The 140422-nt window shown below is 44.8% G+C and overlaps 9 protein-coding genes and 2 long non-coding RNA genes across 12 annotated transcripts in view; 2 read left to right on the top strand and 9 right to left on the bottom strand.

Moving 5' to 3' along the window:
- Positions 1-6822, bottom strand: part of ACADSB (acyl-CoA dehydrogenase short/branched chain) — a 15084-nt gene extending 8262 nt beyond the window's left edge. Inside the window, exons 1-6 of the mRNA XM_072340878.1 lie at positions 6717-6822; positions 4572-4734; positions 3718-3818; positions 2739-2945; positions 2145-2315; positions 240-365 (exon numbers count right to left, since the gene is read on the bottom strand). Of these exons, the coding sequence (XP_072196979.1) occupies positions 240-365; positions 2145-2315; positions 2739-2945; positions 3718-3818; positions 4572-4734; positions 6717-6758 (810 nt within the window). The 5' untranslated portion in view covers positions 6759-6822. The remainder of the gene's footprint in view (positions 1-239; positions 366-2144; positions 2316-2738; positions 2946-3717; positions 3819-4571; positions 4735-6716) is intronic.
- IKZF5 (IKAROS family zinc finger 5) lies at positions 6812-18207 on the top strand. The gene is made up of 5 exons (XM_072340880.1): positions 6812-6886; positions 8031-8098; positions 11329-11492; positions 11774-11956; positions 13558-18207. The coding sequence occupies exons 3-5, from the start codon at positions 11360-11362 to the stop codon at positions 14505-14507; spliced, it is 1266 nt and encodes a 421-aa protein (XP_072196981.1). The 5' UTR covers positions 6812-6886; positions 8031-8098; positions 11329-11359; the 3' UTR covers positions 14508-18207.
- A 97-nt stretch (positions 18208-18304) lies between these two features.
- On the bottom strand, positions 18305-21202 carry PSTK (phosphoseryl-tRNA kinase). The gene is made up of 6 exons (XM_072340881.1): positions 20729-21202; positions 20381-20642; positions 19887-20115; positions 19596-19671; positions 19136-19229; positions 18305-18928 (listed from the first exon to the last, which is right to left on the bottom strand). The coding sequence occupies exons 1-6, from the start codon at positions 20927-20929 to the stop codon at positions 18723-18725; spliced, it is 1068 nt and encodes a 355-aa protein (XP_072196982.1). The 5' UTR covers positions 20930-21202; the 3' UTR covers positions 18305-18722.
- LOC140254414 (disintegrin and metalloproteinase domain-containing protein 9-like) lies at positions 21194-35703 on the bottom strand. Its single transcript, XM_072340882.1, has 22 exons — positions 35619-35703; positions 33321-33418; positions 32142-32218; positions 31464-31542; positions 30422-30498; positions 29419-29641; positions 28848-28913; positions 28695-28766; positions 27943-28115; positions 27462-27546; positions 27094-27215; positions 26598-26769; positions 25621-25710; positions 24891-25086; positions 24660-24765; positions 24279-24453; positions 23826-23906; positions 23179-23284; positions 22355-22487; positions 21721-21784; positions 21434-21486; positions 21194-21329 (listed from the first exon to the last, which is right to left on the bottom strand). Exons 1-22 carry the CDS (start codon positions 35686-35688, stop codon positions 21251-21253), a joined length of 2397 nt encoding a protein of 798 aa, XP_072196983.1. The 5' UTR covers positions 35689-35703; the 3' UTR covers positions 21194-21250.
- Positions 35704-36981: 1278 nt separating this feature from the next.
- Positions 36982-40771, top strand: C6H10orf88 (chromosome 6 C10orf88 homolog). Its single transcript, XM_072340049.1, has 6 exons — positions 36982-37180; positions 37304-37501; positions 37744-37816; positions 38353-38559; positions 39182-39645; positions 40226-40771. Exons 1-6 carry the CDS (start codon positions 37044-37046, stop codon positions 40452-40454), a joined length of 1308 nt encoding a protein of 435 aa, XP_072196150.1. The 5' UTR covers positions 36982-37043; the 3' UTR covers positions 40455-40771.
- Positions 39444-47187, bottom strand: CUZD1 (CUB and zona pellucida like domains 1). Of its 2 annotated transcripts, XM_072340048.1 has the most exons (10): positions 47103-47187; positions 46214-46349; positions 45778-45992; positions 45256-45406; positions 44566-44786; positions 43561-43733; positions 42548-42933; positions 42107-42375; positions 41306-41967; positions 39444-39577 (listed from the first exon to the last, which is right to left on the bottom strand). In XM_072340048.1, exons 1-9 carry the CDS (start codon positions 47182-47184, stop codon positions 41792-41794), a joined length of 1809 nt encoding a protein of 602 aa, XP_072196149.1. In that variant the 5' UTR covers positions 47185-47187; the 3' UTR covers positions 39444-39577; positions 41306-41791. The 2 variants fall into 2 exon arrangements, with proteins under 2 accessions (XP_072196149.1, XP_072196148.1); XM_072340047.1 differs by lacking the exon at positions 47103-47187 and having other exon boundaries at positions 46214-46464.
- Positions 47188-50104: 2917 nt separating this feature from the next.
- LOC140253932 (scavenger receptor cysteine-rich domain-containing protein DMBT1-like) lies at positions 50105-53633 on the bottom strand. The gene is made up of 6 exons (XM_072340050.1): positions 53607-53633; positions 53291-53365; positions 52589-52618; positions 52029-52204; positions 50754-51139; positions 50105-50477 (listed from the first exon to the last, which is right to left on the bottom strand). The coding sequence occupies exons 4-6, from the start codon at positions 52176-52178 to the stop codon at positions 50237-50239; spliced, it is 777 nt and encodes a 258-aa protein (XP_072196151.1). The 5' UTR covers positions 52179-52204; positions 52589-52618; positions 53291-53365; positions 53607-53633; the 3' UTR covers positions 50105-50236.
- Positions 53634-61133: 7500 nt separating this feature from the next.
- On the bottom strand, positions 61134-61920 carry LOC140253933 (uncharacterized). Its single transcript, XR_011904025.1, has 3 exons — positions 61823-61920; positions 61545-61619; positions 61134-61210 (listed from the first exon to the last, which is right to left on the bottom strand). It is a non-coding gene; the product is annotated as an uncharacterized lncRNA (long non-coding RNA).
- Positions 61921-62175: 255 nt separating this feature from the next.
- LOC140253934 (uncharacterized) lies at positions 62176-62898 on the bottom strand. Its single transcript, XR_011904026.1, has 3 exons — positions 62825-62898; positions 62547-62621; positions 62176-62215 (listed from the first exon to the last, which is right to left on the bottom strand). It is a non-coding gene; the product is annotated as an uncharacterized lncRNA (long non-coding RNA).
- Positions 62899-71083: 8185 nt separating this feature from the next.
- DMBT1 (deleted in malignant brain tumors 1) lies at positions 71084-115015 on the bottom strand. Its single transcript, XM_072340964.1, has 24 exons — positions 115002-115015; positions 114316-114356; positions 113433-113744; positions 110617-110940; positions 106967-107278; positions 99928-99962; positions 93067-93436; positions 91639-91956; positions 90237-90548; positions 89311-89623; positions 89151-89200; positions 88410-88560; positions 87912-88123; positions 87498-87670; positions 86650-87038; positions 85818-86089; positions 78889-79200; positions 77550-77861; positions 76276-76299; positions 73756-73779; positions 72660-72971; positions 72033-72056; positions 71389-71700; positions 71084-71186 (listed from the first exon to the last, which is right to left on the bottom strand). The coding sequence occupies exons 1-24, from the start codon at positions 115013-115015 to the stop codon at positions 71173-71175; spliced, it is 4932 nt and encodes a 1643-aa protein (XP_072197065.1). The 3' UTR covers positions 71084-71172.
- A 128-nt stretch (positions 115016-115143) lies between these two features.
- Positions 115144-129995, bottom strand: LOC140254470 (scavenger receptor cysteine-rich domain-containing protein DMBT1-like). Its single transcript, XM_072340963.1, has 6 exons — positions 129935-129995; positions 128861-128989; positions 119086-119397; positions 116274-116585; positions 115970-116014; positions 115144-115187 (listed from the first exon to the last, which is right to left on the bottom strand). Exons 1-6 carry the CDS (start codon positions 129993-129995, stop codon positions 115144-115146), a joined length of 903 nt encoding a protein of 300 aa, XP_072197064.1.
- Positions 129996-140422: the final 10427 nt, after the last annotated feature.

The raw sequence follows: 140422 nt of genomic DNA, 5'->3' as shown, positions 1-140422 counted from the left end.
TAAAAAGATCTGATCAGAACATTCTCTGATTATAAACTCAAGTGGGAAAAATGGTATCAAAGTTTAGAACTTAAAACTCAGTCTGCCTGAGTATTTCTGAGAAATAGGGATGACTGTAACAGCAATGATGGGGAAAAAGGGAGAAAATAATGGAAATTCAGTTAATGTTCTTTCCTTACATGTAAGTAAGCTCAAATCATGCACAAATTATACTTCAATAGCTAGACAGCTTACAATACCTTAACATTTTCAAATGTTACTGGGCAAGTAGATGATGCTCTGATACCAAGCTTATCCTCCTTCTTGCCTATATGCAGTCCCTCTGTGTCACGATCTACTATAAAGCAGGTAATTCCTTTGTATCCCTAGGATGAATTAAGAAAATAACTGTTATTTTATACTAGCATTACCAAATGCTTATATAAGTATCACATTCCGATACTGACATTTAATACCTGCTTAACACTAAATAAGACACTGGCGTTGTCATCTGCACCTCATATCTACTAATTACAGTTCAGCACAAGTCAAAGCAAACAATTCTATTAAAATATTCCATGAGGAAAATAGAATAATTTTGGGAGTTCTCTTGAGAGGACAGGAAACCAGTATTATGCCAACGGAATGGGATCACAGTGCCTGTCTGTACTGGAAGTCACCAGGGAAGCAAGTTAATGCTGTGTTGGAACACGCCACACTTAAGCAGTGAGCTGCCACACAGAGGGTGTGTTTAGGCTCAAGTGGACAAATGAATAACAGCTCTAAACCCATCTCTCAGAATATTCTACAGTACGCAAGTTTTTAGTTAAGTTCAACCACTCCAGCTATGCTTCAAAGGCTGCAAATATTCACTTCTTTTTAAGGCTGCCCATAGTAAGAATGCTCACCAAGGAGACTGTTATCACTGGGAACTGTGTCTGAATATTCAAAGTTCAGTATAAGTACTATAAAAGCCCTGAATGGACATCCAGGATTGCTAAGCACATTCATCTTATGCTTCTAGTCTGCAGAACATGAATATCACTGCCTTTTCATTTTCAAGAAGTAGTGGGAACATATTTTGTACAGCACTCTGAAATCATTCAGGTGGTTGTTGTACGTATTCAGATCACAGTTTGGACAGGACACTCAATAACGCATGTGACAGTACACAGACTGTACAGTTAGTCTAAATTCTGTCACCTCTATGCACGAGATTACAGCTTTCACAGCTGAAATCTTAGATTGCCGGAATACAGCAGTGATTCCTGATAGCTGGTACAGTGAGACAGGAAAAGTATTGCAGTTCTTGTGGAAGAGTTGCGTCCTTATTAAAGAGAAGACAACTCCTTCCTCTCTGCCTTGGCTTTATGATTTCTGTTATCAGTATTCCACATCATAACTTCAAGTAGTGCACTGTGAGTTAAAGAGTTAATGGTATACAAACCTATAGCAGCCTGTTCTCTTATATACACTGCTGTTAACTGCCAGCTAATGGTTAAAAATCAACAACTTTCAATTTCCTTCTTGAATATTAATGCAAAATCAAATTTCTAAGTTTAACAGGACAATACATGCCTTCAAAATGCTACACACAGTAACAACTCCAGACTATAAGGCAAAACTAAATAATTTAGTTTTGTATTGGATTCCCTCTACTTTGTGGCACGGTTGTACTTTAAAGCTTGCAGTCGATATTTCTGAGTCTTCACACCAATATCCAGACTAGTAAATAACAGAACTCGAAACATGAATATTCAGATATGGGTTTGGTTTTCTTCTTTGTTTTTTAAACCTGAACTTTACTACTGTGTGCTTGTTAATTATTGAGCGCCTGTAGCCTAAGCTCTGTTTTGCCTTGCAAAACAGCAACTTGTCTGTTGGGCCAGGAAGTGTCACAAACAACCTGTTCTTCTGTTACTCAGAAGAAGACCAATGCATGCTGTGCTCGTCATCTAAGCAATTCTGATTCTGGCATTTTTATTTTCCCTGGTGGAAGGAATTAAATTGCTCAGCAAGTCCCCTGTTTTTGTTGGAAAACATTTTAAAGCCTTGGAAAAGGTGCAAAGAATATTAGCCTTTAACATCAGATTATTAATATAAACGTCACAGCATCATATATCATCACCTGTCACTGAAAACAACAGTATTCTTTACCAACTTACGGAGGCAGGGTCTGTGTTTGCCATCACAAAGAAAATCCCTGCATGTTCTGCTAAGGAAATCCACATCTTTGAGCCATTGATAATATAGTAGTCTCCTTTCTTTTCAGCACGAGTCTTCAAAGAGAAAGCATCACTGCCAGATCCAGCCTCTGACAGGCAAAAACTGCCTATCTGTCAAGTGAAGGGAAAAATTCACTTGAGGAATTCCGCAACAAAAACAGTTATCAACAAGCACAAGCCTCTTGAATTCAAACCTTTTAACCTACCACCTCAAAGTAACTAAGTTTCAGGTATAGAAACGCCATTGATATTCATGTCTCTGACAGCCAACTGCTTTACAGATTTTTTCCACAGCAAGTTAAATTTTAATGGCACTGAGACCCTTTCCTCTCATCTAGTGATGACAGGACATCTCTCTACCAACACAGCTCTCAGATCTAACAAATGTTTCAAAGTTCACATACAAAGACCTTTTCCACTGCTGCAGTCACCCATTTAGTTACTGGGGGAAAAATAAACCAACCACCCAACCACTAATATTATGTAACTTCTGAAAACCATCCTATATTATGGTAATATGAGATGCTGACTCACTGTATCTTTAGACACCCTAGGCAAGTAGGTTCTCTTTTGTTCTTCTGTTCCATATGTGGTAAACAACCTATTAGTCAGTGTATTTTGGAGCTCACACATGAGAGCTACAGCTGGATCAACTTTGGCCAATTCTTCTACTGCCAATATGACGGAGAAAAGTGAAGCTCCAGTTCCTCCATACTCTTCCCCGAGCTCAATACTCATCAGCTGAAATGGAAAAGATGCAAATATATCAGTCTTCCTCATGAGTTCTCGTCAACCTGCTCGCCAAAGCCAGTACTTAAAAGATTAAGATAAAGGCTACAACATATCAGCATTTCCATGTCCTTCCTAAAAGATGTAGTTCCTTTCAATACCCTTTACAAACTAAAAAATGTATCACAGAAGTCAGAAGTCAACTCGTGCAAGTTGACAACTTGTGTCACAAAAGCAGAACAGAGGCCCAACGACACTCTGCAGTTTCAATGTCAGTCCATCATTTAGAGTTGCCGTTGTACAGAATGATGTTTTCATCATAGACGAGCATTAGGTTTGATAACAGGAAAGGCTACAATTGAATGCAGGAATGATAAACAGGTTACTTGCAACACAATCTCCTGTGGCTGCCTGATATGGACATGGAAGACTCTCAATGCCCTTGTCCAGTGACACAGATATGCTGGTCCCAGTGTTGCATGCAATTATTCTTATCCAAACAAACAAAAAAAGATGGTAAAGATAAAGAACTCAAAGATAATTTGAAGAATGCAGTACAAGAATGGGACAGATTGAAAGAATATCACAGTAAAAGCTGGAGAGAGATTAAAAAAGAAAACAAAACTGCCCTTTTGTTGATAAATCCAAAATTCCCAACAGTTCATTATCTCAACTGAATTATCTCTCACAGTCTTTTAATCTATGAATCTGAAAAGTGGACAGTTAGAAACTCATAGTAGTGGTGCTGCTTTTTGACTAAATAATGAAGTAAAAATGTGCAGACCCCTTGTTCAAACAATCCCTTTATTACGGAGTCTTCCATTTTCGAATTCTCATCCATTTTTTGTACCAGAGGTGCAACCCATTCCTGAGCAAATCTTTTCACTGCAATGAAAGAATAAAGAAAGCACGTAAGTATTCTAACACTCTACTTGAGGAGCACTGTAGCAGTCACATGGTATTTCTGAGAGGTTATGCCTCTGTTCTGACACTCCCAAATCATTTAATTATAAGACAAGAAGTGAAACAAAGTAATGTACCACAGTGTTCAATTATCATTCACGTTACAAGCTTGTGAACCAAAACAAATACTTCTATAGATTAAAAAAAAGGGGGGGAGAAGGGGGCAAGAGAAATATTCCCAATAGGCCCCTTATTTTGTTAGCTGTATCTACAAATTCAACTTCTCACTTGAGCAGACTTAGGGCTTTAACACACGTTGAGTGTATGAGATGATAAGTAAGGCTGTTCCTGTTCAACCTGAGCCTTAGAAACCTCTTGTAGATATGCAGGTTCTCACTCTGACCCCTCTGCTCTGAAGTCTTTCTCATGCAGGCCTGACTGCATTACAGGCACACACCGCATCTGTCACCACCTGGGGACAGGTGAAACCTCTGTCAACCAGCTGGAGCAGTGACCCACAGCTGAACCAAGCACTTCTGAAAGGGCATGAGACAACACCAGGCAATTTCACTGCTGCAGCAGCGACAGTTTCAAACAGCTAATATTTACTCACGCAGAGTAAACTGCACTATGGCATGTGCACTTGTGCTCCGGTAACACGGAAGAAGAACCAAAACAACACTGCATTCTCCTAGCTATGCCTTCCTGAGTTTTAACCACACAGAAAACAGGTACCCATATTTTTCAGCATCGTCTCCTCTTCAGTGAACGTTTGCAGTGGAGCACAGACGAGTCTATCAGTTGTCACATTGGGCATAGGTTCCGATTTGAAGGATCTATAGACACATGGAGAAGCCCTCCAAGAGGCAGCCAAGTACGCTGGCACATTTCTTTTCAGCTGTTGACAATAAATACAGAACATCAGAACAGAATTCATGTCTATGGACTACTTAAATATTGAGTAGCTTTAATTTTAATTGAAAAAACTACAGTTTTAACCAGTGTTTTTCGTCAGTAACAGAATAGGAAACAACTTACACTCTATTTTCTGACATCTATTAAACCGAAACTAAAACACAATGTTATTCCAAAATATACTTGAAATCATTTGTTTTAGTCCATTCTGATGTTTGCAGCAAATAAAGCCTGCTGACAGCACTTGCTTTTAAGGAAGGCTCTGCAACATTCATAGCAATAAATGTACATTTTAACTGAATTACTCAAATACGATACACGTAAAACAATGTTTCACAATCCAAGCACCAGGCTTCTATGTAGTTTAAATCCTACAGCTAGCATGTTGGCAGTACTCTGTAACTAATCATTAACATGTCGTGGTTGGTCGATTTACTTAACAAGTACAGGAAGGAAGTAAACCTGAGTGATTAACCTCACCCCTCTCAGAAGCATCCCTTCGTTCATCCATGATATAAAACAACCTCAAATGACATCAAGAAGCAGTGAGCATCCACCTCAGTGAGTAGAGGTATTACACAGTTATTTTACTGCAGGGGGAACTGTGCTAAACATGCATGCTAAGATCTGGGAAGTCACCAAAATGAGCAGCACAGACAGTGCAGCTTTTGGGAGCAAACTACACACCGTGAGCATCAGCTGAGCAGACAGAGATAATGTGATAGAATGAGTTTTGCATCTCTATGAACTACTTTCTGTTTGAAGAAACACTCAAGTAGGGAACGGAATTAACACAGCAAACATGAGCTGGCTCAAAAAATTAACAGGTTAATGTAAAGGACCTACTGACCACACAAACGAACACATCACTGAACACACATCACCCTCTGCCCCACTCAAAGTGGGATGTGCATATTTCGTCAACCACAGAGAAAAATATAACGACTTTTCTCAAATGAAAATAGGCAGTTGGGCGAGCTTGGCTAATCAGCAGCTCAGCAAGGACTAGCAAAGTGCATGGGGCTACAGTGGCTGAGGTAAGAAGCCAACAGTTCAGTGTACTGCAGCAGGCTCCTGGTAACAATGCCAAAGGCTTGGAGAAAGTTAGTACTTAAAGCCTGAGTCCATTTCCCTTCCTTGGTGCTCTAAGAACACAACAGGGTTACTTCATATCACCAGAACAGCCCTGATGTGGAGCCCACATGGTAACCCACAGATCTGCCTCACCCCGAGCAACAACACAACATAGACGCAATCAGTTTTGAATGTAACACATAGGCTTAAAAAAAAACACCCAACCCAAACATGTATAGTTTTATTCTTAGAAGTCATTCAGACATATGAGTTTTATGTTCTCAGATAGCATTTAACATGCAGAAATGTTACTCAGGTGCCTCAGTATTGCCTCACTGCTTCCTCCTCTTTCTGTGGGCACGGCAGTGTATGCTGCTGCCAAGGGGCTCCAGCTGCCTGCCCTACCAAAACCACACACTGAAACATAGTTGCTGAGCTGCTTATAACATGACTTCTTATCTCAATTCTTACCTTCACCTCACCATGCCTGGCTGTTATAGGTTTTACAACCTAAAATGCCAATACATGAATACTACAGGAAAGCTGGGGGAGGAACCTTGCACAGGAACAATAGTGACAGAAGAAGGGGAAATGGTTTTAAACAGGAAGATGGCAGATTGTTACCAGACATTAGGAAGGAATTCTTTGCTGTGAGGGCGGTGAGGCACTGGCACAGGCTGCCCTGTGAGGCTGTGGATACCCCAACCCTGGAAGCATTCAAGGCCAGGCTGGATGGTGCTGTCAGGGAGGTAGAACGACCCGCTCCGGCACTCCAACAGCCAAAAAGAACCCCAACTGCGACGGCTTTGAGGTACCGCCTTCCCCGCTCCGAACCGGGGAACGCTCAGCCCTCTCCCTCACCACCACCGACCGGTCGGCCCTCAGCATCACCTTAGCGCCGCTCCTCAGCCAGGCTCCCGCCGCCGCCGCCATGCCGGCCCGCCGCCCTCCCCCTTCCGCGTTGTCTCGCGAGATTTCGCGCGACACGGGAGGGCGCCGGGCGGCACAACAAACATGGCGGCGGCGGCGGAAGGGGGCGGCCGCGGCGCGGGGCGGCGGCGGTGAGTGGGGGCTGCCAGCTCCGCGGCCGTGCGGCCGTCCGGGCTGTTGGCCGAGCGCTGGGGTCGGGCTGCGAGCTGAGGGGCAGGCGGAGGGGTGAGGCGGCGCGGCCACCTCGCGCGGAAGGCGGTTGCGCGGCCGCTCCGCCGTCCCTGGCCGGTTGGCTGTGAGACGGCGTTGCTGAGGGGCCGGAGCGCTGCGGACAGCGGGAGCCGCCGGTCGGGGCCTTCGGCCTCCGTTCGTTATATACGGGAGGAGATGAGGGTGTGACGGGCGGCTCTTCTGCCACACCCCTTTATTTTTCTTCTTTTATTTCCTTTCTGATTCCTTGCAAGTAATTGGGACACAGATGTGTGCTGTTAGCCCTGTGTGCTGTTAACCCTGTGTGCTGTTAGCCCCGACACGCTGCTCTCCCGCAGCCACAGTTCCTGAAGTACGATGTGTTGGGTTTTTATGGATGGTGCCCCGTCCCTGCAGACAGCCAAGGTCAGGGGATGGGATCCGAGCACCTGATGGAGATGTGGGCGTCCCTGTGGGTGTCCCTATGGGTGTCCCTATGGGTGTCCCTGTGCACTGCAGGGGCTGGGCCTGATGGCCTTTAGAGGTCCCTTCCAACTGGAATAATTGTAAGATCCTTTTGCTTTCCACTGAAGTGTGTTTTGCTTGGATGGAAACTCAACATGTAGGGATTAGGACACAGGTGTGGGTAAGAGCACTCGTGTTCTACAGCACTTTGTCTACCGTAAGCTTAGCATGTAGCACTGCAGCCAGTGCCACACAAAGCAGGCCAATAATCCATGTTCTACTCTCAGCTATCAAAGGTGTGTGTTGCCTGTGAAAACCTTTACAGGTAGAACTGAGTGCCCGACACGCTTGGCTCATTTGAATACATGAAATGTGAGCTGCTGTGCTCGGGTGCTAATAATTAAAATTGCATTTACTGGTTTGCAGTAGTCTGATGTACTATCATTCTTCCCTGCAAACTGAATTGGTGACATAGAGAAAGGAACGTCCCCAAAGCATTATGGTTTCCCAGTCTGATTTCCTTGCTAGAAGGAAGCCTGGTCATCACTGTGCTACATGGTCCTGTACACCCCTTTCATACCTATAATTCATGCCATGATGTCTTTTTTCTTGTCATTACAGGAGACACCAACAAATGGAACACAAATTGACCTAAGCTTACATCAGGCTGGTGACACCAAAAGAAAAGGGTATGCAAAACTGATATGTAACGATGTAGTCAAAACTTAATTGAACAGTGCTAATGACAACAGTAGTTTTGGTTACGTAGGTTTATGGATACATAAAGTGAATTAATGCATGCAAATGATTTTGAAAGGCATCATTGTTGAAGATGGTTTTGAATTCATAACTTGAGTTTTCGCAGCTTACCTCATGCCTTGTGTAGTAACTATAGGAAAACAAAGAGCTGACCCATTTTCCTCTTTCCACTCAAGCCTGACTTCTGTATTCACAAATTCATTGCAAAGTAAGACTTTAAAGATTTGCCATTTACAGTCCCAGAAAAAAAAGAGCATGGCTTCTGGTGAGTGGTTTTATTATTTCAATGCATAACAATAAAGTGCATTAAGACCACTGCAGAACAGGAAGCTCATGTCTCCCTTCAGGTACTTATAGGAAGCAGTGAGGTGATGATGAGCCTCCTCATCTGCAGACTGAACATTCCCAGCTCCCTCAGCTGCTCCTCATAAGGCCTGTGCTCCTGACCCCTCACAGCTTAGTTGCCCTACTCTCCAGGGCCTCAACATCTTTCCTGCAGTGAGGGGTCCAAAACTGAGCACAGTACTCAACATGCAGCCTCACCAGACTTGAGTACAGGGTGACGATCACTTCCCTGCTCCTACTAGCAACACTGTTTCTGATACAAGCCAGGATGCCATTGGCCTTGTTGGCAACCTGGGCATACTGCTGGCTCATGTTCAGCTAAGCATTGACTGGTACCCCTAGTCCATTTCCTCTGCACAGTCTTCCAGCCACTCTGTCTCAAGCCTGTGGCATTGCCTTGAGTTGTTGTGGCCAAAGTGCAGGACCCAGCACTTTGTATTCTTGAACCTCATCCCGTTGGCTTCAGCTCAGTGATTCAGCATGTCCAGATCCCTCTGTAGGGCCTTGCTACTCCCAGGCAGTTCAACACTCTGCCAAGTTGGTGTCATCTGCAAACTTATTGAGGGTGCACTCAATGCCCTCATTCAGGTCATCAGTAAAGATATTGAAGAGGACAGGGCCCAGCACTGACCCTTGGGGAACACCACTTGTGACCGGTCAGCAGCTGGATTTAGCTCCATTCACCACCACTCTCTGAGCTCAGCCTCCAGACAGCTCCTTACCCAGCAGAGATTGTACCTGTCCAAGCCATGGGCTGCCAGCTTCTGCCTTCTTCCATGGGAAGATTCTCTTTTTTCTCCTGGAGCCTCAGGAAAAGCTCTCTGTTCATCCATGCTGGTCTTCTTCCCTGCTGGCTCCTCTTGTGGCTCAGGGGGACAGCTTGTTCCTGCACCTTTAAGACTTCTTTCTTGAGGAGTGACCAGCCTTCTCGGACCCCTCTACCCTCCAAGACCAAATCCTTAGGGACACTCTGTACTAGTCTCCTGAACAATTCAAAATCTCCCCTCTGGAAGCCGAAGGTAGAAGTTTTGCCATCCCCTCCCGTGGCTCCATCAAGAATCAAGAACTCTACCATTTCATGGTCACTCTAAGTCAGCTTCTGACCTCCACATCTCCTACCAGACCTTCTCTGAGAGCAGCAGGTCTAGCGGGGCACCTCCCCTGCTGGGCTCTCTCGCCAGCTGCAGAAGGAAGTTCTCTTCCACACACTCTAAAAACTTAGTAGACTGCTTCTTCTGTGCTGTGTTGTATTCCCAGAATAGATTAGGGAAGTTGAAATCCGCCATGAGAACAAGGGCTGGTGATCACACGACCTCTGCCAGCTGCTCATAGAACACATCATCTGTCTCTTCATCCTGGTTAGGTGGTCTATAAAAGACCCCCACCAGCATGTTTGCCTTGTCAGCCCTTCCCCTGATCCTTACCCATCAGGATTCAACATTATCATCCCCAGCCACAAGCTCAGTAACATCAAAGCACTCTCTTAACAGAGAGAGCTATACCACCACACCTCCTTCCTTGCATTTCCTTTCTGAAGGGCTTGTAGCCATCCATTGCAGCACTCCAGTCCTGGGAGCAATCCACCATGTTTCCATAATGGCAACTAAGTCATAAGTTTTAATCCCTTCCCCCTTCATATATATATATGTATAGCTTAAAGCCCTCTCTACAAGGCCTGCTAGCTCCTGGGCAAAAGAATCTGTTTCCCCCTTTGAGACAGGTGATACCCATCAGCAGCCATCAGGCCAGGTGCTGAATAGAATAGAATCAGAGAATCATAGAATTGCTCATGTTGGAAAAAATCTTAAAGCTCATCAAGTCCAACCACAACCTGACCATACTATTCTAACTGTCAACCCTTTGCCAAATGGTGTCCCTGAGCAGCACATCCAAATGGTTTTTACACACATCCAGGGATGGTGACTCAATCACCTCCCTGGGGAGCTTATTTCAGTGTTTAACAACCCTTTCTGTAAAGAAGTTTTTCGTGATATCCAACCTAAACTTACCCTGGTGCAACTTGAGGCCATTTCCCCGTGTCCTGTCACCTGTCAACAGTGAGAAGAGACCAACCCCGCTCTCACTGTAAGCACAGTGAGATCACAACTCTTTGGGCCTGGCCATCCATCCAGTGTTTCACCCAGCAGAGCGTACGCCTCTCCAAGCCATGGACAGTCAGCTTCTCCATGAGGATGCTGTGGGGGACAGTGTCAAAGTCTTTACTGAAGTCCAAGTAGACCACATCGACAGCCTTACTTTCATCCACTAAGTGGTTCACCTTGTCATAGAATAAAATCAGTCCTTTGAAATCATTTTTGATAATCCTTAGGCTTCTGCCACTGACCTCATCACTGCCAACCTGAACTGTTAATGAAGGGTAATTATCAATCAGAGGGGTGGATCTGACTGCGGTCTTCTAATATCCCTGACCTGGGCCTCAGGGAGGCAGCACACCTCCCTGTGGGTAGGGTCAGCTTGACATGTAGGGCATTCTATTCCTCTCATAAGGGAGTTGTCGGCGACCATTACCCTTCTTTCCTTCCTTGTGGAGGCAGTCTTAGGGTGTGGAGTTGACTGCCTCACCCTAGACAACTTTGCAGGTAGACCTCCTACCACATCCTCACCTCTCCCTTATGTACCAGGCCCTCAAACCTATTACATAGAGGGACTATTAAGATTCTGAAATTATGGTTGTCCATTTATGTTTTTAGGCATGATATGTGATAAAAGGAGTCCCTCCCTATAAAAAACTTGGGTTTTATGAATGCTTTTAAATGCAGTGGAACTTGTGATGTGAACGTATTTTTCCTTCTAGGCACAAGAGGTTGTAAACTTAAAGAGGGAATATGGGTGAAAAGAAGCCAGAACCTTTGGACTTTGTCAAAGATTTTCAGGAATATCTTACACAGCAGACTCACCATGTGAATATGATTTCTGGATCTGTTAGTGGAGACAAGGAAGCAGAGACTCTTCAGGGAGGTAAGCGAACTTCAGTTCTATCAACACTTTGGATTTTGGGGAATGACAGCACAGTCTACACTCTGGATACTTGTGCATGCGACTACCGTTGTGTGGAAGCAATAGGTTTTACATCATAGAGGATGTTTGTGTACCCTTATCTTTGTTAGGGTTTGTTCTGATAGTTCTGTGTGTTTGATGAGCAAGGGCATATGGAAGCAGAGATATCTGGCATATTCTCATGGCACAAGAGCTGTAATAACAGAGATTATCTATTGAAACATCTGTTGTATTATTCACAGCTGGGACTGAAGGTGATCAGAATGGGCTGGATCATCCTTCTGTTGAAGTTTCACTGGATGAAAACTCAGGAATGTTAGTGGATGGATTTGAAAGGACATTTGATGGGAAACTGAAGTGTCGCTACTGCAACTATGCCAGCAAAGGAACAGCAAGGCTGATAGAACATATCCGAATTCATACAGGTATGAAATACTCTACAGTACTTCACAGCGAGGCACTGTGATGTTAACTCAGTGTTACATTTTGCATGTGAGCAGCTGTCATCTTCAAGCAGTGTGGTATTTCTTTGAGTTGCTCAGCAGATAAACCTGCTCTTGTTGTTGTTGTTGTAGTTGGTGTTGTGGGTTTGCTGATTCCTGAGATGTCCTTGGCTTTGTGTGTATGGGGAGCCTTGAGCAGGATAGCTGAAGTTGTATTGTTACTAATATCAGATGTCATACATCATCGTCGTTCTGTGGACTCTGCACCATCTGTTAACAGGAAAGTCCTCTCCGGGGAGAGGCATGACACTTAGGGTTTGTGCCTTGCCTAACATTCAGACTTGTTTCTCATGGCTGTAGCATGTAATATTGTCAGCATCATCCCAGACCTGAACTTCAGGATGGTAAGAAGGACAAACAATGCATAAAACCTTCAGTTCTTCATATGTTTCAAGTAAAATCTTTGCTCTGACTTCATGTTTTGGGAAATGCTGGAAGAGCAGAACGTTATGTGTAGGGTGATCATTCTCAGTGCTGCCAGAATTGGAGAGTAAATGCATGACTCATTTGATCAAGGAAATTGTCCTACTTAAAGGCAAGTTGATCCAAGACCTCTGTTTTATTTTGCTCAGAAGTGTGGGGAGGAAGCGTGGCAAAGGGCTAAGACATGGATTGCATGGACTATGAAAGCTCAGTGAGTGAACCAGCATTACAATAGGGAACTGGGAGCTGACCTGTAGCTCAGAGAGATGTTAGTAAACAGATGATGCGTCCTGGATAATGTGCAAGTGCAGCAAGCTATCTACCAAAGCAATTATGGCACAAGCATGACCATACTACTATTATTAAGTGTCACTTACTCTGAATTAAATTCATGCTGGTTCTTAATAGCAGTGCTGTTAGTGGTTCACTGGCTGTGCTGTGTTTAAGGGCTTGCAGTGTGGCTTGCAGATCTTTTCCCGTGTCACCAGTTTAGAGTGAAATAAGAACTGCATTGCCTGTTTTCACATCAGTAGGAAATGCTTCAAAAGACCTTAAAGGCTGAAGGATCACACTCTTCTGTTTGGTATTTTGTCACATTTTGCATGGGAAGTTATTCAACAGCAGTTTAGAAACTGATGTATCATTCTAGGTAGGAAGGGAAGGTGGCATGTCAGCATTTGGACATGCATCAAATCACCCCAAAGGCATTTCTAACTATCCACATGTGGAGTCAGAACTCATATCAATCCATGAAGGAGGATTAAGAGCCCAAAGTGTGATGTTACAAAGGCAGCGTGTGGTATTGTTCGAAAGCTTTCAAGAATTGTTTGAAAGCTTTCTAATTACGTACAGAAGCGTTAGTGGGAAATGTCATCTAGTAGAAGAACAAAGTTCAAGCAGTTGGAGAGGACAGTACCTGACTACCAGGTCTGAGAGAGCAGTTGTCTGGTGTTTAGCACTATTCCACCAAATATCCAGCTAATCTCAAGACTAGCAACAACTCTGAAGCTGAATGTGAGCAATTTGGTGAGCAGCACTCAGTTAGCTATTTCCACGAAAGACTTCTGTGAGATGCCATAGTATCTGTTTTAATTTTCCAGGTGAGAAGCCACACAGATGCCATTTGTGTCCCTTTGCATCTGCTTACGAACGTCATCTGGAAGCTCACATGCGATCACATACAGGTGAAAAACCATACAAATGTGAATTGTGTTCCTTCCGCTGCAGTGACAGAAGCAACTTATCTCATCACCGGAGGCGTAAACATAAAATGGTGCCCATCAAGGGTACGAGGTCTTCCCTAAGTAGCAAGAAAATGTGGGGGGTTCTGCAGAAGAAGACCAGCAACTTGGGGTACAGCAGAAGAGCGTTAATTAATTTGAGTCCACCTTCTATGGTGGTTCACAAGCCAGACTACCTTAATGATTTCACTCATGAAATCCCAAATATCCAGACTGAAGCCTATGAGAACATGACTAAGTCATCCCAGACCGGTGGGTTGCCAAGAGATCCGCAAGACCTCATGGTCGATAATCCTTTAAACCAGCTATCTACGTTAGCTGGACAGTTATCCAGCTTGCCACCTGAAAACCAAAATGAGAGAGGATGCTCTCCTGACGTTGTTACCTGCCAAGATGAAAAGCCTTTCATGATGCAGCAGCCCGCTACACCCGCTGTAGTTTCCTCTGTGTCAGCAAGTATTGCTCAGAGTTCATCTCCAACCAGCCCGGATCCTCGGCCTGCACACAACCAAAGGAACTACAGCCCGGTGGCGGGGCCAAGCAGCGACCGCAGCGCCCACACCAGTACTCCCAGCATAAGTAACAGCCAGCCAAGCACTCCAGCTCCCACCCTTCCTGTTCAGGACCCCCAGCTTCTGCATCACTGCCAGCACTGTGACATGTATTTTGCGGACAATATCCTTTATACCATTCACATGGGATGTCATGGGTTTGAAAATCCTTTTCAGTGCAACATATGTGGGTGCAAGTGTAAAAATAAGTATGACTTTGCTTGCCATTTTGCGAGAGGTCAACACAGCCAACATTGAGAACATGCTTTCATTTAGTTTTTTAACATATTGCAATATATTTTTCATACTTTCTGAATGCTTGCACATTCCCATAAGGAAAATAGGCGTTGAACTATTGGACGAAGGAGGCAAATTTATTTCTGTGTTGTCATGAAGCTTGCCAGGGAAATTTTGTATAAGATGTGGTGGTTGTTTTATATGTAGCCTTTAAAAGGAGGGAAGAAAAAAAGAGAAAACACATGGAAAGTATTATAAGAACTGGAATGTACGAAGATGTTTTGGTTGCTAAATTTCAGTCGCCTGCTCTTAAAATCCCCATAGACATTACAGATGTAGAAACAGAGCGTCCCAACACGTTGAATTATCAGATTGGTTAGATAGGATAAAATATGTTAAGCACGAGCTATGAAAGGTTACTGCAGAGGCAGATGTGGTTGCTTTGGAGCTTTATCCCTAAAACCGTAGCTACTATCAAATTTAAAACACAAACAGAAGCAACTTTCACATACAAATGGAATTTGATTTTAAAGCTCACTTTAACCTGATGAGATTAATCTGGTTTTCCTTAGCATAGCCCAAACTCAGAACACTAATTTAACTATTATTGTTAAGATTCACCGGTGGTGCACGGTGTTAGAACCTCCGCTTGCAACACCAGAGGGCCCGGGTTCGAATCCCCCCTGTGGTGCAAGGGGTAAAACTGCTGCTCTGCTACACAGAGGGCTCGAATCCCGGGAGTTGGACTCGATGATCTTTAAGGTCCCTTCCAACTCGCGCGATACTATGATACTATGATTCACCATGAAACTGGAAGATAAGAGGTTACCGTGAGTGAAACTCTGGTAGGGAAATAAAGTTAAGAGCCAATCATTCACTGCTTATAAGAAGAAGGAATAAACCTGACACCTTATTTGAAGCTGAAAAGTACCCTTAGCAAAACCGTATCCGTGGTCAGAGGAGGCAATTCTTGCAGTGCTAGCACAGATCAGCATTAACTGCCTTAAATCAATTTGTACACGTCTTTTGCACAACTCGACTTCTGTCCGGCTGACGGAAGTTCTAACAGAAACGAGAGGTTTATGAGTTAGGACTGTATAACGCTCAGTTATGTCTTGGGCCGAGAGACAGCCGGTGGGTTGCCTTGCTGTTGGAAAGCTGCGTAATCGTGTTCACTGCAAACTTGGGCTGAGGTCAGTTTGTCTGGCATCCATCCCCAACATTTGTTGTCCCTTTGGTGTGCTGGAAATACGGAGAGGAGCTGAGGGTGCGTTTGTGGCGGGGCTGGGTTTGTTTCGGTGGGTTTTTTAAGTATTCACGTAGTAGGCAGGCAAAGAAGCACTGACTGGCTACATTTAATTCGTGATTAATAGCACACGTACACAAAGGTGTATGTGAATTCCATTGCACATGTTTATTTAAGCCTTTACATGTTACTTTAGAAGCACCTAGACTAACGGACAGACACTTTAATAGGAATTTATATGAAACATCCGAGTAGAACTAATAAAAGCTCTTGATATGTTACACAGGTATTTGTAATGCTTCAAAAACTGAAGAACCATTACTTTTACCATACTTAGACATGCACTTTTACCTTAGTTTGTCTCATGGGAGACAAATTAAAGCCTCCCTTATATGTATTCCCCCCTTTCCCATCAGGCAAAATATGGCAGCCAAATGTTTTGTTACAAGAAGGTTTTGTTCATGTTCTGGAAACCAGTGTCTGCAATCTGAATAGAGACTGGTTGGAGATTCAGGGCTGTATTGCCTCCAAGGCCTTCTGTTTAAGGACAATACGGAGGGGAAAAAGAACCTGCAAGTTTTAGCACCAGAGGTGATTTTCATTGGAATGAATTAGGAGTTCAGGAACTGAACACACTTAACCCTAATTAATCTACTGTTTGGGTTTCAGGCTTGGTTTCGAATGCATTTTAGTGAGTCAGTATAACTGAGAATATATCCATTTTTCATATGGCACTCATCATAATCCTCTAATATCTCTTTTCAGAAGCAAAAGTGCAGCTCTTTGCATGAACTGCATGCAGAGGACCTACAGCCACGTGTCCTTTTGCATTTTAAAGGCTGTGGTGAAGCTGACTGAATTGGAATCTACTTGGAAGGTATTGCTCCTGTACAGGTTGTGTAACGTGGCCTTTCCAGTCAAAGAACAGCACCAAGGTGACACATAGAGGTGGCTAAATTATACAGTGTTAGAACCACAAATACATTACAATTAGTAGTTTATAGAGGTCCTTTTTCTTACCTTTGGATATATGGTGCAGTCTTTAATTGCTGGGCTCTGGCAGCTGCATGGAAACTTTCCAGGTTGCTTTGCTGTAAGGAAAACCTTCCAGCTGTGTGTTACAGCAGCCGGGTTTGGTTTGTGGCTCCGCTCTTCGATACCGGGGGGATCGCTGTGATTGCGTTCTTCCATTCTTTACACTGCTCTGAATCCAGTTCAACTTGATCTTCAACAGTGCCTATAAGCAGAATGGACTTCCTGTCTAGTGCAGTGACTCCTGAACCTTAATTCCCCTGCATGTAATTAGAGGTAGAGCAGTAAGGTCACTAGGAGAAGGAGCTGGTAGCGAGAGGGAGCCTGCATGGCCTTACCAAAAGGGGCCCTATGTAATACTGTGTGTTCCGTTGTGCCAAACAGTTCCCTGACTGTAAGTAGTTCCTTCTGACTGCTGAGTGGGTTTGGAAGGTGTGTTTCCCTACTGCTTTTGTTGTACATACTGTTTACTATGAAGAACAGAACTAGTAGTGGAAGATGGACGACCGACTGTTGCCATGCTCAAGCCTTACTCCTTCAGTCAGTGAGGGATTCCCTTAAGGAACCATGGGATCAAGACCTTGGTTAGTGAGCCTTTCCACATTGGCTTCTCCAATGTATAGTAAGGCGGTAGAGAGCATCTTACCTCATATTCACAGGGGAGTCTGGGAACGAGCTGAGCTGTTTTTTTCCCCATACCTTGACTCTGGTAGCTTCTGTAGTAGCAACACATTTAAGTTAATGGGTTGGTTTGTTGTGATAGATTATTTTACAGACCTGTTGGTATCTTGAACATGCATTATTTATAGCACGCTTATTACAGACTCAGTACCTGGAGAAGGAATGACCCAGCGAGCGTGAAGATGGTGGTAGATTATCTCAGTTAATACTTAAACCAACTGTAAAGCAGCTAACAGAGAGCAGCAATGGTTGGTTTGTCACAGATACAATGCTTAGATAAAGCTGATTGGGACATAAAACTCAGAGATGCGCGCCATCGTTTCCTAGCGAAACAATCTGTTGTATTTTCTGTTCCAGGATGTTTTGGGGGTTTGCTTGTTTGCTTTTTGTTTCTCTGGACGATGGGAATGTAATTTAGACGTCTTCACTGGCAAGTTTGCTCTTAATTTTCAGCTTCTTTGAAAACCTCCAGCACGTGGTGCAGGAAAATATATACCCTGCTGAAGCATTTTTCATTGAGCAACCTTTGTGTCTGTGCTTCTAAGTACCCGCTTTGTTAATGATACGTATTTCAGTGTAAAGAGCGTATTTTGTATGCAAAGAATGAAATCCATTAGAACCGTCGGCTCAGTTTTCCTGTGTAGTGGATGTTTGCAGAACGACAGGGTTTAATTCTGAAATAACTCGACTCTTACCTAGTGTAGTTCATGTTGTGGAGCTTTGCTTTTGTAAGGTAAGAATAAAATAATACTTTCTAATGAAGCCTTGCAGTGATTCATCTTTCAGTTGCACGTGGGTGAACTGCTCATGCCTGGGGCTACTTGAGGTAAGGGATGGAAGGTGAGATCAAAGCTTTCATCACTCTAACCTGGTTGTCCCTATGCACGGAACCCAAATGAATATCGTTTGTTGGCAACGCTGCTACTTTTAAGCCCCTTTTGGATCTCCAAGTTATTCCTACACGTGCCTGCAGCTCTGAATCTCAATTAAAGGTGCTTCAAATCTTTTACTGTTGCTGTAGAGAAACCAAGAGCCTGACCTAAAAATTGGACTTGGGAAAGTCCAGTACTGAGGTGGTACCTGAATGGAGCGTAACTGTCTCTATACTGACTTGGGATGCTGCAGAGCTCATTCGCTGTCAACCTATCTCTTGCCATGCTAAATGCCATCTCAGTTATTGCTTTGACACCTTCTTCAATGTTTACTGCTCACACAGCGTTAGGTTTTTAACTTTTTAACTCCTTACTCTTAAAAGCAATCCAACATTCTCCATGTTATTATTTTAAGACGTATTTATTAACTACATGGGTTGCCTTGAGCTGGAATGAAGAAAGCAGGCCGGCAGCTGGGTCACTGGTGGCATTTTGTTGCCCAGATTCATTTTCCACGCGACTGCCTTGCCGCAAACCTTCCAAAAACTCTGCCTTGATTTTGTTGAGTTCTTCAGCCAGGCTTTTCATCTCACTCGGGAGCAGGTTCTTAGCTTAAAGGAAATCCAAGCTGTCATTTGACGTTGGTTTGAGAAGGTAACATTTACAAACTCGTGCTGTCCAATAGTTCTGGCGACTTCTGAAGGACATTGCCTTGGTCACAGCCGCAGGGCTGGGATCCCATCCCGAGGCAATCCCACAGGTTAACCTTATAGTGGCAGCTCACACCTTGTGCTTCACCTCAGCTGCGCCTCACGTACCTTTCGCCTCCTTCATAGCTTGAGAGATGATCCGTCTGCATGTCTGATCAGCCTGATGGACAGCGCTGGCTGCACAGATCGCTCGATCTGCCTCCTATCCAAAAGGACCAAGAGATAAACATGCAAACAAAGGAACATTCATTCCCATTGCAGCCAGCCTTCGGAAGTACTCATTCTCCAACAGGGAGAAACGTGAGCACCACCTCAGTGCCCAGCACAGCGCACATCTGCTCCTTCCCTTCTGAGGCAGAGGATGACTGCCGGACACGTACACATGGCACAAAGAAGTGATTTCCCCCCATTTCAAATAGGATCAGCCTTTATGTGCATGCTTGTGCAACCCGGAACCGCAACAGAGCTCTCTGCATCTCTGTCCCTGTGGTGTTGTGAGTACAAGTGCATAAGGAATTAACTCCCCATCACCTGAAAGAGCCGTGCATATAAGAACACAGCACTCTACCTTCTGCTCGGTGTTTTCTGTGTTTTGCTTCACGGGATTTTCCAATGCAGCACCCAGCAAATTCATTATCTGCACACTAAGGAAAGAACAGAAATGCATGAATCCAACAGCCTCAACAATGTATCTCCACACCAGCCCAGGCTGCCCATCCAACCTGGCCTTGAACACCTCCAGCAATGGGGCATCCACAGCCTCTCTGGGCAGCCATGCCAGCACCTCACCGCTCTCATTGCAAAGCACTTAACGATATGAAACAAGCTCTAATCGCCCCTATGCACAAACTGAACTCACAGGAAAGCCTCCACCATCCCAGCATCACTCTGCTCCTCCGTGGTGCACGCAGAGCTGCTCAGGATGAGGCTGTTCTGCTCCCAGGGGTTCTTCTCAGGCTCCGGCACCTCCATTCTCCGTGCCATGCGGCAGATGGTCCCCTCGGGCACCGGGCTGCCCCGCAGGCGGTTCCTGTGCAGGCACAGCTCCAGGGGGCACTCCAGGAAGAGCTGGCAGAAGCCCATGGAATCTGCAGGGGTGACACGCTCAGCTGGCTGGGCGAGGCTGAGCACGAATGCCGATCGTTCCGATGGAAGGAGCCCAACCGGAGCCCGTGCGCTGCGCCGGCACGCATCTGTCCCAGCAGAGGTGCCCCACCGCCACAGCTGGAACGCAGCACCAGCACTCCGGTGTCAGGCTGCCCTGCTGGGAAGGCCCAACCCTTCTGCCATCCATCCATCCATCCCCCCACCGCCTGCCCCGAGCCGACACGAGAGGAGCGGCGCGCCAATTACACTCTCGAGCCAGCTGGAACACCTCGTATCGCATGCTGCGGTAGTAGAAGTTGTCATCCAGGATGATGCACAGCGGGCGGGACCCGGGGCTGCCGCTCCGCCCCGGGAGCAGCCCCTGCTGGGCGCAGCAGCTCTCGAAGCGGCCCCACGAGGGCGGAGCGGCGGCGGGGCCGGGCGGGGCGGCGGGTTCGGAGCGCAGCGCCCGCAGGAGGCGCTCCAGGCAGCGCAGCACCTCCCGCCGCCGCCGCTTCCAGGCGGAGACCTGCGGGGCGCAGCGAGGGGGGCGGGTTTGCGACGGCGGCCGAGCGAAGCGGCCAACGGGGAAGCGGCAAAGAGAGCGGCACTGACCGACGGCGGCTCCCCGCGCGGAGGCTCGCCCCGCCCGCAGGGCTCCTCGGGGATGAGGTCGTCGTAGGCGAGCAGCGCGCAGTCCCAGCCGCGGCGGAGCGGCAGCTGCTGGCGCAGGGCGCGGCCCAGCGTGGACTTCCCTGCGGCGGGCAGCCCGCACAGCACGCACAGCAGCGCCCCGCCGCACAACGAACGCTCCATCGCCGCCAACGTGCGCTACGACGCTTCTGCCCCCAGGGCCCCGCGCAGGCGCCGTGGGAGAGCGGGGCGCCCCCTGGCGGAGCGGCGGCTTCGTAACGAGGGGAGGAAGAACTCAAAAGAAATGAAAACGAAGAGCTGAGGTAGAAGAGGCACAAACGCAGCCGGCAGCTCTTAGCACAATAACGGCGCGATACAAAGGCTGCGTTCGGGGTCTGTCGGCAGCGAGTCTTTCCCCTTTGCAAGGAGCTCCGGCCGCACACGTGGCAGGGCTGTCCCGCGTGGTTTCCCTTATCAGTTCCTGGCAGCGGCCCGAGCAGCTCCTCACACGGCGGCTCTGGGTGGCACCGCGGGTCGGGGAGGTCCGGAAGGTACCGCTGGAAACTGCGTGTGTCCCGCCTGGCTGCGGGGAAAAGCAGCTTCGTGAGGTGCTTCAGTAGCTGAGGCGGGCGGGGCCGCTCAGCGGGTGCTAAAGCAGCTGTAGGCAAAGGTTAAAGTCCTACAAACCTCGGAGCGGGGAAATGCGGTACGGTGAAAACATCAGGGCTCGCTGCGGCAGGCTGGGAGACAAGGCAGACAGTCGGGTTAGCGGAGAACACGTTGCAAGTCGCAGCTCATTATTCCCTACTAAGCTACACGGTACGCAACTGTCAGACACCCTGTTCAATAACTGGGTATTCTGATGGCTCTCACCCATCAAAACCCCACAATGGGATCAGTAAGTGCTTTAGATGAGAGCACTGTATGCCTGGGGTTACTCAGCGTGAAGTAATGCAACTGTGCATCTGTCCTACCTGATCGTTCCTTGTGGCGTGGGTCGGTCTGTTGCTTTGCTTTGGTTGCTGTGCATTGTTATCCCTGAAAGGAAAAGACCATCAGCAGGAAAATCCCCATCTGGTATGACAACATGAAGGGACTGAATGCTTACAAAGGGACCCGGTGACAGGACTCGTGTTTCTGACTTCACCCCTTCCATGTTCATCACCATAGACTCACAGAATGGCCTGGGTTGCAAAGGCCCACAGTGCTCATCCAGTTCCAACCCCCTGCTGTGTGCAGGGTCACCAACCAGCAGCCCAGGCTGCCCAGAGCCACATCCAGCCTGGCCTTGAATGCCTGCAGGGATGGGGCATCCACAGCCTCCTTGGGCAACCTGTTGCAGTGCGTCACCACCCCTATTCTGTGCCCCCATGCCCAGGAACACAATTACAAGCAGCAGTTAGAAACGTGAAGTGCATTTTAGGGAAAAAAAAGCTTGAGAACTGACCATCAGAGCATCTGTATGGAAGTACCCACGTTTCCCACTAGCAGGGCAGTCTTTTTCTTTAGGGAGCTACGTAATGTACATTAAGCATCTAACTCAACTGCTAAATGAATTCAGAGCACCCTCCCAAGCGTTGAAATACACATTTGCCGTAGGAGTGATACCTGTGTTGCCTTGTACTTTTCCTGCAAAACTTCCTCTTGATTGCATCACGCTTAATTGCTGCTGTTACCATCACAATCAATATTGGCAGCACTAGGAAGAAAAAAACCAGCAGGCCGTCCCGCAGTGATGTATCTAGAGAAAAATAGTCGTGATCATATAAACCAGCCATCATGAGGAACCTCACATGAAAGCATTTTGCTGTTAAAAATACCATTCTGAGGTAAGAATTGCCATCTTTGAATTGTTATAAAGCAAAACGAGTAATTAGGATCTGCACTTCTGTAATTGTCCCTTCCTTACTCAGCCCGTGCTGTATGATGGACAACACTTTCCTTTTAGTCAGCAGGTGTAAAACACTTGCCATGGTCACTCAGTGTAAAGGTCAGATAAATGGCCTCCTTCTTCCCTTGGTATAATTTCATGGCTCTCAGCTGAGCAATGATGCAGCACGTACCTCCTCCATCCTCTCACTGCACTGATACACTTTCCATATGCAAAGGCTGCTGGTTTCATTGTCAAGCTACAGCCTGTTAGATGTAACTAACATCTAACTGCTTTGAAATGTAAAAGTAATTCTAAGTAATTAATGTCTTGCTTTTTATCCCACACAAAACAAAGGTCAGCTTCTCCCTTGGACCAGCTTTTGTGATGTCTGCAGACCTGCACATCGGATACTGTTTATTCACCAAGGCGGTCATAACTGAGCATCCCACGCAATAGGAAAACAGAGAAGCTTTAGAGAAGAAACTGAAACCCACCGTGTATGAGTAGAATAATTAAATGGGACACTGGAGGCAGTAAGGAAGCAGTTTCAGAATCATACCCACGTGAGCTGGACCGCTGTCAATACTGCCGCCGTAGCCCGACTGGTTACAGAACGGAGGTGCCCATCCAGAATTGCAGTGGCAGTTCCCATTGTTGTTACACACCTACAGCCCATGCAAGAGGGATTAGACAAACAAAGGCTTTTTGGAAGCAGCCACTTTCAACCTCTGATGTATATCTGAAGTTACACATTAAGAACCACGCGTGGGAACAAGAGATATTGCACAGCATTGCACTGAAATACAGGAACTATAAGCTCACTGCTTCCACAACATCCCAAAACACCGAGGGAAGGAACTTCTCAGCACTGAAACTGTCAGGCTCCATTTTCATTGTTCACAGAGAAATATCTGAATCACCAGCCTGTCCTCCCCATAGGAATACAGGAATACTTTCCTCTGGCAGTCTGACAGAAACATTAGGAAATTCCCAAAGGAAATATACAAGAAATGTTTAGAAGTGTCTTTCCGTGTTAGAGGTGTTTATGGTATGCTGCTAACGTGAATTATGGATTCAAACGTGGATTTAACTTTTAATACAGAGCAGAAGAAAGCAAAGCCATCTGTCAGGCTATTGCTTTTACGGAGGAGTTTAGCAGTTATCTTTATCTTCAAGATATAGAGCATGAAAACACCACCTACTCACCCCGTTGTCATTACACCTCTGCTTCACGTCACAGCTGTAGCCCAGATGACTTGCATCAACACACTCAAAAGCTACACAGGCCTGGGGAAGTATTCAATGTCTTTTAAATACAATATTTAAATACAACGTTCCTCAACAATTCTATCCATTTTATATGTATGCTTAATAGTAGTTTACAAGTCTACAGCTTTTGCTTATCAGCCCTTTGCCTCGGCATACAGAACACTGAGTACTTAACAATTGCTCGATGGAAATAGTCTGTCTCACTGGTAGGATTGCTCATTGACTTGTAGCATCACAGTTGGTTTTAAGAGCCAATTAATTGTATCTGACAAAGCAGATGTTTTAATGACGTTACTGTAGACAAATAAGAGAACAATGGAATGCTTTTGAAAGTTGAGGGCTTTCCAGTTGGTGGAATTCGTTGTGTATATCTGCTGCCATTTGTCTTACCTTCTTTTCTCCACACGCTGTTCCATCGTGAACTTGAGCAGGATCAGGGATATCAGATCCTAAGTCAAAATCAGACGACCAGCACAAGACCCCAGATGCGTTATTGACAACACTCCAAGCGGGAAGATTTTGAAGGCTAACAGAAGTGCACTGGAGCTTGCCACACAGACTGTGCCTGTGGTGAACAAAAGGCACTTGGAAATGAGATGAACAGCAAAAAAACCACACAAAAGAACCCGGTATAAATGCAAACGCACCATCCAGTCAAACATAGGTTGCATTTTAAACAAATCTTCTGGTTTTAAATCTCATGCTCTACAACAGGATGTATATTTTACACTGGAGATCTTAGGGGCGGGTTTTTGTTTAGTACTGACTTACTGAATAGGGCACTTCTTGTACACTCCACCTCTCATTCCGCAGTTTCCAAACCTATCTCCTTTAATATTGGCTTTTTCAAAGCACAGATCAGGTGCTTTTCGTGCCCCTGCATGAAAAACAGTGAATTTCAGTAAGCCATCACGCTGTGTTCACAACATGAGAAAGACAAAGCAAGCTATGAACTGTCTTTTAGAAGACTACAGGTCTTTTTACATTAGATTACAAACGTACCTTTTCCATATATAGCTTCACACTGTGAATCAAAGCTCTGACATACTCCGTAGTAGCAATATGCTTTCATGTTGTTGCACGGGTAACCATTCATGATATAAACGTCATCTGGACAGTAGGCGTAGCTTCCATTGCAGTATTCAGGGAGATCACAGAAATCCATTTTTGATCTGCATTCTGTTCCTGCAGCTTTAAACTAGAACAGGAGAAGAGCGCTGCCTCACTTTATTTGGTATCAGCACAACTTCAAACACAAATCAATGACAGCTGAGAATCTGCGATTTTAAGGAAGACAAAATAGCTTTTTTGGGGGGTCAGTATCTAATGAAAGTCCAAAACTTCCCTCAGTTTCACAGGGTGTAGCTCCAAAGTTTCTGAGCTCGCTTTGCAGAGTAGCAGGGTAGGTCAGACAGATGCACACACAAGCACAAATTAGAAAACAACCAACAATTAGAGACTGCGTAGATGCTTGGGGTTGCATAACGGAGATGACTATTGCTGAGTCCTCTGATTGCTCCTTCCTCCTGTGAGCGATGACCCAGAGATGCCATTCCATTCCTAAGCTACACAACTCATTAGAGACAAATTCTCTACTCCCATACTCTCTGTTGGTGAAGGTAGCTTTGATGTGGAACTAAGTCGTGAGATTCTATGGGATTCTTTTCCAATAACTCCTAAAAAAGCCAGCCTAGTAATGAATATCGATTCAGCTTAATAAAACAAAGCTTACCTTGCAGTTTTTGCAGCACAATCCTTGTGCACACTGCGATCCAGATGTAAGTTTGCAGGTGGCAGCATCACAGCAAGGGTTGGTGCATTCCTAAGAACAACCATGAAGAAAGGAACACCATAATTTTACCTTGTGCAGCTGGGAACGTAGCTGGTCAGGCCAAGTGCATGGACAAACCAATCATTACATATTCTATCTGTCTTGCATATTCTGGGATTGGCAGCCTCTCATAGAAAGCAACATACAGTCTGGCTGCGTTGCTCTTTACAAGTCATCAGAAGCCATCTATTCTGATGGTCTATGCCATAGGAATATAAGATAGGTTTCCACTTTAAGTGGGCATTAAAGGAGACCAGTTCATTTTCCAAGCAACACTACTTATCCCACCCTGTCTTATTTTCCCACTACACTGGTAGTTTGATGTTAGGAAATGCTGGTGTCTTTTCTTGGCTTAGAAGAAGACCAATGCAATGGGTTTGCTGACAGCCTTTGGATTTATCGGTGTCTTTTCTGAGACACCTTTATTTTCTCAAGAATGAGCCAACATAACATACCCCATTCTTAGAAAGACATTTTTGCAGTGTGAATAGGACCAAAGTAATTGTGTTTTGGGCTAATTGTGAGGGCTACAGATAGGAAACGTGTAAGTGCTACACAAACCAGCAGTCTCTTCTGTGTAACAGAAATCTCTCCCTTGCTAATACCAGCACAAAAACCAATGGCATTTTCACATCCTGTGCACTGAAATGCATTTCTTTGTTAGGCAGTGACTCAAAGTTCTGTCAATTCGAATAGCTCTTAACCGAGTTCATACCAAAACTGATGCATCATTTTAGGCTTTTTTCCTAGAATTTACCTTTACACAGCTTGCAAAAAGGTAAACTTGAAGGAAAACTCCCCAGACATTAACAGAAATCAGGTGTGCAACAAGTACGATATATGATATAACACACAGGTACCCAGCTGCATTTCATTACCTGTGGTTTTCCACAGTCACATTCTTCATCGTCATCAATCACATTGTTACCACAGACAGGCTCTCTGTAAACATTACTTGTTTTGGGTGGATTTCTGAGGCAGATTCCTCCTCCATTTAGAACGAGGTTCTCAAAATCATCAGCACTGCAGGAACTGAAATTCCTGGATCCCCTGGAAAGCACAATATTTTTATTAGATTTTGCTTACAAAAAGACAATTCAATTAAATATTGTCACATTTTCAAGCGTTGGGAGATCTTGAAGTATTTTCTTTTTACTTTATTTTTGCATTTCAGTACTTTTAGAAATAAAAAAGATTTTTCTTCTTTTTCAGAAGCAAAAAAGACCATCAGATTATCCGTTCTGATACGCTGTACAAAATAGGCTTTCAAAATCCCTTGTCCAAAAATCCTTTGGTGATCATGGATCCTTCTCAGTTTATAAGACATAGGCAGTGCAGGTCAATAACAATTATACAATTAAATGGAAATCTTACTTATCTGTGCTGTACATAATGTAGGACGCAGGACACCTTTTATCATCATGCTTCATTCCAAGGTTATGTCCCAGTTCATGTGCAACTACTGTAGCATGACGTAACACGTTGTCATGATTCAACTAATAAAGAGAATCAGTGTTACAAGTTATGAAAGTACCACCTTCTTCCCTACCCACTTATTCAAGCCACAGGTTTCTTAGAGGCTATGAATACAATACAGAATTGTATTGCAAAGCAAAAAGAGCAAGAAATGGCAGTTTACCACTGTTTATTTTCAGGTAGGGCCAAATCCTGTTGCTCCTCCTATTCCTTCCAACAGGGTCATACCCTGATAGCAACACAGTCCGTCATGGCAATGTACTTACAGTGCTGATTGACCCTCCCTGCACCTGTGAGCAGACGGTACCCACAAAAGCCATTCCAATGGATCCACTGTACGAGCCTCTCCCTCTGTGACAAAAGCAATTTGAAAGTGGTGCTGAAAGAGGAGCTGAACGTTTAAGGCTTCTTCTAAAAGACACTGATGAAACCAAATACTGCAAAGCATAATTCGGTCTTCATGAAGTCAAGAAGGAAGTTGTCACGATGTTATGGTTTCACTGTAATTAATAATATTGGGATAACACGGATTGATCAGTCACCAAAGTCTGCTGTATCAGTGATTTTGAGCTGCTCAAACTGTAAAGAATTTGTTGTTTTCTTGATATCTTTCTTCCCCAGGTTAAAGCAGCCTGGGAGCTGAGGGAATTTTATTCCAGTTCTATTTTCACTCATGTATGAACCAAAACCCACAGACATTAGCAACTCTGGCAGCATGGCTAGATCTGCTACCAAATGAAAACTTACATTATGAGATGGCTAACATCATTTCTGGATCGCTTAAGAAGATCCTTCTGTCTCCAAGAAACGAATCTACTCAAGACATCTCCAGCTGAACCCTCCATTACAGAAATTTGGTTTTTATCTGTCCAAATCTCTAATCCAACCAAAACGATCTGGATATTTAATGCACGATACATCTGGAAAAGGGGGGGAAAAAAAAGGTGATTGCCACCTATCAGTCTGGTTCAAGTGAGTTATGAAAGATATTTTCATCACTACTGCATTAGCATGAAGCCAAACACTGCTTGAGACCTAAGTTTAGTTTCTTAGAATAATTACTATCTAGTTTAATATTAAGAAATATATGACTGAAGGCAATCTACCTCATGAATATGCTTAAGCAGATTTTTCAGGCGAAGTTGGAAAAATGATGTTTATTCATTTTCTTAGCTAAACACCCTGAGAAGAAACTGTGAACGTATCATTGCAATCCCTATGGAATTGTTCACAATGCTGATGATTTGCTTAAGGAAAAAACACAATTGCAAACAAGTGAAATACTCTTCCTGGAAACAGTAAAAGTACCAGAGACCTCAGGTCTCTGGTCTGCACCTCTACAAGTTCTGTGCATAGATATATAGCATGCCTTAAATATCATAAATTGCCATCTAACTTCCAAATACAGATTCAGGACGTAGTTGTGCAGATTTACTGAATTACTCTTTCATTTGAAAACTAAGTGTAAAAACTGAATAGAGGTGACTGAACTGACTTACCCCATCAACATAATTAATCAGCTCAACGGTTTCCTTTTGCACTGCAGCAGGATCAGAGTTTTTCTGCAAAAACTGTAAGATGCCATATGCAAACGTCAGAGAAAACTGTTAGTATTTTAACACAATGTATGTAGCATCTTACGGAGTCATTACCCTGTGATTATCCACAACCACAAATAATTCCACGTAGCTCTTCTGTGGCAGGACAGCTCGTCTCTTCTGCAAATTAGAAAGCACAGGAAGTTAACAACGCCTCGTGGATTCAAGGTTTTTAACTTATCCTTCTCATCCTTTGCATTTAATGTATTTATAAAGAAATTTGCATTTTTAAAGTGGCCTCAAATGTAAATTGGCTTTAGATTTCCACACCAGTATCAGTATGTTAGTAATTTACTTTTGGTCAGACCCTGAGATGCATGAGCTGAAATGGCAGCTTCATGCCTTTCACACACCCATGATGGTTTTGGGCTGAGCTGTGCTCTTCTGCTAAAGGGCTGCTTCAAGTTAGGTCTAATTTCCATTGTGCTACTCTTCTCTTTCAGCATTTATCAGAACTCCCAGCAGTTTGGGGCTCATGAAAGCGTGAGCAACAAGGAGGTGCTCAGCCAAACCCACCTGCAATGATAACATGCCAAAGCAAGGCTCTGCAGACCTTGGCTACTGGGACAGACTGAGGAAATAGTTTGGTCTGTAGCCCTTGGGAGAGAAAAGGGAATATATTTACCCTCAAAAGCTCTTCCTTATTAGAGGTACTGTTTGGTGAAAATGCATATTTCACAGACTGCTTCACAAACATCTGCATCTCATGATGAAGGCTGTCATTCAGCACGCCACAATGAAAAGGAATGTGCTGCGTATCTTCTAACTGGTAAAACCTGTGTTCAAACGTTCTAGATGTGTTGAGCGGCTCCATTCCATACCATTTGCCAGCAATGTAGATAATTCCTCTAGTGAGCATAAAAGAAAGAAGAATTATTTACCTCTTATGGTTATGACTACGTGAGTGATCAGTAGATGAACACTTTAAAGTGCAATTCTTCATACTACTGTGTTAACATAAATTAACATAACATAACATTATTAACACAAACATAATATTATTGTAACTCATCTCAGTGTAGGGGGTGAAATCAAATGCCCAACAGGATCTCAAAAGACAAAACAGTACTCAATTAAGATATTGATTTTATGCAAATATATGCTCCTTGAATCAATTAGTGGGAAAGCCTAACTGTTGCTGGACAGTCAAGCACTGGAGCAGGCTTCCCTGGGAAGATGTCATGGCCCCAAAGACATCTATATTCAGAAGCATTTGGGCAACACTCTTAAACGTGTAGTTTAGTCCTTAGACTGCCCTACAGGGAGCCAGGAGTTGGACTCAGTGATCCCTGTGAGTCCCTTCCAATGCAGGATATTCTATGCACTTGTTTCAAGTATTACAGCCTTTCTTCATGCTCGTATCCTGCCTGTATTTAGATTACGATCTCCCTCGTGTTGTCTTTCTCTCCAAAGGAACTTTAGGTAAGCGATAAATAGCAGTGGAGACAAAGAATAAAACCTGTATAGAGTTTCAGCTTCATCAAGATGTGAAATGTAAAAAATATTTGCAAGACAGGATGGTGCTTCTTTCCATGAGTAAAATGAATATTAAGGCTTTTGTTTCGTTTTGTTTTTACTGGTGGTACTGAGCAATTAATGATCTTGAAGCAAAAAGCAAGGGGTAATACCTCAGGCCATCACACGTGCTAAGAGCAAGGACTGAGTCAGCCATTCCTTCAACAGCACCATGGTAATAACAGTGTGTCTGAAATGCAACAAAACCACATCATTAATGACGAAATAAGGTTGCTGTGTTCAAATTCAAACGTATTTAATGATCAGCTTTATTATTTGCAGGTTGTTATAGCTGGCTTTTGCAAATTCAAAGCATTCCGTATTCTAAAATAATCCCAAATTTCTTGGGAGTAAAATATTACTTGATGTGATTAACTACTATAGCATCTGGTCCCCTGGTTCTAGAAAACAAAGAGCTTTTTTTTCTTTAACCTATCACCACCTTTTAACAAGATCTTTGTATCCCTATTGCTTATCTTGTTCTCACATGGAATCCTCTCCAAGGCTGATCCAAGAAGCTCTGCATGCACAAGACAGACTCACTGAGCTGGCATGCTGTTAAAGGCTGAAGTAAACACATAAAAGCATTCTTAAGGTTTGTTCAAAACTACAGAGCTTTAATGCTGCCATTGTACCTTTAACACAGTATACCATGTAAAGGTGACCTAGCTGGGTAGCTCAAATTCAGTCTTGGCATAATTTCCTGCATCTCCTTTCTCACCTTACAACATAACGATGCTGTATCATCAGAAATCGTATGAGGACACAACTGCTCCCTCATAAAACATGAAGCCTTACATTTTGTATCACATAAACATTAATGCTATAAACATAAAACCTTGATAAAATCTTTCTCCCAGCATCTATGTATTTTTTTCCTGTAGGTGCCCTTCCTTGGCATCACCTGCACTTCCCTTTCCACTGCCAAAATGTAAACAATTCTCAGTGTTCTGTTCTACACGGACACAAAGACACTCAGAATGAATGGTCACACACATTCACTTCTGCTTTTGAAATACATACAGATGCATCTACACGCTTGCTGCAAACCTCAGTTCAACCGAATTGTTAATAAGGCCTTCAGTTCAGAAAGCTTGAGCTCTCTGCTGTGAGGAAGCTCTTATTCAACAGGGGGAATTTCAATATGTACAGTACCTTGTTTTTTGATTGCGTTGCCTCCAGTTTCCCATTTTTCCCATATGTATATAGCACAAAGTCTTTGCTAACAAGGTCTCTGGAAACAAAAACAAACTACCGCTCTTTTAAGAGTCTATAAAGCAAGAAATACATCAAGAATCCTAGTCAGTACTGCGCTGTTAACAGCACACTCCTCTTATATCATCACTAAAATGCATAGACATGAAAGAAGCACCTTAAAAATCAGCTGTGCTATCTGGAAGTTGTGTTACTTTGAAACAGTTTAACTAAAATATCCATAGAGTAGGACCTGATCAGACTATGTTATATCAGGGCCTGGACTGTTAGTGACTCAGCAATGAGGAAGAACAACACACAAAATTTCTCTAACTACACCATTACTAACAACCCTCCCTGCCAAAAATGAGCTGAATTCTACTTTTCCAGGAGTTTCTGAAATCTGCTGCTTTGTGGTACTAATAAACAACTAATTGAAATAAATTTGTGCACAGAAAAATACTACCCCATGCTTGCGAGGTAGCACCATAACAAAGACACTATGTAACAGATATTTTGTACTTAGTGTAATCTGCCCTCAAAATGATTTCCTCTGAGCTTTGTCAGTATAACAGTGCTTGGCTGTATTGCAACCACGTTCAAATATGGAATGATAACCTAGAACACTCTGTAACATACTTATTTTTCTTCAGTGTTAGGAGGTACGTTCCATTTCTGGTTTTAATGGAGTAAGAAAGATCGTCATCTGAATGCTCCTGAAAAAGAGAACAGAAATACCATTACATGAATTTCTATCTGGGTGTGCCATTTCCATGCTTTCTTTGATAACAGAGCTCCAACTGCTACATATGTTTTACGTATCCACTTGATTCACAAAACACACATTTACTACCCCTCACGCTTTCTGTATTTAAAAGATTCAGCACCATGCTCTACATTCTTTCCTATGGAAAGTTTAAGTTGTGTTAGGCTATAAGTAATCGTAGAGAAGACATAATGAAAAACCACATGAACTACACAAAAGATTAAGTATGTCTGCCACTAGAGATGTGGAGAAGGAATGAAGATATGCTGCCTATAAAAAGGTCAATAAATACCATTTGTGGTGCTAATAACAAAAAGAGGAAGCGTTAATTAAGCTCAACATAGGTGCCCATTGCAGAGCTGTATGGTCTCAGGAACAGATGCTCCTGTGGAGCTCCAATGGAGAGGAAGTAGACACAGACCAGATGAATGTGGCCAGAGGTAGTTTCCCAAGGAAGGCACAGCCCATGTATGCACTCTGCTGAACTATCACTTAAAGTTGTGTGACACTCCTTATGTAAACCGTCATCAGCCAGCTGAACAACACGCAAATGCTTCCTTAGGTAATCAGTTTGCACAAAGATGACTAACCATTTCATTATCGGTTATTTCAATAATTGAACTCAGTATCTGGCGTAAAGGTAAAAGACTTTAGAGAGATAGAACTAAGGTTCAGATCTTTCTCTCTTAACTCATTCATTTACCTGTAGGACTGTATGGGACCACTTGTGCTAAGGGTCCATCTGCCCTTCAGGTGCTATGTGGTTGAAATCTTAGGTTTTCTCAAAGACTGTGCACAAAGTACCACAGAACATACACAGCATGGACATTAGTTCAAGTTCATGCACCTTCCTTACCTTCCTGCTTCCACCTTACAAGGCTGTTAACAGGACCAGTGCAGTCATAGACCTCCATGGTAACAAATTCACCCACAACTACGCAAGAAAACTTAAGAATCTAATCTATATATACATAGGAAGTATTTATGTGTGTCTGTAATATAGGACAATATTGTAAAAAACAGCAACACTGGAAATAAAAGCAACAACAAACCTCATGAAAATATGGCTGCTGATTCTCTCTGCCTGTCATCCTTTGAGGGATAATGATTTCGAATGTAGAAAGTCTGGATGCCTCTTCAGAACACACACCTAAAAATGAAATTCCTCAGGTATCAGAATGGGTAAGTGATGCCTTGTGTTGGTATAAAGACAGATGTCTGCTGAAAAGTAATTCTGGTCAGACAATAAATACAGAAACAGGAGTTTCAACAGCATGAGGACCCAACTGCCCATCCTCAGTGAGGTTTGTTCCATCTCTGTCTGAGTTCTGGGTACATTACAAACCGAGATGAGAACTCAAGTTCTGGCCATTCTTTCATATAGTCATTATGAAAACAATTGATTGTATGAGAAAACCCAAATCCCTCAACCTCCACAGCTGTAACACCACACAAAATCCTGAGTTAAAGAAAATCTAAAACTCTAACCAAAACAAAAAGCTCCTGGATTCAGAGCAAACCTCGATTAAATAGCTCAGGAACGGTCAGACTGATGCAAAAGGAAGTAAATTCTGGTTTCAGCTGAGGTCTTCCATAGGACATAAAGAAAAGCTGTCAAATTAGCTACATCTCTCATATTCTAACCTGGACTACTAATTCTGTCCATCATATTTGAAACACTTTTTTTCCCCCCATGACTGATGCTTTCAACCTGATGTACTGCAGAAAAAGTCAGTAGCTGTCTGCTTTGTCCACCCATCTGCCCTCAACTAGGAAGTTCTGAGGTAGCTGGCCAGTTAAAATCAACAGTGTGTGAGATTTTGACATCTCAAACACCATTAAGTTCGTTCAGGCTTTGTGAAATCACCTTGCTGGTGTCAGGAGCAATGTGCTGATGTGTCTGTTGGCAGCAGGGCTCTCTAGGAGCGGCCGATGGATGCTTGTTCAGCAGCAGTCACGTTTCCCTTGTATTTTTTGTGAATGGTTTGTAACCTTTTACGCTCTATCGGTTACCTTCAGAACACCATCCTGACCCAGGAAGCTAAAGGTGAGAAGTCTGTTCAGCATCCAGTTTCAGTTAAGCAGTTTTAGAAGCAAAACCCACCTCCAGTGACCTTCTTGGAAATTGAAAGAACCTCTCCTCCTCTTTTTCCTGCCTGTTCATGAAAGCAGTTTCAGCGTCTCCCTTGGTCAACAGGGACACAACTGTTGCTTTTGAACAGGTTACAGAGTCAACCATAACGTGGGGTTTAACAACCTACTTCTTAAAATGTTCATCTATAAGGAAACAAAGAGATTTCTGCTCATTTGTAGCAGGACAATGTTAACCTCAGCCTTCCATGTTCCTGTGAAAGGAAACTGTAACTGCAAAGAAGCCGCAGAGCAACCATGAATCACCAATTCAAAGTAAGGAGGAGGAGAAGGACTCGGTGTAATCATGATCTCTACCTATTAGATAACATCAGGATTTTTGAAAGCTAAGTGCAGGCAGACTGTCATTAACATTAAATACTGCCATTACAGTCAAAATGTGGAAGCTGCTATTAGCAAAGAGGCTTGTAAATAATATCAGCGCTGCTCCCTGTTTACTTTTGTCTTTTTATCTGAAATAACTTTGTCAACTACATCATAAGATCTCTTCTGTTTTGGAAGTGCGCGCAGTGCTAATGGCAGAAGTATAGTTCTAACAATTCAAATGCTGCTGACACCCGAAAGGAAGAAGTGTTTTTGCAATGATGGTGGCAAGGCACCTGCAGAGGTTGCAAAGAGAGGTGGTGGAGATCCATCCCTGCAGACCCCGAGGTCAGGCTGGATGGGACTCTGAGCATCCAATGGAGCTGTGGGTGTCCCCACTCACTGCAGGGATGTGGGGCCAGATGACCCTAGGGTCACCAAAGGGTCCCTTACAACTCAATTCTATAACAATTCTATAAGAAAAGTGAGAAATAACCTGTAATACTGGCCACAAACATATCGCTTTCTAAGAAATAGATCATCTACATGTAAAATCTGAACCCTAATCATCAATGTAAAGAAGCAGATATAAAACATTACTGGAAATTCACATCTTTTTCTCCACTCTTTACTGCCCGTCAGTGACAATAGCTGCAGTTGTCACATCCAGTGTAGGGAAAGAGATGTTTTTAAACACCTACTATGTCATGGGGGGAAAAAAACAATCACAAAGAGCTATCAGAAGCTTCAGACTGCAGATCTTCTTGGATAGGAGATCTGCCTAATGCCTAAGGAGAGCTGTGCCTTGGTTTGAAAGGTCTGCATGTTTCTGGTCGGAACTGGAGAGTACAAGAATTCCTGGATAAACTTGCTGAATATGTAACAAAAGATCTTACCTTTCATCCAACGAGAGTTTCCAGATAAAGATAGTCCCAAAGCGAAGAAAAGCAGGCTGTGCTTTAGCATGACTAGATTCCCTGCAGACACCGTACCTGGCTCTCAGCTGCTCCGCACAGAACTAGAAGAACGAGAACCGTCTGCTCTGCAGGTAAACAACAGAAAAGGCTCTCGGATACTTCGTCTCTGCTAAGGAAACCGGGAAGTAAAAGTTCATCCATTAGGCTTGCAAGAAAACTGGTTAAGCAGCTTAAGGCAAACAAAAAGCAGCGCTCTGAAATGCTGATTGGAGGCAGACGGCCACATCATGCCAGGACCGAGCTGGTTCCTTCTGAAGGACTTTGACTTATCACAGTGAGGTTATGTGAGATTCAAAACGTCAGGTCTTGCTAGCTGTGATATTTGAGATATCTGTGTGCTCTCTGGAATTTCAGCTTGTTGTTTTCTATTATTTTACCTTAGAAATACTTCAATTGCAGCACATACCGACACAGGGAAATCCCTCAGCTCCATCTAACACAGGGATTTCAGCCGGCCCCACCCGCATTAAGGATAATTCTCCTCACCAAAAGCCTGCAATTTCAAGGGCTTCATCGCTCTTCCAGGATCAGGATAACCTTCCAAGGCACAGAGCAACAACATCAGCATCATTAGGAGGAAATGAATGCTCCTAAAGCCGGGTGAACACACTGAGCACCCTTAGGAACCCAAACAACCCAGACAACACAGCTTTCACACTAAGGCATTTACATGAAGCAATTAATTTTAATGAATTGTAAAGTAGAGCGAAGCCATCTCTTCCAGTGCTGGTCAGTCTCACAAAATAAGCACAAAAACAAAACAAAAGCCAGAGATGTCAGCACAGTCACGTTGTCCTGGATAAAGCACGTGCAAATCCATCTTCCTATTCCTAATTCCTATTCCTAATTCCTATTCCTAATTCCTATTCCTAATTCCTATTCCTAATTCCTATTCCTAATTCCTATTCCTAATTCCTATTCCTAATTCCTATTCCTAATTCCTATTCCTAATTCCTATTCCTAATTCCTATTCCTAATTCCTATTCCTAATTCCTATTCCTAATTCCTATTCCTAATTCCTATTCCTAATTCACCTCCCTCAACCCAAGCAGGCCACAAGAACTCGATATCCGAGCTCCCTGGACTTGCATTCACACCAAAACGCAAAGAGAACCGTTCCCTGACTCCAGAAGCCAGGATCCTACTGAAAATTAAACGAACCCAATCTTTTATTCATGTTCTCCTCGCTATGTAGCACACTATTAACACGCCATAAGACCAACAAGGGGCTACACAGCCCCAACAACTCCCGAAGCACTGAGGAGCTTATAAGCCCGCCCCGCGCATGCGCATCGCCCCGGCGCAGCCGCTCTGAGGGCGGCCGGTTCCGCGCTGGGCGCGGTGATGGCGAGCGGCGGCGCTCTGGGCCCCGCGCCTGCCCCGCACGGCGTCACCGTGTGCTGCTCGTGGCCCTGCGTGCCGCCGGACGGCCTGGCCCGGGCGTTGTGCCTGCGGAGCGGGGCGGGCCGCGATGAGGCGAGGTGAGGTCGGACGAGAAGGAGGCGGCGGAGGCCCTCCTGTCAGCTCCCCGCGAGGGGCGGCGGAGGGCCGGGGTGGGGAGGCGGCCTGGAGAGGCAACGCGGCTGTGGCGCTTCCCTCCTCAGCTGCGAGGCCGTGGCGGTGGAGCGGCGGGCGGGCGGCGGCGATACGCCGTGCGTGCTGCAGCTGGAGTGCCGGCCCGGCGCCCAGAGGGTGGCGGCGGTCGGTGTGGTGAGCGAGGCCCGGCACATGGAGGTGTACGTGGGCGAGGAGTACTGCGGAACCGGGCGAGGGATGAGCGCGGGCGGCCTGCAGCACCCGGGGTGAGTGAGCGATGGAGGGGGAGCCCGAGCTGGGAGGGCAGCCAGCCCACGGCCGGCAGGGAGCTGATGGCTCTTCTCCTTGTTTTTAATTGGTTGTGAGGCACGTCTGCTTAATTAGTCAAATGAAAAGTGTCATTTTCAGCTGCGCTGACCCGTACTGTGCCCACACACACGGAATAGCAACGTTAAAACTGCCGCACTGCCCTAGAAATACGTCACAGATTGTGCCTTTTGTTTTGCAGTGAAACTGAAACTGTGACTTTATACGAAAAGTATCTGAAATTGGAATGCCCGGTGACCTCTTGTAGGATTAAGGTAGGGAGTTTGGTGGAAATCTATCACTCCTCACTGTCTTTTCAATCATTTAATTGGCTAAATTGCATCGCCCTTCCTCCAATTGCTCTTGTTTCTATACCGTAATCACATAACCACTTCAGATCATTTGGTTGTTGTATGGCCTTAAGAGCTCTCTTAATTTTCTATCTATGAAATCACGTATGAGGAAGTTGTTACCTCATACAGAAAAGCCTTCATAAACCAAATGCATTATAGGCAATCTGCAGTTGCTATATAATCAGAACTATTAACTCCACTGTGGATGGATACACTGCTAACGGGAACCCCGTGATGCAGATAAATAAGCTTAGGAAAACCTATACAGCTATTGCTGTATTTAAGTACTGATTGATGCTTTGATCATGCAAGTAACTTCTGCTGAGTCAGAATTCTCCAGAGAGTAACAAGGAGAAAGAAATCAACTTTATTTCCTAACGTATTCATGCAAAGAAACCATTGAATTGTTGTTTTTTTTCCCTTCCTAACCAAGATGCCTTTTTTCCTTCTTGCAATAGCTGCTCTCCATTGGTGAGAAACAAAGGGTACTCATCAGTAAGATAATTGTACAAGTGAATACAGTTTCAGCAAAACTAGCAACTGATTTTCCTTCACTAGGATCAAGCATAGATCTAGACAGAGTGCAAACTATAATGGACTCTATGGGATCCAAGTTGTCTCCAGGTGCTCAGCAACTCATGGACATGGTCCGATATCAGCAGAAAGTAAGTTACTGTGCTGCTCCATAGACATCGATAACGCTGTTCTGTGACTTTGCCTCCTGTGACAGTTAAGCACCTTTTAAGCTGATTCAGTGGGAAAAGTTCTGGTTGTTTTTAACCTAGTCTTCATGGCTTGCCTGTTGCTACCCTTAAACGCTGCAATGAATTAAGAACGTGTGCTCAAGGAGTCGTATAAAGACCAGAGTTAAGAACGTTGCATCATTGTCATCATTTTCAGCTCCACTGTCGCCCTATTGCCCGCTTGTCCATTTCACTTGTCACTTCTTGTGATTTCTTCAGTGGTGGACATGTTGCTTGTTGCGCTTGGGGTGTAAGTAGATGGATGAGTTTGTCTTCTTTGTTGTTATTAAAAGCATGTCACGAAGTAAGTGAAGTTGTTTTGTTACTCAGAGCAACAAAGTAATGAGTGCAGCACATGCAAGGGAAGTTTTTCTATGCTTTTCCCTATGAAAATAATTCACAGCTACTTTTTAAGTCATTATATCATGCTAGTAGAATGCTGTAATCACTTGGAGCTAAACATATAGTCCGGATGATGTTACAGAACAACTTTCAGTATATTTTAGCACTGAATGTTTCAATGTACCTTTTTTCTTACCATCAGAACAGTTTACCTCTTGGAGACAAACTTAGTTGGATGTTTGGGAAGAACTCAGACTTGGGAAACAAGCATCCAGTAGATGGTTTACATGGTGCAGCCATTCAGACATCACTACATCAATCAGTCACTGAATCTTCATCAGTCAAAAGTCCTTTAACAAGTGAAACAGGATGTGAAAACTTAAATCTTGATCTGAAAGCACAGGTTCCTGAAGGAGAGGATGCTTCTAACTCTAAAGAACTTAATACACAGCAGAATACAGTTGACCTCAGAAATGATTTCAAAGCTTTGGGGTCTTTGCTTATGCAGGAGCAAACAGATGGAATCCGGAACGTAGCTGCCCCACAGATGCTCCTTCCTTTTCTTCAGAACTTATGTAGTCAAGTTAATCATCTTCGGCTAAAAGACAGTGAGAGGCATCTTGATAAAAGCGTGGTGACTAAAGAAGAGGGCATTCAAACTGTTGGGTAAGTTAACCAGCAGCTTGTGCATATTAGCAAGTCTAAATGAGAACACAAGCATTTTATTCTCACTGTTTGCACCAACAGTGCAGCTAGCTTGATAAATACCCAAAGAACAACAGGAGAAACTGTGAGCTGCAGGAGCGGTGCCTAGGAAGCAGAGCTGTAATAAACCTGGATATCTCCAGGTCCTGGGACAGTGCTGTATTTTTAAAGAATACAATGTAAAAAACAAGCATTGTGTAGCGTGTGTATAACCCTGGAAATGCTTTACTGGGAGAGAATAAAGCCTGTCATGCAGGTATAACTTGAACTCTTGTGTATACTGCTGAGCTTTATGGATTTCCTTATTTAATATAAATATTTTAATGCATAATTGAGTCTTTAAAAAAAGAGAACGTGAATTTATGTCCTTTATTAAAAAATGTGCACATATATAATGTGGCAGACAAGGTTTTTTTTGCTTATGGTAAAAATCTAATGCCATCAGAACTTCATTGTCTTAAGAAATGACACTTTACACTCAAGCATCCATACCACCATTAAGAAACAGGTTATATTGACTGTTCATTTGCTCTTTTCACAGGGTAGAACAACAGCCTATTTGCTCCTATCTGGAAAAGATCATCTCCAAAAATATGGAGCTGATGGAGAAAAAACTGACGGACTACATCGATCGCCAGATCCAGGCTCTGCAGGCACACATAGATGATAAAATGCTTCTATTGGTGGACTTGGTTCAGAACTCAAAGCAAAACAAGATTTCACAAGCGCACTATGATTCTAATGAGGGATTCTCTAATGGAGAGAGATAAACATACGTAGATACGGAACTCCAAGGCAAGTGTTTTTTAAGGGCAGTCACGCTTTACAAAGCTTCATATTTATGGAGTTATAACCACAAAAACCTCAGTGTTGACGACTTGCATTTTGTTACTGTAATCCTCCACTATTGTACACAGTTGTTAGTTTTATGAGAGATCGTAAGAACGCGTGGTTTTCCTCAATAATGAGTTTTGTATGCCTTTTGTGGCTTATTTATTTAGGGAGCTTTGCTAAAAGCCACGTGAAACATGGTTTCCCAGTTTCTGTTTGAAAAGACGAAGTACACTAAATAAACTGATACGGCATATCTCTTGGCCTACGTGCGTAATCAGTTCACTTCTATCTTGCTTTATGATACGTAGCATGTTACCACTAGAATGGAACACTGTTTCTTTGTGGTTTTGGTTTATTTCTCTGTCTGTAAGAGGAGTGGTAGTACTTGCACTACTTAATTTAATCTGTGTAAGAATCAGGCATAGAGAGGGAGAAGTTGCACCCTAAGACCTTTGAAAGCCTTCCTGGCTCTACAGGCACCCAAGTTAGGAAATATAGAATCTGTAAATGATCCCCAAAATAAGATTGTTATACTATTTCCTTCTTTAATTAATTGATCCCTGCAGGAGCAATCCAAATGGGTCCTTCCCAAGGGGATCTCCTTGCCAGGCAGGACGTGCTGGGGTAGGATCTGCTATATTTTGGCACTTAAGGTCAAAGAAGTAGCATAATGCTATAATAAGACGATAATAGCAGGGTGGCAACATCTTTAGCTACAACAAATGAGAATGAGCCCAAATGCAGCAGCTATGGATGCAGATATAAAGGAGAAAAAAAAGCTGCTTACCATTGGAAGGTCTCAGGTAGGCAGGGATCTCTAAGAGGAGAGGTCCTCACCTCCACTGCCAGCCCTTAAATGAGGGCTGGGAAGGGGTGGATCCTTTCTCCAGCCCTTCCAATCACTCAGCTACATTGGATGCACCTGAGCTCCCTTGGGTTGGCCCTGCCTTCCCACCAGGTGCTCCATCACTGCTTCAAGTAGCCTTATTGCTTTGTGTGTACTGTAACTTGTTGGGATCTGATCTGCTGACATTCAAAGAGGTAGAAGTGTCACAAAGCGTGTCTTTATTGAAAGGTCAATCTTGGTACTTCCTGCTGCTTATTGCTCTTCAAAATCAGGGGTACACCATTTAACTTGGACTGTATAAGGACTCCTAACTTGGATAGATAGATATTGGTTATGTTTGTTAGTTTGCTTTGTTTTTCCTATTCTCCCCTCTTGGAGTGATAGATCTGAACAAAGTCATCACACATTCACAACGTTGTAGGGTAGTTAATATGAACTTTGGATTTTTTGGTAGCCAGACCCTGACAGGCATTTGATGTGATATTTTAGTACCATGGCTACCACAATGATAACGTTTGAAATCAAAACCACAAGTGAAAGAGTGTAGAAGCTGTATCGCTGCGGGTCTGGGGTTTCTTCAGCATCTGTCCTAGCGAGGGATTCTGTACAGAGAGAAAAGAAAGTGGAGCGTTGAAAGATCTGAACTGCTGTAACTCACTTACTTCCTTAGTGGAAGGAAGTTGATGGATTTACATAAAAGGAAGGGCTTACCCTGGTTCTTAATTCATGTATCCTTCTTACCTTGATGAGCAGCAGCCCTGCGGTCTCGTTTCAGGCGGATAGGACCTATTACAGCCTTGGTTTTCCAAGTGTATGAAGAAATATCTCTCTTCTGCCTGGACACGCAGCCTTTGGTACAGCGAGAGTTCGTGTCTTCGCTGTCACAAATTAAGATATCACACTGGAGATAAACTGATGGAGCTCTCCTCAGGAACCTGAAGGCATTAAATCTGAATCTTCCATAGTGCTCCAGGGGTGGATATGTTACCACAGTGTCATCTTTGTTACAGCTGCAACAGAATTTAGAGAGCTGTTGAAGTGGTCCACATCCAATAGTCGTTCTTGCTAAATACTATTAACTCTACCCCAGAGCATTTGTGCTCTGGAGAAGAGACAAAGGTTGACATACAGGTTGTATTTTCTCATGTACTAGGAGACAATCAAAGTAATTTAGGGTCTTACCCACTTCTGATCAAGTCATACGTTACTGATCCAAAATCAGACTGTGGAGATGCTGTGCAGGTATCAATGAACACCAGAAGGTTTGGGTCAGAGGAATGAAGACTGACTTGGGCAAAAAGAGTTTGGTTCAAGTCTACGTAATAGGGGGACTCAAGTACGGGGGTGGAGAATGAACCAGAATCGTAGAATGACATGCTAACATCGTATCTTCCCACAGAGGTTGTGTTCTGGATTATATTGTTTTCTGTTACGTAAATGACCTCTAGGGTTGAATTCTTTTCCATTATGCATTTTGCGATGATCTGCACGACCTTTTTGCGGGTGATGATGTTGCCACTTTCAGAGATGGTTACGATGTTGGTGTAAGTGATGCTCTGATCTTCATCCTGTAAACGAGATTGTGTGAAACGCTCAGTTTTGATGACTGGAGAAGTGCAAATGTATTCAAGTTACGAAGTCGTCCAGCCACGTTTATCAGAGGCTCAAGATGCCTTTGCAATATGAAGTATCTTACAGCTGGAAAAAGCATAATCTGCCTTCTCACTCCTCTTTGTGCCAAACACTGAGCCAAACCACGCAGGAATGTTGCATGGGTTGAGGAAACAAAGCTACAGTTCAGTCACCCTTGTCTAAACAATGCTGTTAACAAGCTCTTAGGAGTCTTGCTGTCACAGGGCTTTTCCCTTTCCTTGTGACTTGTATCACTTGCAGAGAATGAAGTCACACACCAAACACTGCTTTATTTTTGAATACCTGCATTGTGCAGGCAATGAAATATTATACAGAAAGGTGGGGAATTAATTTGTTTGGGTTTCCTTTTAAAGCCTCATTGATCGTTGGGTGCTACCAAAGAAAAATATCTTTCAGCTTCGAGACTGGAAACATGTAATTAAATGAGATATGTGAATCTGCTGTTAGCTCTTTCACATCCTATCCATAAACTGTTCTGATGAGTCCCTGTCATTCCCAAGCTAGTGATGTCTCATACATATCACTTTTCCCTCCCTCTTTACCTTCTTAGTTGTTCCACAGCTGTTTAATGGGAAGGAAAAAATCACTTGGTCTGTTGTAACTGGCCTGCAGGATGGGTCATTGAGCTGTAGGTGAGTTTCATTATAGCCAAGGGAGTCCAGGTAAGCCTTGCTCAGAACAATTGTCATGTTGTCTGAAGAGCATGTAAGGGATGCTGCCATTGAAAGAGAAATTAAAAGTTATCACTATGCTGTGGTCATTTCTCACCTAATCCAGCTCAAGGCCCATCCTCAAATCCATTGCATGGTTCTTAATTTGTCAGAACCTGAGCTTCTGCCCATCTGAAGTCACTTTGAATTTCATGCTCAGCTCCTGGTATTTGCTAGGTAAGAAAATCCATGTAAAACTCATGCTGAAAATTTAAGAGCAGTAATGTAATGAACTACAGCCTTTATAAAAGGAAAAGGGAATCAAGTTGCTAGTGCAGAATGGGGGAGAGAGGAAATAGATTTCTGGCAGACATCAAAGTTTTACAGGCTGCCTTTTCTGCCTTGGTTAGGGAGAAAATGGGCCTGCAAAGATACAGAACCAACAGGGAAAACCATCCAGCTTGGTGTAAAGGAAATGGCAACACTCAACCCTCATTTTACCAACTGATATGGACCATTTTCCTGAATATGTTGGAAAAAAACCCAAAAACATATAGTGAGTCAAAAAAAGCTTATCTGGAGATCTCTGGAAGGGTAATATTTTCTACTGCGTCCCAAAGAAGGAAAAAAATCGTGTTTTCTGTGGAGCTGGTCAGAAAAAGGACCAATAAGACTGAAAAACACGCTTTGTTTTGCAGATAGATCAGGGAATAGCTTCCAATCTATACGGTTCCAATCTGATGCGGGTTTTCTGTACTTGAAGAGAGTTAATGATTACCACGATAAAGGTTGAAATCCTCAGTATCAACTCTCAGATCTTTTCTACGTTTACTGTGGAGCTGAAGATTTGTACATGAGAATGAGAAGCAAATTCCTGCTCATAGCAAATACACTTACTGTCAGGCTCTGGGGGAGTTGGCAGAATGCTGGTATACCGAGCAGAAAACCCTCTGTAGGAGTTGGCATAGTCTGTAGACAGCACGACGGTCATGACATTTGAAGAAGATTCAAACGTGGGTCGAGAAACACCACATGCTTTTCCGATTAGGCCATTGTGAGTGGTGAGGCCGTCGTAGACTGCCAGAAAATCAAACTGGCATTTCTGATCTAGTTCCAGGCTACAGAGAGAAAAACATAGTTATTATCTTGGGAAGTCTGAGAATTCCCTCAGTCTTGAGGCGTTTCTCCATGCACAACATCAACTGATGCTGCCACCCCAGTAATGACAGGGGATCAAAGCAATAAGGGTCAATAAGGACCCATAAGTGACGTTTTAAAACATGACCTTTATGTAGCAAAAGACTTAAACTGTTGGCTTTAAATTCAGATCAACCATGATAGCTTATGGTGAGTCACCTGAAATTCCATCTTGCTGTCTGGCTCTGCAATAGCTACGGGGTAGCACATTGGCATTTGGAACATGTTGTGATTACCTGATCATAAAAGTCAGCAAATCACATTTGTTTTCAAGGTGTATAGATATTCTACAAGCTTACAGGCTTGCTGAATTTGAAGTAATGCTTCTAAACACAATGAAAGAAGAGTAACGATGTATAGTAAGTCAGCGTGTGGTAAATATCTACTCACAAAAAGTCCTGGAACTCTAAGCTTATCTTTGAGTCTTTTGTAGTCTGTATGTGCCAGACACAATAGGTGAATTCGGGGTAGGCTGCAGGGTAGTTGGGGCTGGTAAATGTCCCATTGGGACCAGTTAAGCTTCCCCCACAGTTGTTAATCGCTGAAAAGAAGAGCAGACATATCGGTTAGCACAGTGGTGTACATATAATGAGCCATAAACAATAAACTGCATGTTTGATCGATAGACAATGGCAAAATAAAATCAGGAATGTGGGAAAACTCAAAAAGAAAACACAAGCTAAACACAGGGTGTGTTATTTCAGTAGCAGAGTTAATTAAACATTGGAGCAGTGTAAGCAATAATGAGATAAGTTCCCTCTCCTGTTCAAGTTTTCAAGCGTTGAATACCACGCCATTCAGGTCAACAGGAGCAAATGATCTGAGAGAACTTAATGAAACTTTGCCTTATGAGCTCTCCTTTAGCGGTACAGCTCAATCGGTGTTTAATGACAGCACTGAGTTCCAACTTACTTGTTTCTGGTGAGAAGAAGTAATAGGAGACGAAGAAGTTCCTCGCAAAAGCCACAGAGTTTGTTGTAATGAGAAAAGTCAGACTGTTTGAAGATGATTGGAACACTGGGACGGCATCGGTGTTGTTGCACACTTGTCCAAGAAGGGGTGAATTAGATGAGGGACCATCATAGACTTTAATACTTTCTGTTTCACAGCTTGAAGAAGGATTAAATCTATTTAAAAAACAAAGAGAACAGATGAATATCCAGGTTCCTTGGAGTCCACAGCACAAACTCAGTGTTTTACTCAAGCAAATACAGATGAATATTTGGAGGCTGCAATGTCTTGAGATGAAATTAAGGTATCCAGCTTGGCCACAGTGATATATTTTAATATATAGCTCTCTGTTTTGATGGAATGAATTTCTACCAGAACAGCTGGAGGAGATACTTACTTAAAATACGAGAAGATGAGCCTAATTGTTTGATTTTCACTCCTCTGAATGTGCCAGATGCAGTTTGCGTTTGAATTGAGGTCAATCTGAAATGCTTTGTTGGCTTCTGTGAACGACGCACCGCATCGAGGTACACCTGTTGGGGAACAGCAGGACAGCAACCAGCTCAGCCTTGCAATAAGGTCTGATCCTGTGCTGTGCAAACTTTGGGACAGTCCAACGCAGAGCAGGCAAGCAAAGCATCGTACCATTCTGATTTTTCATTTCTACTGTAGCAGCTGATGAAACATGAAGGATCAAATAGGAAAAGAGGATAAGAACATATTTTCTCCTCGTTTTCATGAATAGCGGAGAAAATGGAGTTAGGAAAACACATAGAGGTGAAGCCAAAGGCAAAACTGGAAATTCCAGATGACATGGCAGCTCTCATTGGTATGGTTGGCATTTACAACAAGCCCTGTCTTCCCCCTGTGCTCTTTTCCCAAGGATCTTTGGATCTAGTTCTGGGTTTCAGCCCTTTACATGAAAGCAACTGAGGACCCATGCTCAGGAATCAAACGAGCTCTTCAGATTTGAGCTTCTAAAGGACCCTGTGTGCACTAAGTGCTGCTCACAGTTCTGGTCCTCCATCTCTAAAAGGATACGGATGGAGAGGGAAAGCTTCAAAAAGCAGCAACAAGGGTGAGGAAAGGTTTAGAGAAACTTCTGGACAAGAGATAAAACAGCTTAAAGCAACATAGGACAGAAAAGAGGTGCCAGAGGTCCATATTCATGGTGAGGTGTTCTCTTCCCCCAAACGTTTGACATATTTCTCTTCAGTTGCCTAATAAATAGTGCAAAAAGCTCATTAAATTCCACAAAAAAAATAAAGGAATGTTATGTTCCATACCTGTGAATTCCACTGAGTTGTCTTCAGCAAAAGCCAGAGCAGCTAAGAGAGGCAGCAGGAGAAGCTGTCTGAGCACCTTCATTTTGATGGCAGCTGGGGTTAGCAGCTGAGGGTTTTCTGCCTTTTATACCTCCTGCTATTCCCTAATCATCTCGTACTGCGTGGTATTGCAGGGGGAGGTCTTAATCTCTCTGTTGCTTTTTCCTTTTAACTGATATAAATGAGAAAGTCAACAGATGTGCCTTTTTTTTTCTTTCACGTGTGTTGCATGGAAGAAGTTTAACTACGCTTTCATCAGCTCTGAGTCTTGTGGTTTCAAAGCATGTTTTTCTGTTGGTTCATTGAGCATCTGTTCAGGTGTGCTGACATTAGTCTGACATGAACACAAAGGTGCTGGGTGGGACGAGCAACCACATCCAGCATGTTGGTAAGAGATCTCCGTTGTTCCCACCTTCCTTTTGGCACATATCCCTTTAGGCTGCACTGGGCAAATCAGTGTGTCCTTGTTGGAGATTCCTCAGGTTGTAAAGTATCATAACAGAGCTGTCTTTTTCCTGTTGCTGAAGGATTCATGGCTGCACAAGGCCAGGTTAGTGTCAGCCATGGATTTAACAGAACAGAATTAATTGCACTGCAGATGCTTTGTAAGTAAAACTTGGTTTCATAGTGGAAGCTCTGAGAGCCCCAATTAGAATCATAGATTCATTAAGGTTGGAAAAGCCCTCTAAGATCCCCAAGCCCAACCCATGCCCACTGACCACGCCTCTCATGTCCATCTCCGTGGCTCTTTAGCACTTTGCCTTTCCTGAAGGACTGAAGCTCTTTAAAGTGGAGCATTTCCTACTGCTGCAGCAGATAGCAGAGTTTAAAGCTTCCACGGGCTGTGATGCTGCTTATGCTACAGATGGCCTTGCCCTTTGGCATGTGCCTAGCAGGCAGATTGGGAGCCTTGCTGTGGGAATCTTTCCAATGTGAAGGGGTGCAGCTGTACAAACAGGTGTTCTTTCATGTTCCCTAGCAAAGGTAAACTGTGGAGCAGACCTCCTTGAAACACATCCAGGTGCTTCTCACTTATATTTCTTTTTTTGTATAAAACAAGATTTGTTTCTTTTATATGGAAATATTGAAATATGATGCATCTGTAATGATGCTACCTTTCTAGTCTCAAAGCAGTACCTTCCTTAAAACAATCCTCCCCATTATGTTGAACTTCCAGTAAGAATTCTGAATGTAGCTCTCTTCCACAGGACAGGATATTTATACTGACTTTAAACGTGGAAAGGAATCACAGAACCATGGAAAAGACCACTAAGATCATCTATTCCAACCACCATGCCCATCATCCCACATGCAAGAGGTATGGAATATGTCTCCTATTTGAACCTCCTTTTGATTCCAGAAACACTGAATTCACATTTATCCTTTGTAGCCTTTCATTTCTTGAACCCACACACATATCTGCAAGCGATTTTCAGCTGCTAACACCCACTTTATATGCATTTAAAGCATGAACTGGTTTACAAAACCCAGCCTAGGTCATTGCTGTGTCCAGAAGCACTAGGAGTAAAACCCTCTGTGACTGTTATGTGCTGGTAGCTATGGGCTGGTAGGCAAATGCTTGGGAGTTTCTTGTGTATGAGGAAATCCTCCTGCCCTGCATTTGCTCTAAAGGATCTGGAGCCCCAGGGCTGGTGCCAAATCTGAGCCCTCAAACTGTTTACCAGATCTGCACATTAAGCCCATGTTCAGATGGTGCAATGTGCTCATGCACCAGGCAGTGCTGAAATATTGATGACGGGCTGTGAGTTCCCTTTCCACCTCCAAATTGGTCTTCAGGAAAGTCCTCTAAATTGGGAACAGGACGACTATATGGAAGGTATTTTAAAATAGCTGATCCTTAGAACAAATTAGCGTGCATTCTGGAAAACAGGAACAAGGATTTGGTTGCTGTGGCACTTTTCCTCACCGACTGTGGCAGGGAGTGCAATAGAAGGGAAAGTGTGATTTCAAGCACTTTAAATCATTACCTGTGAGAAGCAGAACAGCAGGGTTACCAACACAATGGAGTTTTATGTGAATGAAGTGCAATTAGCAAACACGCTGGCTCAGGACTGAAATCTCAGCCATTTTCCTACCGGGCATTACAGTCCCTCTGGTTTAGGATTGAGGCTGTGAGGCTTTGGATTGGTGCTAAGCAGGCCAGACCAGAGTCACCGAGACAGAGACCTGGTCAGATCAGATCTAAACATCACACAGATCATCTCATGAGTTTGAACAACTGGCAGATATTCACTGTACAGAAACTGAGTATTGGCCTTGAAGATGCTTTTCTCATCCCAACAAAGCTTACCACGTTACCAAAATTTAATACATCTCTTTCCCATAGAGTTCTGCAGTGACTTTCCAGATACTTTTCTCTATTATGAGCCAAAAGTTACTATTTTTCCTGTTTCTACTATGTCATTTCAAATAGGGGCAATTCAACATATTGAGTTACAGAAACAAATTCTTGGCTCAAAGAGGCATAGTTTGAAGAGATATTGAAATTAAAGGGATGAAACCAATATGTTTCATGAAGAAAATACACATTTTTTTCAGGTCTAAACTCCAGCAGTATGAACTAACATGGAAAATGTGAATAGCTGATAGGTATCACAGAGATTACATCTGTGGGCATATACATATACAAGTATTTCTCCAAATATCGTTGAGCTCCTATTAAAAAACAATTGCTCAGCCATTACTGGTTACAAGGGGTTCTTATTCTTCTTGAGTTTGTAAAGCAACACCACTGCTTACAAGGCAGGTTAGTAATCCCTGAACACTGAGTATCTCAGTTATGCAGTACAATGGGGAGAAACGAAAGAGGGAAACAGACTTGGTGGGGAAAAAAGAAAAAGCTGATCCAATTAAAGTTTATCACTGAGTTTTTACTGAAGTTTAGGCTTTTACAAATCTGGAATATAGATCCAGAAGTCTGAATCTAAGGAATGCAAGTACAGTTAAGATTAAAATACCTTCAGATTTACACCCCGTTGGATGCGTTTTTAGAATGCATTAGCAGGCGTGCAACATACTGATCACACACAGAAGTGATCAACATGATATTATAATTAGAAGGAGTATTATTGAGGCTACTGTAGCCTGGAGACAATGGTAATGAGACCTTCATCGTCATCTCTTGTGCTTCTTTTGCCCCTGGCTATGCAGCCCTGGTAGCAGCGGGAGGAATAATCGTATCTGTCGCACACCGCCATCTTGCACTGCAGGTAAACTGATGAGTATCTGCTGATAAAGCTGGGGGCTCTGAATCTGAACTGGACAATCCTCCTGTCTGGTGAAAAGAAGCTCCTATAGGTTGGGTCTCGGACACACCTGAGAAAAGAAAATAAGGGGAAAGGCAAATAACACAGTTATCACACAAAAATCATGATGTGTTTTTTTGTGTCATTTGTTTCATTGTTTACTAGCAATTTTCTTTCCATTTATCTGCGAGATTCATCACAGTTTATAGTCCAGAACTGAACACACATTCAGTAATACAGAAATTATACAGGTAGTTCTATTGGTGCGTCTATTTATTATTGCCTGTATTGCCTCAATCACATACAAGGGATCGCTCTGAAATGGCTGTCGAGATATTTTCCTTACCCATTTCGTATGATATCAGATGCCACAGTCACAAAGTCACGAGGATTTGGAGAGACCACGCAGGTGTCTGCAAACAGCATCAGGTTTGGCTGTGTGCTGTACAGGGTAGCGCGAACAAACAGATCCCGGTTCGGCATTACGTAGTATGGTGCTGACCTCACTACGTTTGAGAAAGATGGAGAGTCATAAAAGGCAAACTTGACAACAAATCGTCTAGATGAAGTTTCCTGGTACGGAGGCTGCAAGACGCTGGGTATTGTTTGGGCATCAGCAGTGTTGTACAGTTTGCAGGCAAAGTTTAACAGCGAATTCCTATTTCTGCTGTAGAAGTTGCCAGAAATGGATCCTTCCACCGTGTTGGAGTAAGTGACGGCTCCACGTGATACCTGTTGAAACGTTTCTGAGTTAAGATCTCTGAGGAATGCTGAAACTATTTCCTAAATGCTGCTGGAAGGGGGGAGGGGTGGGCAGGGGAGAAGCATAGCCTGGGTGCCTGTTGCCAGCATGCAGCCTTGGCCACCATGGCTTGCTGCCTGGCCTCAGCCCTCAGAGCTGCAAGACTGTGAGGAGGTTTGCAGCATGGTGCCAGGTGAGATAAGGGCTAACGTGGCTCAGCTGGAAGGATGGCTCATTTGAGATCATTAGTAGCTTAAGGACTCAAGAGGGAAAACAGCTTCCTATGTACAAAATCCTAAAGGAAAAAAGAAAACCACAACATGGAAAACAACAAAGAGCCAGCAGGGAATGGCAGCTGAACACAACCAACATGTACTCCAATAAGCCATAGGGAAAGAACCTTCTCCTCCTGAACTCTCTGTGTCTCAGTGGTGTGGTGAGCATGCAAGCACCCAGCTTGTTAAGTTGTGCTGCATGTTGTGTTCACCAAAGTGAGTGTGGGTTTGCTTTATACAACTAAACTCTGCCTAACCCGCTTGTGGAGTCTTTATGCACAGCTAAACGTGGCCAGAACAAGGTGACCTGAAGAGCAAGTGTTACAAAAAGGAAGGGGAAAAAAAGATGAGGAAGTTTCCTAACAACCTGTATAGCTTAGAATCAAGATCTTTGAGAAACATGATTTTGTTCTGGTCTTAATATAGCGTTCATCAATGCTTTGTTAACATAAGGCTGTCAGTGTTGATGGTCCACCTCAACTCTTCATGGTCATGTGGCTGCATCATCCCGTAATAAGCATTAGAAATGCTCTTGAGAGCTTTGCTCATAGATAACTTGGATTCTGTCCTGGCATGCAGTAATTTCAGCCCCAGAGGTTCTCACCAGCCTCTGTGTGCCACAGCCACTGTACGGTATGCGGAACATGACGTGGTAGCTGCTAATCACAGGCTTGCACCTGGGGTCCCTCAGGTGGATGTCACTTGCAAGATACCCTCTGGAGTTGATGTAGGATCTCCTGATGATTGCCCGCATGTAAGTAGGCAGACAAGTAAGGGTTGCTGGAGGAGAGGAAGTTTGTTAATAAAACATGTTTTGCTGTGCAGTATAATGCAGCATGTATTAAATACCGTTACGCTTTACAAATGCAAATGGGGGCTTTGCTGGCAATAACAGCTGGCTGTAATAACCCTGAGTGGTGAGATCCCTCTGGAGTGCATTGGCACACCTGGCTGGCAGCCTGGCAATCTGCAGTCAGATGTTTCAGATGTGTTATGCCCATAAATGTAGCAGACACAGGCCAACCTGTCCCTCAGTGCCACACTTGTGCTGAGCAGATGCCCTCTCCTATAATCTGCCAGCCTCCCCCAACTCACGTCTTGCCCAGTACGGGCGGGTACGGAAAGAAATATAATCATAAAGAGGAAGGAAGGAGAAGAACTTACCTTGGCTTACAGGTACTGGCTTTGGAGAAGCTTTTAATGGGAACAAAAAAGCAAAACAACAGAAAAGCAGAATAAGTGAGTGAATGATAAAAATATGTGCTTGCGAGTGATCAGTTTACACCATGATAACCATCTGAATGCAGTCTGACTAGAAAATGGTAGAATCAACCAATGTGAGGAATGGAGTTACCAAAAGGTGTGTATTAAGAGAAGTGCACAGACTGGAATGATGGCGTATTGCTCACACTAAGGGGAACAAGATTTAATTCTGCTTATTCATTTGTGTAGTCAGATGACTCCATGCTGAAATGCATGCACTGCAAGGTCAGATTCCTTATGTTGCCAGCACAAGTACTGATGTTTTACTGGTGTGGCCGGAGTGTCATTTAGCAATGTGCAGCTAATAGGGCCAGGCTTTAAAAGAAGACATCAGTTTGCCCTCAGGCATTTGAGGTGTGATATTTGCCATGTATCAGAACTTGAAATTCAAGCTTTTTTTTCCTGCAGTTAAATCCTGTTGTAGGGAACTTTAATGTTCAAACCAAGCACCATTGGAAACATCAGAAATTCACAGTGACCTCAACTTGGGAAAATGCTGACTCTGAGAACGGAGTGAAATGGGGAGCTGTGTCAACATGCCATCAGATCACAACACTGATGGCTGACCAAGTGCTCAAAGCAGAGTAACACTGCATTACTTACAAGTGCTGAGTCCTGTGTCTTCAGGAGTTGTAGAGACTGGTAGAGGTGAGGAGACTGATGGGGTTGTTGAGGTTCCTATTGGGAGAAAATGAGGAAGTAAACAATGAATCTTAAATACACTCATTACTCATATGACAACAAGTGTGTGTCCCACACAAATTAGGCCAAAGATTCCTAGTGGCTTTTCTTGTCTAGAGAACATCCCTGGGCTTTGAGCTCTGTTCATGAGCATCAGGTTTTTTTCTTGAGGGAATCAGCAGTTCTGTGCTAAGCTAAAACAAGACTCCAACCGCAGTCAGTATAAAGCAATACATACCTGGTGCTTCAGGTGTGGTGCTGCCTGCAAGGGCTGGTGGGACATGAGAGAGAACATAAAAGTTAGAAGCTTCTCAGGGCAGGACAGGTGGGATGTGCCGGCAGGGCAGGAGAGCCTCAGGCTCACACTCACACACTGACTGCACAGCCCCAGGAGATGAAGGCACGCACAACCCCATGCTGGGGCTGCAGTAGTAAGGGAACATCCCCAGCTCCAGAGCTGTGTCATGGCTTGGATGCCAGGCAATAGAGATCCCAGTACTGTCTGTGGTGGTCCAATGCTAACCCCAGGTCATACTGGTACTTTACCAGCACCAACCCATGTTCCTCCCTGGCTGGATGTGGCAGCCAAGGGAGAATTTGCTAGGATTGCCCCTGGAGTGAATGGCTACATCCATGTGATTACAAGCACTGGGAGCCAGCCAGTTCCTGGTCACAGCTTGAGCAGAGATCTGAGGGTGTAAGGTAGAGCATCACTTACAGCTGGTAGTGGCTTCTGGTCCAGGAGTGGGAGGGGCAGTTACTGTGAGAAGCAAAAGGTGAAACAAATTACTGTCCACAGCAAAGCAAGGACTGCTGACGTGGAGGAAATCAGTGGTTTTATGCCAGGCTTAAACACCACACCAACTGCGTGTGTGTAAAGTGATACATACCTGGTGCTTCAGGTGTGGTGCTGCCTGCAGGGGCTGCTGGGACATAAGAGAGAACACAAGTGTGGGTTAGGAGCTGCCCAGGGTAGGACAGACAGGATGTGCCCACAGTGACCGCGCACAGCCCCAGGGATGCTTCTGCATCCTGAGCTAAAGCCATAAGGTCTGCGAGCAGAAATAAGTACCTGAAGTTTCAGCTGTGGTGGACTCAACTGGGGCTGCCAGAGAGAAAGCAAGAGCCAAGCATTAGTGGTCTTTAAATTATCATGTGTGCGAAGAAAAAGCTATACAACCAAAGCCAAATTGATGTTAAGGCATAGTTAGGACCAACGCAACCCCCATTTAGACCCCCCATTTCAGCTCCATTGTAGCAGTTTAAAATACACCATAATAGGCTTTTTCACCAGCTCTTTCAGAGTGAGTGGAAGTCCTCTACAGAGGCAAAAAAAAGCTTAGTGCCACTGATCTGCAACCTTAGTGCTGTAGAGCTGTAGAGTCACTGAGGCTGAAAATGACCTCTAAGGTCACGAAGTTCAACTGTTGATCTGTCCTCACCATGTGTAGCAATTGGGCAGATCAATACAATAGGAAAGGCATTACAACATATGTGTGATGACAAAAGGACTGGCACAATAGAGCAATGCTATAGAGGAAGGGAAGAAGATTGCTCACCTGTATCAGAAGACTTCAGGTTCACAGGAGAAAAGCTTCACCAAGGAGGGATCTCCAACCAGAGAACCTTCCCCTGTGGCAGTCAGCCCTTAAATGGGGTCTAAGAGAGGTGCAGCCAGACTCCACCCCTTCTGTAACACACCTGAATTGCCTTCATCTGTGCTCTCAGGGCTGACTGGGTCCTTTCCCCAGGTGTTCAATCAGTGGCTCAGGCCGTGGCTCTTTTCAGTTCCCATACACCATGCCCAGTAATCATGACCTTAATGTGTGCCTATTCATCTGAGTGCTGAGAGCTTTTGGACCTAACAATATCAGGGCTGTTACCTCCCAGAACATAGATGTTCAGGGCTGTTACCTCCCAGAACATAGATGGCATTGCTGAAATCAAGGGGAATCAGAACTCCACGATGGGAGAAATAATATTTGACTACATCTAAGGTGACTGAGTGGTGAAGTGCTCCGTACCTGTTGTTCCTGGAGTGGTAAGATCCACGGGGCCTGTTGGGAGAGAAAATCAGTGCCATCAAAAAAAATAAAAGATAGCCGGATCATTGGTTATAAGGAGAGATAAACAGCAACACAGTCCAAAGACAAAACAATCCAAATAAAGCATTTTGCTCTGTCGTTTGTTGAAGTCCCCAGGCAGGTATGGCTCATTCACACGGAATAAAATGTAGAAGACCAGTACCTGTGCAGATAACACCAACATCTTCCTTGTGCAAACAGTCATGCGTTCCCAGCTCCCCGTGAGAGCACTGCATCAGGAAGGACTCATCCCCTGTGCATTTCACATCATCCATGAGGATATCTCCCGTGCCTTCCCCAAAATAGGCATTCTTTTGGACTGAGATGGCATCTCCGCAGCTCAGCTCCCTGCACACAACCCTGGCACTGTTTATGTTCCAGTCGTCATCACAGATGGTTCCCCAGCTGCCGTTGTAGAAGACTTCAAGGCGCCCTGAGCACTCACTGTCTCCATTCACCAGCCTCAGGGACAGCTCTTGGAAAAACAGAAGGAAACATGTGGTCACTCAGCAGCCTCAGCAATGGGCAGATGTGTCTGCCAAAGAGGAAAAGCCAAGTTGCTATGTAAAATATATCATATGTGAAAGCTTTGCAAGACATGCCTAGGGAGAACTCACCAGCTGGGACAAGCTCCGTTGGGACTGGGGGAGTAACTGGCTCTGGAAAAGGAAACAGAAAAGTGAACAACTGGTCTTGCTACAGTGGATGGTTAATGACATTCTTCAGTTCCTACGTTAGGTAAAAGCAGTAGTGACAAAGAGAAACCCATTTGCCTCTGGGAGCATGGATACAAAGAGAAGGCCCATTTCAGCCAGGTAGCTGTCACCTCGGTCATTGTGGGTTCACCAGGTCTCTGGCATTGCAGGGCAAGGGGAAGGGGAGCTTGAGATAGCAGGAGAAAACTGTCTCCTTTCTGCTTTGTCTGAGCACTGCCAAAAATCAGACATTTGCACAACCTGGGCTCCAGCTCTGCCAGAGGGAGGTGAGGTAGGACTGCCAAGGCTGCCTGCTCCAGCACTGTTAAATAGGCAGTGCCCTGATATCTCTCTTGTAAAAAGTCCAGTAGACATATGGCCATCTTCTTGCCAGGAAATGAATAGCGCATGTTGGCCAACAGTACTTTTGTAGTGATTTTATAGTAAATTCTTTATCTTTTCTTCCTATTTATTCCCTTCGCTTCTTCCAAGTGCCATCTCCTGAGGTTCCTGTGTTCGTCAGAACACAGAATTGCTGGAAAACTGGGAACTGATTTGCAAGAATCCTAAAGGAAGTTACTACAAATGATTTCTTATTAAACACAAGAAGAGGGCGTTTTAATTACAACTAGTCGTAGTTCACCACTTAAGGGAAATCAGCAGTGAAATGTGCTCGCCTACCTGCACAAATGACACCGGCGTCTTCTTTTGGCTTACAATTGTGCACACCTATCCCTCTGTGAGTGCAGTCCCACAGGCTGTCCTCATCCCCACTGCACTGCACATCATCCAGGAGGATGTTCCCAGAGCCCTGGCCGAACTGTGCTTCAGGCACTGCCAGTATAGGCTCCCCACAGCCCAGCTGCCTGCACACCACCTCAGCAGCCCCCATATCCCAGGCATCATCGCAGACTGTTCCCCAGCTGTTGTTGTAATAAAGCTCCACGCGGCCTGAGCACCTGCTGTCACCATCTGCGAGCCTCAGGGACGGGGCTGGAACGTCTGCTGAAGAGAAAGAACACCACAGTCAGTATTATTGACCCAAGGCAGTGCCAGAGACTGTCTGCATCATTGGGATGACAGGGACTGGTAGCCTGCAGTGTGGCTGGATACGAGAAAGCATCTTCCTCTGAATTTAGGTGCTGCTTTAGGATTGGTGTTATGAAGTCTTGTAGCCATCTTTCCAATGGTTGATCACACAGCACCCAATGGGTGCAGACATTGTCCTCCTTCCATGACACACTGATTCTGGGAAAAATGATCCTCATCCCTAAAGGGTTCCTACCATTCCTTTACCATCTTTCTTGTCTATATGGTAGTGTTGCCTAAAGGATGAACACAAACACCCATAGCCAACCTTTCCCTGGGATACCTTGCAATCTAAGGAATATGTTTTTCTCCTTCTTCTTCTTTAAATAATACCTGATTGGTCTTCTTTTCTCTCTGGCATAACAGATGGTTGGCACAGCATCATTTCCCCAGAATAGTAGCAGAGCTATTTCTACAGATCAGGCTCATTTCTGAGAGCTGGGTACTTATGGAATAATCCACACATTTATCTCACTTTCAGAGGGAAAGGCTTTTAGAGATCTGAAGTTCCAAATTAGTTTTATGGGTCTGGAGTGTATTTTTCTTTCAGAGAAAGAAATCAGAGACTCTGCCGACAACATAATTGAGTTCTTCTGAGTTTGTTGCCATCATAAACCATACCAAGTATACACACCTGTCTTACTCCTTGGTAGGTCTGTGATTACAAGGTTGTCATTTCGGGACATTTTGCTGTCACCTGGCAGTCATTTGTAACCAACTAATGTACATCCATTCAGAATGAGTACCCTGTTCCCAAGGACTCTCTTTGCCCTTAATTCCTTTTTGCTGACCATGATCAAAGCTCCTTCCATCTGAGTACCGTGCTTATCATTTCCTTCTGCAAAAGTTGGCTGTAAAGAAATGTCAGGAGCAACGAAACTGCCTCACTTCCCAAGATCAAGGCCTGAACTTCCATGAGAGCACCAAACACGGTATCAGAGAACAAAAATAATTGAGTCAAAAGATAACTAATTAAGCAGGTGCTGAGTAGTCATCAGCATTGATGAAAGGTGTCACCTAAAGAGTTTAAGAACTAGATTTTGTTAGTTATCTCTATCTGGGTGGGAGAAAGAGTCAGGCTAAAAATTAAGTATCCAGATCCAAATATTGAGCTAGATTGCAGGCAGGAATAAATCTGTCATGATTCAGCTGATAGTAAAAATATCAGTACTGAGAGAGAGGCAACTTCCAAATTAAATTTACCAAGTAAACGAAGTATTTCATTAGTCTGAAATATGAACATCGTATTTCTGATCAAATAACAGAACTGATTAAATGACAGTCCCAAGGATTGTTAATTTGTTCTTGTGAACGTGTCTACAGACTGACAGAAGGCAGCTTCCTACTTTCAGCAAATGAATAGAAGGAAACCACTGATATCTGCATCTCTTCAATGTCAGTGCTTTGCGCTTAGATAAATGTAAAAGGTAATCAAAAGGATTAGTAAGCACTTAGTTTTCCTGACCCTTTAACCCAAAGAACACTTTTCATACAATTGTCATAGTAAAAGTAAAGAGACCATTAGCTACAGCTATAGAGGAGCCTTTCTTTTTCCCCCACTTTAACCACTGACCAGCTTCCCTGTTACACACAGTATGCCTAAATAAGATGAAATTATTGGCTCAGATACATGGGTGAATAGACATAAGCAAAGCACTTAATAGTTACAAGCACTTAGTTGCATAGTTGTGAGGGTAGTACTAGGGAACCATAAATACGCTGCGTATTAGGTTCCATAAGCACACACAATACTCAACGGATCTGTCATTTAAGAAGAAATTCACATTCAAACTTCTGAAAGCCAAGAAAATACAAGTAAATCCCTCGGGATTTCTGACTGTCACTGGTGTGTGCTGAGAAGCGCACGCTTCTTTTCATTCAGTTGGAATAGATCCCTGTCTGAACAAGTAAGGCAAGCAGCAAAATCTGGTCAAAGCTCTGCTAAATACACTTTAAAGTAGGAAAGTTTTCACTGATATCCTTTTGAAACTGAAATGACTGGTGGTAAAAAGGGAGAGAAACACTGCCTTAAATTTCTCCTTCGCTGCACTGAACATTTGTCTGTTAGTTTCTAAGACAATTAACTAGGTGGATTCTAGAACTCAAACATGAACATACTGCTCAAAATCAGGTTAATGGATGGAACAGTAAGCAAATTTGTTCCACCTTTCCTACAACTGCTGCCATTGGTATGGAGTCACAGCTCTGAACTTCTGACAAGGCTGTTGAAGACAAGTAGATTTAGAAAAGGTTACAAAAAGAAGAAATATCAGTTGCCTTGGTAATTGTTTATCTCGTCCTGCAGCATCTTGATCTAACAGATGGCGTGGGTGTTAGATAACCAGCCACCGCTACTGTACTGTAATGAAATCCTCAGCCATTACCTCCAACACTTTGGAACAGGGCAGATAGAGTGACAGAAGGAAACGCGAGACCTGTGCGCTCTCTGGAGGACAAAATGAGAATTCAAAATGAGCAGAATGAATGCCCCAAATCAGCAAGATGAACTTCTACGGCGACAGGTATGATGGGATGCTCACTGGACAGAGAAAACCAAGGCACAAGGGCTAAATCATCCTTTCAGCTGGCACAGGAAGACCATGGAAAAACTGGAAGCCAGTAACATTGGCACTGCAGTGAGCCAACCCAACCTTGGTCCTGCTCTCAGTGTGGTACATAGGAGCTGCTTATTCTTCTTGGCACTAAGGAGGCCTCAGCTGCTTGGTCGATGATTGCATATTTAATAAAGGTAGAGAGAATGAGAAGAGCTGGGATGGATGATTCAAGAAATGCAATGGGCTTGAAAATCATGAGCTCTGAGGAATGGTTTAAAGAGTTGGAGGAAGACTTTCAATAGCCTGAAGATGACTCAAAAAAGGACAGTGCCCTGGTTGGATGGCCACAAGTTGTCATGGCTGATGGCTGATGCAAAATGGCCTTGTCTGGTGAAACTGCTCCTGAGACTTACAGAACTAAAGAAATTATTTCACAGACTCATAAAACCCACTCATTCATTAAAAAACTGCAAAGTTCTTTACAAAATAGACACCAGAATAAGAGTAGCCCTAACAAGAGAATGGGGAAAAGGTGGGGCATAGGTGCACACATTGCAGCGTAATCAGCACTTGAGATGATTTAGACCAAAGTCGTGTGTAAGTTACTTTCCCATCCCCAAGGGAGACCACTAACAGGTGTTGGGAGGAGAATATTGGTGGGACAACCATTCCTGGTTTGTACAGGATGGTCACTTACTTGAATCCTTTTGCATCTCAGGGATTTCCTGAGTCCAGAAGGGGCCTGATGTGGTGATGCAGGGCAGAGAATTTTTGCTCCTGCACAGGGCAAGGCACACGGCTTGTAGCTGACAGTTCCTTACCTTCGCTAAGTGTGGAGGATGGTGCTGGGGTTGTTATGGGCCCTTCGCTAAGTGTGGAGGATGGTGCTGGGGTTGTTATGGGCTCACTGCTCTCTGTGGCTGGGGTCAATGTGACCAGATCATCCATTTCTGTGCCAGAATTGCTGGTTGAATCTTTGGGGGAGGAAAATGGTAGGAACAATGAAAAACAATGCACAAATGTGAACAGGAGCCAAAGCTAATTATTTTGGTTAAAAGATAAATACACAATATTAGTTCATCAGAAAGTATGTGCAGTATTTATAACTACAAGACTGGGGATATTCATTATTAAATGGATATATTGCTGGTACATCCCAACAGCCTTTTTAAAGTGAAGATGTCACAGAGGGCCTTGTTCCTGCACAAAAACTCTCAATTTATTGTTGTCTGCTATGAATATTCTACAGTCTTAATCCAGCCCCAAGCCCCAGTTAACAGTATTAGAACCGCAATTAACAGTATTAGTCATAGAGAGTGCTTGCAAAACAGCTGCTCTCACCTTCAGAAGTTGTGCCTGGGATTTCAGTAGATGATGTGGTACTTTCCCCTGTGACAACAGTGGGTGTAGAAGATGGATCTGGGGCCACAAGCAAGTTGGGGAACAAAGAGAAGGAGAGAATGGCAGCGGTTAGGAGTGACTGTGTGACCAGAAATCTTGATGCAAGTAGGTGGGGATGGGCTTTGCAGGGAAGTGAGTCAATGCACAGCCCCCTCTTCTTACTGAAATGAGCCTGTAAAGCACCTGGATTCAACATTTGATGGCAGTAGATCCAGGTGCTATTTCTGACTGCCTTCTTCTACTGCTGGAGATGCAGTAGTCATTGGTAAAGACGCAGTGGGCATTGTTAGGGGCAGTGAGGGATGTGATCCTTGTTGTTTTGGGGAGTACCTTCAGCAGAGGAGTGCCTCACCTTCCACAATGGTGGACAGGGTCTCTGGAACATCTGTTGTCTGTGTGTCTGCAGTGCTGGAGACAGAGGAGGGATCTGGAGAGAGGGTGAGGGGAGAGGAAACGCGTTACTAGACAATAACACCTGAACTGAACATGAAGAAGAAATACAGGGGTGTAAAAAGGACAGCTAAAGAGTTAGAGCTGATATTTGGTGATGTGATTTAGTTTATAATCTAATTTAATCATAGACTTAAATACTCTTCTTATTATAACTTGTTCCACAGAACTTGTTTTTACCTTCAGGAGCTGTGGTAATGATGTCTGAAGCTGAGGTCGTGCTGCCTTCTGTAGTTGTGATGGTTGGTGTTGTTAGTTCTGCTAAGTTTTCATAGGCTGAGACAAGAAGCAAGAAATAAGGAAACCTGACAGCATTCAGGTAAGACAGCATGGCTGAACTCAGTTCTTGATGCATCAGTTTGATGCTGTTTGCTGAGAAAATTCCATAGATTCACATTGCCGCATCTTCTTAATCCAGCCTCAAACTCCCAGCTAACAGTATTAGACGCCCAATTAACATTATTAGCCTCAGCGCTTGCAAGCAGCTGCTCTCACCTTCAGAAGTTGCGCCTGGGACTTCAGTAGATGATGTGGTACTTTCCCCTGTGACAACAGTGGGTGTAGAAGATGGATCTGGGGCCACAAGCAAGTTGGGAAACAAAGAGAAGGAGAGAATGGCAGCAGTTAGGAGTGACTGTGTGTCCAGAAATCTTGATGCAAGGAGGTGGGGATGGGCTTTGCAGGGAAGTGAGTCAACGCACAGCCCCCTTTTCTTACTGAAAAGAGCCTCTAAAGCACCTGGATTCAACATTTGATGGCAGTAGATCCTGGTGCTATTTCTGACTGCCTTCTACTGCTGGAGATGCAGTAGTCATTGGTAAAGACACAGTGGGCATTGTTAGGGGCAGTGAGGGATGTGATCCTTGTTGTTTTGGGGAGTACCTTCAGCAGAGGAGTGCCTCACCTTCCACAATGGTGGACAGGGTCTCTGGAACATCTGTTGTCTGTGTGTCTGCAGTGCTGGAGACAGAGGAGGGATCTGGAGAGAGGGTGAGGGGAGAGGAAACGCGTTACTAGACAATAACACCTGAACTGGACATGAAGGAGAAATACAGGGGTGTAAAAGGGACAGTTAAAGAGTTGGAGCTGATATTTGGTGATGTGATTTAGTTTATAATCTAATTTAAACATAGACTTAAATATTCTTCTTATTACCACTTGTTACACAGAACTTGTTTTTACCTTCAGGAGCTGTGGTAATGATGTCTGAAGCTGAGGTCGTGCTGCCTTCTGTAACTGTGGTGGGTGTTGTTGTTGGTTCTGCTGAGTTTCCATAGGCAGAGACAAGAAGGAAGAAATAAGGTAACATGACAGTATTCAGGTAGGACAGCATGGCTGAACTCAGTTCTTGATGCACTGAATTGGCTTCAAGCTTTGTGGAAAAGGGAATCCAGGTATTCCCTGCTACCCTTATTCACAGTCATCGCTCAGAAATGAGTCTTCATGTCTTTGCATTACAAGCATCAGGAAAGCTTCAGGCTTCTCTCACGATAACAAGAAAAGCAAAAGGAATGTGAGAAGCAAAACTAGCAGTGAGTGTTGTAATTTGGCAGTGACATTGGTCGGTAGGTGGCTTCTCAGCACGGTGCTGCTGGCAGCCTACCCAGACTCCCAGAAAGCCAACAGGTTGGCACCAAGCGAATTCAATGTATTTCATTTGCGTTGGTGACACTGAGAGGTGGTGGTTTTGCCCCATTTTTCTGGCATGTCCCTTGTTGCCCTGCACCAAACAAAGCTTAGAAACACATAGATAAATGCAGCTCTTCTCTAACATGCTGTGTTGTGCAGATGCCCTTTACCTTCTGTTGACAAGGTGGTTATTTCTGGAGTCCCATCTTCCTCTGCAGTGGAGATGAAGCCTGAGGAAACAGAAGAGGCTCTCAGGATAGGAAATTAGATGTCTGCCAACAGCAATTAAAAGCAGATGTGTTTTGAGGAATTAGGAGCTCACTTCAGATCTCAGGCTTGATAAACAGCTGTGTAATTAGTCAGCTAAATTTCTGGAAAGGCAGAGGACAAACTGAGGGAGTTGAGCTGAAATGCCTAACTGTGTTCCTTAATGGTCCTGGAGCTGTCATGGACACTTCTACTACACAAAAGTTCACGTATAATACTACAGCTACAGGCTCAGGGACATTCATCATTAAATGTGTCTACTGCTGGTACATCCCAACAACAGCCTTTTTAAAGTGAAGATGTCACAGGAGGCCTTGTTCCTTCCAACAAATGCTCAGTCTGTTGCTGTTTGCTGAGAATATTCCATAGATTCACACTGCCACATCTTCTTAATCCAGTCCCAAACCCCAGTTAACAGACTCCCAATTAACAGTATTAGCCTTAGCGCTTGCAAGCAGCTGCTCTCACCTTCAGAAGTTGTGACTGGGATTTCAGTAGCTGATGTGGTACTTTCCTCTGTGACAACAGTGGGTGTAGGAGATGGCTCTGGGGCCACAAGCAAGTTGGGGAACAAAGAGAAGGAGAGAATGGCAGTGGTTAGGAGTGACTGTGTGACCAGAAATCTTGATGCAAGTAGGTGGGGATGGGCTTTGCAGGGAAGTGAGTCAATGCACAGCCCCCTGTTCTTACTGAAATGAGCCTGTAAAGCACCTGGATTCAACATTTGATGGCAGTAGATCGTGGTGCTATTTCTGACTGCCTTCTTCTACTGCTGGAGATGCAGTAGTCATTGGTAAAGCTGCAGTGGCCACAAATGAAGATGGTGTTGGCCACTGGCTATTCCAAGGCTGATCACACAGTTAGGTACTACAACACTTTGACGGAATTCCAGGTGTTCTTGCCTGCTGTAACCAAATTGCATGCTACTTATTTTTTTTGCAGATTTATAGCTTGGATTTTCCTTTTGCCTTTATCAGCAGATGTCACCTGTTGTGTAGTTGATGTTACAGAGCTCTCTGTGGCCAATAGAGTTGATGAAATTTTAGTTTGGGCCTTCTCAGAGGATGCTGGAACTTAGTGGAAATACATTATTGGAGAACTATAAGAACGGTCATCAGAACTGGGGCACTGGTGAAATAATGTATATGTCAGGTTTTGTGTAATGGTGGTGAAATGACCAGGAGTCAGCAACCCATAGCTGGAGTGTTAAGACTTGCCTTATGTTTTCTCTAATCACTATCAGGTGGAAGGCAATTAAAGTTCCTGCAAGCAATCCAAATATTCAGGTCGCTAGAATAATGAATAACTATTAATGAGGAAAATTAGGAACACATATTCTTCTATGATACTGCCTGGCAAAGTGCAGTAATTGCATGATTTTCAAGTTAAAAATCAGTGTCTGAGCATTTAGGGATACTGAGAAGTGTTAATGGACTTTGACTGCAAAAGCCCTGCCTTACCTGTTGTTGCAATTGAGGACTGCGCTGCATCTGTGAACACAGAACAAAGCAAAAGTTGCATTGTTATCCAAATTGCTTCAAAACAGGTGGCTTCAAGCTGTGTAATCATTGCTTTCAGTGACATCTAGGACAGACGTATTAATAATTATTTTCAATTCAGACTTGTTATAGTTCAGACCTGCTGGATGCACTTCTGTCTGCTCTGAATTTTTTGCCTGGCTTATCTTGGGAATTCTGGAATCAGCAACGGGATGAGGGGAAATGGTTTTCAATTGGAAATTGAACAGAATTTTTTCTTTACCTGAGCAGATGACACTGACATCCTCATTGTGCCCACAGTCACTCTTGTTCCAGCCGGCGTGCGGGCAGTCCCAAATGTGAGATTCGGTTCCTGTGCACTTTACATCATCCAGAAGGATGTTTCCTTTTCCAGGGCCAAAGTAAGCCCACCCCAGGACAGAAACAACTTGGCCACAGTTGAGTTGTTTGCACGCAACGCTGGCACTGTTCATATCAAAGGAATCATCACAGACGGTCCCCCACTCGCCATTGTGGTAAACTTCAACCCTTCCGGCACATCTGTCCTCAGCAGATGCCAGTCGCAATTGTGGTGTGTCTTCTAAAATCAAAGCAAAAATGAGCAAGCAAGCACATCAGGTTGTTTATTGCAGGGTATGTAAACTGCTAACATCTAAGGCTGCATCTCCATCTTCTCAGGGGTGGGCTTCTGTGCCTCCAGTTGCTGGGGCTGACTGGGAAAAGCCTGCAGTGCATAAAACAGCAGAGCCCAAATTGGTGCTGTTGATTCAGCCCAGTTCACTTGGCTCTGCTGCACACAGGACCTGTTCTATCATTAAAGGGCATCTTGGGCCGTGCTGGTGAGATAACCACTCAGGTGATTCATCTACCCCAACAGGGATGCACAGTGTGCCCACTCTCAGGTCTACATCTCACCCTCTTACCTTTGGGATTAAATGTCTTCTTAAGCCATTCTGAGAATCTGGCCCATAGCGAGGCTTCACTGTCTTCTGTTGACTGCCACCAGAAACCACTTGCTGTATGAGATAAGTAGACATACTAGCATTAACACAGTTCTAGATAAGTTTTACAGTTTTCTGTGCTGACACAGAGATTGATAGAGTATTTGTTGGTATGTGACATATTTTCAAAGCAAAAATAATCCTCCCTGTGCCTGGAAGGATGTACCCATTCTCTCATAATTCAGCAGAAGATGATTGTAGAGGATCTTATTTCATGGCAGCACAAGAGCAAAGGGACCCAACCCCAAAAGCCCTCATGCACATCCTTTAATGGATGGAGACATGGGCTTCTGTGAGCTGAACTCTGCCAGAGTTTGATGAGGCAGTAGAAAAGTTTACTTACCTTTGCCATGTTATTACCACAAAAGTAGAGGAGGCTGTGGAGCATTTGTCTGTGCAGACTGTGGCAGTTATTTTTGCTGAGTTTACCTCTGGCTTGCCTTTGCTCTTGCCTTATTAGTAATTCAATATAGCCAACCCCTGAACCTATGCTCTATGAAATTATTTCTCCTTCTGACTGATGAGCCTTTGCCCACGGTGACCATGAATAAAGATCAAAGTATGTCATTCAAACCAGTGAGATTATAAGGAAGTTTTGGGGTTACTTTTCTGAAGGACATTGGCACTACTGCAATCCCAAGTCTCTGCAGAGTAGATTTCCCCCCGTGTCTGACAGGCTGCTTTTTTATTCTTTTAATGTCTTTTTTTCTATGTCTTTAAATGTATTGTGTGGGAGAATTTAAATTCAAAACTAGAGTATTAGAAGAAGAATGTTAGAAGGAAGAAGGAAAATGACTTCTTCAAACTATTCCCCTCACAGAAGAGAAGCAATGAAAATATTCTTCAGCTTTAAAATCTAACCTGTGAATTTGATCCGAATATTTGAATTACAAGACAAATATTTGAATAAGAAGACAAATTAAACCAACAGTTCCACCGTACGAAGCTTGCCAACAATATGTTAGAAGACTCCGCCACCACTTTGCGACAGGCAAGGCTGTATAAGTAATGAATTCTGACTATAACATTTCCATACAAGCATGAAAAGGTGTACTCACTGTACCTGGTTCACACAGGAGAGAAGTACTTAGTAGAAGCATCCAAGTGAGTCTCACTTGAAGATCCATTTTCATTGTGGTTATCTGCTCTAAACTAGCGGAGATTGAGAATTTATATGGAATGAGTTCTGGTCTCCACCAGAGGTGTGTGCTTTGCAATTTGATCTCTCTTCCTGAAATTCCAGATCCATGCCAAAGAAATGATTTACCGAGTATTTTCATTTTACAGGGTATATCCAGACATCCGGATGAGTAGATCCCCGATCACACCGCTGTTCCGGACTATCTACCCAGATCTTCCCAAACACTCCTCTGGCACTTCAGTAGCTGTGCGTTGATGTGAGTTGGTTGTTTGTTTCTTTTCTCTTTCCAGGAAGCAAGGATTTAGGTTTGGAGATCAGGCTGTTTGGTAAGGTTTTTCGTACCATCAGTTAAGACAGTTTCCAATGTATAATTGTGCTTCCAACAGACAGCTGTGCCAATACAAATAGCTGTGAGATTTGTGTCAGGAGATTAGCATCCAAAAAAATTCAGGAAAGTCTCAAGCAAATTCTCTCTGCTTACTAGACATTATTCCACAAAAAGGAATTTCTCTACTCCTTCATATCTCTCTGGCTCCTGCTCAACCTAGAAATAGATCCCTCCATCATTCTTCTTATCTGCAGCCAGTTCTTTTCTCACTTGCAGCCTACAGAGCAATGAAACAGTTGTACGAGTTATCAACTGAGGTGTAATTGGGTAGGAAGAACTACAACAGCCAAGGAAATGGAGTAGGATAGGGCCAGAAGGTGCTAAATGGAGCTAAAACTGTAGAAGTCAAAGAATCTGTATATAAAGTCAGAGTGGCATGACCAGCTGCCATGCACTGTTCTGGGGAAGACCAGTAGAGTCTACTGAGAACTTACTCCCCATTCTCCATCTATCAGTTTCACAGCTGGTGTGTTCCTGAACAAGCTAGTCTGAATTTTTCCCCTTCAGTGGACAAGTACACATGCTATGTGACAGTCCTGTGTGTTACATCCTTCATAACTATGGAAGCGGAGCCTTTGTGTATTGCAAAATACATAGCATGCTTTTGGATCTGTGAGATACTGCACAAAAGGACTGAGGCACAAAGCAATTGTCAGCTGAAGGGGAGAAACTAGTAACAGGTTTTTATCCTGCTGGTAACAGATAGCAGATCATAGGAGGAGAGGCAGAAGGTAGGATATCCCCAAAGGATGCCTCCAGCTCTGCTTCATTAAGCACTGGCAGGGAGAAGCTGGGTCTCAGCTAGAGAGAGAAAAAGCAAAACTAAAGGTTCTTGGCAGACTTCAGAACGAACACCAATTCATTTGTTCCATGAGATCTTTTCTTATTTTCTCAACGCGCTGTGACATATTGTGCCTATCTAAACATCCATGTTCTTACATCCTCCCTTCTTGAGCAAAACCAGTTGTGTCAAGTGTTTAAACTCCCAGTTCCGTGTGTGTGGATTACTTGAACTCTGTTGCCATTTCCTGAAGTGAATAAATGGGTTTATAGTAGATACTTATCAATATTTCTACCCAAAGAGCTGTAAGCTGGGCCTGGTACAGTATGCAACAGTTTTCTTTCCTAAAAGCAATGAAGTTATTTTTTACAAACGTGTCTCACTTTTGAATGAAAATAAACTTTGGGAACAAACAGAACATGAAGGAACCTCAAGGTTCTCTTTTACAGCATTCCTCAACTGCCTTCACAAAACAGATCTCAAAGAAGACCAGCAGGCATGCTTAGGGCTGAGAGCTCCCCATTCTTGCCTGGTAAAGCTGGATCCCAGTGCAGGCTGTTTTGTACCCTATTTGAGAAGAAGTGGTGGTAGATATAGATGTGAGCAAGGGCAGCAGGTTTGTACAGATAATCCATAGTGTTTGGTGAGAAAGAGTGACCAACCTCCACATTAAACATCGCAGCTCTTGTCACGGACATTGAAGGCACCTTAAAGAGGAGGTGGGGAGTCTTCAGTCCAAAGCTAAGCAAGCAAACTAATCCTGCATGGCAGGAAGTAGCAGTGATGACAGTAGGGCTGACCTTTGTGGTCTTGGATTCGCAATGCTGTTTCCCAGGAAATCTTAAAGAAATCTATCAAAATTCACTCCGAAAACAAAGAGTATTTGTCTATAGTGAAATAGCTTTACGCTGGAGGGTGGATGTTGAGCTCTCCTCTCAGAGTGCTGGAGCTTTGCTGCACCTACTCCTCTCTGCAAAGCTTTTTCCAGCTTTTTCAGACTACATCCATGGAAATCTGTAATGTTATATGTTATACACTCCGTAAGGACGGAGCTTGAGAGGCTGCAAGCAATCAGAAAATGCAGAGCTACTGCTGTGAGGCTGCTACCACTGGAGGGCAGCGAGGCACTGTCCTCAAGGACGTATGGGATAACATGACCTAACCACTCAGATCTTTTGTAGGGTCCCTAGAGGCCTTAACAGTAGTAAATACCATAATAAGCAAGCAGAGGGCAAAATAAATGATGCATAAAACAGCTACAGACTGCACGTAGGTTGTTTTCATTCCTTGTTAGAGGGCATTTTGGAGAATCTGGTCCGAGACAGCGCCCATTTCATCCTCCCTTTCAGCTCCTTATTCATTCTTAGTGGTGTTATAAACCACAACACGTCATAGCTCTCATAACTAATATTTGTAAGGAATTTAGTTGAGATATCTGTGACAGATTAATTAGCACTGCCTGCCTTTCTCCTAGCCAGTTTCTTGTACAAATATTTAATTGTATTTCTTCTTCCTCGATAAAGAAAACAGTGGTGTATGAACCCATGCGATGATGCACGGGTCTACTTTTCTTCTGGGTCACATCAATACATTTTTCGGTCACTGCAGATTACTCGTGAATTAACAAGAGTGAAGCAGGAAGAATTTACTGAAATATCACATAATATTGCCACCTGAATGCTGCCATAGCGATTGCCATGTGCCGGTTCTTGACTCCAGTCAGCCTGGGGATGTGGCTGCTGTGAGCAGAACCTGTCTGTGTTTTGCTGCATATTACTCTGCGGGAAGACGTTAGGAAAGATTTTCAGTTCTTTCGCTTTTCAAGTTTCCTCTCTGCCAGTCATTCTGCTAAATTCAACTCCAGCAGGCTTCAAAATGCATTTTTGTGTACTAAAGAGTGTCTGGAGGAAATGGCGAAGCCAGGTTGAAATAAATCACATCGTTGACAATACAGCCTTCAAGTGGGTTCTCCAAAATTATGTCAAATTTCTTCATAAAGCAAAGTGGGACTTTTACATGGGACGCCCTCTTTTGTAGGCAAAGCTGAGTACTGAGTGCTGGGTACTGCTTCCAGTTCCCAGAGACACTGTGTTGAAAGAAAGGTGTTACCATTCAGTCTTTGGAAGCCCCCCATCAACCACTGTGAATCTCCTGAGAGAAAACCTTTGTCAGAGATGAAAGCCATGCCAATGTAAATGGGTACAAGTGGTCTTGGCTCTGCATGAAGAACTACAGGTCATTTCATCCTGTTACCCAGATAGTTTAATTGGCTTGCACTCCTTGTCAACACGGGTTACTTATCTTGGCACTTCTTGTTGCCACTCTCTTGTTGGTTTTCCTTCTTTTGATGTTTACATGGTATAATCTCATTAAACTTTTCTCAACATCTTTCTCAGCTTCAAAGAAAATCCCTTTTATCTCAGCAAGTGCCATCACCAGGAATCACACAGAGTATCACCAGTGCCCTTTGGAGGTCTTAATTTTGTCACTTAATAGGCATAGGACCTATTAAGGGATCAACAAGGAATGCTTCAGTGGAACATCTTGGAGTGCCACCTTCTCCTGCCCCACATGCCCCAAGGAGGTGTGCTGAGTGAGAGGTTGGCAAGGGATGGCTCTCCTTCCCACAAACACAGTGTGGAAAAGCAGATATCCTGTTTAACTGTGACATTTTGGACAAATAATGCAATTAGAGACTGGGTATGGAGAAAAGAAGGATGAGTAGTAAGCAGTGTCATGCAATGAAAGAGTTTATTACTTATTTATGATAATGCCTTAGCAGTTTACCAGCCTTAAAGGTAATGCACATCTTTATTTCCTCTCCTTATGCTGCAGGCCCTGTAAGAACAACCAGAGAGAAAAGTGATCAAATGAGCTGGGAAATAGGTATGAGATCCATATTTGTTAGTTCTTTCAGTCCACAGCAGTGGAGAAAGAAATGGTTTTGCATCATGGGCTCAACTCCTAATGACTGTCAGCTATACTTCAAAATCTGTATCAAGGGGGATTCTTGAAATGAAGAAGCCAAAGCAGAGCATACCTGAACAGACAACACTGGCATCTTCATTGTGGCCACAGTTATGCCTTGACAGACCATTGTGGGAGCATTCCCATACATAAGCTTCGTTCCCTCTGCACTGCACATCATCCAGGAAAATAACTCCAGAGCCTTCCCCAAACTGGGCACCTCCTGGTGCTGAGATGGGCAGCCCACAGCCCAGCTGTCTGCAGACAACCCGAGCATCGTTGATATCCCACTGATCATCACAGACTGTTCCCCACTGTCCTTTGTAAAACATTTCCACACGTCCCTCACATCGATTGCCACCATTCTCCAGGCGCAGAGCTACTTCTGGCAAAGACAGAGCAGAAATAAACATCACAATGAATTTCTGACAGCGTGTCCAATGTTTTCCCTCCTTGCTGTGTGATTTGTTGAGTGCCGACACAGACTGGTTTTCAATCAGTGAAGTACAAACTTTACACTCCTCTTTAAAGTGGCTTCCCAACACTTGAGCCCTCCACAATCACCTACACCTTTTGCAATGCTGCAGTGTGGAGCTTGTCCCTTCTCCTCAAATGTTACCTTTTTCCCCAAGGCTTTGCAACAAACAAAAGCAAACTGTGTTTGACAGTAGATACCCAGTTTTTAGAATGATCAGTTAAAGAAATGAGAAGACTTACCAGGTGTTCTGGCTCCCCTGGAAGCTGTGGATTGGGAATAAACATGAAAAACTTCATTTCAGCAGCTTCAGTTGTATCTCAGAAGAAATAATTATCAACAGCAGCAGAACAAACGCAAAACAAAACTTTGCTTTACCTGGTAGAAGTCTCTTATAATGTCTGATTTGTTCTAAAACTAACTTACTGTTTATGTACTATCTTTAATTACCTTAATCAAGAAAACATTTAACTTGTGTTGAAAAGATAGAGTAAGATTTACTTCTTTATGAATGGCTTCTAAAAACAAATTCTTGTGGGAGTGCCATGCCTGCGAAGCCCAAAGTGTCTACCAAGCCACCAAGTATTTCCTCTCCTGGCATCCTGCATAAAAAGCAACATTCCTTCTCTCTGCACTCACATTAGTGTCACTGACTGACCACCAGAGACATCTTCTGAGCATCCCAGACCAGAAGATACATGGAGGAAAACAGAGAGAGGCAGCTGATTTCTTGATTTCTGCCTCACCATGTGTCTAATTGCAGCTCTGCCATCTTTGTTGCTATTACCCTTGCCTCAGGCTGCTGCTAAGATTCTCAATTTACACAATGCAGAGTTTTACTTAAATAAATAGAACCGTTCCACTTGTACCTGAGCAACGCACACCGGCATCTTCTCTGTGCCCACAGTTATGTGTGGCCCATCCTCTGTGAGAGCATTCCCACAGGTAGGATTCATTTCCATGGCACTGCACATCATCCAGGAAAATCTCCCCTGCCCCTGGATTGAAATGTGCTTTTCCCAGTGCAGAGAGAGCATCTCCACATCCCAGCTGCCTGCACACGACCCGCGCATCATTTATGTCCCAGAAATCGTCACATACGGTCCCCCAGCTTCCCTTATAGTAGATTTCGACGCGCCCTTCGCATCTGTTTCTGCCATCTATCAGCCTCATGGACACCTCTGTGAAAAAGAAGAGAGAAGGAGATAAGAGTCTAAAGGCTTCCCAACTGCAAAGTTAAAATTCAGGAGTAGTTCTGGAGCTGATTCAACGTGTTGCTCTGGCTATTGTATTCTGTTGTGGCCTTTCCTCCCCAGTGAAGGTGAGGACAGCACTGATAAGTGCCAGCTGACCTCGGGTCACTGTTTGCACTTGTGCTGTTTCCTGGTTCACCAAGGCTTGCTGCCAGGGCATGGCAGTGTTCACAGTTGCCTAAACCAGGTTTTCATTCCTATTTTAATTCCTCTGATGGGATTAATAGCAATGGAAGAAATAACCTGCATTAAATAAACACTAATGGGCATTTATCTATCAATTCATGAATGGCAGTACATTATAATCAGTAGAGCAGAATCAAAGTTTTACTCATAGAAATGGAGTTGACCAAGAAATGGGGGTAATCAAGCCAAAGCAGCACAACAGGGCCATGACTTTCTAATAACCATATAACTTCTTCTCCTTGTGTTTTAATATCATTTAAAGGGCTCAAAGTTTTATTAAAGCATGGAATAAAATGGTCTTTGTGTGTGTGTGTGTGTGATGTAGCTCCATCCAACTGATGGAATGTTTAAAATACTGATTAATCCAATACCTTTTCTTTCATATAACCATGGATTCCAGTAAAGACTTTTTCAAGCTCCAAAAGTCCAAGTCAGAACATGATTTGTAGTCATTTTAGCAAGAACTTACTTATGCTTTAGAAAATCCTAGATAGAAACTACCGAGTAAGTATGAAATTGAAATTACCAGGTATTTCAGTTCCTGTAGAAGCTGTGATGGGAAGAAACAGAAAAAATGCACATTTCAGTCATCAATGTTTCCAAAAGTAATTAATTTTTAAGAGCTTCTTCTTTTTTTCTTCTTTACAATGTCTGTTTTTGTTTCAGAAAGTGTTCAGCGACTGGTTAAATAACCTGTTCCAGAAGATAATAAAAATGGTGAGACATGAGATTGCAATATGACTTTCCTTGCCAGCAACTTGAAAACCTATGGACATTAGGATAGAACTTTGGACACTCTTATATCATCTAACAGAGGCAGTAAGTTTCCAAGGTTAAATTTAGGTAAGGATCTAAGACTGACAAAAGTCTAAGCACATCTTTCTTCAGGGGGATCTAGCAAAGCTCTGGTTCCTTCTCCTTCTTGCTTCCTGCCCCTGGACTGTAAGTCATGACTCTACACCTTTGGATTTGGTCCTGATTATCTTACTCAAATAAATAGATTGCAGCACTCAATAGAAGCTTTGTCAAGGAAAGGCATGTGGGATTAGGACCTTAAGCTTGTGAGAAGTCTCCTATGTGAAAGCTCGTTGGTTCTGTAAGGGCAGAATGTGCCTCGGGATTATTTTCTGGTGCTTCTTGCTAGTCTGGTAGCAAGCAAATTGAACTGGTTAATATGGATTACAGGTGATTAAAATAACATGACGGCAGTACAGAAGCTGTGGATACATTCTGAGCGACACTGATTAAAACGCTCTAAAAGTTTTTGAAGCTCAACTGAATGGAAGATCGCAAGAACAAATTTTGACTGTGTAAGAAAAGAAGGGAAATTCTCTTTCCAGCAACAGAACCACGACTCTGCTGAGAAAAAATGTTCGAGATCAGGAGAGTGATTTTCAGTTTGACAAAACTTGAAATTAAACCAAGTATTTCTCTTCTCAACAAAGCAAATATATCAGTGTGTACCTGAGCAAATGACGCTGGCATCGCGCCGGCTGTCACACTCCTCTCTACACCACCCCCTGTGAGAACATTCCCACAGGTAGTTCTCATTCCCTCTGCACTGCACATCATCCATGACAATATATCTCGGGCCGTGAGTAAAGGTGACATTTCCTGAAGATGATACAGCATGTCCACAAGCCTGCTGGTTACAGACAACGTCTGCATCATTTATATCCCAGGAATCATCACAAATGGTCCCCCAGGCTCCTTTGTAAAGGATTTCAACACGCCCTTCACACTGGTTCCATCCATTCACCAACCTCACTGACATGTCTTTGAAAGAAAAAAGAGAGTTTCACTGAACCTTCATTGTAAGACAAAGTCAGAGGCTCGTGTGGGTCAGAAGGGACTTCCAGAGATCTCTGCTTTAGCCCCACAGCAAGCTGTTCTGGGTCCTGTTTGGGAGAGTGTGGAGTATCTCCAAGGATGGAGATCCCACCGCTCCTCTTGGTCTCTGTTCTACTGTTTGACCATATCATGGAAAAGAAGTAATTCTTTTTTATCAAGGTGGGATTTCTACCTACTGCTGTGCACCGTCTTCTCTATAATCTCAAGTTATTGTAGACAGCAACAAATTCTCCCCTTCACAATCTCAAGACTGAGCAAAGTCCCTCAGCAACTCCTTGCACATCTCATTCTCCTGCCCCCTGACCACCCTTTGCTGGGCTTGCTTTCAGATGAACTAGACGATCTTAATGGTCTTTTCCAACCTTAATGATTCTGTGATTCTACATATGCTCCAGGATGCCCTGCCTCTCTTGTACAGGGAAGCCGCACTCTTGCACTGGACCTGAGGCTACAGGTGCATCTCACCTGTGCTCAGTAGAGGGGAAGGACTGCCACCCTTGACCTGCTGGCAGCACTGAAAGGGCACAGTGATGGCTCACGGTCAACTTCTTGTCTGCCAGAAAGCCCAGATCCTTTCTTGCAAAGCTGTGGTCGACACAGCTGGCCCTGTGCCTGTAAGCTGCACTCCATAACCTTAGCTGACATGTAATGTAAATGATACTTTTTTGGTAAGGGGGAATTAAGGTGGTAGACAGCAGACAGACAGATTTCCATGCCAGGCCCATTTCACTAGTTAGGTGCGCACATGCATTTCCACTCTACCTAGAAACTCTTGTTTTTCAGAGTCCCTGGGACACGGCCATGCTCCTTATGCCACTACACCCAAAGACAGTGACACCCCTGAATAACTCAAGCTCTGCAACACGGGATCCACAATACTGATGATCTGAACAAACTTTACGCTTGGACCTTCATGTAACTCTCTATATACAAAGCCAAGTCTCGTTTGTCAAGACTTAACATTTTGATGGATATAAATGAGGTGAGTTCTTTATTCTGTATTAAACAGAAGAAGAAAGCTGAGCACCTGTTTGTTACTTGTGCTAAGGGGGTCTGCTATTTTAAAGGGAGGTCCCATCCAGCATGCAGGCAGCAATATCCTGGCTTTTCAGTTAAAATGTTTTTAGCTGTACAAATCCAGTTCTGAAACATCAAAACGTGAGGACATTAAAGAGAAGGACATGAATTCACTTACCTGTCACTTCAGATCCTGTGGAAGCTGCAAACAAGAAAACAAAAAGTAGCTCATTTTTAGGTGGAGTTTTGAGTCAGTAACAGCTGAATCTATTGCTGAAGTGTCACATTGCACGTTATACTGAGAATAATGCTATACAGAATAATTCTCTTTGTGTGGGGAATGTCACAGAGGTCTACAACAGAAGCTAGATCCATTCTGAAATATATAAGTGAATGACTTCAGGGGAAAATATGAATTATGAATTTACAAAGCTGTTTAGTGGTAAAAGATATTATAAAAGAGATAATGTAATCACTAGAAAAGAACCCCAAGGTAACCAAGGTAAATTCAAGGGATTTGATCTAAATGCTACAGAGGAAATTTTACTAGGGAGTAGAAGTATCCTGAGGAACTGGAAGAGACCAGCAGTGGCCAATGTTTCCCTTCTAATGGCTTTCAGATTTGAGAAGGAAAATACTGAAGGCCCAAGGAATTCTCTGAAGTGCACATAGATTCCCACGTCAAGGCCAAGGGTTTCTCATAATGCATGAGTTCAGAGTACTGATTTTTTGTAGTCCTGTTTCTAGCATGCATTTCAGTGCAGTCTGTGCTGCATTATTGCTATTAACCAGTACAGGATGAATGCAGATTGCCACAGAGTTCAGCTGATGGGTGTCCAAACAGGCTATTACTCACTGTGACAATGAGGACCACTGTTTGTTCCATCTCCAACACAATGGCACCTTTGTGTTGAGTCCACAGGGACAAGCTGTGCCAGGTGCCACCAACACCAGGCTGGACCTGTCCTCTGTGCCTGCTCTGGCACTTCTCCATGGGATGGCTCTGTTTGCTGACCTTCTGGTTACACGATAACCAACAGGAAAGGAACATCCAGGTCCCAGAAGGAGCAGGACATGCTGGCGGATGGACTGAAGCAGTTGGAAAATGGTTGTACCCCACTTGGTAGCTCTCTTGGACTGTTATCCCATTTTCATTGAAAGACCTAACCTAGGCTGACATATCTATGGAGTGTACAACTTTTCAACTTATTTACAGGTAATTTGTAGTTAATTGCTGTGGAAATCACTAATATACACTGCTGAATAATAAGGAAGAGCAAGTATCAAACAGAACCAATGCTACAGGTGAAAAAAAGTTGCTTTAAACACGAAGGTTCTGCCTAGTTTTTGACAAGCAGTCTTGGCAAGGAGCATAGTGGCCAGGACAGGGCTGTCCCTCATGCTCTGACTGACCATGGCATGGAACATTGTATATAAATACATAAAACACACCTGAGCAAACAACACCAGCATCTTCCACGTGTGCGCAGTTATGGACTGACCACCCTCTGCTGGGGCACTCCCAGAGGTAGGCCTCGTTCCCTCTGCACTGCACATCGTCAAGAAGGATCTCTCCTGAGCCTTGGCTAAAATTGGCATTTCCTAGGGCAGAAACAGCCCTGCCACAGCCCAGCTGGCTGCACACCACCTGGGCATCCTGCAGGTCCCAGGAGTCATCACAGACAGTGCCCCAGTTGCCCTGGTAATGGACTTCAACACGGCCCTCGCATCGGTTCTTCCCATTCACCAGCCTCAGGGACACGTCTTTGGAAAGATAAAAGTGAAAGAGTTATTGAGGAGGGATCCTCCCATATTGTGAGGTTTTAGGTAGGCTGTTACATATGTGAGACAATAGCAATTACTGTCCAAATGATTGGCAGGTGATTGGCCAAAAGTATTTATCGACTTTTGTTTTTTTAATGAAAAGTTGTGGAATTTAATTGATATGACCACACGAAAAACTTGAAGATACAGCATATTCCTAACACGAGAGGTTGTGAGTAATGTATGATATGGTTACAAACTTGTGGGGATGCATACTCAGAAATGTTTGATATACATACATCAAAAGGATACCGTGACAAAGGTAAATACTTCCTCATAGGATATACTAAATGACTACACTAAGTGAAACGAAATAGTCAGCAAACTGGATGAAGAGATGGGATGAAAATTACCAGGAATTTCAGACATCAAAGAACCTGAAATAAAAGAAAGAGCAGAGTGAGAAAGATCACTTTCTTAACAAACTTGCACTCAACAAAGTGAGCAGAAAAGATTTCTCTTTATCTACACTGCTGTACAACACAAAACCAACCCTCAGCACATTGGGATTTTGTCTATATAAGCTAAGCTGTGTTTTAAAAGGCATTGTATGTTCACATCAAGCAATGTCTCATGAAAGACCCTATTTCACACTGCATGTGGAAATAGCTGGTTATTTTCTCAGTGATCTTAGGAATAATCAGCTGAATTCATCCTTTACTTAGGAAGCAATGGGAATGGCCAGATTGACAAGTCTCAGAATGGCATTGTGCTCTACAGAAAGAAGAAGACATAACTGTGTAACTGAGTTAATTAACTGAAGATTAAGAATGTGAAAGGTAATGGGTGGGTTTTAGTGCTCTCTTAAGAAGTGTTTGCTGAAATACAGAGGAATAGTTTGGGGGATGTCCTGTACAGCTTGATGAAGACTTGGTAGTTCAGCTGCCATTTGTTGAGCACCCGGACCTCATTCTGGTTTATACTTATAACCATTACTGATCACTGATGACAATAAATCTCAGCTTACCTGCGCAGATGACACCAGCATCTTCCTGATGAAGGCAGTCGTTGTTGAGCCATCCATCATGGGAGCACTGCCAGAGGAGAGCCTCATTCCCTTGGCACTGCACTTCATCCAGCAGGATGTCTCCTGTGCCCTCACCAAACTGGGCTGCCCCCACAGCATCAGTGGCCCGTCCACACCCGAGCTGAGCACAGACCACGTTGGCATCGTCCATGTCCCAGGAGTCATCGCAAACTGTTCCCCATGCTCCACTGTAAAATAGTTCAACGCGGCCCTGGCATCTGTTCTGCCCATTCACGAGCCTCAGGGTCGGTTCTTTGGAAGACAAAAAGAAATGAGATCAACTGTTAGAGCGGCTGCCATGTCTTTGGGGCCATAAGGAAACAAGAGGGAATGCTCTACAGCAGCTTTCCAAAGAGCACATCCTCAAGTGACGTGTCAAACCTGACACCTGTGTGCGGCTCACCGTGCATTTACCAAAGCTCCTACCTGCTTGCTCATGTCCTCTTTCAATGCATTATACTTTATCAAAGCCCTTATAGTGCAATGAAAAAAAATAATTATTTGTCCTATGCATTTTTTTTCCTACAGTACATTAAAATACAACAAAATATATGCTTTCTATGTTGCATTAAATACACACCCAACATATTTGAATAGCATCACCAGCCCTGCAATCCTATTAACTCCCAAGATATTTCCATTTAGAATGGGCTTTGTGACAGGCTACAAAATGTGCAATCATTTTAGAGGCAAACACGAGAGAGGGAGGTAGGGCTGAAGAGCATTAGACACAGTACCTGACCCCTGCAGACGCTCTCCAAGCAGCAGTAACATCCACACAATGGTCAGCATGCAACCCATTTTGTCTGGGATCCCTATTGTGCTGATAAAACCAGGTTCAGAATTTATAAGCACGTAAATTTGAAGGGGTGTGTTCTGCAGCTTGACCAGCCTGATCTTATTAGGGTAAATTAGTGCTTTCATACAACAGGGATACTTTTAACTTTTAAAAACATTCCCTTGATTTTTTTTGGCAGGACTTTGTTTGCAGTAGCTTGATTTTTTGATCACCTTATCATTTCAATCCCTTCTCTTCTCTGGACATACTGGCTAAACCCTCCCATTCACAGACCCAATGGCTCAAGTGGAACCAGCTGTGTGCAGCCAGGGAGAAAATCAGTGAAACCAAGCAAAAAATGCTGGCAGATTTTCTTCACATCTCCATTTTTTCCTTGTCCCAAAGCGGAAGCAGGTGGCTGCTGTGTTCTCATCCTCTCACATCTACACTAGGTGTCCACAGCTGTGTGGCTCTGCTTGGAGCACTGATGGAGGCTGTGCCCTCCATGCTCCTGCAGCCTGCATTACTGCAGCAGTAAGCTGCATTATCTGCTGGAAAAAATAGGCTTTCTTTCGAAATGCACTGTCAGTCATCCCTTCAGACTGTATTTTAGAAGCTACTGGGCATTTTAACTATTAATTTTCATTTTGGTCTGTTAGCATCCTTCTAGACACCATCCTACCCAGCCTTTGGGAAGCATTTCATGTGATTCCTGGATTGAACCCTTCAGGCTTGGCAGAGAGAAGAGCACTTGTCTTTCTCCACATTATGTTCCTTACAGACATCCAACAAACTCTTATGAAACAAAGAAGGCTTGTTCCACATTGGCACAGCTCACAGTGAGTGTTTACCTGACACACACAAGGGGAGCTTCCAGAAATGCACTTCCTAGGCTGCCCAGGAGCTTGAAGAGAAAAGGGAGCAGCAGGTTTTGGCTGTCGTCCTGCATCTGGGACTTCACAGTCAGATTTCTGAGCCTGTGGCAAGCAACAAGCAGAAGTGACAAGGGAGATATGCAATAACATGATCCCAACAGATATTAGAAAGTTATCTGCAGTGTTTTCAAGAATAAAGAATAGTGTAAAAGCAAGAAAGGAAAAAGATGGGAAAGGAAAAAGAAGATGGGACATCTTCTACAAACATGGGGACCGATATAGACACCCCAGCCTGATGCATGGGCTTTTGTGCAGCTTCTAAGGCTACCAGACAGCACTGATCTGAGTGAAGCTGTTTAAAATATGTGTATTTTGTCTGCTCTGATTAGTTACTCACACGTCTACATAAAACTCCCTTACACTTGGCAGGTTCTCATGACTACGTCTACGGAGAACACAGCCAGAGGACGGGGAGGGAGTCTGCTGTAGCCACCCAGCCATCGTGACAGCACCAAAGAACTACTCTTTAAGGAATGAAGGGATACCTCTGGATCAGCCACCCTTGTCCTTGCTGGTGACCTCAACCTGCCAGACTTTAACAGGGAATACCACTCAGCTGTTACAAACAGCTCCAGGAGATTCCTAAAATTCCTTGATGATATGATCTTGCTACAGATAGTAAGGGAGCTAACTAAGGAAGTTGTCCCCCTGGATTTGTAATTTGTAAACAGAAACTTTCTTATGGGAGAAGTGACAACTTGTGGCTACCTTGTCCACAGAGACCATGAAGTAGTTGAGTTTAAAACGTGATGGTTGGACTGGATGATCTTTTAGGTCTTTTCCAACCTTAATAATTCTGTGATTCTGTGAAAATTTGCTGTGTAAGATGGGGGACGAGGAAAGGCTTTGCCCCAGAGGGCAGTGGGCATGGAACAGCTGCTCAGAGCAGGGGGCTTGGTCCCAAGCTGCAGGAGCTCGGGGAACACTGGGACACCAGTGTCAGACATAGGGTTTGGGTGGTCCTGTGTGGAGCCAAGGGTTGGGCTAGATGCTCATTGTGGGTCCCTTCCAACTTGGGATATTATCATCATCATAGTATCATAGTATCGTGCGAGTTGGAAGGGACCTTAGAGATTATGTGATTCTACAATCCCACCCCTCATAAAGAAAAAGGAGGAAGGGAGAAGCCCTCTCCCCAAAGATACAATTTATGAAAACTGAAAGAATAAACAGGAGAAAGAAGACAACAGTCGTTCAGACTTCTTCAGAGCAGTGGCTATGTAAGTCATTTCCACTTTACAGCTTGTGGCTAATTCACTTCTTTGAGAAAGAACAAGTTAAAAACTGCTTGGATGGGTACAAAAAGCGGTTCAGGGCAAAAGAGGTGATCCAAGTGTTATTCCAACTAATGAAAACAGATGTCACTCACAGTGACCTAGCTGGGCTTCCTCAGCTTAGCATGACTTTGTGAAAATATGTTTTTCATGTCATAGTTCTTGAGCCTGAAATAGAAAGTCTCCCAAAATACACAAACTGCTGTGAGAATTTCAGTATTCAGAATTTCAGCTAGATATAAACTGCCCAAAATAAATAAAAGTAAGAGCAAGCTTTAAGTGAAATAAAGAATGAATAAATCAGGAAAACCAGCTGTCCCTTTAGCAGAAGAAGTTTGACAGAAACTGAAAAAAATTGTGTTTGGATTCTAGCAAAATCCTGTTTAAAAAAAGCTCTGTTGGTGTCTGGTAGAACTTTTCCAAATGATCAGTCAAGTGGAAACGATCCGTGCAGTACATTCGCTTAATTATTTAATTGAAATTTAGTGCAAGTGTTCCATCTCGGGTATTAAAAGATACCTGAGTTGAAACCATGAGATGAAGGTTAATTGTTTATTTCAGGCTGGTGTCGATGATGTCTGTGAGCCTGTGTGGAGAGGCATGGGGAGAGAGTGATGAAAACAAGAAAAACTGTGGTTCTCACCCATATCCTACAAAAGTGAACTAGCTCTTCTAAGTCTCAATCTACAGAACTTGGGGATTTGTTAATAACAACTGGGAAAAGGATCTGTTTGCTAGCTATGGGATCCAGAAGCAAAACAGTGTTTATTTATACCCTTTTATAAATATTTTCTTAATACATTCCTGGGAAGAAGGCCTACAGAGTCGTATTATCTTCTTCATGCTCCAAAATTAGAATAGAAAGATAAACAGGAGAGCAAAGCACGGGAAATTTAGCATACAAACAAGCAAACGAAAGTTTTGTTCCTGGGTTTTGCTTTAACTCCAGAACTGGTCACATAGGTTACGTGATTGCACTGGGAAAATCACACTGGCAAGAACCCAGACTGCTATGGCTCCATCCTCTCTCCATGAAACATCTCCAAATGCCACCTTGGGGGATTGTTATGTGCTTATCAGGTCTATGCGCACTTCTAGTGATGTGGGATGTACCCTATTTATCTTCTTCTCCCATTAATTATCTTCTTCCAGCTCAGATCACACTGTAGAGGTTGATATTCGCGTTTCAGCATGAAGCTGCAAAAATGTTTAGTTGGTGGTGCGGTTGTTGGTTGAACGCATGAGAACAGACTGCATGGTTGAGTACATGCCACTGAGTGACAAACACGAGGTAAAAATTAAGTAAACTAATACCAAAGTCAGACAGTCATCAGAGCAAAAGCCTTCCAAGTGATGGTTGGTTGGTCATCTCTGAAGGAGGAGCAAACTGCCACCTCCAGGGAGCTCATCTGAACAAAGGCACCACAGGATTGTGGTGGCGCTGACCCACACAAAGCAGATCACCAGCACCCCCGAAGAGGTCAAATAAACAGTTTTAGTTTGCATTTTGGTTTTAATTCCTTGTATTTTCAACTAAGACATAAAAGGCAAAAATCCCAAGCACTGCATTATGTTTTCATGCACCAGTGGTAAATGCTTATGTAGGATTTGGCTGTTTCAGCGTTTCAGTCTAGCTGATGAGTGTATGCTACACACTCAGAGGGACCAGGTAAGTCCAGAGAAGTCACAACCACAAAGCAAACAATTGCAAGGGGAAAAAAAAAGAAGTAATATATATATATATATATATTTTGGTGATGGGCATCCAAAAATGTTAAAAAATGAGCAAGGTTATTTCTTGTGGAAAGCAGGTGTGAGATTTCTTTCGATGTTGAAATGACATTTGGGTGAGGCTTTAAAAGTCCTCTGGTTGAAATTCAATCTCTTGAATGAGATTTACAGCTTTTTTTGCTTGGTTTAGGCTGTATCCAAAAGCCACTGAGTCAGTGGGAAGGCTTCCAAATGATTTGACAAGATTTTAGATCAGACTGTGCAGTTCAGATGTCGCAAACAAAACACCTTTAACAGCTCAGTGTTCTTTAATTTGGATTTCTTTGATGTAGAGAACAGAAAATGGAATGGAAAAGCATCAACAAAATGCACCTACTACAGAGAAAGGTGAGAGAATTTGTTCTCATGGCCAAGAAAGAGAGGGCAAGAACTAATGGGCTTGAACAGCAAGAGTGAAAATTGAGAGGGAGCATTTGGAGCACTGGCTTTTCCACAGTGATGTCAGTTTAAATTGTGAGCCCTGTTGAGCAAGAGGAGAGACTGCCTAGGCTGAATGGAGGTGTTGGAAGACTTGGGCAAAATCTGTCAGGAAGATTTCAGGGTGGGCAACCAACAGAGGGCATTTCCCCATCAGGCATCCCCAGCCCACTCTCTGTCTTCCTAAGGGCAGAAATTGTAAACTTGCACTTGCTTGGCAAATTTTCATCCAACAGACCACACTCCTCAACGCAGCAAAGTATTCATTTGTATTTTAATCACATTAATTTGAAACCAAAATAGTGAATTATTGCTTTGTAAACATTCCTTCCTTTGATTTTAGGTGACATTCCTTGTGAAACAGATTTCTTCAGCCTAAAAATCTCTGCATTTTATAAATAAGCACAGATCTACTATTGTTCCAGGGAAAAATTTAGCATTAAAAACAATGCTTCAAACAATTAGAACAGGGTACAGCTGCAACACCAAAAGGCATATTTCTTCTCCCAGGACTAGGTCTTCCTCTCTTTTAATAAACCTTGAAGTATTTATTGGTGCCTCATTTGTATTTTTTCTTCAGCTGACAACACTTTAAGGTATCTGATGAATGTTCTTGAGAGGATGCGAGGAGATAAATAAAAAGGAGAAAAATGACAAAATGACTGCACCAAGCAGCTCATGCAATGATTGTTGAAATCATTCTTAAATCATTCAAGAGGAGTTAGGATTACAAAGTCATTTTGGAGCTTGTAACAGGCTAAGGTTCATTCCATCACAGCTTCTTACAAATGACACATATGTGATTGCTGTCAGTGAAGCATTCTGGTGGCTTGCAGTATGAAATTGTCTCCTAATTGGCCTTTGTTTCACATTATTCTCTGTAAAAGCGGTTTCTTCATTGCAGGCCTCAGAAGAAAGCCAGCAAGAACGAAGACAACGATGGCCAGGATGGCAACAGCAGCAGTGAGAGGCCCAAGCACATTACTTGCAATGGGAACTGCGTTGGGAGGAGGCATGGAAACATCCAGTCCTGTGAGAGAAGAGAGGAGCATTTGGTGTTGTGGTTCCAAGGAGCAGGGCACAAGGAGCTGCTGTGCTAAAAGGGATGCTTCCTAGATCACAGCCAGAAGAGAAGTTCTGATTTCATTGCCCTTTGAACAGGCTTTTTGGTAGCAAGGATGACGACTAAGCAAGCTTCATGAGCAGAAGACAACCGAAGGAATTAAACATTTCTGAAGAAAACTGGGAATGTGCTTTTCAGGAGCAGAGCTGGCAATCAGCTTACACAGTCAGATTGGAGAAAATTAGTCCAATGGAATTATGGCACTACCTTGGGCTATTGTTCTGGGACAACCAAAGCAGTTATCATTTTTCATGCATGCAGGTGGAAATAATTTGTGAGGTGTTGAAAGAAGAAGGGTGTTGTAGACAGGGTTCTATGTACTTAGCAGCTGGCAACTCTACCTGCCTTTGATATCCCTTAAAACCCAACCATTCTATAATTCTGTGATTCTATGATTCTGTGACAACTGAGCCAAGCAATCCCTTTCTGTTTACGGTGAAGTTAACATGAGCAGATTTCAAGGACAGATGTCAGAAACGAACAGAGCTACGGCTTTTTTACATGAACAACTAAGCAGTCTTAGAGTAAATACGAGATAAATTTGACTTTACCAGCATTCCTGCTCTGAGCATCTCCTTCTCGAAGCTTTAGTGGTCCGACTACGACATCTACTTTCTCCTGGGCAGAGCTTGCCTCTCTCTTGGAGCGTCTCAGGCAGCCCTGGTAGCAGCGGGAGGAGTAGTCACCCAGCCTGCACACCGCCAGCTCGCACCGCAGGTAGACCGACGTGTGGCGGTTGATGAACTCGAAGGCATTAAACTTAAAGCGTGCATAGTGGCTGTAGGGGGAGTAGTATGTGGCATAGGAAGAATCTCTGACACATCTGGAAGGAAACAAAGAGACTTTGTGGATATATGCACGCATTGCTTCAAAAATACAGCAAATTAAAACACCAACCAGGTGCTGAGAACAAAAATAATGCAACTTTTGGACTGTATCTAAATATATCCAAGTCCTATTGAGAAGCTAGAACAGGAAGTATGGCAAGTGGTGAAGGGGAGAGAATGGGCTCCTTGCTCAATGTCAGTTCTATATGAGGCACAACAAATGGTCCTGGCACTTGACACGGCTCTGCAGGTTTTACTAAAATATGAATGTCTATGACAATAGATTTCTGCTGCCAGTTTTCACCATCTCATCCATCCATCCCACTGCTCACTGAGTTTTGCATATAGGACAGAGACAAAGCCAGCAAAACAAAATATTACTAAGGTTTAAGTTTCATTTCTTAGGCCTAGGATGTAAAAATAAAAATAAAAATAATCAAAGAACCCCCTTAACAGTCCAGTTCACCGAAACCAGTTCACACTGTCTCTATTCTTTTAAAAGAAATACAGAAAGGAAATGACAACTACACATCTAATGACTTGAGAAAGCTCTTACCCATCCTTGATTATATCATAGGCCAGAGTGTTAAAGTCATGAGGATCGGGTGATGCCACGCATGTGTCCACAAACATCATCAGATTTGGGTCAGAGCTGTGAAGGTAAGCTTGAAGGTACAGATTTTGGTTCAAGTCAATGTAGTATGGAGAGTCGCGCACTGGCCGCAAGAATGATGAGGAATCATAAAACGTAATGTTCACAGCATATCTTCCAAACTGATTTTCATTCACATCTATAGTATCATCAGCAACATACATCACTTGCATCCACGTGTTTTGCAGCATTTTGCAACTGATATGTAACTGGAGATCCTTTTTCCTCTTTATTATGTGCCCAGAAGAGATAACTCTGATCATGTTGGAATAGTTGATCGTATCATTGCTTTCCTGTAATGTAATTTAAAATGAGAAACTGCATTTCTGACACATTCCATATTCTAAGCTTTGATAAAGCAATACGCAATTAAAAGGGTGGTTTCATCTTAAGCTCTTTGAACTAAGCTTAATGTTAGTCATTTCTGCTCAGATGTAAACAAACTTGCTGATATTTAATTAAGCAGAAATTAGTGGAGAAAAACTTCTGAATTCACAGCAGAGCCAAATTGTTGCACTTCTGTACACTGACCATGAAATGCACAATCACCCCAAACCTGAATGGCACTTGCAGTGATGCATTTCCTCCCTAGAAACTCATTTTTATTAAGCACAAGGATTCCACGAGGCAAAGAATACTGAAGCTTTTTAACCTACAGGTATCATTGCACTTATTAGCACCGAGGACCACAGTGGCCCTTTCACAGCTCATTTCAGTGTGCCCTGCAGTTCAGTGCAGGGCTATAAGCATACCTCTCTTGTCGTCCCACAGCTGTCGTAGGGAATGTTGAACACAACCTCACGTGATGTGAACATTGGTTCACAGCCAGTGTCATTCAGGGTGACACCCTCTGCATTGTAGCCCTGGGATTGGAGATAGTCCCTGCTAACCACTGCATGCATGTAGTCTGGCAAGCACATAAGGGCTGGTGGAAGAAGAAGATTTGATATATTTGTGAATTAAGAAACTGGTTAATGATCGAAGGCTGAAATTGAATCAAATGCTGATTTTTACTTAAAGCAGCTCACATACCAACCCAGAATATTTTGCACACATCACTTCCTTTCCCTTACATCTTTAAATACATGCACATGTTTATTTTGCAAACAGAATCTATAACAAGCTTGTCTGTTGAGCAGCACTTTCTGTTCTGAACAGGAACTTACCGATGTTGTGATCTGCTGGAATGGAGGAGTAGTGGGCCCGAAACCCTCTAGATGTGTATCTCGAATCGCTGTGGAAGCGAATGCTCATCAGGTTTGAAGATGACGTGTACGTGAGAAAGGAACCAGCACAAATTCTTCCAAGAAGGGGAGAAGAGTGTGGGGGTCCATCGTAGACTTCAATGTAGTCATACTGGCACCTGCTGCTCTGCATCCTGAGGAACAAGCATCAGCACCTGTCAGTGTGTTCCAGAAGCTCTGGCTGACCTGCCTAGGACCTGATGGAAGCCTTCAGCACTTCAAGCTTTTGTGGCAGAGGCTTTATTCATTGTGCATGTAGTTGCAAGCAGAAAACACCTCACTGATCCAATCTGTTCAAGTCTTCCAAACACTGGAAGACACTCTTAAAGTTGTGAAGGCTGCCTGTGTCAAATATACTTTCAAACTCTTCAAGTAAGTTTTGTCTTTGTTATCTGCCCGGGGACTCGATGATTTACTTACTCAATATCTCTAAATGTGAGCATAACACGGAAATTATTCGGTACTTGTATTTCCCACACACAGTCAGCGTTGTTTGGATAACTTCCAGGGTGGTTCGGGCTCTGCAGCGTCCCAGAGGAATTGGAAATCAAGCCACCACAAAAATAAGGTGCTGCAAAAAGAAGTGGAAGAGAATTTACTCACAGTAACCTTTTACAGAATGGAACTTTTGCTTTACGTAACTAATCTGCAGCTGCTGAAAAGCAGCTCTCCTGCTGGCTTCAGGTCATATTCACCATGTTCCAAATCTAAACAAATATTTGGTTTTGCTGCAGGTTTACTTTCACATTGCTGGTTCATTGTCACATCCATGGTGTCAGACTACCATCTTCAGGTTGCTCTGGACTCTCCTTCCTGCAGTCAAGGTCTGGTTCTGGGACGGGTCATGAGAATCAACATGGGAATACCTTCCTGAACAGACAGCATCCCATCACACAGAAATAAGCAGTCCAGGCAGCAGGACAAGGCCTTAAATGTATTATCTCATGCTTTGTCTATGAGGGTGGCTGCAAAATGCCAGCATGAATGTCTTCTTACATAAAACGCATAGATAATCCTTACAGTTTCCTCATAGGAAGGTGGGCATAAGCTCTGAACTTAATTCCTACAGCACATGACATGCGAAGGCAATCCCCCATTTTGTTTTCTCTGAATGCTCAAGTTCTGAATTCTGCCTTTTGCAGAACCATGGGAGAGCCTTACCTGCATCTGGTGCTGGGGTGCTCACAGCAGCTGTGGTGGAAGAATAGGAGATAGGGGTGAGCTGTGATGCTCAGATGAAGGAGCACCAGGATGTGGTGTTGGATGGAGGGGATGGAGCACAGCGAGGCGCTCGTGGAGCTGGATCCCCATTGCCCACATACCTTCACAAATGACACTGGCATCCTCCACATGCCCACAGTTGTGCACAGCCCAGCCGCCATGCCGGCAGCGCAGCAGGGAGGCCTCGTTCCCACGGCACTGCACGTTGTCCAGCAGGATGCGACCAGTGCCGGCACCAAAGCGAGCGCTGCCCGGGGCGGCGATGGCGGGCCCACAGCCCAGCTGGCGACACACCACCTGCGCGTCCCTCAGGCTCCACATATCATCACACACTGTGCCCCAGCGCTGCCCATCCTGCACCTCCACGCGGCCCTCACAGGCATGCCGTCCATTGACCAGCCGCACGTGGGAGCCTGGGATGTGGTACATGGAAGATAGTCAGGGTATGTCAATGCTCCCCAACAGAACCTATCTCCAAGGAGCTCCCATCACACGGCATGCTCATCACACAGACCATTCCCACAAAATACTTATGGAAATACCCATGCATGAACTGAGGGGGCAAATACTGCAAGACCCTAGATGAGCATTGTGGTCCTTTCGAAACCATGCCAAACTATGATTCTATGATCCTAATATATGAATGGCCCAGGGCTGGAAGACCACCTCCATTGCTAATTGGTCTGAAAAGGGACATCAGGGGCACAAAGTCATACATTGGGCACAGTTACCTGCAGTGCTGTTCTCCACTGGGGAGCTTGTCTCTGCCGACAGTATTTCTGTTACCGGGGCACTTGTCTCTGTAGTGGAGGTAACTCCTACAAATACAGAAGACAATATCATCCACAAGAGGATGGGTGGTGTGATGGGAATGCTCAATATAGGCTACAGACAGAGTCCCTCAGGAATGATACCAGGGCAAAATATAATTACATAATATCCCATATTGACAAAAGTTAATTTATGAATACATAAATTGGGTGCAGTTTGTAGAAAACATTTTGGAAAAGTAAAATGTTCCAGTACCTGAACAGACAACACCAGCATCTTCATGGTGGCCGCAGTTGTGTCTCCCCCATCCAATGTGACTGCAGTGCTGCAAGGCCAGCTCGTTTCCCTGGCACTCCACGTCATCCAGCAGGATGCTGCCTGAGCCTTGGCCAAAGTAAGCACTGCCTGGAGCTGCAATGGCCTGGCCACATCCCAGCTGCCTGCACACAACCTGGGCATCGGCGAGGTCCCAGAGGTCATCACATACCGTCCCCAGCCGGCCTTCATAATACAGCTGTACACGGCCCTCGCATCTGTGCCTTCCATTGACCAGGTGGAGACCGATTCCTTTGGGAGAGAGGGAGTTGGGCACAAACGCAGTTGGATGAGTTAGCTGGGAATGACCTGTAGAAGTTGCTTATTTCATCCTCCTACCCCATAATATCACCATTCCCCATGGCTGCCTGCCTGGCCCAGTATTAGACCTCTGTGTGGACAGAAGTGTTGAAGGGAGAGACCATATTTTCTCTCATCCCAAGGCTGGGAGATATCATTCAGTGCAATCAAGTTTAGAAAGTTAGACTGAGGGCATGTAGGTGCTTGGTGAGTGACACTGGGCAAGTTACCTGCTGTGCTGCTCTCAGCTGGGGAGCTCATCTCTGCCAGATCTGTTTCTGATACTGGGGCACTCGTCTCCATTGTGGTGACTGGCATGGTAGTGTATGGTATGGTGGCACTCATTCCTGCAAACAGAGGATAAAACCACTTACGTCAGGACTGTTTGAATAACGGGCATGTCTCATGTAGGTTGCAGACCCCATTCCTCAGGAACGGCATCAGGATAAATTACCTTTCATTACATTCCACCTTGACAGACGTTAACAGAGAGAACGGAGGTGGGTAAGTGGCATATTTGAAATTATTATTGAATTGAAAGTGGTATTTAGAGATGGTGATGGCAGGGAAGGGCACAGCTGTAGCACCTGCCCCGAGGCCCAGGACATTATGAGGCATCTGAGGCTGGAGCACTTCCTTGCAGGTTTCTGCCCTGGAGCTGGGAGCTGTGGGACTGTGGGCAGTTGCAGGGCTTGTCCTCATCACCTCCACTGGATCACTCCTGCAGTAGCTCATCTACTTTGTGGGAGCAACTATGTGCTGCTGGATGTGGAGTGTGCTGCAAAGCCAGGAAGGCACGACTCACCTATTATATGGGGCCAATCTGTTGTACTCAGTGGACCTACAGCTGCCAGGTAAGAAAAACATATCACTTGGTACAGCTCTGAAGACTGTATGCATACAGCAGTAGAACTATCATGGTAAGACATATTGCTGTCTTGGTGGAAAGATGTCAGAACAACCCTACTCTCAAATCATTTGAATGCATAAATTGGGTGCAATTTATAGAAAAAGATTTTGGAAAAGCAAAATGTTCCGGTACCTGAACAGACAACACCAGCATCTTCATAGTGTCGGCAGTTGTGTCTCCCCCATCCAATGTGACGGCAGTGCTGCAAGGCCAGCTCATTTCCCTCGCACTGCACGTCATCCAGCAGGATGCTGCCTGAGCCTTGGCCAAAGTAAGCACTGCCTGGGGCTGCAACAGCCTGGCCACATCCCAGCTGCCTGCACACAACCTGGGCATCGGCGAGATCCCAGTGGTCATCACAGACCGTCCCCAGCCGGCCTTCATAGTACAGCTGTACACGGCCCTCGCATCTGTGCCTTCCATTGACCAGGTAGAGACCAGTTCCTTTGGGAGAGAGGGAGTTGGGCACAAACACAGTTGTATGAGTTAGCTGGGAATGACCTGTAGAAGTTGCTTATTCCATTCTCCTGCCCCATAATATCACCATTCCCCATGACTGCCTTTCTGGCCCAGTATTAGCCCTTTGTGTGGACAGAGGTGGTGGAAGGAAGTGACCCCAATTTTTCTTCCCAGGGCTGGGAGATATCCTCTGGTACAATCTGGTGTGGGCAGGAATATTGAGGGAAGGAGGAAGCTTGGTGAATGACACTGGGCAGTGTTACCTGCTGCGCTGATATCCATGGGCAAGCTCATCCCCAATGTTCCACTTGTTGTTCTTGTGGTGCTTTGTGTTCTGTAGGTCGTTGGCACTTCAGGAGTTGTCTCCAGAGCAGTGCTAGTCTGTGCTGTGGTTGTCGTGCCTAATGTGGTAGTCGATTGTGACACACTGGTTGTTATCGGTCCTGTGCTCTGCGTTCTGGAGGTCTCTTCTGGCGATGTAGAGATTGTTGTCCATGAAGTCATGAAATTCGGAATGGTTGTCATTAGTATTGCAGTCTCTGGAGTAGAGGTCGTTTCTAATGTGGAGCTTGTCTCTGACAGCCATGTTGCTGGCAAAAGGGTGGGTTCTGTGGAGCTCCATTCTGTGAATACAAATAAAGGACAGTTCCCACATAAAGGACTGTGTCTGAGTAATGAGAATGCCTTTGTGTAAGCTATAAACCCAGATCCTTGGGAATGGAGGCAGGACAAATTACCAGCACACTCCATCTTGACAGAAATCAACAGAGAGAATGGTGGAGGGAAAGAGACATGCTTTAAAATTATTACTAAATTGAAAGTGGTATTTACAGATGGTGATGGCAGGGAAGGGCACTGCTGTGGCACCTGCCATGTGTTGTGGAACACCACGGGCCAGGCAAGAACTGGGTTCTCCTTTAAATACTCCTGCCAGCTGTAGCCATCTGGGAAATAAATGTCACTGAACACAACATGCCCACAGAAATAGAGATATCACAGCATGCGTTCGTTGTTTTTTTTATATCTCAGAAGTATGAGTAACCCTACACCCAAATGCATCTGTTGGGTGCAATTTATAGAAAAAGATTTTGGAAAAGCAAAATGTTCCAGTACCTGAACAGACAACACCAGCATCTTCATGGTGGCCGCAGTTATGATTCCCCCATCCACGGTGACGGCAGTGCTGCAAGGCCAGCTCATTTCCCTGGCACTGCACGTCGTCCAGCAGGATGCTGCCTGAGCCTTGGCCAAAGTAAGCACTGTCTGGAGCTGCAACGGCCTGGCCACATCCCAGCTGCCTGCACACAACCTGGGCATCGGCGAGATCCCAGTGGTCATCACAAACCGTCCCCAGCTGGCCTTCATAATACAGCTGTACACGGCCCTCACATCTGTGCCTTCCATCGACCAGGTGGAGACCGGTTTCTTTGGGAGAGAGGGAGTTGGGCACTAACACAGTTGGATGAGTTAGCTGGGAATGACCTGTAGAAGTTGCTTATTCCATTCTCCTGCCCCATAATATCACCATTCCCCATGGCTGCCTTTCTGGCCCAGTATTAGCCCTCTGTGTGGACAGAGGTGGTGGAGGGAGAGACCATACTTTCTTCCTCTCTGCCAGACCTGAAAATCAACTGCATGTATTTCTTGCAAGATTTCTACTGAAGAGTTAGCAGGACAAGAGCAAATTATTTTTGTAAGAAAGGAAATTCTCTGATCATAAGAAAAGCACAGTAAGTGAGGAGACAAAAGAAAATGAATTTCAATTTCAGAATGAAATCTGAGGAAAAGTCCAGCAAGAGAAATAGCAATGACATTTTTTCCTTTGTTGATAGGAAGAAAATGACATATTTTAGGGACATATGTTTAGGTATTTCTTTTACTTATTGCCTTCCAAATATTTTCTGGTAAGAAGAGGGAGATGGAGCAATCTGCATTGAACCCTAGGTAAGTTTAGAAAGTACGATATGGCTTTTCCTCCCCCATTCTATGTCTTACAAGAGGTGGATATCAGTAACAAGACTGTTGAACTGGTGGAAGAGGCAAAGCTCAAAGAGGACCAAGAAAATTGCCGAGGCTTCAGGGACACAGCAAAATGCAAGGATATCCAGTACCACTTCTTCCTAAACCTATGCTCATTGGGTAACCGCAGTGGTGCCATAGAAAAATTACCAGGGAAATAATTTGGAATTCACAAGCCATTCCATACTACTAATATGCAACATTAAGGACCCTAAGCAGTGTGCTGCAGTGCTTAAAATGACGTCAGAATAAAACCAAAACAATTCTTCTGAAAACAGAAGATGGGATTTTAGAGCAAACAACAGCCATTCTTACCTCTTCTCCCTCGTTTGTGGGATTTATATGGAATATGTCTTCCTGTAAAATTGTAAGAGAATTTTAAAGATCCAGAGTCCACATATCACAACCAAATCCTGCAGTTTTTAGGGGTAATTTCACAAAAGTTCCAACTAACTGTTCAAAAAACTGGACAATGAACACAATGGGATTGTAAGAATTTCAGCAGGAATCCACTGGCTTCTGTTCTTACCTGCCTCTAAAAACAGTTAGACATAAAGAAATGCTGAATAACTTTTCATGAACACACCAAGATAGCTGCTGTTAAATACAGCTATTCATATGAAACCCATCTACTTTTGGTTTAGCTTTTTCATAATTCAGACATCCTGCATAAGCAGCTTGAAAATATAAATTTCTAGATCCATTTTTGGTGAAAGAGTTTATTAAAGTGCAAGTCAATCCCCGAATAAATGTAACATAAGAACTCCAGGACTTATACTTTGGAGATCAAACAAAAGAGCTGTATTTGTCATGCTTTGCCTGTCTGTCAAGTATATATTTTGCTCGTTACTAAGCACTAAGTCATCCGAAGCAAAAGAATCTTGACAAGTTACCAGCTATAGGATTTCTTCATCTAATTCACCGCTGATGGACTAGAGGAACTGTCAAGACAATGCCCAAAGTAAATATTTCCCTATTTATGCACTGTTAATTATCAGTTCAAAGTGAGGAGCCACAAATTTGGCCCTTGATTTCTACAGATCTCAGTTGTTTCAATTTTACTTGGAGATGCAAGTTTATAAACTATACTTACAGAATTTCTTCAAACTGGAGAAGCAAACCTGGCTGGAAATGAACTTGGCATTGGGAAACTAAAACTATCTAAAACAATTTTACTTTCCTTCAAGCAAAATAATTTGCTGGGCACCTAATCAGATAGGATGCATCCTGCTTTGCAGTTTAGAGGTGTCAAAAATGGGAAAGTCTTCAACACTACAAATGCAGCACTTGCTGTGACCCAGGAGACAGAGGCAGGGCTGGGGGATGAAGGCAAGAGCAGAGAGAACAAAGAAGGGAGTGAGAGAAAGATGGCAAGGAGAAGACAGCTAGGACAGATGAGGAAAACTGGATGAGGACAATATAAATTGCTACAGTGATGCTTAACTAGTTGGAAAAATCACATGCAATTATTGTAGATCATGCACAGTATTATTTAGCTCAAAGGTACCTACATCACTTGGGAGACAGTACCTGTTGCATAAAGAAAAAAGGACCAAAAATTCTTTTGAATGAAAATCATATCATGTCTTTGATAACTTTTATCCATCGCAGTCATAGATACAACTCTAACAACGATTCAAGGCACTAAGACAAGGACTATCCCATGGGTGCAGAATGCATTCTACCAAAAGCTTTAATTATTACAATTCAATATAATTAGGCACAGTTTTGTTCTACTAGAATTGTTTCACCTTTACTCTTTTGCACAAGTCAATACCAGCATGACTACCGTTTCTGTTAACAGGATCAACAGCCTTTATATGCCCTGGAAGAAGTCTAAGTGGTTTACCTGATCTGGCCTCCAGAACTGCTGCACCAAGCAAAAGGAAGCACATCAATATCATAGTGGTACCCATCTCATCAGGAGCTGCTGATGGAAGGAACCATCAGGTTATATAGTCTCTATTTCTGAAGGGGAGTGGCTTTATAATCTCTTTTTCTACAGGAGGATGGTAAAATAAGCATGGCATGATAGTCTGAAACGAAAATATGTTTGATTTGTTATTCAATATTTTGTCACATCCTGGTTTCTGCTTGAAGATAATATCTCAAGAGTAACATTTTCCACTGCTTGGAAGAAAATATTTATGCTACTATGAGTCCTACAACCACCTTGTTGTACAAACAAAATGAGCTCTTATCCAAAGATACCTCTTGATTCTGGCTGATTAATCATATACTTTTATTTTCTGATGACAACCCTTGGCAAGTCTGAAGAAGGTAGTGGGATTTTGAAATTCAAATGGGATTTCCTCCAAGAAGGTTGTTAGGGAACTTCATACCTTGGTTCCAGTTAGTGAGGTAAGCTCCCTGGGGAGCCACAAATAGGGTACAGATTTGGCATACTTTAAAATATGATAAAATAGCATTGTGATCAAGAAAAAGTATGAGTTTCTGAACATAATCCACCAGAACTGTGGCTGTTGCTAAACATGAAGAACATAACATAATCGATAGACACTTTAACTAGACACTTGGGTCCCATCAGCACTGTTAGCTCCACCTCAACTTTGGTGTTTCTACTTTTAGAGCCAACAGGAAGGGGGCTTCAAGTGACTGCAGGGTCTTGGTGGTCACAGAAACCACTGGAGAGGCAACATGATGGAGACATGAGGGAAGGAGAGGGCTTTTAAGTGAATCACTGTTCACCTGAAGAACCTTGCAGCTCCAACATGAATGTATCTGCTTTTAAAGTTCATGTCAAAATTCATACTTGGTTCACCATGAAGCTGTTAATGACAAGAGAATGTCAAGAGAACCAGGGGCAGCTGATAGTTTTTTGTGAAAACCAAGCAGAAAAATCAGTGGATTCTAATTACATTGAAGTAAGTTAGGTTACAGCTTACATCTGCTCTAAAATTTGAAAAACGTACCCAAAGTTCTCCAAAGCATAAAATAAGGTTTAATTCTCATTCGTCATTCTCTTGTCAGAGTGGCTAGTAGTCTGACAGCTGTCCTAAGACTGAAGAGCCAAAATATCATTCTGCATCCAATTCTTACCTTTACAGTCATCAAGGCTTGAATGGCATTATCAGCAGTCAAGATCTGTGGCACAGTTATTGTAATGTACGAATCTATGGCATCCAAGGAGCCCAAGGGAAAAAAGAATGACTTAGAAGGTCTTTCCACAAAGGCCAGCATTATTGGAATGGAAGAAGGAAGTGCGAAACACAAGAGGCCAAAGATAAGGTTGGAAGCCTTGAAAGCAAACCAAAGTGAAGAGTAAATATATTTCTTCTTTGTCCAAACAACCACATTCACATATGAATGAGGAAACGTACCCAGCACTTGGTGTTCACTATTCATATTCTTCTGGTTTTGACATTTTGGCAAGAAGCAGAAAAAAATACCGTACATTTGGCTGACCAATCCAACGCTGCAATCAGTGAAGCAAGAGTAAGTGATGGACAGCAATTCTCCAAACTCTTGTAATAACTGAAAAGGCGTAGGAGGAAGGGGAACACAAAAGTGGATCTCATATGGCTCAGTGGAAAAAACACCCGCTAAGCCGTCCAGGTAAACAAACAATACTTATTTATTTTCTCACTTCATTCTTCATTAATTAATTCTTTGTGACAAATGTCAAAGATCTATGCACTTCTAGAGATCTTAATCATCAGACGATCTGCACAGTGGGAATAGATAACTACTATGTTCAGATCAAATAGAGTTAATTCAGTCAAATAGCATAAAGAGGATGTTTCCATCCTTCCCATTGGGTAGATGGACTCTTGCAATAATGCATTTTTTCTCTCTAGAACGACTTCCAGCAGCTGAAGTCTTTCTCAGCATATTACTCTGTGAAAGGGCTTTGAAAACACTTTATGTTCTGCTGCCTGTTGATAGGAGGTTTCTGTAGACGATATGGACTTTGTGATGTTCAGATGAAAACAACTGAAAGGACACAGGAGATCAATCAGCTTTCATCCACGACTATCCCAAGCATCTACACTGGAATGAGGGTGTCCACAGACTTCTTCACAAAGGGACAATAGTCTGAACACGTGCATAATGATCCAATGAGGTAGTTTAGTCAAATTTACCAGGTTACTTGATGGCCTCTCAGGCTCTGTTGCCTGTGTGATATGGAGCATGTCAATACAAATCAATTTGTGTTTGTATTACAGAGAGGAGACAAGTGGGTCAGAAAAGCTCAGAGTCATGTCCCTTGGATTTACCAAGCTCCTGAATGTGGTGGGACAGGAGATGGGAGGGAAGGTACTCAGTAGAAGGGCCATTCACTGAGAGCATTTACTTCAGAAAATGATTTTTTTCTTCCTCACCAAGCCTAGTTTTATTGAACTCCACATTTCTACAATGCATGTGGATCAAGGAAACAGTGGAAGATAGGGACAACGGTTTTGGGACATCCAATAGTTGAGCAGCTTACACTAAGTGTTTTTCACAACACTTAATATGGAAACCACTGCACTTGGTACATCTACCCTGTACTCTGATACAACCTTGATATATATATATATCTTCATCTAGAACCCTTGGTGCAGGTGTAGCATGGGAAAACAAGTCTGAAAAGCACAAACGTGTTGCTGATTGGAGGCATCAACATCCTGGCCCTAGGACATTTCTTCTAGTCTGATCACAAATATACTCCGGGAATGTGAAATGCAGAAGAAGTGCCATCAGACTATGAAAAGCTATGGGGTAGCACAACAGCAGTGCAATGGCAGGAGCTGGTGCAGAAGAGAAAGTAGCAGGTCTGTGAAGAGCAAAGAGGATGGCCCTTTTTCTTGACTGCTCTACCCTTCAAATATGGTTGTAGGGTGGTAGGTAGAAAAGGGGAGGACCCTCAGCCCTTGTTCCTCATATGTGGGTAACAAAATTCTCTGTGGCATTGGCAGTCCATCCTTGTTAGGTCCTTTCTCCACAGCATGGGGACGTGAGAAGATGCCTGGGGTCACCTAGAAAAGGCAGGAAGAAATACTACAGGCTGCAATGACTATTTCTGTCTACTCTTATCCTCATCACCAGGACAAAATGTAGTCTCGAGTATAAGTCACTACTTAGTCTCTGGCTCACCTCACAGGTAGTACTTCATGCTGTTCCTAGCAAGTTTTCCTCTGTCATTGTTTGCTAGAAAATAAGAAAGTCTAAAAGGGGAGCATTTCTCAAGCAAATACCAATGATGCTTTCACATGTAGTAAGGGAGTTCTTCCCAACAGGTTCTTCCTTTATTAATATTGTTACTATTTTGTTTTCACATGGGAATATGAGGCTGGTCACACTTCCTTATGGCAACTTGCGTACATTCCCCTTGCCACTACAGGTTAGGAAATGCGTAATAACAAGAGTACAGATCACTCCTTGGCAAAGTCACTTTCTCAGAAACCACGTCCTTCAATCTGATAACGTATTAGCAGTGAGCTCAGGCACATAGGCAGTGTATTTGCAAGTACAGAAAAAGAAAAGTAATATTGCTCTACAAATGCTTCCTCCCCTGTGTTTTTTAATTGCACACATAACAGGTTTGATTGTATTTATCTTCTGTGCAAATATTTATAAATAGCCTACATTTTCTCAAAGAAACATAAATGTGAAGAACCGTGTCCCCCCAGTGAAGTAACCCTGTGCAGGAACAATTCCTTATGTGCAATATCTGTGTAGTTTATTTTACAGCTGATTATTGAGATACTTTTCTCTAAAAGCAATATTTTTCTTGGGCTACTCTCTAGAGTACTTAATATCAGTAGAACACCACACAACCGTTCTATCTACATGTAAGCAGTGGCAAAAGAAATCAGTTCTTTTCTCCCAAGCCACGAAAATCAGTCTCCTGAGACACAACACCAAAGCAGGAGCTCAGCTGAAATGCTCTGAAACATCCAAATTGCACCCTCCACCTGCAGACTCTTGGTCACCTCTCACATTATCTGGTAGGGGATGGGTTCTTGCAGTTTGCGCTTCAGAAGAAGTCCTCCCACTGTGAGGATGGCAGCTGCCAGCACAGCAATGGTCACAGCCAGAGGAATGTGGGAGCTGGCAGCAGGTGCAGTGCTCTTCAGCTCCCCTCTCACCTGGATGTCCGAGGCCAGCTCTGTGTGTGAGAGAGAAAGAAAGAGAAGGGCTTACATTTGTTTCCTGAGCTAGTTCATTTCAAAGGTAAGGAGAAAGAAATGGATCTGATCAGATCTGCAATACGGATCTGAAAAGCAAATTATCACATTGTTTAAGAAATGATTCTGTGTCCATTCCAAACAAGCACATAAAAAGTGGCTAAGAATGTTTGAGCTGCAGCTGCTCATTGCAGGGAGTTGGACACCATGGCTTTAAGGGTCCCTCCCAACTCAAGTGATTCTATGAGCTTGTAACAATTACTCCAAGACCATGAGATACTATTTCCTAACAGTGGAGACACCATTTTTAGGGCACAGGAAAACATTTTCAAGGGCACCTACAGCGTGGTTGCTAATAAATAAGAGATATGCCAATCATGCAGAGAAAACATTAAAAATCTAATACAGATTCAGGAGGTAGATGTGCTACATCTCATTTCTAGCAGAACTAAAACAATAGATACTTGATACATGCAGAACAAACAGTTGGTCTAAGTATAATAAATTTGCTTGTATCTGAATACTATAAAATAACTTTAGGTTATGGTAGGGTTGTGAATACGCTAGCAAAAGGATATCTCAGAACTGGGTTTATGAACTGATATGCAACACACATAGAAGTGGAAGTTTGCACTCACCGGCATTCCTCTTCTCAGTGGGAGCCTCCTGAAGCTGAACAGGTCCGATGACAACATTCACTTTTCCCTGTGAAGATCCTGCATTCCTCCTGAACCTGTTCACACAGCCTCGGTAGCAGCGGGAAGAAAAGTCACCATACCTGCACACCACCAGCTCACACTGCAGGTAGACTGATGGGTAGCGCTTAACGAAGGAGAAAGCATTAAATGCAAACCGACTGACACTTGGAGATGGTGAATAGTAAGAAGAGTAGGTGGGGTCTCTAACACACCTAGAGAGAAAGACAAAATTAACAGGTTAGCTTTCACTGGGCTCATTTTCCTCATAAAAATTCCCACATTTCTCACAGTGTATTTTATACTGCAACAGTAACCCAACACCGATGATATTTATAAGGAGATATTACTGAAGTTAAATTCTGTAAATACACTTTCTTTTGGCACTGTTACACGTCAAATTAATACAAATTACCTGGAAAAAGACCAGAATCTATTTGACCTATTTCCTTGTTGAGTCTTCTTTCTGCTTAATGAGTAAGTATTTTTACAGATAGAATCAAAAGAAATCTAAACAAGAGGAAAACATTCCTCATATTCACATAACGTGTAAAAGGGAGGACACTCATCTCATGTGCAGGAGGCTACAGGTCACTTCTCAAACCTCTTACAAGCCATAGACTTCCAGCACAATGGTTGGTTACTTGACTCCTACTTTGCTAAGGTTACCAATAATAACACCTTCTCAGGAAGTAGAAAGATTCAAATCCCACTAAGCACAGAATGGAAATGAAATAGCAAGAGTTTTTCTTTCTTGGAAGAAAACAGGACACCAAGAGCAACACTTTGATTTCTTATAGCTCTTTGTCCATTTAGCATTACTTACAAGAGACCACAAATATTCCATTCCAAATTAGAAGGCAAATTTTGTATCATATCAAGGAAACAGTATTTACAAAACTTTGATTCTGGTGTACAGAAACAAAGAGCCATTGCATCCCTATATTTCATTCATCTAGATCAGAAACAAGTTCAGATCTCAGTTTCTACACTGCCTCCTGGAGTGAAATTGGAGCTTGACTGCTACTTGCCAGTGGGATTTCAATTGTCATAGTCAGTTTTACTTAGGCTACGCCAGAAGGTATTTCTTAAACGCCTATTTGTATTGAGAATAACAACCAATGCACACTGGTCCCAAATTTTATCTCTCACAAACAACTCACTTTAAGATCTCTGTATCCAGATACTTTCAAAATCATTCCTAAGCAAGTTCTTACCCACTTCTGATCAAGTCATAGGTCACTGATGTAAAATTGTTAGGATTAGGTGATGCCACACATGTATCCACAAACAGCGCCAGATTTGAGTCATTGCTGCGAAGAGATGCTTGAAGGTACAAATTCTGATTCAGGTCAACGTGGTAAGGAAAGTCAGTCACTGGCAGAAGGAAAGAGGAGGAATTGTAGAATTCCAAGTCCACTTTGTATCTGCCATACTGGGTTTCATTAATGTCAGTAACACTAGAGCCATCAGCAATGTACATTGCTTGTACCCAGGTCTTCTGGAGCATTTTGCAGTTCACATGCAAGTAAAGGTCCTTTTTCCTCTTGATGATGGAATCAGAAGGAAATATTCTTATCACGTTGGAATAGTCGAGAGTCTCGTTGCTGCTCTGTTTGACACATTAGGTGAGTGCAAGATTATTGCATGTAGTTATGTTCACACTGTGAAGTACAAACTTCTGTATGCGTCAGATCCTATTATTACTCAGAAAGAACGTGTCATACTCAAAAACCCAAAGCATCCTACATGATTCTTCACCCTGCTCTATCCTACACTTTCTTCTCCATAGCATCACTCTGAAATAAACACAGATATTAAAATCTAAGAAGGACAAGTAGGAATGGCTAATTAACCCAAGCTTCCAGAAAGATGAGCTTCTTATGTGTGTTTTGAATGCTTACAGACAGCAATGCCCCCATGCAATTCTTAGCAGTTTTCCAACTGCCTATTAAGTTTCTGTGCCCAGAACTGGAGATATCTCTCAAATACATTGACACTCACCTCTCTACGGGTACCGCAGCTGTCGTATGGGATGTTGAATATAACCTGGGTCGGTGTAATTTTTGGTCTACAAGAAGAGTCGGACAAGCTAGCATTCCACACAGAGTAACCCTGTGACTGGATATAGCTTCTCTCTACAACTGCACGCATGTGAGTTGGGAAGCAAAAGAGGGCTAGGGCAGAAAATATGAATTATTAGTTAATTCATGTAATTGATCATGTAAAATTTCACCAAATGCAAAAGCTTCTACCGTTTACAGAAGGGATTTCAATCTTACACCTTTCACTTAGATACAAATAATCTCTGCCAATCTTCAGTTGACATTCAGTTACTCTCCTAACAATAACGTGCAGTACACAGTAGTATTTTGATGACACCTTAATCCAGTATCGCTACTGTCCAGTCTGTCTACATCACTTTAGAACTGGAGGGACAAGAATTGAACACGGTACTCAGGCTGCTGCCTGGCAAGCGCTGAGTAGGGGGAAATGATCACATCTGAGTCTGCTAGTAAGACCCCTGGAGATGCAGTTCAGAGTCCAATTGTACCTCCATTACTACATAAATTCATAATGGACATGGTCTGGTGCTGGTGATAGTCCTGCTTGGAATAGTTGGAGTTGGAAAAATTCAAATATCCTTTCTAATGAATTTTTCCATGATTCTACAAGATACTGTCCATGAGAATAGACAAAAAAAGTGAAAATAATGAGGTGATAAGAATAAAGCTGAGTTTAGACTGACCACCATTAAAAAAAAACAAGTAAGTGGAATCAATTTGATTTGAAGGTATTTTAAAACAAAAAATTAATTATCTGGAAGTGATCAGTTAATAACCACTTAGAAATTCAAGTAAGAATGGTGCTTTTTTGGGAGTGGTTCAGAAACATTAACAAATACTTGGTCAAATAACATCAGGATATAAAAGCCTTTTAGCCAAATAAATGGTATAAAGTGAATAGAAACTTACCAGTTTTCTGATCTGCTGAAAAGGAGCGATACTCAGCGTAAAACCCTCTGTTTGAATATCTAGAGTCACTGTGAAATCTGACAGTCATCATATTTGAGGAGGATGTGTACACGATATTATAACCAGAACAAATTCTTCCAAGCAGAGGAGAAGTACGTGGTGGACCATCGTAAATCTCAATGTAGTCATATTGGCATCCACCTTGCAGTCTAAGGAATTAACATGAATAAAGGGTAAAACATGAAAACTAGGTAAAATGCATTTGGTAAAGTTCAGTATTTTAAATGCCACGTAAACAACAAACTAGGATGCTGCACTGGCACATTTTCAAGGTAATATTTATAATACACGTTTAAATATGGGGAAAATGTTTGAGAACTGTGTTTGAAGTTGAGATTTTTGGACCAATTTACTACCCAGAAAACAAGCAATTTACTTACTGAATATTTCCAAACGTGAGCATAATGCGGTAATTGTTCGTTACTTGTATTTCCCACAAGCAATCTGCATTATCTGGATAATTTGAAGGATAAAAAGGACTCTGAATTGATCCAGATGAATTTGAAAGGAAGCTGCCACAAAAAAATTTTTGAGCTGAAAAAAAAAAAAAGAGATGAAAATGAGATTCAATTAGGCTTCATTATCAACAAATAGTTACACAGTGAGTGTACACATACCACAGCAAATGGTGGTGAAGTTTCCAGATAAAATGAATGGATATACACTTCTTACACAGGCAATGGGTGTAATCACAGCAGAACTAGGAATCTAAACTGCTAATTTGCATTTAGCAGGCTTCAGGAATGAAAGCGCATGAGAGAAAGGAACAGATACTGGCTAAAAAGTTACTAAAGCATAAAAAAGACCAAAGACCAGATGGAGGCCTAAAGACACTCAAGGGACAATCAGAGAAATGGAAGAGTAAAAAGGAGGGTATGACAAGATATCAAGAAAAATTCAGAATTTCTAAGAGTATAACAGAAAAAACAGTGGGATATAGAATGCAGATGAAAACTTATAAAAAAATAAGCAAACAATAAAATAAAATACTGAAAGTCAGATACATACCAGGTGTGCTGGATGGTGGAGAAGGAACAGGAGTTGAGGTATCAACATCTGTTGAGAGAGGAAGAGAAAGAAGCAAATGAGAGACATTGGGATGGAGGAGCACGCAAGGCTGGCTTCCAGCTCGGGGAACGGCAATGCTGCCCTGTCACACTGCAATGCACGGGGTGGGGGTCTCTTAAAGATGCACCAGGAGGACCAGCTGAGATACTGGGAACAGCTGTGCACAGACAGGCAGGCTGGGCACTGCAGGTAGCACAAGGGAAGTAAGTGGCCATGGCTCCCGGCCTGCCAGTGCTGAATAACCAGCTGGACAGTGCACTTGGACATGTGAGGTATCTCTTGGGCCACCCTGTGCAGAGTCCACACCTGGACACTCATGTCCCTATGGGTCCCTGCCAGCTCTGCATGTTTGAGGACTCCCTGATGCCGTGGAAAATGCCATGCTCATGCACTCAGCATCACAGCCCTAAAGTAGTGCAGACAACAGTAACCTGCAGTAATGCAGACATACTTGAAGCAGTGGTCTGAATGGTGGTGACCTCTGTGGTTGTGGATGTGGGAGTTGTGGAGAGAGGGAGAGAAAGAAACTCCAGTGAGGCATGTGTTGGTGAACATAGACTTGGAAAACATATCCCTGAGTTTGTGCTCCCCACAACTGCAGGTAAAGTGAAATTCAACCCCAGGGACATTTCTGGCAGCACCGTGCCCACCCCTGCAATGTAGGCTTCCCAACAACATCCCCTTTGCTACACCTGGGGGCCTCAGGTTGTATGGCTGGGCTGCTAACTCCTATAACCGCAAAGTCAAGCACAGGAAGGGAATGTGGAATATGCAGACTCACCTGTAGGTGTCCATGGGTAGGTAGTTGTGTATTCAGTAGTTGTAGCTGTTACAGGAGGAAGAGAAAGAAGCAAATGAGAAACATTGGGATGGAGGAGCGCACCAGGTTTGCTCCCAGCTCTGGGGATGGCGGTGCTGCCCTGTCACACTGCAATGCACAGCGTGGTGGTCTCTACAAGGGCATCTCCTACAGGAGCAGGGCAGAAAACAGCCTGCAAAAGTGGCCCCACTACATCGCCTTGCCAGGCAAAGGAGCAGCAATTCATCAGCGTGTACCAGGATTTGGGAAGGGTGCCTGATACCTTAAAGATGTATCTGGAGGATCAGATGGGATACTGGGAACAGCTGTGCACAGACAGGCAGGCTGCACACTGCAGGTAGCACCAGGAAAGTAAGTGGTCATGGCTCCCGGCCTGCCAGTGCTGAATAACCAGCTGGACAGTGCACTTGGACCTGTGAGGTATCTCTTGGGACACCCTGTGCAGAGGCCACACCTGGACTCTCATGTCCATATGGGTCCCTGCCAGCTCTGCATGTTTGAGGGCTCACTGATGCCCTGGAAAATACCATGCTCATGCACTCAGCATCACAGCCCTAAAGTAGAGCAGACAACATTAACCTGCAGTAATGCAGACATACTTGAAGCAGTGGTCTGAATGGTGGTGACCTCTGTGGTTGTGGATGTGGGAGTTGTGGAGAGAGGGAGAGAAAGAAACTCCAGTGAGGCATGTGTTGGTGAATATAGACTTGGAAAACATATCCCCGAATTTGTGGTCCCCACAACTGCAGGTAAAGTGAAATTCAACCCCAAGGACATTTCTGGCAGCACCGTGCCCACCCCTGCAATGTAGGCTTCCCAACAACATCCCCTTTGCTACACCTGGGGGCCTCAGGTTGTATGGCTGGGCTGCTAGCTCCTATATCCCCAAGGTCAAGCACAGGAAGGGAATGTGGAATATGCAGACTCACTTGTAGATGTCCATGGGGAGGTAGTTGGGTATCCAGTAGTTGCAGCTGTTACAGGAGGAAGAGAAAGAAGCAAGTGAGAGACATCGGGATGGAGGAGCGCACCAGGTTTGCTCCCAGCTCTGGGGATGGCGGTGCTGCCCTGTCACACTGCAATGCACAGCGAGGCTCTCTTGGCAGGGCCATCTCCCACAGGAGCACAGCAATACACAGCCTGCAAATGTGGCCCCACAGCATCGCCTTGCCAGGCAAAGGAGCACCAGTTCATCAGCGTGTACCAGGATTTGGGAAGGACAATCAGTGGTACCTGAGCAGACAACACTGGCATCCTCATAGTGGTTACAGTTGTGCACGCCCCAGCCACTGCTCCTGCACTCAAACAGGGACGACTCACTCCCGGTGCACTGCACATCATCCAGGTAAATTGTGCCAGTGCCTGGTCCAAAATAGGCATTTCCTGGTGCTGAAACTGCAAAGCCGCAGCCCAGCTGCCTGCACACAACATCGGCATCCCTGAGGTTCCAGCCATCATCGCAGACCGTGCCCTGATTCCCTCTGTAGTAGATCTCCACGCGCCCCTCACAGCGGTTCTGGCCATTCACCAAGCTCAGAGAGGCACCTGGCAAAGGAGGATACAAGGAGCACATGGAAAAACACTGCAGCACGCAAACACCTTCCCCTCACACTGCAATTTAACAGCACACAAGTCTGAGGCCACGAGGACTGCTACTCTCAGCTGAAAACTCATGAATGATAATGATGCTACTCTCAGCTGAAAACTCATTTTCATGATTCTCCTCTGCCTTTCTTCTCTTCTGTGTCTCAGGCACATGATGGAAAGGATGTGGGAGTTCTGGAGGATGGAAAGCTCCATAACACTGAATTAAGACCTGCTTTGGCCAACAGAGATGCCAAGCCTTTGTTGTGCTGCTTTAAGCACAGCTCAGGCAGCCAGGGAACACCAATCCACCTTCACTCAACATATTTGTAGCTGCAACCCAAACACTCTCTCTGGTTTTGAACTCTACAAAATAAGAATGTGAAACATTTAGAGTGTGTCCAAAGACGGGTGAAAGAAATGATGGAAAAATCAACTAGATTCCATGATTTATGAGGAGTGGCAGAGGTCACTTGTCTGTTGAGCCTAGAGAGCACAGGAGACTCAGAAGGGATGTGGTTTGTGGACACACCTTCCTCACGATGGGTAAAGGGGAATGGCTTGAAGATGCATCTGGAGGATCGGTGGAGGTACTGGGAACAGCTGTGCACAGACAGGCAGGCTGGGCACTGCAGGTAGCACCAGGGAAGTAAGTGGCCATGGCTCCCAGCCTATAAGTGCAGAATAACCAGCTGGACAGTGCACTTGGACATGTGAGGTATCTCTTGGTCCACCCTGTGCAGAGTCCACACTTGGACTCTATCATCCCTGTGGGTCCCTGCCAGCTCTGCGTGTTTGAGGACTCTCTGACACCACGGAAAAGGCAAAGCTCAAGCACTCAGACAGCATCACAGCCCTAAAATAGTGCAGAGACCAACGAGGAATAATGCAGACACACCTGGAGGAATGGATGGAATGGAGCTTTCTGTGGATGTGGGAGCTGTGGAGACAGGGAGAAAAAGAAACTCCAGTGAGGCATGTGTTGGTGAACATAGACTTGGAAAACATATCCCCGAGTTTGTGGTCCCCACAACTGCAGGTAAAGTGAAATTCAACCCCCGGAGACATTTTTGGCATCACCGTGCCCACCCCCACATTGTAGGGTTCCCAACAACATCCCCTTTGCTACACCTGGGGGCCTCATATTGTATGGCTGGGCTACTAACACCTATAACCGCAAAGTCAAGCACAGGAAGGGAATGTGGAATATGCAGACTCACTTGTTGTTTCCCATGGGTAGGTAGTTGTGTATTCAGTAGTTGTATCTGTTACAGAAGGAAGAGAAAGAAGTAAATGAGAGACATCGGGATGGAGGAGTGCACCAGATTTGCCCCCAGCTCTGGGGATGGCGGTGCTGCCCTGTCACACTGCAATGCACAGCGTGATGGTCTCGGCAGGGCCTTCTCCTACAGGAGCTGTGCACAGACAGGCAGGCTGGGCACTGCAGATAGCACCAGGGAAGTAAGTGGCCATGGCTCCCGGCCTGCCAGTGCTGAATAACCAGCTGGACAGTGCACTTGGACATTTGAGGTATCTCTTGGTCCACCCTGTGCAGAATCCACACCTGGACTCTCATGTCCCTATGGGTCCCTGCCAGCTCTGCATGTTTGAGGACTCCCTGATGCCATGGAAAATACCATGCTCATGCACTCAGCATCACAGCCCTAAAGTAGTGCAGACAACCGTAACCTGCAGTAATGCAGATGTACTTGAAGCAGTGGTCTGAATGGTGGTGACCTCTGTGGTTATGGATGTGGGAGTTGTGGAGTGAGGGAGAGAAGGAAACTCCAGTGAGGCATGTGTTGGTGAACATAGACTTGGAAAACATATCCCCGAGTTTGTGGTCCCCACAACTGCAGGTAAAGTGAAATTCAACCCCAGAGACATTTCTGGCAGCACCGTGCCCACCCCTGCAATGTAGGCTTCCCAACAACATCCCCTTTGCTACACCTGGGGGCCTCATATTGTATGGCTGGGCTGCTAACTCCTATAACCGCAAAGTCAAGCACAGGAAGGGAATGAGGAATAAGCAGACTCACTTGTAGTTTCCCATGGGTAGGTAGTTGTGTCTTCAGTAGTTGTCCCTGTTACAGGAGAAAGAGGAAGAAGCAAATGAGAGACATTGGGATGGAGGAGCGCACCAGATTTGCTCCCAGCTCTGGGGATGGAGGTGCTGCCCTGTCACACAGCAATGCACAGCGTGGTGGTCTCTACAAGGGCATCTCCTACAGGAGCAGTGCAGAAAACAGCCTGCAAAAGTGGCCCCACAGCATCGCCTTGCCAGGCAAAGGAGCAGCAATTCATCAGCGTGTACCAGGATTTGGGAAGGGTGCCTGATACCTTAAAGATGTATCTGGAGGATCAGATGGGGTACTGGGAACATATGTGCACATATAGGCAGGCTGGGCACTGGACGTGGCCCACAGGGAAGTAAGTGGCCATGGCTCCCGGCCTGCCAGTGCTGAATAACCAGCTGGACAGTGCACTTGGACATGTGAGGTATCTCTTGGGCCACCCTGTGCAGAGGCCACACCTGGACTCTCATGGCCCTATGGGTCCCCGCCAGCTCTGTATGTCTGAGGATTCTCTGATGCCGTGGAAAATACCATGCTCATGCACTCAGCACCACAGCCCTAAAGTAGTGCAGACAACAGTAACCTGCAGTAATGCAGATGTACTTGAAGCAGTGGTCTGAATGGTGGTGACCTCTGTGGTTGTGGATGTGGGAGTTGTGGAGTGAGGGAGAGAAAGAAACTCCAGTGAGGCATGTGTTGGTGAACATAGACTTGGAAAACATATCCCCGAGTATGTGCTTCCCACAACTGCAGGTAAAGTGAAATTCAACCCCAAGGACATTTCTGGCAGCACCGTGCCCACCCCTACAATGTAGACTTCCCAACAACATCCCCTTTGCTACACCAGTGGCCTCAGGTTTTATGGCTGGGCTGCTAACTCCTATAACCCCAAAGTCAAGCACAGGAAGGGGATGTGGAATATGCAGACTCACTTGTAGTTTCCCATGGGGAGGTAGTTGGGTATCCAGTAGTTGCAGCTGTTACAGGAGGAAGAGAAAGAAGCAAGTGAGAGACATTGGGATGAAGGAGTGCATCAGGTTTGCTCCCAGCTCTGGGGATGGCAGTGCTGCCCTGTCACACTGCAATGCACAGCGAGGCTCTCTTGGCAGGGCCATCTCCCACAGGAGCACAGCAATACACAGCCTGCAAATGTGGCCCCACAGCATCCCCTTGCCAGGCAAAGGAGCACCAGTTCATCAGCGTGTACCAGGATTTGGGAAGGACAATCAGTGGTACCTGAGCAGACAACACTGGCATCTTCATTGTGGTTACAGTTGTGCACGCCCCAGCCACTGCTCCTGCACTCAAACAGGGACGACTCACTCCCGGTGCACTGCACATCATCCAGGTAAATTGTGCCAGTGCCTGGTCCAAAATAGGCATTTCCTGGTGCTGAAACTGCAAAGCCGCAGCCCAGCTGCCTGCACACAACATCGGCGTCCCTGAGGTTCCAGCCATCATCGCAGACCGTGCCCTGATTCCCTCTGTAGTAGATCTCCACGCGCCCCTCACAGCGGTTCTGGCCATTCACCAAGCTCAGAGAGGCACCTGGCAAAGGAGGATACAAGGAGCACATGGAAAAACACTGCAGCACGCAAACACCTTCCCCTCACACTGCAATTTAACAGCACACAAGTCTGAGGCCACGAGGACTGCAACTCTCAGCTGAAAACTCATTTTCATGATTCTCCTCTGCCTTTCTTCTCTTCTGTGTCTCAGGCACTTGATGGAAAGGATGTGGGAGTTCTGGAGGATGGAAAGCTCCATAACACTGAATTAAGACCTGCTTTGGCCAACAGAGATGCCAAGCCTTTGTTGTGCTGCTTTAAGCACAGCTCAGGCAGCCAGGGAACACCAATCCACCTTCACTCAACATATTTGTAGCTGCAACCCAAACACTCTCTCTGGTTTTGAACTCTACAAAATAAGAATGTGAAACATGTAGAGTGTGTCCACAGAAGGGTGAAAGAAATGATGGAAAAATCAACTAGATTCCATGATTTATGAGGAGTGGCAGAGGTCACTAGTCTGTTGAGCCTAGAGAGCACAGGAGACTCAGAAGGGATGTGGTTTGTGGACACACCTTCCTCACGATGGGTAAAGGGGAATGGCTTGAAGATGCATCTGGAGGATCAGTGGAGGTACTGGGAACAGCTGTGCACAGACAGGCAGGCTGGGCACTGCAGGTAGCACCAGGGAAGTAAGTGGCCATAGCTCCCAGCCTATAAGTGCAGAATAACCAGCTGGACAGTGCACTTGGACATGTGAGGTATCTCTTGGTCCACCCTGTGCAGAGTCCACACTTGGACTCTATCATCCCTGTGGGTCCCTGCCAGCTCTGCGTGTTTGAGGACTCTCTGACACCACGGAAAAGGCAAAGCTCAAGCACTCAGACAGCATCACAGCCCTAAAATAGTGTAGAGACAAACAAGGAATAATGCAGACACACCTGGAGGAATGGATGGAATGGAGCTTTCTGTGGTTGTGGGAGCTGTGGAGACAGGGAGAAAAAGAAACTCCAGTGAGGCATGTGTTAGTGAACATAGACTTGGAAAACATATCCCCGAGTTTGTGTTCCCCACAACTGCAGGTAAAGTGAAATTCAATCCCAGGGACATTTCTGGCAGCACCGTGCCCACCCCTGCAATGTAGACTTCCCAACAACATCCCCTTTGCTACACCTGGGGCCTCAGGTTTTATGGCTGGGCTGCTAACTCCTATAACCCCAAAGTCAAGCACAGGAAGGGAATGTGGAATATGCAGACTCACCTGCAGTTGTCCATGGGTAGGTAGTTGTGTATTCAGTAGGTGCAGCTGTTACAGGAGGAAGAGAAAGAAGCAAATGAGAGACATCGGGATGGAGGAGCGCACCAGGTTTGCTCCCAGCTCTGGGGATGGCGGTGCTGCGCTGTCACACAGCAATGCACAGCGTGGTGGTCTCTACAAGGGCATCTCCTACAGTAGCAGGGCAGAAAACAGCCTGCAAATGTGTCCCCACAACATCCCCTTGCCAGGCAAAGGAGCAGCAATTCATCAGCGTGTACCAGGATTTGGGAAGGGTGCCTGATACCTTAAAGATGTATCTGGAGGATCAGATGGGGTACTGGGAACAGCTGTGCACAGACAGGCAGGCTGGGCACTGCAGGTAGAACCAGGGAAGTAAGTGGCCATGGCTCCCGGCCTGCCAGTGCTGAATAACCAGCTGGACAGTGCACTTGGACATGTGAGGTATCTCTTGGGCCACCCTGTGCAGAATCCACACCTGGACTCTCATGTCCCTATGGGTCCCTGCCAGCTCTGCATGTTTGAGAACTCCCTGATGCCATGGAAAATACCATGCTCATGCACTCAGCATCACAGCCCTAAAGTAGTGCAGACAACATTAACCTGCATTAATGCAGATGTACTTGAAGCAGTGGTCTGAATGGTGGTGACCTCTGTGGTTGTGGATGTGGGAGTTGTGGAGACAGGGAGAAAAAGAAACTCCAGTGAGGCATGTGTTGGTGAACATAGACTTGGAAAACATATCCCCGAGTATGTGCTTCCCACAACTGCAGGTAAAGTGAAATTCAACCCCAGGGACATTTCTGGCAGCACCGTGCCCACCCCTGCAATGTAGGCTTCCTAACAACAACCCCTTTGCTACACCTGGGGCCTCAGGTTGTATGGCTGGGCTGCTAACTCCTATAACCCCAAAGTCAAGCACAGGAAGGGGATGTGGAATATGCAGACTCACTTGTAGTTTCCCATGGGGAGGTAGTTGGGTATCCAGTAGTTGCAGCTGTTACAGGAGGAAGAGAAAGAAGCAAGTGAGAGACATTGGGATGAAGGAGTGGATCAGGTTTGCTCCCAGCTCTGGGGATGGCGGTGCTGCCCTGTCACACTGCAATGCACAGCGAGGCTCTCTTGGCAGGGCCATCTCCCACAGGAGCACAGCAATACACAGCCTGCAAATGTGTCCCCACAGCATCGCCTCGCCAGGCAAAGGAGCACCAGTTCATCAGCGTGTACCAGGATTTGGGAAGGACAATCAGTTGTACCTGAGCAGACAACACTGGCATCCTCATAGTGGTTACAGTTGTGCACGCCCCAGCCACTGCTCCTGCACTCAAACAGGGACGACTCACTCCCGGTGCACTGCACATCATCCAGGTAAATTGTGCCAGTGCCTGGTCCAAAATAGGCATTTCCTGGTGCTGAAACTGCAAAGCCGCAGCCCAGCTGCCTGCACACAACATCGGCGTCCCTGAGGTTCCAGCCATCATCGCAGACCGTGCCCTGATTCCCTCTGTAGTAGATCTCCACGCGCCCCTCACAGCGGTTCTGGCCATTCACCAAGCTCAGAGAGGCACCTGGCAAAGGAGGATACAAGGAGCACATGGAAAAACACTGCAGCACGCAAACACCTTCCCCTCACACTGCAATTTAACAGCACACAAGTCTGAGGCCACGAGGACTGCTACTCTCAGCTGAAAACTCATGAATGATAATGATGCTACTCTCAGCTGAAAACTCATTTTCATGATTCTCCTCTGCCTTTCTTCTCTTCTGTGTCTCAGGCACATGATGGAAAGGATGTGGGAGTTCTGGAGGATGGAAAGCTCCATAACACTGAACTAAGACCTGCTTTGGCCAACAGAGATGCCAAGCCTATGTCCTGCTGCTTTAAGCACAGCTCAGGCAGCCAGGGAACACCAATCCACCTTCACTCAACATATTTGTAGCTGCAACCCAAACACTCTCTCTGGTTTTGAACTCTACAAAATAAGAATGTGAAACATTTAGAGTGTGTCCACAGAAGGGTGAAAGAAATGATGGAAAAATCAACTAGATTCCATGATTTATGAGGAGTGGCAGAGGTCACTTGTCTGTTGAGCCTAGAGAGCACAGGAGACTCAGAAGGGATGTGGTTTGTGGACACACCTTCCTCACGATGGGTAAAGGGGAATGGCTTGAAGATGCATCTGGAGGATCAGTGGAGGTACTGGGAACAGCTGTGCACAGACAGGCAGGCTGGGCAATGCAGGTAGCACCAGGGAAGTAAGTGGCCATAGCTCACAGCCTATAAGTGCAGAATAACCACCTGGACAGTGCACTTGGACATGTGAGGTATCTCTTGGTTCATCCTGTGCAGAGTCCACACTTGGACTCTATCATCACTGTGGGTCCCTGCCAGATCTGTGTGTTTGAGGACTCTCTGACACCACGGAAAAGGCAAAACTCAAGCACACAGACAGCATCACAGCCCTAAAATAGTGCAGAGACCAACCAGGAATAATGCAGACACACCTGGAGGAATGGATGGAATGGAGCTTTCTGTGGTTGTGGGAGCTGAGGAGACAGGGAGAAAAATAAACTCCAGTGAGGCATGTGTTGGTGAACATAGACTTGGAATACATATACCCGAGTTTGTGCTCCCCACAACTGCAGGTAAAGTGAAATTCAACCCCAGGGACATTTCTGGCAGCACCGTGCCCACCCCTGCAATGTAGGCTTCCCAACAACATCCCCTTTGCTACACCTGGGGCTTCAGGTTGTATGGCTGGGCTGTTAACTCCTATAACCCCAAAGTCAAGCACAGGAAGGGAATGTGGAATATGCAGACTCACCTGTAGTTGTCCATGGGTAGGTAGTTGTGTATCCAGTAGATTCAGTTGCTACAGGAGAAAGAGAAAGAAGCAAGTGAGAGACAGCGGGATGGAGGAGCGCACCAGGTTTGCTCCCAGCTCTGGGGATGGCAGTGCTGCCCTGTCACACTGCAATGCACAGCGTGGTGGTCTCGGCAGGGCCATCTCCTACAGGAGCAGGGCAGAAAACAGCCTGCAAATGTGTCCCCACAACATTGCCTTGCCAGGCAAAGGAGCAGCAATTCATCAGCGTGTACCAGGATTTGGGAAGGGTGCCTGATACCTTAAAGATGTATCTGGAGGATCAGATGGGGTACCGGGAACAGCTGTGCACAGACAGGCAGGCTGGGCACTGCAGATAGCACCAGGGAAGTAAGTGGCCATGGCTCCCGGCCTGCCAGTGCTGAATAACCAGCTGGACAGTGCACTTGGACATGTGAGGTATCTCTTGGGCAACCCTGTGCAGAGTACACACCTGGACTCTCATGTCCCTATGGGTCCCTGCCAGCTCTGCATGTTTGAGGACTCTCTGATGCCGAGGAAAATACCATGCTCATGCACTCAGCATCACAGCCCTAAAGTAGTGCAGACAACATTAACCTGCAGTAATGCAGACGTACTTGAAGCAGTGGTCTGAATGGTGGTGACCTCTGTGGTTGTGGATGTGGGAGTTGTGGAGAGAGGGAGAAAAAGAAACTCCAGTGAGGCATGTGTTGGTGAACATAGACTTGGAAAACATATCCCCGAGTTTGTGCTCCCCACAACTGCAGGTAAAGTGAAATTCAACCCCAGGGACATTTCTGGCAGCACCGTGCCCACCCCTACAATGTAGACTTCCCAACAACATCCCCTTTGCTACACCTGGGGGCCTCAGGTTGTATGGCTGGGCTGTTAACATCTATAACCCCAAAGTCAAGCACAGGAAGGGAATGTGGAATATGCAGACTCACTTGTAGTTTCCCATGGGGAGGTAGTTGGGTATCCAGTAGTTGCAGCTGTTACAGGAGGAAGAGAAAGAAGCAAGTGAGAGACATTGGGATGAAGGAGCGCATCAGGTTTGCTCCCAGCTCCGGGGATGGCAGTGCTGCCCTGTCACACTGCAATGCACAGCGAGGCTCTCTTGGCAGGGCAATCTCCCACAGGAGCACAGCAATACACAGCCTGCAAATGTGTCCCCGCAGCATCGCCTTGCCAGGCAAAGGAGCACCAGTTCATCAGCGTGTACCAGGATTTGGGAAGGACAATCAGTTGTACCTGAGCAGACAACACTGGCATCTTCATTGTGGTTACAGTTGTGCACGCCCCAGCCATTGCTCCTGCACTCAAACAGGGACGATTCACTCCCCGTGCACTGCACATCATCCAGGTAAATTGTGCCAGTGCCTGGTCCAAAATAGGCATTTCCTGGTGCTGAAACTGCAAAGCCACAGCCCAGCTGCCTGCACACAACATCGGCGTCCCTGAGGTTCCAGCCATCATCGCAGACCGTGCCCTGATTCCCTCTGTAGTAGATCTCCACGCGCCCCTCACAGCGGTTCTGGCCATTCACCAAGCTCAGAGAGGCACCTGGCAAAGGAGGATACAAGGAGCACATGGAAAAACACTGCAGCACGCAAACACCTTCCCCTCACACTGCAATTTAACAGCACACAAGTCTGAGGCCACGAGGACTGCTACTCTCAGCTGAACTAGGAAACTCATTTTCATGATTCTCCTCTGCCTTTCTTCTCTTCTGTGTCTCAGGCACTTGATGGAAAGGATGTGGGAGTTCTGGAGGATGGAAAGCTCCATAACACTGAACTAAGACCTGCTTTGGCCAACAGAGATGCCAAGCCTATGTCCTGCTGCTTTAAGCACAGCTCAGGCAGCCAGGGAACACCAATCCACCTTCACTCAACATATTTGTAGCTGCAACCCAAACACTCTCTCTGGTTTTGAACTCTACAAAATAAGAATGTGAAACATTTAGAGTGTGTCCACAGAAGGGTGAAAGAAATGATGGAAAAATCAACTAGATTCCATGATTTATGAGGAGTGGCAGAGGTCACTTGTCTGTTGAGCCTAGAGAGCACAGGAGACTCAGAAGGGATGTGGTTTGTGGACACACCTTCCTCACGATGGGTAAAGGGGAATGGCTTGAAGATGCATCTGGAGGATCAGTGGAGGTACTGGGAACAGCTGTGCACAGACAGGCAGGCTGGGCAATGCAGGTAGCACCAGGGAAGTAAGTGGCCATAGCTCCCAGCCTATAAGTGCAGAATAGCCAGCTGGACAGTGCTTTCCAACACGTGAGTTCTGTCTTGGTCCACCCTGTGCAGAGTCCACACTTGGACTCTATCATCCCTGTGGATCCCTGCCAGATCTGCGTGTTTGATGACTCTCTGACACCACGGAAAAGGCAAAGCTCAAGCACTCAGACAGCATCACAGCCCTAAAATAGTGCAGAGACAAACAAGGAATAATGCAGACACACCTGGAGGAATGGATGGAATGGAGCTATCTGTGGTTGTGGGAGCTGTGGAGACAGGGAGAAAAAGAAACTCCAGTGAGGCATGTGTTGGTGAACATAGACTAGGAAAACATATCCCCGAGATTAGTGCTCCCCACAACTGCAGGTAAAGTGAAATTCAACCCCAGGGACATTTCTGGCAGCACCGTGCCCACCCCTGCAATGTAGACTTCCCAACAACATCCCCTTTGCTACACCAGGGGCCTCAGGTTTTATGGCTGGGCTGTTAACACCTATAACCGCAAGGTCAAGTCCAGGAAGGGAATGTGGAATATGCAGACTCACCTGCAGTTGTCCATGGGTAGGTAGTTGTGTATTCAGTAGGTGCAGCTGTTACAGGAGGAAGAGAAAGAAGCAAATGAGAGACATCGGGATGGAGGAGCATACCAGATTTGCTCCCAGCTCTGGGGATGGCGGTGCTGCCCTGTCACACTGCAATGCACAGCGTGGTGGTCTCTACAAGGGCATCTCCTACAGGAGCAGGGCAGAAAACAGCCTGCAAAAGAGGCCCCACTACATCGCCTTGCCAGGCAAAGGAGCAGCAATTCATCAGCGTGTACCAGGATTTGGGAAGGGTGCCTGATACCTTAAAGATGTATCTGGAGGATCAGATGGGGTACTGGGAACAGCTGTGCACAGACAGGCAGGCTGGGCACTGCAGGTAGAACCAGGGAAGTAAGTGGCCATGGCTCCCGGCCTGCCAGTGCTGAATAACCAGCTGGACAGTGCACTTGGACATGTGAGGTATCTCCTGGGCCACCCTGTGCAGAATCCACACCTGGACTCTCATGTCCCTATGTGTCCCTGCCAGCTCTGCATGTTTGAGGACTCCCTGATGCCGTGGAAAATGCCATGCTCATGCACTCAGCATCACAGCCCTAAAGTAGTGCAGACAACATTAACCTGCAGTAATGCAGACGTACTTGAAGCAGTGGTCTGAATGGTGGTGACCTCTGTGGTTGTGGATGTGGGAGTTGTGGAGAGAGGGAGAAAAAGAAACTCCAGTGAGGCATGTGTTGGTGAACATAGACTTGGAAAACATATCCCCGAGTTTGTGCTCCCCACAACTGCAGGTAAAGTGAAATTCAACCCCAAGGACATTTCTGGCAGCACCGTGCCCACCCCTACAATGTAGACTTCCCAACAACATCCCCTTTGCTACACCTGGGCACCTCAGGTTGTATGGCTGGGCTGTTAACATCTATAACCCCAATGTAAAGCACAGGAAGGGAATGTGGAATATGCAGACTCACTTGTAGATGTCCATGGGGAGGTAGTTGGGTATCCAGTAGTTGCAGCTGTTACAGGAGGAAGAGAAAGAAGCAAATGAGAGACATTGGGATGGAGGAGCGCACCAGGTTTGCTCCCAGCTCTGGGGATGGTGGTGCTGCCCTGTCACACTGCAATGCACAGCGAGGCTCTCTCGGCAGGGCCATCTCCCACAGGAGCACAGCAATACACAGCCTGCAAATGTGTCCCCACAGCATCGCCTTGCCAGGCAAAGGAGCACCAGTTCATCAGCGTGTACCAGGATTTGGGAAGGACAATCAGTTGTACCTGAGCAGACAACACTGGCATCCTCATAGTGGTTACAGTTGTGCACGCCCCAGCCACTGCTCCTGCACTCAAACAGGGACGACTCACTCCCGGTGCACTGCACATCATCCAGGTAAATTGTGCCAGTGCCTGGTCCAAAATAGGCATTTCCTGGTGCTGAAACTGCAAAGCCGCAGCCCAGCTGCCTGCACACAACATCGGCGTCCCTGAGGTTCCAGCCATCATCGCAGACCGTGCCCTGATTCCCTCTGTAGTAGATCTCCACGCGCCCCTCACAGCGGTTCTGGCCATTCACCAAGCTCAAAGAGGCACCTGGCAAAGGAGGATACAAGGAGCACATGGCAAAACACTGCAGCACGCAAACTCCTTCCCCTCACACTGCAATTTAACAGCACACAAGTCTGAGGCCACGAGGACTGCTACTCTCAGCTGAAAACTCATGAATGATAATGATGCTACTCTCAGCTGAAAACTCATTTTCATGATTCTCCTCTGCCTTTCTTCTCTTCTGTGTCTCAGGCACTTGATGGAAAGGATGTGGGAGTTCTGGAGGATGGAAAGCTCCATAACACTGAACTAAGACCTGCTTTGGCCAACAGAGATGCCAAGCCTATGTCCTGCTGCTTTAAGCACAGCTCAGGCAGCCAGGGAACACCAATCCACCTTCACTCAACATATTTGTAGCTGCAACCCAAACACACTCTCTGGTTTTGAACTCTACAAAATAAGAATGTGAAACATGTAGAGTGTGTCCACAGAAGGGTGAAAGAAATGATGGAAAAATCAACTAGATTCCATGATTTATGAGGAGTGGCAGAGGTCACTTGTCTGTTGAGCCTAGAGAGCACAGGAGACTCAGAAGGGATGTGGTTTGTGGACACACCTTCCTCACGATGGGTAAAGGGGAATGGCTTGAAGATGCATCTGGAGGATCAGTGGAGGTACTGGGAACAGCTGTGCACAGACAGGCAGGCTGGGCACTGCAGGTAGCACAAGGGAAGTAAGTGGCCATAGCTTCCAGCCTATAAGTGCAGAATAACCAGCTGGACAGTGCACTTGGACATGTGAGGTACCTCTTGGTCCACCCTGTGCAGAGTCCACACTTGGACTCTATCATCCCTGTGGATCCCTGCCAGATCTGCGTGTTTGAGGACTCTCTGACACCACGGAAAAGGCAAAGCTCAAGCACTCAGACAGCATCACAGCCCTAAAATAGGGCAGAGACCAACGAGGAATAATGCAGACACACCTGGAGGAATGGATGGAATGGAGCTTTCTGTGGCTGTGGGAGCTGTGGAGACAGGGAGAAAAAGAAACTCCAGTGAGGCATGTGTTGGTGAACATAGACTTGGAATACATATACCCGAGTTTGTGCTCCCCACAACTGCAGTTAAAGTGAAATTCAACCCCAGGGACATTTCTGGCAGCACCGTGCCCACCCCTGCAATGTAGACTTCCCAACAACATCCCCTTTGCTACACCTGGGGGCCTCAGGTTTTATGGCTGGGCTGCTAACACCTATAACCTCAAAGTCCAGCACAGGAAGGGAATGTGGAATATGCAGACTCACCTGCAGTTGTCCATGGGTAGGTAGTTGTGTATTCAGTAGGTGCAGCTGTTACAGGAGGAAGAGAAAGAAGCAAATGAGAGACATCGGGATGGAGGAGCGCACCAGGTTTGCTCCCAGCTCTGGGGATGGCGGTGCTGCCCTGTCACACTGCAATGCACAGCGTGGTGGTCTCTACAAGGGCATCTCCTACAGGAGCAGGGCAGAAAACAGCCTGCAAAAGTGGCCCCACTACATCGCCTTGCCAGGCAAAGGAGCAGCAATTCATCAGCGTGTACCAGGATTTGGGAAGGGTGCCTGATACCTTATAGATGTATCTGGAGGATCAGATGGGATACTGGGAACAGCTGTGCACAGACAGGCAGGCTGGGCACTGTAGGTAGCACCATGGAATTAAGTGGCCATGGCTCCCAGCCTGCCAGTGCTGAATAACCAGCTGGACAGTGCACTTGGACATGTGAGGTATCTCTTGGGCCACCCTGTGCAGAGTACACACCTGGACTCTCATGTCCCTATGGGTCCCTGCCTGCTGTGCATGTTTGAGGACTCTCTGATGCCATGGAAAATACCATGCTCATGCTCTCAGCATCACAGCCGTAAAATACTGCAGACAACAGTAACCTGCAGTAATGCAGACGTACTTGAAGCAGTGGTCTGAATGGTGGTGACCTCTGTGGTTGTGGGAGTTGTGGAGAGAGGGAGAGAAAAAAACTCCAGTGAGGCATGTGTTGGTGAACATAGACTTGGAAAACATATCCCCGAGTTTGTGGTCCCCACAACTGCAGTTAAAGTGAAATTCAACCCCAGGGACATTTCTGGCAGCACCGTGCCCACCCCTGCAATGTAGGCTTCCCAACAACATCCCCTTTGCTACACCTGGGGGCCTCATATTGTATGGCTGGGCTGCTAACACCTATAACTGCAAAGTCAAGCGCAGGAAGGGAATGTGGAATATGCAGACTCACTTGTAGTTTCCCATGTGGAGGTAGTAGTGTCTTCAGTAGTTGTATCTGTTACAGAAGGAAGAGAAAGAAGCAAATGAGAGACATTGGGATGGAGGAGCGCACCAGATTTGCTCCCAGCTCTGGGGATGGCGGTGCTGCCCTGTCACACTGCAATGCACAGCGTGGTGGTCTCGGAAGGGCCATCTCCTACAGGAGCAGGGCAGAAAACAGCCTGCAAATGTGGCCCCACAACATCGCCTTGCCAGGCAAAGGAGCAGCAATTCATCAGCATGTACCAGGATTTGGGAAGGGTGCCTGATACCTTAAAGATGTATCTGGAGGATCAGATGGGGTACCTGCTTTGGTTCACATACCAAAGCAAATGGTGGTGAAGTTTCCAGATAAAATGAATGGATATACACTTCTTACACAGGCAATGGGTGTAATCACAGCAGAACTAGGAATCTAAACTGCTAATTTGCATTTAGCAGGCTTAAGGAATGAAAGCGCATGAGAGAAAGGAACAGATACTGGCTAAAAAGTTACTAAAGCATAAAAAAGACCAAAGACCAGATGGAGGCCTAAAGACACTCAAGGGACAATCAGAGAAATCTAAGAGTAAAAAGGAGGGTATCAAGATATCATGAAAAATTCAGAATTTCTAAGAGTAGAACAGAAAAAACAGTGGGATATAGAATACAGATGAAAACATATAAAAAAATAAGCAAACAATAAAATAAAATACTGAAAGTCAGATACATACCAGGTGTGCTGGATGGTGTAGAAGGAACAGGAGTTGAGGTATCAACATCTGTTGAGAGAGGAAGAGAAAGAAGCAAGTGAGAGACATTGGGATGGAGGAGCACGCAAGGCTGGCTTCCAGCTCTGGGAACGGCAATGCTGCCCTGTCACACTGCAATGCACAGGGTGGGGGTCTCTTAAAGATGCACCAGGAGGACCAGCTGAGATACTGGGAACAGCTGTGCACAGACAGGCAGGCTGGGCACTGCAGGTAGCACCATGGAAGTAAGTGGCCATGGCTCCCAGCCTATCAGTGCTGAATAACCAGCTGGACAGTGCACTTGGACATGTGAGGTATCTCTTGGGCCACCCTGTGCAGAGTCCACACCTGGACTCTCATGTCCCTATGGGTCCCTGCCAGCTCTGCATGTTTGAGGATTCTCTGATGCCATGGAAAATACCATGCTCATGCACTCAGCATCACAGCCCTAAAGTAGTGCAGACAACAGTAACCTGCAGTAATGCAGACGTACTTGAAGCAGTGGTCTGAATGGTGGTGACCTCTGTGGTTGTGGGAGTTGTGGAGAGAGGGAGAGAAAAAAACTCCAGTGAGGCATGTGTTGGTGAACATAGACTTGGAAAACATATCCCCGAGTTTGTGGTCCCCACAACTGCAGGTAAAGTGAAATTCAACCCCAGGGACATTTCTGGCAGCACCATGCCCACCCCTGCAATGTAGGCTTCCCAACAACATCCCCTTTGCTACACCTGGGGGCCTCATATTTTATGGCTGGGCTGCTAACACCTATAACCGCAAAGTCAAGCACAGGAAGGGAATGTGGAATATGCAGACTCACTTGTAGTTTCCCATGGGGAGGTAGTTGTGTCTTCAGTAGTTATATCTGTTACAGAAGGAAGAGAAAGAAGCAAATGAGAGACATTGGGATGGAGGAGCGCACCAGATTTGCTCCCAGCTCTGGGGATGGCGGTGCTGCCCTGTCACACTGCAATGCACAGCGTGATGGTCTCGGCAGGGCCATCTCCTACAGGAGCTGTGCACAGACAGGCAGGCTGGGCACTGCAGATAGTACCAGGGAAGTAAGTGGCCATGGCTCCCGGCCTGCCAGTGCTGAATAACCAGCTGGACAGTGCACTTGGACATGTGAGGTATCTCTTGGGCCACCCTGTGCAGAATCCACACCTGGACTCTCATGTCCCTATGGGTCCCTGCCTGCTGTGCATGTTTGAGGACTCCCTGATGCCGTGGAAAATACCATGCTCATGCACTCAGCATCACAGCCCTAAAGTAGTGCAGACAACAGTAACCTGCAGTAATGCAGATGTACTTGAAGCAGTGGTCTGAATGGTGGTGACCTCTGTGGTTGTGCATGTGGGAGTTGTGGAGAGAGGGAGAGGAAGAAACTCCAGTGAGGCATGTGTTGGTGAACATAGACTTGGAAAACATATCCCCGAGTTTGTGCTCCCCACAACTGCAGATAAAGTGAAATTCAACCCCAGGGACATTTCTGGCAGCACCGTGCCCACCCCTGCAATGTAGACTTCCCAACAACATCCCCTTTGCTACACCTGGGGGCCTCACGTTGTATGGCTGGGCTGCTAGCTCCTATAACCGCAAAGTCAAGCACAGGAAGGGAATGTGGAATATGCAGACTCACCTGTAGGTGTCCATGGGGAGGTAGTTGGGTATTCAGTAGTTGTACCTGTTACAGGAGGAAGAGAAAGAAGCAAGTGAGAGACATTGGGATGGAGGAGCGTACCAGGTTTGCTTGCAGCTCTGGGGATGGCGGTGCTGCCCTGTCACACTGCAATGCACAGCGTGGTGGTCTCGGCAGGGCCATCTCCTACAGGACCTGTGCACAGACAGGCAGGCTGGGCACTGGACGTGGCTCCCAGGGAAGTAAGAGGCCATGGCTCCCGGCCTGCCAGTGCTGAATAACCAGCTGGACAGTGCACTTGGACCTGTGAGGTATCTCTTGGGCCACCCTATGCAGAGTCCACACCTGGACTCTCATGTCCATATGGGTTCCCGCCAGCTCTGCATGTTTGAGGGCTCAATGATGCCGTGGAAAATACCATGCTCATGCACTCGGCATCACAGCCCTGAAGTAGTGCAGACAACATTAACCTGCATTAATGCAGATGTACTTGAAGCAGTGGTCTGAGAGGTGGTGACCTCTGTGGTTGTGGATGTGGGAGTTTTGGAGAGAAGGAGAAAAAGAAACTCCAGTGAGGCATGTGTTGGTGAACATAGACTTGGAAAACATATCCCCGAGTTTAGTGTTCCCCACAACTGCAGGTAAAGTGAAATTCAACCCCAGGGACATTTCTGGCAGCACCGTGCCCACCCCTGCAATGTAGGCTTCCCAACAACATCCCCTTTGCTACACCTGGGGGCCTCATATTGTATGGCTGGGCTGCTAACACCTATAACCGCAAAGTCAAGCTCAGGAAGGGAATGTGGAATATGCAGACTCACTTGTAGTTTCCCATGGGGAGGAAGTTGTGTCTTCAGTAATTGTATCTGTTACAGAAGGAAGAGAAAGAAGCAAATGAGAGACATTGGGATAGAGGAGCGCACCAGGTTTGCTCCCAGCTCTGGGGATGGCGGTGCTGCCCTGTCACACTGCAATGCACAGCGTGGTGGTCTCGGCAGGGCCATCTCCTACAGGACCTGTGCACAGACAGGCAGGCTGGGCACTGCAGGTAGCACCAGGGAAGTAAGTGGCCATGGCTCCCGGCCTGCCAGTGCTGAATAACCAGCTGGACAGTGCACTTGGACATGAAAGGTATCTCTTGGTCCGCCCTGTGCAGAGTCCACACCTGGACTCTCATGTCCCTATGGGTCCCCGCCAGCTCTGCATGTCTGAGGATTCTCTGATGCCATGGAAAATACCATGCTCATGCACTCAGCATCACAGCCCTAAAGAAGAGCAGACAACATTAACCTGCATTAATGCAGATGTACTTGAAGCAGTGGTCTGAATGGTGGTGACCTCTGTGGTTGTGGATGTGGGAGTTGTGGAGAGAGGGAGAGGAAGAAACTCCAGTGAGGCATGTGTTGGTGAACATAGACGTGGAAAACATATCAACGAGTTTGTGCTCCCCACAACAGACGGTAAAGTGAAATTCAACCCCAGGGACATTTCTGGCCACACCTTGTCCACCCCTACAATGTAGACTTCCCAACAACATCCCCTATGCTACAGCTGGGCACCTCAGGTTGTATGGCTGTGCTATTAACATCTATAACCCCAATGTAAAGCACAGGAAGGGAATGTGGAATATGCAGACTCACATGTACTTTCCCATGTGTAGGTAGTTGTGTCTTCAGTAGTTGTATCTGTTACAGAAGGAAGAGAAAGAAGCAAATGAGAGACACTGGGATGGAGGAGCGCAACAGATTTGCTCCCAGCTCTGGGGATGGCGGTGCTCCCCTGTCACACTGCAATGCACAGCGTGGTGGTCTCTACAAGGGCATCGCCTACAGGAGCAGGGCAGAAAACAGCCTGCAAATGTGGCCCCACAACATCGCCTTGCCAGGCGAAGGAGCAGCAATTCATCAGCGTGTACCAGGATTTGGGAAGGTTGCCTGATACCTTAAAGATGTATCTGGAGGATCAGAGAGGGTACCGGGAACAGCTGTGCACATATAGGCAGGCTGGGCACTGGACGTGACCCCAGGGAAGTAAGTGGCCATGGCTCCCGACCTGCCAATGCTGAATAACCAGCTGGACAGTGCACTTGGACATGTGAGGTATCTCTTGGGCCAACCTGTGCAGAATCCACACCTGGACTCTCATGCCCCTATGGGTCCCCGCCAGCTCTGCATGTTTGAGGACTCTCTGATGCCGTGGAAAATACCATGCTCATGCACTCGGCATCACAGCCCTAAAGTAGTGCAGACAACAGTAACCTGCAGTAATGCAGACATACTTGAAGCAGTGGTCTGAATGGTGGTGACCTCTGTGGTTGTGGATGTGGGAGTTGTGGAGAGAGGGAGAGAAAGATACTCCAGTGAGGCATGTGTTGGTGAATATAGACTTGGAAAACATATCCCCGAGTATGTGGTCCCCACAAATGCAGGTAAAGTGAAATTCAACCCCAGGGACATTTCTGGCAGCACCGTGCCCTCCACTGCAATGTAGGCTTCCCAACAACATCTCTTTTGCTACACCTGGGGGCCTCAGGTTTTATGGCTGGGCTGCTAACTCCTATAACCCCAAAGTCAAGCACAGGAAGGGAATGAGGAATATGCAGACTCACCTGTAGGTGACCATGGGGAGGTAGTTGTGTATTCAGTAGGTGCAGCTGTTACAGGAGAAAGAGAAAGAAGCAAGTGAGAGACATTGGGATGGAGGAGCACACCAGATTTGCTCCCAGCTCTGGGGATGGCGGTGCTGCCCTGTCACACTGCAATGCACAGCGTTGTAGTCTCGGCAGGGCCATCTCCTACAGGAGCAGGGCAGAAAACAGCCTGCAAAAGTGGCCCCACAACATCGCCTTGCCAGGCAAAGGAGCAGCAATTCATCAGCGTGTACCAGGATTTGGGAAGGGTGCCTGATACCTTAAAGATGTATCTGGAGGATCAGATGGGGTACCGGGAACAGCTGTGCACAGACAGGCAGGCTGGGCACTGGACGTGGCTCCCAGGGAAGTAAGTGGCCATGGCTCCCAGCCTGCCAGTGCTGAATAACCAGCTGGACAGTGCACTTCGACATGTGAGGTATCTCTTGGGCCACCCTATGCAGAGTCCACTCCTGGACTCTCATGTCCCTATGGGTCCCTGCCAGCTCTGCATGTTTGAGGGCTCACTGATGCCGTGGAAAATACCATGCTCATGCACTCGGCATCACAGCCCTAAAGTAGTGCAAACAACATTGACCTGCAGTAATGCAGATGTACTTGAAGCAGTGGTCTGAATGGTGGTGACCTCTGTGGTTGTGGATGTGGGAGTTGTGGAGAGAGGGAGAAAAAGAAACTCCAGTGAGGCATGTGTTAGTGAACATAGACTTGGAAAACATATCGCCGAGTTTGTGCTCCCCACAACTGCAGGTAAAGTGAAATTCAACCCCAGGGACATTTCTGGCAGCACCGTGCCCACCCCTGCAATGTAGGCTTCCCAACAAGAACCCCTTTGCTACACCTGGGGGCCTCAGGTTGTATGGCTGGGCTGCTAACACCTATAACCGCAAAGTCAAGCACAGGAGGGGAATGTGGAATATGCAGACTCACCTGTAGTTGTCCATGGGGAGGTTGTGTATTCAGTAGTTGCAGCTGTTACAGAAGGAAGAGAAAGAAGAAAATGAGAGACATTGGGATGGAGGAGCGCACCAGATTTGCTCCCAGCTCTGGGGATGGGGGTGCTGCCCTGTCACACTGCAATGCACAGCGTGGTGGTCTTGGCAGGGCCATCTCCTACAGGAGCAGGGCAGAAAACAGCCTGCAAATGTGTCCCCACAACATCGCCTTGCCAGGCAAAGGAGCAGCAATTCATCAGCGTGTACCAGGATTTGGGAAGGGTGCCTGATACCTTAAAGATGTATCTGGAGGATCAGATGGGATACTGGGAACAGCTGTGCACAGACAGGCAGGCTGGGCACTGGACGTGGCCCCCAGCGAACTAAGTGGCCATGGCTCCCGGCCTGCCAGTGCTGAATAACCAGCTGGACAGTGCACTTGGACATGTGAGGTATCTCTTGGGCCACCCTATGCAGAGTCCACTCCTGGACTCTCATGTCCCTATGGGTCCCTGCCAGCTCTGCATGTTTGAGGGCTCACTGATGCCGTGGAAAATACCATGCTCATGCACTCAGCACCACAGCCCTAAAGTAGTGCAAACAACATTGACCTGCATTAATGCAGAGTAACTTGAAGCAGTGGTCTGAATGGTGGTGACCTCTGTGGTTGTGGATGTGGGAGTTGTGGAGAGGGGGAGAAAAAGAAACTCCAGTGAGGCATGTGTTGGTGAACATAGACTTGGAAAACATATCCCCGAGTTTGTGCTCCCCACAACTGCAGGTAAAGTGAAATTCAACCCCAGGGACATTTCTGGCAGCACCGTGCCCACCCCTGCAATGTAGGCTTCCCAACAACATCCCCTTTGCTACACCTGGGGGCCTCAGGTTGTATGGCTGTGCTGTTAACATCTATAACCCCAATGTAAAGCACAGGAAGGGAATGTGGAATATGCAGACTCACATGTACTTTCCCATGGGTAGGTAGCTGAGTATCTAGTTTTCGCAGCTGCTACAGGAGGAAGAGAAAGAAGCAAGTGAGAGACATTGGGATGATGGAGTGCAGCAGGTTTGCTCCCAGCTCTGGGGATGGCGGTGCTGCCCTGTCACACTGCAATGCACAGCGAGGCTCTCTTGGCAGGGCCATCTCCCACAGGAGCACAGCAATACACAGCCTGCAAATGTGTCCCCACAACATCGTCTTGCCAGGCAAAGGAGCACCAGTTCATCAGCGTGTACCAGGATTTGGGAAGGACAATCAGTGGTACCTGAGCGGACAACACTGGCATCCTCATAGTGGTTACAGTTGTGCACGCCCCAGCCACTGCTCCTGCACTCAAACAGGGACGACTCACTCCCGGTGCACTGCACATCATCCAGGTAAATTGTGCCAGTGCCTGGTCCAAAATAGGCATTTTCTGGTGCTGAAACTGCAAAGCCGCAGCCCAGCTGCCTGCACACATCATTGGCATTCCTGAAGTCCCAGACATCATCACAGACCGTGCCTCAAATCCCATTGCATTAGACCTCTATGCGCCCCTCACAGCAGTTCCGGCCATTCACCAAGCTCAGAGAGGCACCCGGGAAAGGAGGACACAAAGAGCATATGGAAAAACACTGCAGCACACACACACCTTCCCTTCACACTGCAATTTAACAGCACACAAGAGTGAGGCCATGAGGACTGCTCCTCTCAGCTGAATATGGCTCCTCATTTCCATGTCACTCCTCTCCCTTTCTTCTCTTCTGTGTCTTTCATGCTTCTTGAAATGGATATGGGAATTCTGGTGGATTGAAAACCAGTCTAATTCATCAATGTTCTTTGGCTTCCAGAAGGGCCAAGTTTAATCTAGGTACACACTAATCCAGGTACGGTCATACTGTCAAAAATAATGCCTGCCCCTCTACTCTCAGTGCAGCTGCACATCCTGTATTACGTGAACTTTTGGTCTTAATTTCATACTATTATTACTATATTCCTTAATTTCACACTATTATACATGGAGTTATACAAATAAAGTATTTCATTGCTATTTTCATGGTAGTATTATTTTGTTTTAATCTATGCTAAAGGACACTACAGTAAAAGTCGAAACAACATTGGTTCGTTGCACTAAATTTACATCAGTGCAAATAATAGTTAATCATAAAGTTGATTGGATTATGTTTTTAATAAGAAAACATAATGCTGTTTAATTGCAGTCTGTTTTACATACAATGTTTGAACAAAGTTGATTACATTATCACATGAGTTACATGTATGGAATTGGTGAAGAGGAGTAAACCATCCCCGATTCTCCACCTTTTTGTAAGAATGTTTTAGAAGATTTTAAGCAGTTTACCTGAGCTGGCATCCAGAATTGCTGCGCTTAAGAGGAAAAGCAGGATCTTGTTGGTACCCATCTTGCACAAGAGGTGCCAATGAAGCAGAGCATCAGAATTTATACCCCGCTGCTGTGAAAGGGTGAGGCTCCCAAGGCCAGCCTGTCCAAACAGCAGACGATTACGAAATGTAGTTTAACAGCCATGATCCAAGTTACACCTGGCCTCTTATCTGATGTTTTACGACAACCGGATCTTTACAGAAACAGAACCTTTTAAGTTTCGGTTTCTGGAAAATTTGTTCTATCGTCATTATTACAAATTATCTTAACTGTATCCTTGACTTCTGAGCAGGTCCAGTATTACCTTTGGAACCAGACTGGTGAACTTAATTTCTTTACTCCGACCATCCCAGTTTTATTTATTAGCTGCTTGTACCTAAGGACTTGATTAAGCAGATTGCAGCACATATTCCAAGGCCAGGCAGCAACCTCATAGCAGAGATTCCTGGTCTCGTCGACATTTACGTTTCTGATGGCTTCCTCTTGAAATTACAGGCTTGTTTCTCTGTTGCTTGTCAACAAACAGCACATAACACTTGGGATTAAGTCAGGTATCAAAAACAAGTTACTGAAAGTTATTTGTTAGATACCCTAACTGGAGCTCATCGAGAGTCTCTGCTGGGCTTGCTTTGATTTAGCAACTTCTTCCCCAAATCTACTACCATGATCTTTAGCTGAATTTGTCAGCAAAACCTTGAATCACAATGTTTGTCAAAAGGGGAGGAAATATGGCCTGATGAAAAATCCAAAGTTCCATCTAAATGGCTTCATCAGTTGGTCAGTGTGAAGGCTTAATGCAGTTTCAGACAGCTTCAGGAACAACTGCCCATCATCCCGTCTGGCTAATTTCTTAGCTGGAGTCATTATATTGCAGTTCTGTAGTTTTCCCTCCTCACATACAGGCCAGCTGCAACAGGTCATTTGTTGGTCTAATATTTCATCCACTGCACTTCACCCAGGCTTTACCTGTCTGTTCATTCTGACTATGGTACAAACAACAAACTAACCACAACAGCTGAAATAACTCACGATTCCTGATGGTATATTCCAACTTTCCTCCTGCAGCAAAGCAAGTCTTGGGTGTAGAAAGAAAGGGAACAACAAGTCCTCTTTTTGCAAAGGTTCAAAGTGCTAGAAGAGAGGAAGAAAAGACAAAAGGCCAGGGTCCAGAAACAGTGGCAGATATTATCAAAGCAGTCAATGAGAAAAGCAAACAATTGGAGCACAGTGGTAAATACGTCCAATTGCATTAATGTATTGATAAAGAAAACATAAGCACAAACGTTGCTATTCACAGCTTTGCTGTTCCCGACAAAAGCAAATACAACACCATATGCCCAGTGATCACACATTGTGTTTGGGAAGGGGCTATGGAGTCATATTCCTTCCACTAAATTCCTGAGGAATGACCATAACATGGGGCAGCTTCTGGGCTCTGCTGCTGGAGGGCTCCCCTGTGCCCCCCGCTACCAAAATCTGTGTAAGTCCAATGCAGTGAAACCCACCTGGGATGTTGATTCCAGTCCTAGGTTACCTGGTTTGTAAGAGAGATGGACATAGTAGAAGAAGTCTAATGAAGACACTAAAATGATTAAGGAGCATCTGAAGGATGCAGCATTTTTCCTACAGATAATTGAGACCTTACAGCCTGGGAAGAGAAAACTTAGAGGGATCTCATTCATTTGTATAAAGACCTGGTGGGGTGGAGTAAAGGCAGAACTGGACTCTTCTCAGTGATGCCTGATGGGATGACAAGAAGCAATGAGCATGAAGTATGGCATGAAGTATTCTATTCCAACATAAAGCATTCAGGTTTGACAACAGGTACTTTTGATTTACAACTGCTGAAACGCCAGCATCCTCTGTTCAACAAAAAGATCCAGAGTTTATTTCTCCTTTCTACTGCACGTACTGAAATCACAGTAGCAGGAAGTTTGATGTAAAATAAAGTACCATAAAGATAAACCCAACATATTGCACTGCAGTCTTGATAACACATCAGCAATTAGCTACCGTTCTGAGAGCAGAGCTCAGCTTTTGACCATGCAACACTGAGACAGAATATGTGAGATCAAGTGTGTGTTACCACAAAACAAAACTGGCAGGCATGCAAAACCTAAAGGAGTTTGTCTGAGAAAACCAACCTGTTGACTCAGGACATCTTGTATTGGAGTTCTGCTTGCTAAAGCAAGTGCTCACATCCAGCAAACCATCTAGGAAAGCTACAGATCTTTCAAACTGAAGGTTTGCTGCAATGTCCCATTTCTCGAGTGCTGCTTTCAATTCCAAACCTGCTCTTTCTGCCTGTATCAGAAAAGTGAGCAGGGAATGAACACACATTTATCGCTTCCTTTTTCACATGTAGTGATTCTTCAGTATTCAGAAGAAAGAAATCAACCATTTAGTAATGTCACAGCAATTCCCAGCACCAGTTCACTTACAGTACATTGCTCAACAGTTATGCTACTTTCCAAAGTCCTTGTAGAGAAAGCTAAAATTAACCTACCTACATCATTCTGTCTAAATGAATCGCCTTTCAGCTCAACTTGTACAAGATGCTTCCCAAGGTTTCCTACTTGTAGATGTCTACACTGTGCTGCCCAGAAGAGTCTCTTGCAGGAATTTAATCTTATTTCAGAGGTTAAAAAGCAGAAGAAACAAAAAGCAAGAATGGAAAAGTCAAGATTACCAGCTTGGGATGTTCTCATCTGAAAGACCTCCAAGCATTTAAATACGTCCAATAAGCTCTGCAAGGAGAACAGGGAAGGCTCCCATCCTTGTATGTGCTGAACTTTAGCAAGGCCATGAGATTTCTGCCAAGGAAACAAGCCCTTCCATCCATGCAAACAGAGGGATCCCAGAGAATCCCACAAGCAAACCAGCTACGTTATTGAGGATAATGGGAAGTTCCGTAAGGAAATTTCTCTGCTGCTCTAAATTCGAGCCAAAACGCAGCTCTTTGCCAACACTCACACAATCCATGCATCTAACACTGTGGTAAGAGTTGATTGAAGTGTACCACGGAGGAGGTTGCTCATAGCTAATGCTATCCAATGCTCAGGTCCCCTATGTTTGTGTCATTGGAGCTGCAATTGTATTCCCTGCTGTGAAATTTTTGGTGACCTGCAGAGTCTCATCCTAACAGAAGGATGATAACATAATAATGTAGCAGTAATATAGCTTAATTTTAAAGAACAAATCAAAGCTGTGTGCCGTGAGAGTATCACAACAGAACTGTAGGGGCTGGGAGATCATTGAGTCCAACCATAGAACCACAGAATCACCAAGGTTGGAAAAGACCTAAAAGATCACCCAGTCCAACCGTTCACCTATTACCAATAGCTACCAATAGCTCCCACTAAACCATGTCCCTCAACACAACATCCAGTTATTCCTTGAATACCCCCCAGGGTCGGTGACTCCACCACCTCCCTGGGCCTAACCCTCCCTAAATGTTTCCCCAAATGTCTGCTTTTATTTCCTGTGGCATTTTGACTTCGGGATGTGTACTTTTCATAGTTGAAATCCACACAAAACATTTTCAGTTAATTAAATATAAGTCCTATGAGTCCAGTTTAATGCTCAGTCCAACATGACCCTGCTTTCTGAGCTGCGCCTGTCTTTTGTTTTCCCTGTACAACCCATGGCAGGATAGAGGGCAAAGTACAGCACAGTCAACTTTCTTTTTCTATTCTTTTCTTTTCCATCTAAAAGGGCAGATCATTTCCACTAGTGCAGAGCTGTGCTCTCCCGTCATATGAGGGGTGCCATACAGGTTATACTCTGTGAGGCAACAGGACTTACTGCACGGACAGGTAACTACTGATATAAACACACCCATCTTGTTCCCCCACCTTTCCCCCTCAATACTATGCATTATACCAAAAAAATCTGTACACAAGGAAAAGATGTTTAGTCAATTTCGCCACACTAGATAAGGTCCATTTTAGTTATACGTTGCTGTACCATATATTGCACTATTCACAGTTTAACTGGGAGTCGGGATAGGTTGTTAAAATTAAACATTAGAACTGACAATGAAACTCTGCAAGTGTTTAAGCTACTTGCATAACTTTTCTGCAATGAAGTCTCCTGAAAGCTTTGGAAATATTTAGCACAGCTAACTGTTTGCCTATCTCTTTTCAGCATCAGGCCTTCAGTACTTCCCCGAATCCATTATGAAGATATTTACTGAAATCCTTTGAGCTCAAGTGATGCCTTCCATTCATACTTTACAAAGAGGGTGCATTCTGAGGGCACCATACCTCAAAATCCACACTGGAAAACTTCCAAAGGCCAATCCAGCCTATGCAATACCTTCCTACAAAGCCCAGCTTAACTGGAGCATAACCATAGCGATACCAAACAGTAGGTTTTGTTCTTTAGCATGAAGAGAAAACACAGGAATGATCTTGGGTAGGCTGAGCAAGCAGTGAAATCTGCCCAGGTGCCTCCATTCTGTTCTTGCCTTTACATGATTAACAGCCAAACATTATTTTGAAGAAGAGAGCTTAAAATCCAGCTGTAGCATAACATATGGCCAAAGACAGCCAAGTTCATCAGCTGGATCACACCGAGTGGCCCACAGCCTGCTGAAAAGGCTTCAGCTTTCAGACCCAGGCACTTTGCACCTTGCAGCTCTATCCTCATTAAGAGCATTGTATCACTCCATTTTGCTTAATAAAAAAGCAGAGGGGAGAGGAAGGTGATGGAGGAAGCGATTAAAATAACTTCTTATGGTTTTCACTGACATTCAGTCATTGACAGCAAACTCAAGTATGGTAGAAGTACAATGCAGATCTACAGGAGTATTTAAAATACTCTAAAAGGATTGCACAATACAAGTTGTATTAGGCACGATTCTAATGCAGCTCTTTCTCTGTAGGACCTGTATTTCTGTCCTGAGAACTTCAGTCATGGAAAAACCTTTGGTCTTCACTTGTTCATGTGAATACTGTAGTATAATGAATCTACACTGTCATGCATCTCATAAGGATGCAAGAATTGCCCTTTAAAAAAGGAAAAAAACAATAGCCATTGATGTATTCCACTGCACACTTTCTAGCTGCCACCCTACAGTGCAGTAAAATTGGTTTGGGTTCAAACCAAGAGCCAAAGCTAAGAACAGCAATAGGGGGTATTAGTGAACTAACAAAAAGCACTGAAAAAGAAACAAATACTACAATACTCCAGCAGAAAAATTTTCCCCCACTGCGGGCAGTTGCACTGTAACAGTGGTAAACCAAGACACTGCATACTGATCTAGTTTGAACATGCTTCAAAGCAGGAAGGCTTGTACCAGTAACCCTTTGCCCATTTATAGCTCCTTCCCCCAGTTACACACAACCTGCTTAACCTTAGGTACAATAAAAGGCTCTGCTTCTCTTTTAAACGTTGCAATAAAGGTACAAAAGTTCTATTGACTCAGGTGAGACTGCCCACTAATGCCCATTTCCACTGCCATGGCCACAGTGCAGAGCCAGCCCTGAACACACACAATCCAGTGCTAAAAGACAAAAGCGTGCATTCCAGAGACCAAGTCCACCCAGTAACGAGAGCTCTAATGACACACTCTTGGTGGCTAACAGCATTACGCTGCCTCTGGCGTCCTGTTTTGTGCCAAGGACATTGGAGGCACAGTGGAGGAGCAGGCAGGGGATGAGGAAGCACAGCATTCCTTGGATAAACTAAATTCTCCAATGACCTTTCTAGAAGCCGCCTCCTGATGGGCTGCCAGAGATAGATCTTCTGATACCTCAGCCCAACTTGTACCAACCACACCATTTCTTGCTGAGAAGGCAATGAATTGCCACGAACAGAGTTATAATGCAGGCAAAGACTCTAGAATAAAGTCAAAAGGAGTTTCCATGGCCAATTATCATATTTGAGCATTATCATTCATGCTTGATTCTTAAAAAAGGGAATTTGCAATTAGCCAAGTGTTTAATGCCACCTTTTATACTCCCTTGATGGTTACATGACAGTTAAAGATTTCCCTACAATAACATCTGGATATTGCGACATTCAGATTGCGGTAACGACTGATTAACAACTGGATTAATGACTAATGTTGTGTTGAGGGACATGGTTTAGTGGGAGCTATTGGTTAATAGGTGAATGGTTGGACCGGATGACCTTTTAGATCTTTTCCAACCTTGGTGATTCTATGGTACTATGATAAGATAAACAAAATAACTACTGTAACTTGTATTGGCACCGGCTGCCCCCAGGGAGGTAAAATATTCTCCTCTGCACTGCAAACAATAAAGCAAATTGAGCAAAGGTGCATATATATACCTTGCATATGGTGACAGTGTTTGCAATGGCCCTCAGTGCTCACAGGGCTGGAACAAAACCCAACAGAGCTCTTGTAATGTATAGAATTCCTCCTTTCTTTTGTGAAATGCCTTTCCTATAAACAAATAAAAAACAAAAAACCTCTTTTGTTGAGAATAAATAAATAGGTTGCAAAAAAAGAAATAAGATGTGCATCATAGCTTCAGTACAGTGTTGTCCTTTATGGGCACCAGCTATTAGACAGTTACAACTGACTGGTTCTGTCTAGACACTGGGCAGCTCTGCTGTACTGTGCCAGTGCTGAAGCCCTGACACAGGGACCAGAGAGGCTGTAAGGTCTCCTTCTTGGAGATATCCAAACCCACCTGGACATGGCCCTGGTCACCCTGCTCTGGGTAGGACTGGGGGAGACCAGGGGGATGCAGAGGTGTGGGACTTCAAAGCAGTCACAGCATCCTGGTTCCAGTCCAGACTGTCCTTCCTTGCTGGACACATGAACTTACACAGATGCAGACTAAATCTACTCTTTCCTTGTCAGAGGCTCAGCCACTCATAAACTTGAAGTCAACTCTGCTGATGAAAGTAACTTTCAGCTCTCATTGCTGAGCACCTGGTACCCACTTCCATGCAAATCTGCTTTTCCCATCTTCTCTCCCTACCTTAACCTTGAGCTTTCCCCCCCTTACTACCTCAACTACAGCGTTAGGATTTTTGGCTTCTATTCGCCCCCTCGTGGTCTCACCTGAGCAGAGGTGCCCATAAACACGTATTTATCCTATGGGAATGCAGATGCACGGCCAGCACCATGGGCTGCTTCAACTCTCTGAGCTTTTGAGGTCTTTGGGAAATGGGAATGGAGCAAAACCCCACAGTCTAAACCACAGCACCCACAAAGGTGCCAGATATGAGGACTGTTAACCATTACCATCCATACTTCATCAGTAACAGCACAGTGAAAATGTCCTCTGCAGAGATGTCATCTGTACCACCACCTCAGTCCTGGAGGGGAAACAGGGGCTGTGCTAACCCAGGAAGCAGCCATACCTCAGAAGAAATGCAGCAACCCCGCATGGGAGGGCTCTGAGCCACAGAATATCTGCAAGAGCAGCAGCACGGTGGAAAACTTTGCTTCTTGAGCAAGGGCTGCACAAGTTGCCAGCTGGAAAGCATACAAGGTTACCTTGGAGCTCAGAAGAAGATGAATGAGTGGAATTAGTCCTAAATCACGGGGCCTACACTCTGCATGCGAGAGGGCTTTGAAAGAAAGCAAGGGAGCGTGTTACAAAAACACCAGTACAGGATCAGATTCACTGCTTGCTTTAAATAGTAGTTGAAAGTTTAAAGCTTAGGGAAAAAGAAAGCATTGAATGTGAGCTGAAGGGATGAAAAGGCCAGAATGGAAGAAAAGGGAGATGGGTCTGGTTTTATTAGGAACATAGAGGTGCTGCACTGCCATTATTTAGCTTTGACCTCATTTTTTCTCTGATCAGTTCCGAGTTATCATCTACCTCAGGAGAGAGTTTAAGAACAGATTCCACTGTGCTGTGACTACTGAAAAATGATGACACCAACCTTCACAGGTACAGCAGGAAATAACATAGGAATAATCTCAAACATAACTCAGTGGAGGAAATCCCTGGAATCTCAAATGAATGTTTCTTGATTCTCACTCTGAGGGTGAAAAGGACTCCCGCCATGACACACAACACAAACCAATACTCAATGGCATACAGGTGATCATAGAACGACTTGGGTTGGAAGGGACCCCCAAGGATCATCAAGCTCCAACGCTCCCCACCACAGGCAGGGATGCCAACCTCCACATTTAATACTAGACCAGGCTTCCCAAAGCCCACAATAAACACTTGGAGTCTCTAAAAACCACTGCTCTGGACTGGTGGGTACTACTTGACGACCAATGGCAACTAGTTTCAATCGCCTGTATTTTCCTGTATGTCATAACAACAGACACATGATCTCATACCCTGTTCACAGCGACAGACCTCTAGTAAAACAATAAAAAGAGCTTTAGAAGTGTTATCATCTCCCTTACCATAAAAGAGAATAGGCACTGTGAAAGAATATCTTCTGGTACTGAAAACACAGGAGCTTCTTACCCGGTTTATCAGCCACTGAATCTAGACAACTGTTAGTCATGATTCTTTTTGTTTTTTAGCAGCTCTGCAGACATCTCCCTCATGGAAGAAGTGACTTTGCTGCACTGAATGACATCTAATTGCGGCCATACGTAGCGATGTACCCAGCATCAGAGATGCAGGAGCTCCACTTTCCATTCAGACATTCCACAGTACAGCAGATCAAGCCAGGAGGCCCGATTCCCTTCATTTAGTGTCCAACACTTGCTTAAATTTCCAGGAAATCAGTATTTATGCAAACTGTGCCAGAGTTCCTCCACACAAAGTCATTTCGATTGCACTTTGGAAAAGAACAGTGTTGAAGCAGCAAAGAAAGAAAACCATTTCGACTCTACAACCCAACAATAGACCCGAATTCATGCAAAGACAAATGCCACTTGGTCGTCTCTCTTTATCGATAGCCTTATTTAACTATTTATAAACCATCCACGGATGTTTTTAAGAAACCTTAATCTACAAACGCGGCTGAACACAAGAGGGAATTCTAAGCCTTTGTGAGGATGTTCGTGCCTTGCTAGGGATCATAGGCAATTCTGAAAAACAAATATAGAACAAAAGTAATGCATTGGCACAGGCTGCCCAGGGAAGTGGTGGAGTCACCGTCCTTGGATGTTCAAGAGACACGTAGATGTGGCACTGAGGGATATGGCTGGCGAGGATGGATGGTTGGACTAGATGATCTCAGTGGTCTTTTCCAAACTTAAATCTTTCTATGGCCCTATAAAAAAAACAACCAGCTGCATGAGACCAGCTGGCGTCCCACTAGATGGAGCTGTGGCCTCGAGTACACCAGTTAGAAGTGTGGTGAAGCCTGTCATTAATCCCAGAGATGCACAAAAACCACTTACAGAAGTTAAATCCGTTCGCCCCGAGTTATTTTTGTGCCTCACAACAGTATACAAAGCACAGGCCTAAGGACGCACTGCACTCGTGGTCAGTGCAAGGACATCAGCAGCAAAACCAAAGTAGGTAGGTAGAAACCAAAGACAGCAACCGAGGGGTTTCCTAGTGAGAGAACACCATGAGAAATAAACATAAGGAACAAAGAGAATCGACCCGCTTTGTGAATGATGCAAACACTTGCTTTGAAACAAAAAGGCAGATGAAATATAACTTGTCTGAAACACAACTTCCCAGCTTCAGGGCTTTGGCTTTTTGACTTAATGGAGCAGGGAAGGTAGGTGGAATATTTCAACTTGCTTTTGCTGAGAGCTATTTGTGACCACGCTACACACAACAGAACACCCACAAAATACATCACTTCAACAGAAATCTCAAACATTAATTGGCATCAACACAATGAACACTGCAAACATTAAAAAAAAAAAGCCAACACAGCTCTGCAAGGTGTTCTACCTTGTACCAGAGATGCTGTGAAGTGCTGCAGGCCTCCAGCACTTGGCAGATATTTGGGCATATATGTTTTTCCAGTCACCCAACTCCATGCGACTGCCCGCTGTAATCCAGGTGAGGTATTGGCATGTGGGGATAAACGTAACCAAAACACGGCTGGTAGGAGACAGCACTGCCAAGGACAATCCTAAGGAGGATTTCTTGCAGTCATAGAATGGCACACAACCCTTGTTTAAAAACTCATAACCTCACCAGCGACAAAGCTGAAGAGTTTCATTAAGCAGCTTAAAAAAGAGCGTGTTTAGGAACGGCAGTTCATTGAAATTTGTTGAATGACCTCGCATTTATTCTCTGAAATACATATTTCAACAGGGAGAGGAAAAGCTGCTTAGCCTGTTGTTTACCCACGAGTAATTATGCCGTGATTTAATTTAGTTGATCACCTTGAGAGCAAGATCACCCCATTCACTTCTCAAGGGCATCCAGAAATACAGATTTAGTTTTTATGTTAGAATAGTGCCCAGCACTCTACTCAAAACCAGTCCTTACCAAACACAGCAGCAATCAGATTGTTAACAGAAGAGCCTGTTTTAAAGAGCCTCGTGGCAGCCAGACCTGCAAAGCTTACAGACATCCCACT

This window comes from Excalfactoria chinensis, chromosome 6 (assembly GCF_039878825.1).
Source record: "Excalfactoria chinensis isolate bCotChi1 chromosome 6, bCotChi1.hap2, whole genome shotgun sequence".
In the NCBI taxonomy this organism is placed as follows: domain Eukaryota; kingdom Metazoa; phylum Chordata; class Aves; order Galliformes; family Phasianidae; genus Excalfactoria; species Excalfactoria chinensis.
This window is presented reverse-complemented; position numbering and strand designations above follow the sequence as displayed.

Coding starts and splice junctions, on each gene's coding strand:
- IKZF5 (XM_072340880.1), top strand. CDS start 11,360: ATGGGTGAAAAGAAGCCAGAACCTTTGGACTTTGTCAAAGATTTTCAG. Junction 11,493..11,773: donor AGCAGAGACTCTTCAGGGAG/GTAAGCGAACTT, acceptor TATTATTCACAG/CTGGGACTGAAGGTGATCAG. Junction 11,957..13,557: donor ACATATCCGAATTCATACAG/GTATGAAATACT, acceptor TTAATTTTCCAG/GTGAGAAGCCACACAGATGC.
- PSTK (XM_072340881.1), bottom strand. CDS start 20,929: ATGGAGCGTTCGTTGTGCGGCGGGGCGCTGCTGTGCGTGCTGTGCGGG. Junction 19,230..19,595: donor CAGAAAACACCGAGCAGAAG/GTAGAGTGCTGT, acceptor CCTTTTGGATAG/GAGGCAGATCGAGCGATCTG. Junction 18,929..19,135: donor AGCTATGAAGGAGGCGAAAG/GTACGTGAGGCG, acceptor ATTTCCTTTAAG/CTAAGAACCTGCTCCCGAGT.
- LOC140254414 (XM_072340882.1), bottom strand. CDS start 35,688: ATGCTAAAGCACAGCCTGCTTTTCTTCGCTTTGGGACTATCTTTATCT. Junction 28,914..29,418: donor ATAAGGAAGAGCTTTTGAGG/GTAAATATATTC, acceptor TCTAATTTGCAG/AAGAGACGAGCTGTCCTGCC. Junction 23,285..23,825: donor AGAGGTGTAATGACAACGGG/GTGAGTAGGTGG, acceptor CATGGGCTGTAG/GTGTGTAACAACAATGGGAA.
- C6H10orf88 (XM_072340049.1), top strand. CDS start 37,044: ATGGCGAGCGGCGGCGCTCTGGGCCCCGCGCCTGCCCCGCACGGCGTC. Junction 37,817..38,352: donor TGACCTCTTGTAGGATTAAG/GTAGGGAGTTTG, acceptor TTCTTGCAATAG/CTGCTCTCCATTGGTGAGAA. Junction 38,560..39,181: donor TGGTCCGATATCAGCAGAAA/GTAAGTTACTGT, acceptor TCTTACCATCAG/AACAGTTTACCTCTTGGAGA.
- CUZD1 (XM_072340047.1), bottom strand. CDS start 46,464: ATGGTACGATGCTTTGCTTGCCTGCTCTGCGTTGGACTGTCCCAAAGT. Junction 45,993..46,213: donor CTCATCTTCTCGTATTTTAA/GTAAGTATCTCC, acceptor TTTTTTAAATAG/ATTTAATCCTTCTTCAAGCT. Junction 45,407..45,777: donor CTTCTTCTCACCAGAAACAA/GTAAGTTGGAAC, acceptor TCTTCTTTTCAG/CGATTAACAACTGTGGGGGA.
- LOC140253932 (XM_072340050.1), bottom strand. CDS start 52,178: ATGCGGGCAATCATCAGGAGATCCTACATCAACTCCAGAGGGTATCTT. Junction 51,140..52,028: donor GCTGTGGCACACAGAGGCTG/GTGAGAACCTCT, acceptor ACGTTTCAACAG/GTATCACGTGGAGCCGTCAC. Junction 50,478..50,753: donor TCTGATATCATACGAAATGG/GTAAGGAAAATA, acceptor TTCTTTTCTCAG/GTGTGTCCGAGACCCAACCT.
- DMBT1 (XM_072340964.1), bottom strand. Junction 113,745..114,315: donor CTTTACCCATCGTGAGGAAG/GTGTGTCCACAA, acceptor CTCCTTTGCCAG/GTGCCTCTCTGAGCTTGGTG. Junction 91,957..93,066: donor CTGTTCAGGTACTGGAACAT/TTTGCTTTTCCA, acceptor ACTCCCTCTCTC/CCAAAGGAACTGGTCTCTAC.
- LOC140254470 (XM_072340963.1), bottom strand. CDS start 129,995: ATGGGTACCAACAAGATCCTGCTTTTCCTCTTAAGCGCAGCAATTCTG. Junction 116,586..119,085: donor TGCCAGTGTTGTCTGCTCAG/GTACAACTGATT, acceptor CTCCTTTGCCAG/GTGCCTCTCTGAGCTTGGTG. Junction 116,015..116,273: donor TGCCAGTGTTGTCTGCTCAG/GTACAACTGATT, acceptor CTCCTGTAACAG/CTGCAACTACTGGATACCCA.